Genomic DNA, 144,179 nt, shown 5'->3' on the forward strand with positions numbered 1-144,179 from the left:
GACAAGAAAAGCACATGAGATGTACTCTCTGCCTGAACAATGTCTCATGTTCCACCGATTATGGCAATTACTTTGGTAGGGTTAAGTGGGAGCCAGCACCGGAAAGGTATAGATGTCTTTAATGCTGCTCCTAGATATAGCCGAGCCTGTTCTTAACTGTAAATATTGCTGCAGAAAAATACACGAGCTCTATCAGCTTGTCCTAGGTAAAAAAAAAAAAATGTATGAAACATTACTTAAACTCCCATCTCAATTTAAAAACACTGTCAGTAGGCTACATTTGCAAGAAAGGCCTTTATCCCAGGTTCACTTGAGGGTATATGTTGCCAAGCCAATCTTATGCTACCCATACCACCAGAGGGAGTATTCAACTGAGAAAGGAGCAGGTTTAACAGTGCAACAACTGGATCTCCACTCCGAGTAACTTTATAATGCTTCCCCCAAACCAGAAGCGTGTGAGCTAAGGTCACAGTGTTTCTGATTTACTTCCTCTTTGAATTTGAAATTTACTGCAGTATGGTTACCATTAGAAAATGTTGCCTGAGATGGAAAGATGAATATGCTGGATCAGATAGACCTAAATTAGATGGAAATAAAACACACACACACACACACCCTTATATCTGCTATTTTATTGATTGAAGTTTAAGGAAAGGCACCTAGAGTGCATTTTGAAGTCTAAAAAGAAAACATTTTATTTCATCATGTTGACATCACCATCATCTAAACAACATATTATAACATATTAATCATTTTTGAAATGATTGACATCGCCATTCATATAATCCTAATTAAAACAAATAATTAAATAAATGCGACTCTCAGCCAGCACAGAAGTCCAGTATGACATATCAGTATCCTACAATGACATGAATGCCCGTGTGGCCACAATAATTATTGTCAGCAGCTGGGAGTGATAGGGACTCGCAGAGAAATGCAACGTCCTGCCCTTCTACATCTTGAATAGTGGGAGTCATGAACCGCTGCAAGGTGACGCGTCCCCTGATTTCGACCGAAACTTCAACCTAGATACAGTCGTGTTATTTTATCCCCATCCGAACCTCCCGTCAAACTGCACCAGCTCCTTTCTTATCAAACATCGGGACCATCTTGCGCAGTGGTAACGTTACGGCGAACGGAGCAAGCAGTGGCGGCGGCGGCGGCCACTCCGGGGAATGTCTACTGGCCGTCAGTCCTGACATCGGCCTCTTCTGATCTCACACACCAGGTAGAGTACACAGCATTTCAAAACACTGTCACTGCCCGAAGCACGCTAGCCGTTTGCCTATTTCGGAGCTGTCTTCCGTACGCGTGGACTATAACTTTCTCTTCTTTTAATGAAGTCTTTGGGTCGCTAGCAAGCCAATAACAAAGTTCAAATCCCGTTAGCTAGCATCGGTTCGCTTGCAGATTTGTGCTACGGCGACGTCAGTATACGAGCAAGTAGCCTAGCGAAGACGGGGAATGAGCATGCTAAGTTAGCCCGTGGACCTGGCTGGCGCAGCAAGTCCCCCACTCGTGAGCGCCGGGGTTCACACCAGGGGCATGTGTCCTTAAATACGCCTAACGAGAATGCGGTGCTTGCTCTACTTTTTGATGTCTTCACGTGTCGGAACATGTAAATCCATAATGTGTAAATGACTAATATTAGCTTGCCAGGAGGAAGCTAATCTGACAGATGCAGCCAAAGCAGCATTTGCATGGTTTTGTGCTAAACAGCTAAACTGTGTTCAGCAACCCTGCTGACAGACAGACTGCGTAACGATAACGTTACTTGTCACTTCAGCACAGACTCAGCGTGGGCATGTGGAGACTATAACATGCTGTTAATGTTGCCGCCGCTTAACATGATTTGCCTCCTTATTGTTACCGCGGTCAACGTTAGCTGTAATGGAAACCACTTATATCTATGTAATTTTAAAAAACGTCTTTATTTTAATAGGCATTTCCTGCCCCGCTGTGATTCAGTTACACACATTGAAAGCATGCTGTGCAGCTGGACGTCAAGCTAAGTTTATGTCCGACAACTAAGCTGAAGTTAGTTGTGAGAAATGTATGTTGTAATAACCCATACCCCTATTACAATTGTAGTTATTAGCTATATAGCTAAACGCTGTCATACAGTGTGAAGTGCTCTTTCTCACACACCCATTTTCCTGTCTCTTTCTTCCTGTGTGTGTGTGTGTGTGTGTGTGTGTGTGTGTGTGTGTGTGTGTGTGTGTGTGTGTGTGTGTGTGGTCTCAGTCCAGTAACCTTAAGACAACCAGATGACCCTGCTCAGTTCAGCCTGTTGAATATGGTGTGATAATGCTGCACTTTAACCTGTTCACAGAGAGAGATAATACAGTTTATTTCTCCTTTGCTACACAGCCTGTGTGTGTGTGTGTGTGTGTGTGTGTGTGTGTGTGTGTGTGCGCGCGCTTCATGCCGTTTGTGTATCTACAATATCCTGGTGAGCTATATATAGCACCTAACAGAGTTTGCAACTTGAGCCGAATTGTCTTACAGGGCTACAGTACACTGTGCGTTGCTTTCCACTGGAAGTGAGACATCTGAGTTCAGAGCATCTTCTGCTTTTCTGTTTGTTTTTACATTTTATATATATTTTTTATATATAATATATATATTATATATATACACCCACCTGTTGGCCTTCATGCAAGTTTCTTATTTTGTAGCCTTTGTGTTTTGTCCTGAGGGGTCCCTGTAAATGAGGTTGTAGTGGATAATGATGAAAACGTAATCTGGCGTGTCAGGGCTTGATAGACCAAATTTTAGTTTTTAGTCCATCCAGTGCTCATCACACTTTACCAACTGATATTCTAGTAATCGATTGTGTCCTCTGTACTTGGATGAAACCCGTGCCAGTACAGGTGATTGATAAACCAGTCCTCCTCTGACGGCAAGAAGGCTAATGTCTCTATAATTGTAGAGGGGCGCAAAATGTAAGCCTGCATCTATTGCTTGACGCGTTTCTCGGTGTGAGTGAAACATCTTATTTCCTGCCTCGTTTGTTTTGTCCAGCGTTTGATTTGGAGGATTATGCATGTGTCAGCCGATGCATGTTCACACAGACTGCTCCGGTGCAAGCAGAGACAGATATGGTGAGCTGCTGACAAAGTGTTTCTTATCTGGTTAGGTGATCTGAGAACTTTGGGGTGAGTTACAGGGAGCACTGCTAAGGTGAGCTATGAAAGAATAATGTGATATTGAGAACGTTTCCACACGACAGAATATACTGAGACGCTTAAGTACTGGACTCTGTAGACCTATTGGGGGGGGTAAGCAAGGCCCCATTCTAATCCCTAAAATAGAAAGCATTTAGACCAAGCATTTTATGACACTTTCATTACGCTTAACATTAATGTTGCAAGTTCTGTGCCTTTTCTCTGTGCTTATCTTTTGCATACTTTGCATGCAGGCTTTGCAGACAGAAGTACTCCGTCCACACTGTTGCTGGTCCTCAACCTTTCAGTATACATTCTTATATTTAGTCACACCAGAGGGTGTCTTCAGGCTCTTTTAAAGGTGCTCTAAGTGATGTGACGCTTTTTTAGGCTACAACATTTTCCGTCCCGCATACAGCAAACATCTCCTCACTATCTAGCTGCCTGTCCCCTGAACACAAAAAAAAAAAAAAAAAAAAAAAAAAAAAACGCGGTCTCTGAAGACAGCTCAGAGGACTCAGAGACCATGTTTTTTTTTTTTTTTTTTACAGTGTGTTCAGGGAACAGGCAGCTAGCGGATAGTGAGGAGATGTTTTGCTGTATGTGATTTAAAAAATGTTGTAGCCTAAAAAAACGCGTCGCATCACTTAGAGCACCGTTAACATTAGTTTGTCCGGTCAGATGAGAACAGCGCCATTTGAACTTGAAGGTGTGTACCAAAAAACTCTGAGACCTTGTGAGAATGCTATTCTTAGTCCCTTTACAAGCAACCGGTGCTGCTGATTGCTGGTAGTGAGAATGTTCTATACGTATACAGGATTTAACCCTCAGATACTGTACACTGTTTCATGGGTGCGAGAGGACAGATGTTCACCTCCGTTTGTCAGCACTTACTTCTGCTCGGAAAGCCTTGTGTAACAAATGGAGTCTCAGTGGATGGCTTACTGTATATCAAGAGGTTTCCTTATGTGTTCAAAGCTGATGCGAACACAAGGAGTGTACCCATCATGGTTACAGGGAGAGGAATCTTGATTAGTTTTGACTGCCGTCGTAATGCCAAATTGTCCCAATATCCGATAAATGAGATACTTGTGGGTCTGTCTGACTTTTGTTTACAAGTTGTTGAATCTTGTCTGAGTTTTGACTCCAACAGGAAAAAAATGCATCAAAGTAAACCTTTTCCAGATACAAAACCAACTGTAGGTGTGATCATAGGCTCAGTGCCCAAAAAGCCCACGTTCCTCAACCCCCCCTATGGGAATTGTTAATTGATAAGATACATTACATGTCATTTAGCTGACGCTTTTATCCAAAACTTACTATCTATCTATCTATCTATCTATCTATCTATCTATCTATCTATCTATCTATCTCTCTCAGGTTGCACGCCTCTGGAGCAACTGGGGGTTATCTATACCAAAGCCATGTGTCATATCCACTGCGCCATCACCACCCTCGATATCCTCACGATGCTTATGTCACGATAGGATGTGATTTGCGATTTTAAACATATCGCAATATTCTGCGATACATTGCAATTTATTACCTTTTTTTTTTTTTCTTTTTCCCAACTTCAAATTTTTGCCGATTTCAAATAACGTCCCCAAAAGGAAACTTTCTCAACATCTGTTTTTATCTAAAAAGATACTTTTCTCTGTTTGTCCATCTCACTTCCATTTTTATTGCTGCAAAATGGGATTGTCAAGCAGCGACAGAAAATATCATGATACTACGCTGTATCGCCCCTAGTGAACTAGGTAAGCCACGTTTGAGATAATACAACTTGTTGAGAATGTCGAGAGTCTCGCGCTCGCTGTGACTGCCCGACACATTGCATTTTAAAGTGACTCATTCGTGTCAAAATACTTGGCTTCCAAAACTTGAGTATTTGGATCTCTAACATAATATCAGCTGGATTTTCATCACCTTATCCTAAAAGTAATTTGGAGGATTCTGCTTTTATGCATTAATTGCACATGCTCACACTGATCAACTCAAAGCTGCTCTAGAGCAGTCAAGCAGTATTTGATAATGGTAACGGTGTGTGTTCTTTGGCAAACACTGTAGCAAAAATCGACCTAATACACAAAAGAACTGGCCGATATAGCCCTTTACCAAAGCAAACGCATATTTTGAAGGCCCCCAGAAGAGGCCTGGTGGTGCTTCGTACACCCAAACCGACCCCATTGTTTTGAACCGAGCGAATGACATCGCCATTCAGATGAATATTCACATAACCCTTAGCAGGGCTAAAAGTGCTTGTTACCAAGAGACTGATGTTTTCTTCTTCAAAGAACTGTAAGGGCAAGTGCCGGTGTAGAATCGGTACACAACACTTCACAACATTCATTCGAGTTACTTCCTGGTATGTCAACGCTGAACTTTTCACAAGTTGACGTGTATAGCCTGCTGTATGAATGCACAGCGTGTGGGTCTCATGGTGCTCTGGGGCTTCAACAGTGGATACCAATGTTCCCTCTTAGCAGTGTATTGCAAATTGTATTACATATATAGAATGCACTCGTTAACTTGTTAACTCTAGCTGGGAGTCTACTGGATGGTTTCGTTTGTCACCACGTCTGTCCTCTTAAGCATTCTTGTCCTATGCTTTTCTAATCCTACCATAACTTACAGTTGGTATGTGATACTAATTCACCCAACAAATATATATATATATTTTTTTTTTTTAGAAAAGAACACCACTTTTACTTTACGGTTGGTTACTTTACAAAGTGTCTGTTAGAGTGCACTGTAAATTAGCCAGCAAAGGCCAAACATGTGCCAACACTTTGATGATTGGGAGGTAATTTCCCATCCTGTTTATATCCATTACAATAATTACAAGTATGCTTTCTTAATCCAGGTAAATTTTCCTTTTTCTTTCATCTCTTCTCCATCTAAAAGTCTTTTCCCAGCTCGCTTCATTGCTTCAGCTCGGAACGCTTTCCTTTCTTCTACTTCTAATTGTTTTTATAGTTTTGGTACTTTCGAAACTATCTTGTCTTTTTTTTATATATATATATATATATATATATATATATATATATATATATATATATTATGCGAGAAATAGGCTAATGCAGTTGCTGAATCTGTCTTTTATTTCAGATCAACAACAGTCGCTTTTAAGGATTTTTATGAGTTTTTGAGAGGCTCCTCCAAAGCGTCGACCTATGAACTCGCGTGTGATCGGTCGGTGACATTCTTGTAGTGTTACCACTCCTCCGTCCAAGACACAGCGAGAAGTTATTGCACTATGGGCGCTATCTTGCACCCGGCGCAGCGCAAAGCCCGACGCAAGTGTCTTTGCTAGTTTAAGACCGACGCAGTTGTCAGTTTCCCGTCCAGCACCCACGCCGTTTAAATAGCAAATGCACCTGCGCCCATGGCCAGCGGGAAGTGATCGTGCCATTAACCAACTAGAACCTGGTCTAAAGTCAATAGCGCAGCATGTCATTGTTATTTTAACAGTGAATTAGTAAAATGCGCCGAGGCTTATGCACAGCACGCGCACACTATGCTTGTGACACACACACACACACACACAACACACAGGGAAGCGCAGCAGCACACAAACATGCAAAAGATAAACAAAAATACTACGGTGCAAATCCGCCATCGTAATAGCAATGCGCCGAGGTCCAAACGCACTTGGCTTTTAAAGGGAATGGGAGATGACCCTCTGATTGGTTTATTGCATGTTACGCCCAAAACACACCTATGAATTAATGAAGACACTAAGTACAACCCTTTTGAACCATGCGCCCGGCGCACGGACCCATTTTTTTTTCCGCCGTCAAACTAGCAAAAGTGGATTCGGACACGCCCTAAACACACCCGCTCCATGCGCTTCACACCGTGCGCTTAGATCATTAAAATAGGGCCCTATGTCTGTGTAGTCTGACATGGTGACTGTCAAAAGAAAAAAAAAAATTGTGTAGTCTTAGTTCTGTAAAATGTAAAAAAAAATAACTGACCCGAGGGTATAAACCACACACTCTATCTGATTGGCGTCCTCGCTTGGGTAGACTGGTGTGTGTTCAGTTTGACACTGAATGGCTTCTGTCCATCAGCCCACTGCTTCTGTGCCGTAACGCCTGCCTCCTGTCTGTTCTGAGGCTGCAGATTGGTCTTTTTTTATTTTTTTTTTCCTTGCTCTAGTTGGCTTTTTTCCCAGAATGTGTTGGAGAGGATACAACCCTTGACCCTCTGTACAAAATGATCCCAGTACTTCCCTGTCCCTGAGCTCCGTTAAAACCACGAACTAGGTGCCTACAGTCCAATCAGTGCAGCACAGTATCGCAATATTTTCCGTGGAAATACTGTATCCATACACGCACGCCAAGTATCGATCTTTTACTATATAAATTGCACATGAGAATTTTACCCTTTTGTTCTAGAATAATAAAATTAGTTGCTTTTTTTTTTTTTCTTTCATTTGAAGTTGGAAAAAGGCTAATGAATTGCATAATATCACAATATGTTTAATATCGCAATAATATTGTATCGTGATAATATCGAATCGTGGGGCCTCAACACTTTGAGCTCTCCACAAATGTCTCCCTTTTCCTTTTTTTTCCTCCGGTGGCCTTTCCTCCGTTGCAGGCCCTTCTCTGTGCACATCGCCTACTGGTTTGCCTATATTTACTCAGCCCTGTGACATGTTTTGTTGCCACAGCAACCCTCCACAACCACCCCCAGCGTGCTGGTTTTCTTTTGTCGGCTGTCACCTGTGCAGTGTGCCACTGTCCCACAATGCACTGCACTTTACCCCCAACAAGTGCTATGAGCAGACTGAATGGTGAGTGGCAGAGAAGGCAGCTATGCACATCTGATACTTGTCAACAGAGTTTGTGGATTCACTTCCCCCAGAAGCAAAAAAATACCTTCTTTTTTTTAATTTCTTTTATCAAAGGTTTAACATGACAGGTCATCGGACTGACTGAATCCTTCTCGTTTTTAGATGTGGATTGAAATGAATGCTGACCTGCAGTAACCTCTTGTTATGCTTGCAGACTAATGCATTCCTACAACACCAGGCTGCAGAAAAACAGCGTGCATGTTGGGAGAAGAGCACAAGCGTGTGGTTGAAGGAAAGGGGGAAGGGAAGAAAAGTCATGGTAAGGTCTATAAAAAGCAAGAAATTGATATGGCTACGGGGTTGAATGTGGTCAATAATCCACGAACAGGGTTTCCTCGTATGCAGGCCCACTCTGACCAAAAAATGCCAAACATGCAGGTTTTTTCTTTTTTTTTTCTCGCTTTCAAGACTTTTGAACAAGTTCCAGTTGTTTCCTTTCCACAGCCTCTGACAGCTTACAAATACAGTATAGACTTCTCTCTTAAAAGGTATGAATTTGAATCTACTGCCTCTGTGCAAGAAATACATTCACACTACGCCACGTCATTTCCGCCTGATGGGCAGTAGTTTCTCAGTTCATGAGCTTATATTTTACAGACCTTATATTATTAGACATGGATGGTCGGTGCTTTCCAATTAAAGTGCTAATATTATGCTCATTGTCAGGTTTTGAGGTTGTACCAGAATAGGTTTACGTGGTTTCATTTTCAGAAAACACCATATGTTTGTTGTACTGCACATTGCTGCAGCTCCTCTTTTCACCCTGTGTGTTGAGCTCTCTGTTTTAGCTACAGAGTGAGGCATCTCACTTCTGGTCCATCTTTGTTGGGAGTCGCACATGCGCACAAAGTACTGCTAGCTTGTCAGTTGCAGAGTATGAGGGAGTGCCATGCTAGCAGCTAGGCAAGCATTATAACGTGTGTTACAAAGTGACCACGTTTGTCTCTGAAGTAAAGGCTGGACTACAGTAGAGCTGTTTGGAGCAGTTTGTGAACAGTGTTTTCTGTTGGAGATGGTAAGTCCCTTTGGGTTGGGCTTTGGGCTTTTTCACTTTGTAAACCTATAATGTGCACAACAACGATATATAACACAATAAAGGAAAGGGGAAAAAGCCAAAAAGCATAACATGAGCACTTTAAAGGTCCCATGGCATGAAAATTTCCCTTTTTATGAGGTTTTTTAACATTAATGTGAGTTCCCCCCAGCCTGCCTATGGTCCCCCAGTGGCTAGAAATGGCGATAGGTATAAACCGAGCCCTGGGTGTCCTGCTCTGCCTTTGAGAAAATGAAAGCTCAGATGGGCCGATCTGGAATCTTGCTCCTTATGAGGTCACAAGGAGCAAGGTTACCTCCCCTTTCTCTGCTTTGCCCGCCCAGAGAATTTGGCCCACCCATGAGAGAGAGACATCGTGGCATTCAAACAAGCAAAGTGGCAGTTGGTCAAGGCCTCCTCCTCAATAACATTTAAAGCTACAGACACAAATGGCACGTCCTAAGGAAAGCTCATTGTGGGACTGGCTCTAGTGGCTGTAATTCTGCACCAAGGCTGAATTTCGGGAAAGAGACTTCAGATACAGTATTAGGGGACCACTAAGGTCTATATAAAAGAGACTTCAGATACAGTATTAGGGGACCACTAAGGTCTATATAAAAGAGACTTCAGATACAGTATTAGGGGACCACTAAGGTCTATATAAAAGAGACTTCAGATACAGTATTAGGGGACCACTAAGGTCTATATAAAAGAGACTTCAGATACAGTATTAGGGGACCACTAAGGTCTATATAAAAGAGACTTCAGATACAGTATTAGGGGACCACTAAGGTCTATATAAGAGACTTCAGATACAGTATTAGGGGACCACTAAGGTCTATATAAAAGAGACTTCAGATACAGTATTAGGGGACCACTAAGGTCTATATAAGAGACTTCAGATACAGTATTAGGGGACCACTAAGGCCTATATAAAAGAGACTTCAGATAACGTATTAGGGGACCACTAAGGTCTATATAAAAGAGACTTCAGATACAGTATTAGGGGACCACTAAGGCATATATAAAAGAGACTTCAGATAACGTATTAGGGGACCACTAAGGCCTATATAAAAGAGACTTCAGATAACGTATTAGGGGACCACTAAGGTCTATATAAAAGAGACTTCAGATACAGTATTAGGGGACCACTAAGGTCTATATAAGAGACTTCAGATACAGTATTAGGGGACCACTAAGGTCTATATAAAAGAGACTTCAGATACAGTATTAGGGGACCACTAAGGTCTATATAAAAGAGACTTCAGATAACGTATTAGGGGACCACTAAGGTCTATATAAAAGCATCCAAAGAGCACCATGTCATGGGACCTTTTAAGTGTGACATTAAGAGACCCATGAGAGAAAAACAAAAAGGGAAAACATTTTTATGTCCAATGGAAGCATGCAAAATCTGAAGGTGCATTTATCAAAGCGAGTCTGAAGGTTATAATTCAAGGGCTGCTGGCACCAATAATCACTCAAAATGTGCTGATGACTGTCACTTGGAAGCAGTTTCACATTATTGGTGTCAGTCGGTTTTCCATGAGTGAAAGTTGGCAGGGGGCTCGATGGCTGATTCAACATCTTTTAAACCTAGCAGAGCTCGCCTGTCATCATCCCTGTTGATTTTTCTGAAGTCGCATGGCTTGCAAATCAGTTTGGCTCTTACTACAGAATTGTTGCTGACAGAACCATTTCAACTTTGTGTCTTCTCACCAATGTAGTGCAGCAATTTGAATTCAGTCAAAAACGGCTCACTATAGATTTCATGTACTGTATGTCAGTTGTGATGCTTGAAATTTATTACCAGATCTTTTTCCTATAATCAGACAATTCTCACAGTTGAGTACACAGTATCTTTTTAAACATTGTTTTATGTGTTTTGGCCTTTCATCCACACAAACTGCATTTTAGGTCACTGAAAAAGGATCTTTTGGGAAAATCGGATAAAGATTTTGAGATTTTCAGTTTTGTGGTTAGGTATAGACCGATTATCGGCCCTGAACGATTATCGGGCGGGTTTTTTTTTGCCGATTATCTGTATCAGCGTTTTTATTTGTCTGATAACCGATAAAGTTAATGAATTAAAAAGTGTTCTACTTTGGTTCGGCTACAGCTCTGTGTTCCACATTCCAAAATCTTAATTTTGACTTAAAGATTTTCATTTTCACTGTAAATGCATGTCTGTTCCAAATATCGGCGATTGGTTTCATGAACTACTAATAATCGGTATTGGGCCTTGAAAAAACAGTATCTGTCGACAACTAGTTGTGGTATAGACAGGGAAACAAAGTTCTTGGCTTGTAATGTCAGAGTGTGCGTTGTTATTTCGTTCCGTTTTTGTGAGGCGTCACAAATGAGGCGACATTTCGTGCACTGGCGGACGTGGCCAAAATAGTGCTGGATTAAACCTTGCTTGCAGGACTTTTAACATATTCACACATAAGCCGCTTTCCGACCGGAGGGATTTTTGCAGTTCCTAGAACATAACGTTCCTAGAACCCTTTTTCTTTTTCTCGTGTTCCGACTGGACCAGTTTGGGGATTATTAAGTTCCTCTGGCCACAGCCTGTGACTCTTTCAGCTCCTACTTCAGGACAGGGTCTTTTTCCTTTTCCCTTTTCCGCATAGTGGTGGTTAGATGGCTGTGTTACAATAAGAAAAGGTCAGTTTCTATGGCCACTTGGCCAGTGCGAATTCAAAAGGCAAAACCGGTTTTGGGGGAGAGTAGTTAGTAGAACTGTTTAGAAGTGGACTGTGAAGAAAGTACATACAGCATCAATATGCATTAGACATGGGCTTGTTCAAGGTTCTACATCGCCTTCATTATTCAAAAGTAAAACTTGCCAAAATATGTCCTAATGTAGATGCTACTTGTGATCGATGTATACAGTTTTCCGCCACATTGGCACATTGGTTCTGGCTTTGTCCTAAAATACACAATTATTGGAGGTCTATTTTCCAGACTTTATCTGATGTTGTTGGAAAGACAATAGATCCATATCCTTTAATTGGTATATTTGGTGTCTGTGAAGATGGAAGTCCTCTCAGAGGGGCTAACGGCACGGTGGCAGCCTTTATAATGTTATTAGCACGAAGATTGGTTCTCCTTAACTGGAAAAACCCACAGCCTCACTGTTATATGGTTATATTATTGTTATATTGGTTAAGAGATGTAAGGCAGGACTTGAAACTGGAGAAATTAAGATTAATACTGCGAGGCTCTGACTTTTAAATTTGAGAAAATATGGCGTCCCTTCATAGTTTATGCTGACTCTAAGATTTAAATCTCCTCTCATGCGACTATTAGTCCCTATAGTCATTGTCATTATAAGTTTATTCAAATATTTATCCATTTTATTTTTTTTTTTTTTTACACCGCATCAATTAATCCTTTCATATTGAACTGGTAAGCAACTATTATTATTATTATTATTATTATTATTATTATTATTTTTCATTTTATTTATTGATTATAATTTATTTATGAATGTATGTATGTGTATATTCATCTATTTTGTGATTTATTTTTTCAGATTTTTGTTATTATAATTTTTTTGTCTTTCTTGTTTTCCCACCTTAAAAAAGGGGGGGGAAATGGTTATTTGCATTGTACTGATCTGTAAAACGTATGTGTTCTGAAAACCAATAAACACAATATAAAAAAAAAAAAGAAGTGACCTGTTCCTATAACTACGTTCCTGTAACTACTTGGTCAGAAAGAGGCTATAGATGTTTAGTTACTCTTCCGCTATATTGAAGAACAGCTGCATCAGCATGCGCTTCAGAGTGATCGTTGCGCCATTTCAGCCATGTAGCTTTCCGGTAATAGCTTCTATTCAAGCTTCTGATTGGTCAAAATCTTCTTTGTGTGATTGGCCAACATGGCTGTAGGGTTAGGGTTAGATCGCCACTTGTTGGTTTGGCCTGCTCTAGACAGAGCTTCAATGTGTTTGTGCGTTTTTATCTGGACAGGTTTTCTTTCAAAACCGTGCTTCTGTGGACAGGAGTTTGTTTTTTAAATGAAGGAGGAATAAACCCAGTTTTCAAAAAGACCTGTGTAAGTGTGAAGTAGGCCTGAGAGTCCTTTTTGTTTAGTTTGAGTTGAGTCCTTGTGCTGCGTTAGCTGGGATCGAGGATTGTACAGTAGGTCCAATTGTTGGTACGTGTCCAGCTACATTACTACTGCACACTGCCTTTTTGGTCATTTCAAATGTAAGGTACGAAAGAACCCAACCAGTGACTTAAAAACTCATTTACACTACCGGTCAAAAGTTTGGGGTCACTTAGAAATTTCCATTCCACTCCATTCCAGACACAATACCTGCTGAGATCAGTTGTATTGTTTTTTTTAACCAGGGCAGCAGTTTTCAGATTACATTATTTGCTTACATAATTGCAAAAGGGTTCTCGACTGTTGTAGAAAGAAGTGGCTGAAGAAACACTTGAAATTCATGCTTTTTGGTCTAAAACGTCATACCCAAATTAAAAGTGGTACAGCTCCCATATACTTTGACACTCAGGGGTGTGCCTGATATCATTGGAAAGGTGATTGATGTGGGTTTGTTTGTGTATTTGAGAAGTGTTGTATTTTGTAGTTTTTGGCTTTTTATTTGCACTTTTCAAATAGAAATAAAAAACGCACAGACATATTTGTAGAAAAGAATTCATATAAAATCCATTTTTGAGTCTTTTAGCTTCTGAATTTTTTTTTTCTGTAGTAAGCTGAGACGTGGCTAATGCTGTGTTGTCTGTCACCTGTCAGATGTGTTTACAGCAGTGTATTTTAATAATTTTACAGATTTATAACTTGGACAGAAATAAAAATCTCCATTCTAGCCTCTGTAACTCTGTGTCAGTAAGGCCTAGAATCACCCTGACACAACTTGAGTGTTTCCTTTCCAATGATATCAGGCACACCCCTAAGTGTCAAAGTATATGGGAGCTGTACCACTTTTAATTTGGGTATGACGTTTAGACCAAAAAGCATGGAATTTCAAGCATTTCTTCAGCCACTTCTGTCTACAACAGTCGAGAACCATTTTGCAATTATGTAAGCACATAATGTAATCTGAAAACTGCTGCCCTGATTAAAAAAAACAATGCAGCTGATCTCTGCTGGTATTCTGTCTGGAATGGAAATTTCTAAGGGACCCCAAACTTTTGACCGGTAGTGTATGTTCATAAGACAGTCTGAAACCATTCATTGCTCTCACCCCCTCGCCCCCCTAATTTAATTGCACTATATTCTGTGTTATCGCAGTGCATCCCAATCAACCCGTTCTCTCAGCTTCAATGTGGTCATGATGTAGCGTGGTTATTTCTACATTCTGACATAACAGGGCTCAAAGGCGTCCCTGTCCGACACATTTCTTAAAAATTTGTCACGGTCCACTTAAAGGTTGATTCATTTATCAAAGATGGCACGCAGGTAGATTCAGCAGCAGAAACTAAAATAGACAGCACGTCTAACTCGGTGGTAAGCGGTGATAAGGGTGACAATTTTTGGGCTTGTTTGAAACCTTTGCGTGTGGACATGAAGTGAGTCATTGCGACAGCCACATAGCCCACATTACACGTGTGTAACATAAAAGCCAGCGAGGAAAACCCCCATCAGAGGTGTGATGTTTGCTTCATTTGAGCAGGTTTCTATAAACCGGAGCTGTATGTTCATGTTTTCAGAGAGCAGCACTTGAGCTAAGGAGGTCGCATTTTTGGTGGCACAAATAAAAACATTCTGTAGCACTTTTATTAATTACTAAAAAACAATCTATAGTTAATCCATTTTAACTGTAAATAATAAAAAAAAACTGAAAATGAAAGACAAAAAACATGATTTGATAGTAATTCTACATGTTTTCTGTTTGGTTTGGCTGTTGTTCGGCAGGATTATGGAAAATCTACTGGCCAGATTTCCATGGATCCCGCTGGAAGGGCTGTAACATGGGCCAAAGTAGAACCTGTTACGTTTTTGGAGCGGATCCCACTCAGGATTGTGTGTGTAAAACTGAGCTTTCTTTAAGTCCCGAATGCATTCTATTAGAAACTGCAACTCAGCATAAAGACTTTCTCATCACTCAAATAACAACAAGTTTACTATTTTTTTTTCTTCTTCTGTAGTGCACGTCTCAACACAGGTTCTCTTAAAAAAAAAATATATATTTCTTGGAATCAATCTGGAGAATGCTGGCTGGAGCAGATAAGTTTGGAAATATTGCATGATGTGGTTGAGGGAAATCCATGCCTTTTTAGTGGTGAGCATTTGCAGTAAAGACTAGAAAACAAATGGCAAATGAATGAATGAGAACGACTTCAAATGAGAATATTTGTATTATTGCCTGACATTGTTTGGATATAGGTGATAGGACTAAAGTTTAAAAAACATTGAGTTACATAGTTGCTCCTATCCGTCGTGGTCCCCTTGCCTCTGGAGAAATCACTATTATACTCTTACTATACTCCCAACAGTGTTTTTTTAACATCATTTTCATGTTTTGGTGCCTGTTGCATTAAAGTGTTGAATACTCAACCATTTACAGCCGATAACATTATGTTATATTACTCTATCATACATTATGTGATGCTCTTGAACCGTGATAAAGGACCTCAGACTGGTGAACCTGACATGAATGTTGGAGGCGGCTGTCCTGTTAGATCACCATCATATTTGATAAAAACTGAAGCAGGACTTGGTAGACCGTGCAAGGCCATGTTTTAACTTCAAGAATAGTCCTTCACAGAGGTATTTTTTTTTTTTAACGGTCACACATGTTGTGTTAGCCGCGGCTTTGTCCTAAGTTGGACAGCAAGGTGGCCAAGCACATTGGAATCATTTTGACTGGCGCCATGCGCAAATGAAGTTTGTTAGCTAGCTGATGTCAAAAAAAAAAAAAAAGGGCCTCAACTGTGCATCTCTGTGTAACTGCGCGCGCTCCTGCGTCACACACATTATTCATTCATCAGTACTGTTAAACACTTTGGCCCCAGTGTTTACTGGTGTCGACCCACAGAGCGCCACTGTGCCATCTGTGTTTGGACTCGGCCTCGTATTTTGTTCTTACCGTTGGCCCTCGACTTCCCAGGGCTCTCTGGGTCTATTAATACCAGCTCGCTCTAAAAATACACTGTACTGTGTGACCCACTGGGACTAAATAGCTCAACCTCTTAACGTAGCACACACACACATACACAGCACACACAGCACATCAATTCTGACCTGTATTATAGTTGCTGTACCATTGACCTAGGTTAAATCATCCACGAGTTCTCTTAATATACAACATCCCTGGATGGTCAGCTGAAAAAAAACAACGCGCTCTACCAGGTGAGCTATAGGCCACCTCTAAGGCAAATACCTTTTTGACAAAATATTTAAAAATGATGTATCAAACCTTCAGGCCTATATCTGAGAGACGTGATGTTTGTTTCCATTGATGTTGAAGCTGTGTGTGTGTGTGTGTGTGTGTGTGTGTGTGTGTGTGTGTGTGTGTGTGTGTGTGTGTGTGTGTGTGTGTGCGCGCACTTATCATCATGGCCCCTAAATGAGTTGGCTTTATATGCAATGGCCATGTGCTGTGGATTTTAAAACTCATTGGATTATTTCTCTAATTTGTGTGGAGCAACAGATTGGATGCATGTGGACAAGGTCCAGATGCTAAATTGAATTTGTTTCCCAAACAACTTTTCATGAAAGTGAAAATGTCAAATGGGGAACAGGAAATGGAGAACATTTTATGCCCCGACACACTTGTTGATTGAATAACAGCTCCCCTATGGCCAGCTGATCGCTGCAACGTGTTTGGTTAAAGGCTTCCGAAGTATTTTGCATACATACAGAAAAGACATCCGGGCGTGAACATAATATTGCCAGCCCTCATATTTTTGTTTTCAGTTTCTCTGCTGGCTCTATGTCACATGCTGATTTGATGATTATAGCAACATTCCTCCACGGAATCAGCAGGTGTCAGTTGGACTGGATCCTCTTTACTAGATGGTGACACTGTGCACACCGTAGATACACAACTATATCTATATCTATGGTGCACACATCATGGACATTGGCATTAAGAAATTGCCATGAATACATGATGCTTTGGTTTGTGTAAGACCGTTAGGGCTCAACCGCTTCCTTGAGTAACTGGAATAATTTGATTGCTAAAAATCCTCAATGAAAATTCTTTGCCTCGAAGCTTCTAGCTTTTAATTCACTAACGTTTTAGCGCTCACTGTTTTCCCACGGAGGATTATAACGAGCACACGGGCTGACGCCATTGGCGCTACTGTGGATCATTTTAAGCTGTAAAACCCCCGAAAACTCTGTACAGTGTGTCGATTGTAAAATCAAACTAGTTTACCACCATAGCAAGGCGTCAATGCTCCATCATCTCCAGGGTTTCCCCCAGTGTATTGCAAGTCCCCCCACCAGACCTAAGCCTCTAGGAGATTATAATTTTTTTTTAAACTACATTTACAGCAGGGCGGCTCGTTGGAAGCGCAGACGAAGCGTTGGTCATACTTCCAAATCTCCGGTTAGCTTTTAGCACTGACTTAATGTAGGGCCCCGTGGAATCTGCCTCATAGCGTTTTTAAATTCTCAATTTTGCGATTTCTTTTAATGATTCTGTCATCACAGAAACTATTTGGCTCTACATTAATGCTGCCACCAGTCTGGGATGGGCCCCACCCCACCCCAATCTCTTGTCGAAAATAAAGACACTTGCCACCAGGCTAAACGGCTCGTCTCTGGGAAACCGTGACCTCAGTAGAAAACATCCAGTCTACCTATCCATTCCTCGGAGCGAACCCGACACAAGGTTAGCGGTGCATGATATATCGACTCAATATCGTTATCGCGACATCACATTGCGCAATATTATATCGTAAGTGTCGCGATAAGTGTGCTATATTTTGTTTATTTTGTGGAGCGATGCGTCCCGTCCGTTGGCTGCGTGGCTTACTTGTGTTCAATTTAGAGCCCGCTTGAAACGCTAGAATGATCATCATTTCATTGGCCAGTTACCGTGCCACTTGCACATGTTGGCGCACGGGTCCACTACGTGACAAACCCTACGGAGCGTACCACGTGTGTGCATATTTCGACAGAGTGAAGAACAACAAAACGGAACGAATCCGAGAAGCGAAAGAAAAGTTCTATAAGTTCTATAGACGTGGTCGTTATTTATTTATTCATGTTGTACCAGTCCAATATGAATCTATTTTTATGCGTTTTCCCATAACTTACACATTTACATATATAAAAAAATATCGAAATTAAAATCGATATCGCAATATTCATAATCGATGTCGCAATATCGTGCAACCCTACACAAGGTAACCTCAATGTCTGCTGCGCTGTTTTACACTACAGCATGCTGCTCTGCATATAGCGATGTTTTACAAACCAGCTAAAACGAAAGCTGTCGGTTTGTATTCCAACTGTTTTTTATAAGTTTGCTACGAATCTTGAAATTTGGACAAATTCTTGTAAACTCAGCTGCTGCCGGAGACGAACCAGCCCCTCATCCTAAATCCTAAATAAAAAGGGGAAGGGGGGCGAAAAGGTTTTTACATTTGGGCCACCAAAAATGTACCTTGGCCAACAGAATAAGTGGCTTGGTGACCCATGTTGGCCAGTGCTTAAAAATGGCATCTATCCCTGTTATTGTATGCAGTTTAGGCAATAACAATGTTCCTACTCTGGGAGTTTTCCTAGTAACTTTACCAAAAAAGCTCCGGATGCTGCAAATGTTGGTTTAATATGAAAATGTTCGGTGGATTTAAGACAAAAAAATAATAAAAAAAAAAAAAAAAAAAAACATTTCTGTCTTGTTTGTTGATCTTTTCATTGTTAGTTAATTTCCTATCCTGGCCTGGGCTGGGACACACATCCATACTAGGGATGCACCGAAATGAAAATTCTTGGCCGAAACCGAAAACCGAAAAAGAGGAAACCAAGACCGAAAACCGAAAGAAATTATGCCAATTATTAGCACCATTGCATTTATGGCTATGACTGTGTACTAACTTTACTAAAATCAAGGCATTGCAATTGTATAAATTAATATTATGGTTTAATTAAAAAAAATCTAGCAGAAATATGGCTACAATCGGATAGTCACATACAGTAGTAGCCTAAGAACAGAATAGCTTACCTATTGTTGTTATTATTATTATTATTATTATTATTATTATTATTATTATTATTATTATTATTATTTGAGGCACTTTCTTGCAGGATTTCACTGAACATATCAGACAACGAGGGTGCATGCCCCTCATCTGGTGCAGAGACGAGTCCTTTTTTCTGCGCTCTGATCTCCTCCTGCGCTGGGCGCTGCTCCGTCACGCGGATCAAGTACAGTCGCGATGAAGTGCAGAGGATCCAAATAGATCTCAGAAACGTGTGCTGACAGACTCAGAGCGTACTTTTCATCGTTTTCACTCCGTGGTCCGTCTCAACCTCTTTGCTGAGGAGACGCTCTGCAGGTGGAACGGATCGGGTACTGACACACGTGCAGGTCGCGGCTTCTGTTTGCGTCATCACAACATTTCGGCCGTATTGTTTCGGTGATAAAAATAAACCGGAAATGTCCTTTTGGGCCATTTTCAGCCGAAAATTTTCGGTGGCCGAATATTCGGTGCATCCCTAATTCATACGGTTTCATAAAGTACTTATTGGACTCTATATATAGTCGCGGGAAACTCCAGTTATTGGTCAAAATTGCGAGTCGCACCAAATTCACCGTGATAGGTTGAATTTGCCTGAATTGTTGCGATGGCGACATTGCGGAATACTGGAGGGACTGATTGGTTTTCAAAAGATTCAAAACGTTTGTAGTGTGAGACAAACTGGAAATTTAAGTAAGCTGGCAACTCTTTTCTCCCCATTGCAGTTTCTCGTAGCACTGCTGCACAACACCGTGACTTTAAAGGCCCGTAAAACCATTTTTGCAAGCAACTTCAGTCTTTCCCACAGATAAGAAAGCAGTTTGTGGGGGGGGTGTAAAATACTTATTTTCGTAACAATCAAGTATCAAAAACTGAGGTGGACATGCTGTTGGATTTTCTCCTCCTCTCCTACTCTTTCTTCAATGCCTAACAAATCTATCTCTTTCTCTCCCGGTGACCCTGTCTTTCTGCTTGAGCAGCACTGGTTGAAGCCTGAATGAATAAATGAATTCATGAAATGAATAACATAACTAATTCCACTGGTCGGACTGTTGAGCTCTGTTTCAGACTGATACCTCCGGTTCAGGCTGGTCCTCATCCTCAACACGTGTCACGTGGATTGAAGCAGCAAGCATTCAGTGTAAGAATAAAAAAAGGACATAACATTATTTATAATAGGTTTATTTGATTCACAGCTGCTACATACAGTATAGTGTTTTGACCTCGACAACCCGACTGCATTTTACCGCAAACTTGGGACTAGTTAACTTTCTAAAGCGGGCGCAATCGCTGGTTTGCTAAGAGTCCATCATTAACACACTGACAACATTGTATTCAGAATATGAAATATTTTTATAGCACTTTTTAACGTGTGCTTGTGTAAAGGTGTCCACGAGATACCAACCTTTCGTGAACTTGTGAATTTCGCCAGCCGTCTTCTCTCGTTTGAATGGAAGTGTGTGTGTGTGTGTGTGTGTGTGTGTGTGTGTGTGTGTGTGTGTGTGTGTGTGTGTGTGTGTGTGTGTGTGTGTGTGTGTGTGTGTGTGTGTGTGTGTGTGTGTGTGTGTGTGTGTGTGAGAGGAACAAATACGCTGCGTGTTTTAAATAGCGTTAAATATAAACGAAACTCAATATGTGGCGGCAGGTGGTGATTGTGTGGCGCACCGCCACATATTACTTTGTGTGGGGAAAAGCTGAACTTCTAACTATGAGCCATTTGGTCCTACATGGACTTTAAATGTTCTGCCAACGTTAGAACAGTTTTGTTTATTTTAGTAGAGAGATTTCTCTATTTGGGTTTTTGTGTGTGAGCTATTCATATTGGCTTGCATCCTAAAACTTGAAATTTATTGTACTTAGTGACTTTAGCTTGAGCTAAAAGTGTAGTTTTCAGAGATGGACAGTGTTCCAGTCAGTCAGTCAGTATCTCAGTATCCACTGAGTGTACACTTCATAGCCGCTCAGACAGACTTGTTTGACATTCTCACACGACGCCTGAATACAGAGCTTCAGGTAGGGCGGCACAGTAAATAACTTTTTTAATTATCCTCATCGCAATATCAACTTGTGCAATGAACACATTGGTAGAGACACTCCCAGGGGATTTTTTAAATTCATTTGCAGAAAGGATTAATGCAAAGGCAGTAGGGATCGACAGATACTGTTTTTTTCAAGACCGATACTGATACTGGTTATTAGTAGTTAATGAAACCGATATGCATTTACAGTAAAAAAAAAAGTCCAAATTAAGATTTTGGAATGTTACAAACTCCAACACAAAACTTAGTTTAAATGCTTTAAGCAATTATTTAATAAATGAGTGTGCAAATTATGTAAATGAATGTTTTAGTCTTGATGAAGGGCTAAAACGGAGAGAAGATGCGTTTACTAATTAAAAGATCTTAATGTGGATGTACTTTTCAGTAATTCTGGTCTCTTCTTCTACAGAGCTATAAAGGCTGTGTCATAAATTTGCATGTTTTAAATCTGTGCTCATTCAAAGATGGTGTAATGAAGGGCTGAATGACTTTTAAAGTTAAATTTAAAAAAAACTATTATTTTGCCTCAAGGGGCTTTTACAATCTGTACAGCGAACAACATCCTGTATCTGACATGCCCTCGACTCGGATGAGGAACAACTGAAGTTTATACTTGTGCGTTGGTGTGTGCGTCGATCGTGATTATCTTTGGAGAGCGTGCCGACTCGCCGTAGCGGGAGAAACAAAGTGTCTCCCCCGTTCTTTCTGACCACGGTAGGAGGTCTGGAGCAGGAAAATTGAACTCTCTCCTTGATTTCGTGTTGTTTATGGAGAAGGAGAACCAGGAAATGAGTCCAATGCTACCAAGGGGGTTGAGAATGTGTTGTCTGCACACACTGAAGGATCGGAGTCTCCTCAGGAACAAATGTCTGCTCTGTCCCTTCCTGAAAAGGGCTTCAGTGTTGCGAGTCCAATCCAGCTTTTTATGGATTTGGACCCCAAGGTACTTGCATGAGTACCACCCTCTTCACTTCCTCTGTCCTGGATGACAACCAGGACAGGGGGGCCTCCTGTTCCTCTGGTAGTCCACCCGCACCTCCATGTTGAGCTTCACGTGATTGTGGTTGCGCAACCTGTGACAATGCTCTCTATCAGTCCTCTGTAAAAAAAATAAAAACTAAAATAGTCTCCAAGTGGAGACAGCATGTTACTCCCCGGAAATGATTCACTGGAATCATACGTGTCGATACCGTGATAACATAGTTACTTTTTCACGTGTTTTCTCAGTGATTGTTCAGCTGTTTGTCAGTATGCGTGATGCCAGGGCCTTGATTAGTCAGTCCCCTTGCACACCAGGTATGTGTGATTAGTCATAGGAGCCAGTGTGCTTTACATAACAAGCTAAACTAGGGTTTGTACAGTTCCAAACGGTTTCCGCATGCTCTTTAGCACAGTGAGACATGGCTCCATTATGTCTGCCATCTTATCCCTTTTCAGGATTTCAGACTTTCACGTCTAGTTTTCACATCCGATGTTGGTCATTTTACCTCTAAGAAGACCAACTGATCACATAAAGTGGCGTTTGTATGACACGCCAATTCGTACGCCATTTTGGCGTGTTATCAAGACGCATAATCCCTTTTTTAGGGTGTTTTAAGAACGCTGTTTGGCCTCCATTGACCACCCAGGAGAGCCGTGTGCGTTTTTTTACGCCTTATCCAATGTTTCTTTCCTTAACCCAACCGTTTGTTTTCCTAAGCGTGTGATGTTGGTCACCGTCGTGTTTTTCTAGTTTTTTTTCCAATGTTTTTTGTCGTTTATTTGTGTTACTAAACCCTTTCCCAATGTTCTTTTCTTAAACTTTTTTTTTTTTTTTTTTTGACATTGTTCTCGCGATAGCACAGCACGTTCTCGCGATAACACGCCAAGTTGCGACGCCACGTGTCGTGTATGTTTCCATCCGCTGTATACTGCGTAGACGTGGATAGCTCAACACGCGTACAGATAACACGCCATTTGGCTTTAGTGGCGTGCATGTTTACGCAAAGTCATAATGCCACGTTGAAGAAGAAGTGCAATTAGCATCGTTGGACCCACAGATACAAATACATGAGAGCAACATATTTTTCTGCCATTGACATTGTTAGAGAAGTGCAGGAGAGCCTGTTTGAGGAGGAAAGCTGCAGTCTGTTAGGCCAGCTGGAGATCTGCAACCTTGTCAACATGAAAACAAAAACTAGACTGAAAATGAAAGTTCCAACCTGCTTTGGCAGAAACAGTGTGACTGGGTAAAGGGGGGGGAGCGGAAGCGACAACACGTCCCTTAGGGGGAAATTAGCTTTGATTTTACAAGCTTGATCTTATTGCAGATTAATTGCATAACAGCCACTTTGATTTAATTAATTATTTAAATGTCACCATGATTAAGCACTAATCATTTCTCAGGCCCAGGTGTTAAATGTCTTGCGCGAGTTGACGTCGGGAGGTAATGAATGCAGATGACACCAATTAAGTTTAGTGTTGGTTCTCCAGGTGTGTCTGAACGGCCTTCTTATTAACAAAGATGAGAGCCAAACATGCAAGTAAGATGGCGTTTGTGTCTGTGCTGCTGTGTAATATACAGTACAGTATAAAAAAAAAATAACATTGAACACTTTGACATTTTTCTTTTTTTTCTCGTCAGCTTTATGGAATCAAAGTGGATGTAATGTTGGGCTTTTTTTTTTTTTTTTTTTTTTTTTTTTTTTTCGCTGATCAACAGATCAAATATCGAAGTGAAAAGAAATCATCACAAATTGAAGTAAATTAGGTTCAAAGACCGGAGTTTACGCTCTACTATGACACACCGAAGGCCTCACCGGTGCAACCAGTCGTTGCATAATAAAGTTTAATGTAGATGGCCTGTGTGTAATCATGGTGTGACCATTTGTTATTTATTTTTTTATTATTATTAATAGTCATCAGATGAACAAGTTGTACCCTCAGATTACTTAAATTTGTTTACTCAAGTTAATCATTTGTACTGTGAAGTTATTATTATTATTATTATTATTATTATTATTACTATTATAGTTGTAAGCCAGACTGTCCAGTGTTACAGTTCTAAATTAAAATAAACTCTTATCAAACGTAAAACAGTATGGTTTAATTGTATTCCTCTTTCTAAAATGTTCTGTAGCACCTTTTTTTTTTCCTCCAGACTTTGCATCACAAATTTGGGTCTTCTTGAGACTCTTCCAAATAAACAAATGTTTGCCGCCTGTAATAAACAGCACTATACAGACAGAATGGCTTGAATAGGGAAGCCTGCTTTGTTTGAGACCTGTAACTGCCTAACAGTTCAGTTAAACATTAATATGCTAACCAAAAATTTCTAGTCACGCTATCACCTTGTCTAGCTAGGTCAAGGAATAAACATTCATTACATATTACACTATTGATTAAGGGCACATTTGGTTTGACTAGTTCTAATCATGTTCATTCATTGGTGTATTACCACCGCACAGAAACTTAAAAAACACTCAAAAACCCTCTTGAGTAAAAACTCATCCAGTCTGTTTCAAGATTTAAGATACTTTATTGTCATTGAATACTATGTGAGCACAACGGAATTACATTGGTGGAAATCAGTGCCGCAGCAGGAAATAAATAGATAAAAACAAGATTAAAAACCAATAAAAAAAAGATGAAAAAAGTGCCCATATGATAGTTGGTAGTGCTTTCGTGACCGTAGTCCTTAGCAGCTACAGGTTGGATTTGAGTGCGTTTAGCTGTGCTAAAGTCACTGGAATGTTCCTTGTGGCTGATTACCTTAAAGTAGGCTCCATTCACATGGCAAGCAGGGAGATTAATGGTAGCGCGAGGCCCATTTCCTAGTTTACAAAATGTTGGATGGGCCGACATGTGCTAGAGCCTCGGTGACTTGTACCTGCTTCAAAGCTCTTTGATGTGTGACAATGTGTGACACTCTGTTGAACACTCATAGATAGGCCCCCCTCCCCGCCCCACCCCCACCCCCACCCTTACACTGAACAAAGTCAATCAACACTGTTCTGCTCATCTACCTCATGTATATTTCAGTCTTACAATTACACTATTGTTATTACTATATTACCATTGCACTGAACTGCCTTGCACTTTATTTGTATTTAAATCTTAAATCTCAGACTATACTGATATTGCACTTTGGTATTGTTATACTGCATACTTAACAGTATTTTTTTTTTGTTTTTGTTGAGTGTTGTTCTTTTGAGAGCAAAGATTACCTAGAGTCAAATTCCTTGTTTGTTTACGCCAACCTGGCCAATAAAGCTGATTCAGATTCTGACTTCTTCGGCCTTCTCCCCTGTTGATCCAATCAACTGGCCGCGAGTCTCCTTGATATCTACTAGACCGGTATTCACTTTTAGATAGGCCTATCTTTTCTTAACCGTCCACTCGAAGGTTAGCGACTCGCCGCGTGATTAGTCGGCCTCCGCTCTGTGAGTCTTTAAGTGAATCACACTTTGTCAACAGGAGCGACGTCTGACCGTCCCCGTTTTGAGTTAATGAGTGATGAAGTCCTCCAGCCGACGAACAAGCGCCTTTCTGTGCCGACATGAGCCGCGCCTTTCTGTGCCGACATGAGCCGTTGTTAGTTAATGACTAATTCCAGCTTTTGTGTTTACCATTACCTGTCAAGGTGAGCGAGCGGTACAGATGGTTCTGTAAGAGCCGGACAGCTGACCTGACTCACTGCACCGTGTGCAGCGGTGGCATTGCGTCATGTGGCCAAATATGGAAACCCCAGTGTGGAAACGTTGACACGAGATCTGCATTATGTCAGCTGCATATCTCAGCTGGATGTTTGTGAACGGGCTCGTGATGACTGTTTGGCCGACTATTGTTCACCAGCAACAGGTGTGGACGGGTCTTGTTAAGACCTGCAAATACTGACGAAAAAGGAATTGTGTACAACTAGTTTGCAGACTGCACACGGCTTCTTTGACACACAGCGATGCAGTGGTGGAAGAAGTATTCAGATCCTTTTACTTATATATATATATATATATATATACCACACTGTAAACATACTCTGGCATTGATAATGTTACTTAAGTAAAATTATGTAAGTATCATCAGGGAAATGTATTTAAAGTAAAAGTACTCTCATTTTAGAAACTGGAAACGATCCAAACTGTTGTGTCAATCAACTAGGCCTACACGTTTCATCAGATCATTATTTTAGCTAGACTTGTAGGCCATTTTTTAGTTTTTTTTTGTTGGGTAGTTACATTTATAATAAAACATTGCATTTTATAAACTACATGTGTTTTGTGTGCAAAAATCTTAAATAAGAAAAGTAACTAGTAACTAAAGCTGTCATATGAATGTAGTGGAGTAAAAACTAGAATATTTCTCTCTGAAATGTAGCGGAGTAGAAGTAGAACGTGGCATGAAAAGAAAAGACTCAAGTAAAGTACAAGTAGCTAAACATTTGCACTAAAGTGCAGTACTTGAGTAAATGTACTTGGTTGCAGAGTAGCTCACCCCAGTTGCGAAGGTTAAAATCAGAAGCTGGGGGGTTATGGACACAGGCAGGTGGTGTTGTCAGGAGGGCGTCAGCTTGCAGCTATGGACTTGAACCCAGAATGAAGCCTCGTGTGCTGGTAAGGCTCCACCATTCTTAATGTTGAGCTGGAGTGCTGCTTGGTTTAAGGCTGCCTCTAACATACGGCTGGGCGATATGGAGAAAATCAAATATCAAAACATTCTTTGACCAAATACATCGATGTTGATATTGAGACGATATTGTAGGGTCAGTCTATTAGGGTCAGGGATTGCTCCGGTGCCGCCGGAAATTCAGCCGGATGTCCGTCCCCTTCATCTTCCTTTGTGTTGGCGTTCTAAACTGCGGTGGATTTCTGAGGACTATGGTTCTATCTGTCCAATCTGAGTTTTCTGTTGCTCGACTAAAACTATTTTTGAACGTACACGTGTTCCACCAAAACAAGTTCCTTCCCGAGACTATTTTGTTGCGGCACCGTTGCTCCATCTGGCGTTTAGCGCCGCCCATGACGAATGTGATTGGTTTAAAGAAATGCCAATGAACCAGAGCACCTTTTTCTCCCATCCCAGAATGCTGTGTGGACTAGCCAGAATTAACCTCCGCAGAGCTGTGGAGGAGGGTCTGGCAATGCGAGACTATTGAAGGAATGACTATTGGGGCTTTCACAAAATATTTTCCTCAATAGCTACAGACACAGAAATGGCACATCCTAAGGAAAGCTCATTGTGGGACTGGCTCTAGTGGCTGTAATTCTGCACCAAGGCTGAATTTCGGGAAAGAGACTTCAGATACAGTATTAGGGGACCACTAAGGTCTATATAAAAGAGACTTCAGATCCAGTATTAGGGGACCACTAAGGTCTATATAAGAGACTTCAGATCCAGTATTAGGGGACCACTAAGGTCTATATAAAAGAGACTTCAGATACAGTATTAGGGGACCACTAAGGTCTATATAAAAGCATCCAAAAAGCAGCATGTCATGGGACCTTTTAAGTAAAGTACAAGTATCTCAAAATTGTGCTTTAGTACAGTACTTGAGTAAATGTAGTTAGTTAGTTACTTTGCACCACTGACTAAAATACATTAAAAACAAATGCTGAGAAACCCAAACAAACAGGGTTGGCGCCGTGTCTAAATAGGCCTAAACTAAAATCTGTAATGCGTGTGTATACACTCTTAAGTGCAAAAAGCCTGAGTGAATGAGTCTCTGTGAGAGAGAGACAGAGAGAGAGGGAGACAGGTATTGCTACAGACAGTGTTGTGGAAGGTGTGGTGGAGTTTTTGTGGTTTGCAGAGTGTTTGGTTCTTCAGAGCTGCAGGTCCCTCCCCCAGCTCAAACTCTTTGCTCTCGGCCCCTTAAAGGAACAGTTACCTCCCCAGTGTCTCTTTGGCCTTTGCCTCTCTTATCACTCTTCTTCTGTCTTTTTTTCCCCTCTTTGCTGATGGAGTTGATGTTGACCCACATGCTGAGGACACACACACACACAAACACACACACACACACACACACACACACACACACACCCTGACATATAGCACTGACTGTAAAGGTTGCTATCTGGCTCCACTGCTGATATTCCTCTCTTGTTGTCCCCCAGGTCCATGTGTGGTTGGTGAAGCGTCCAGGGGAGCAGCATGGCAGTGTGTCAGTTGAGCGTCTGGTTGAGATGAGGTGAGTGAACAGGCCGAAAAAGGCCTAACCTGGAATCTGCTGTCAATCATCCACTCAGAATATAGGCACAGTATCATATGAGGAAAATATGCCATCATGTTGTTGAATGTCATGATAACGATATTACTTGTGATTAAATAAAACTGATATTAAAATGTCCTCAGTTGCGCTGCTTACAGTATTCTGCTAAAAGACAACACATTGCTTGTTGAATTTAAAACGAATCAAAGGAAATCATTTCCGACATTCTTTTATTGAACAAATTGAACACTGAATTGAATATAAATGGCAGCACTAAAAAAAAAAAAAAAAAAAAAGAAGTGACCGTTACATTTTAATGTGCAGTTTTCTAGCATTTTCTTTCAACTAACACAACAAAAAAAAAATCTCTTGAGTGTCTATCGCGATATGTTTCAGCCTTTCGCGATGTATAAGTTGATTTCCAAATTGCTTGTTGTGCAGTGGTCAGATTGTATTACTGCCAGATCAGTCCTTATAGAGAAATGATCTGAATGTCTCTTTTAACTGTTGGGCCATTTGCAGAAATGCAGTGTGTAACACTGGTGCACCCTCTTTTTCTTCTCTCCATCAGTGTCGCCTGGAAGCAATGTGAGAACCACTGACGGACCGCTTTTCTCCATACCAGACCTCCACCTTAATCACCAGCCAATCAAATGCACACGGACAATAAACTGGCCAATCATGGCAAGCAGGTCACCAGTGACAGCCGATCCCAAATAGCCAGCGTGACCCAGCAGGCTCAGCAGCAGCAGCAGGGAGCCACTGGCCACCTGGGCCCGAAGGGCGTCGGTGCCGGGAGCCATGGAGTCAAAACCAATCAGGTTTCTCCCGGCAACCCTGGGCTGAAGGCGGTCAGCCAATCGGCGAGCAGCGTCGGAGGGATGTTGAAAAACAAATCCAAGCGGGAGCGGAGCGTCGCCATTGACTCTGGTGAATCCAGAAATGCCGTTCCTGCAGCCCTGGAGGCAGATGCCAAAGGAGGTAAGGCACGCACACACAGACGCAACCGTGTCAGCGTCTGGGCCATGACAGACACCGTGTCTCTGTTCTAAGTATACAGAAGTTCACTTCCTTTAACTTCCTATCAGCCGAATCTTTACCCGAAATACCAGATTACGCGCATTCACCTCCTCCACAGCAGGAAGTGAACGCAAGGACTGAGAGGGCAGAATAACTTGTTTTCTCTCTAGCTGAAATGCCCTGACCTTTCAGCGACGCAGCGTCAGAATTCCCCCGGCTTTTGATAGTTTGTGCCATGCCCGCGCTGCAGTGACACGTCTCACATGAAACCGCATCTGGGCTTTCTGTAGTGCTCGGAGGGCGAGACCGGTCATGAGGCTGAGAGAACCTAGTGAGCCCGGCGAGCTTGTTATTAAAGCAGTGAGTGTGCTCTCTTTGTGAGTGTCTTGGTAAATATTTAAGCTCATGTGGTTCACTGTAAAGAGTTTGATTTGCATTTGTTTGCTGTCAATTTTTTTAAAATATTTTTTTTATATATATATATATTTTTTTTTTGTCTTGTCTCTCGGTCTTTTACAAGAAGGGAGACAATGAGTAGAATAACATCGAGAAAACAAACATAACCTGAACAATTGCATTTAACACGCATATAACGCAAAATAAAAACACACAGCCCTATTAGCATTCAGATCCGTTAATCATTCCAGCCATCGTTTTGTGTGTCGTTAGGCTCCCTGAAAGAAAGGGGGGGGAAAAAAAAAAAATCTTCACAAGAGCAAAGTAAAAAGGCATGCCTTTACAGCACTGAGAGAGCCCACGTAGTGTCTGTTTCTTCTACTGCTGTTGCTGGTTTAAGGGTTTGTGTGTTTACGTGAGCATTTGACTGCAGATGACTGTGATTTTGTGAAACTCATCTGGGCTTCCTGCACACACGCACGCGCACACACACACACACACACACACACACACACACACACACACACACACACACACACACACACACACACACACACACACACTTTGATTCACGACAGACGCTGAATGAGGGAAACGATGAAAGATATAGGGTGGGTTATTTTAAGGTAAATCCCATTTGACCATATTCTTTTAAAGATATAAACCAGTGACTTCTGGTAACAACATCATTCACAGAAAGAAGAGGTGACTTCTGAGGTACTGCCTCTCTGTGTCAAGGTAGCAGCCCTCTGCTGTCCTTTTCTGTGTATTGTCACTGCACACTTCCTTCCTCACTGTACATCCACATGTCTGCGGTTAGCCACGCTCATCTGATGTGTTTGTTGGAAGGTATAGTTTGTTTGTTTTTTGCCACAAAGTCAGTAAGCTGTTGAGTAATGAACTTGAGAGAAATCTTCACTGACTTGTTTACAGAGCTTCTCTAAATATGTGACTGTAGTCACTGATAGTGCCAGAGCACTTTTCTTTCCGGTCACCATTTTGGAGTCCAAACCCCACAGTTGTATTTGCTGTCAGACATCTGTTCTGACTCTTCCTTCTTCAGGTTACCTTCTGGTAATTTTAGTGTTTCTGGATATATATTATTTTTTAAATATATATCGGAATATCGGATTATTAAATCACCAAATATTTGTATCGATCTGGGTCTTAAAAATCCTTTATCGGTCGGGCTCTATTCTGCAGACGTGTGTAGCATGCGTGGCATTTTGTCGCCAAAAGAAAAGAGAAGCAATACATGCAATACAATGATTGCAGTGTTTCATTAGTATTTTTGATTATACAGGTGTGAAATGTTTAGTTAATCTAAGAAAATATAGTTGTTATATATGTTTCACTTTTTGCACAGACAAACTGAGCACAGGTTTAAGCTGATTGTGCCATTTGCCACCCCGTTCACATTTAAAGTGATTTGTTACATTTGTCAAAGTAGCTGTAGACTGATTCTCTAACTTCCAGCAAGTAAGGCAAAATGCATTAGAACAGATGGTAGTACATTATCGTCTGGCTGTGTAAAATACAGTGGTGGGTTAAGACCATACGTGGTGGAATGATTCAAACAAAACAGCATTGGTGACACCCTTTTTACAGCAGTGTTTCTCAAACATTTTTCAGTATTGTACCCCTTTTTCAATTGTTTTTTTAAGCCAAATACCCCGTGACCAGCGCAAAACATTTTAGGTAAAAAATATAATAAATAAATATAAAGTCTATATAAAGAGGTACAATAGATCTTTTTTCACAGCAGACATGTTGACATGTCATAGCAGGAAAAGCACAGGTGTACTGAAAACCATTAATGATGGCTGTATTCCACTTAGGAGAAGCCCTGGTATTGTGCGTGCTGTCTCACCGAAAAAGCTTACTGGGACACTTGATGGAATTAAGCCATTGTTAAGGTTATCAATTTCAGTTGTCAAAATGTCTGCTGTGATAAAGGTCCATACAGCGCCGACAGTGATAGATTTACTAAACAAAAACCATGTAACGGAAAAACATTTAAGTGCTACATTTCAAATGTTTAGAAGCCATCACTTCATGCATTCATTATTAAAGTATAATAATTATTTATCATTTTTGCAAACATTTCACGTACCCCCAGCAGTACTCCAAAGTACGTGGACCCTAGGGGTACACGTCCCCCCCCCCCCCCATTTGAGAAACACTGCTTTAAAGGGACAATACTATGATAGTTGTTTAAGTGTGTGTGTGTGTGTGTGTGTGTGTGTGTGTGTGTGTGTGTGTGTGTGTGTGTGTGTGTGTGTGTGTGTGTGTGTGTGTGTGTGTGTGTGTGTGTTCTATCCTCTAGAGGGTGTAATGCGCAGTAAGCGGCGCTGTGTTCTGGAGAAGAAACAGCCATACAGTGGAGATGAATGGTGCTCTGGACCCGACACCGAGGAGGACGAAGACAAGCCGCGCACTGCGACCCACCGTGAGTCCGTCACATTGCCAGTTGCTGTTGTCTGAATGCAGCTCAGTCCTCACTAACAATAGTGTCAGTGGGACCACAACTTTGAAGGCCACTTGAATTCCATGTAGTAATCCCCTGTCCCCCGTCTCAATGTTATTTTCTCCGAAAACGACGGCTTAAAGCCGTTCATTGGAGCCATTTTCAGATCCTGCACACACGCTGACAGGAAGAGGATGTCCTTTTGGAGTACTATACTATTCCTTTCCACTGAGTGGACTTTACATGTGTTTTAGCTCCATCTAGTGTTTAAGTGTTGTAGCCAAACGGATGTACTGGTATCACAATTATAAACCAGGATACCACTGTAGTCAAATGAAAACCGTGTGCTGCTGATTTTTCTCAGGAGAGCGTGGGCTGGCAGGTCCTATCCAAGGGCTCTCTGATCGCCTGTCTGCAGGGCCCGTGTCTGAACCTGCGGGTCCCCTCATGGGATGTGGAGTGGGACCAGGGCTAAAGACGGAGCCTGCTCCTCAGCCTTCACAGCAAGTGGTGTATGTTTTCACAACCAGCCTAGCCAACAGGTGAGAACTGTTTGCAGGACTGACGGTGATTCTTCACATCAGAAGTGGAGCTGTCTGAATTTTCTTTATCTTATCAACCAACCCATTTGTTTTCATTTTTAACGCTGAATTGTGCAACCGATGTGAACAGTTTAATTATAACATAATGCTCTTTTCTGACAGCGCTGCAGATGCAGTATTGAAAGGACAGACCGATTCCATCCTTCTGTTTCACCAGCAAAATGTTTCACGCACCAAGTTGGAGCAGGTCAGACATCCACAGCTCAGTGGCAAAGTAAACAAAAGTTTGTGTTAAACCACGAGGAAGTAAAAGTGTTTTTCCGCAGTAAAGGCCACAGATGCAAAGTATGTGGGGAGTTTAATTTGTTAAGCTATTTTCGTCTGAGAAACCTCCTTGTTCCTGTTTCCATTAGCAGTTGTTATGACTGCTGTGAATGCTTGTAGAAAAAAATTGAGAAACTGTAGTGCAAGTAACACTTAAAAGGAGTTTGCCTTGGTGGTTGGCGCACACATAAACAAACATATTGAACATTAATATAAATAAAAAATAAATACAGAAAACAAGATAGATAGATAGATATATATATATATATATATATATATATATATATATATATATATATATATATATATATATATATATATATACACACACACACACACAAAATGTCTGTTTAACATAAGAAAAAATAGGCAGAATGTGCAGGTGTATAGTTGATATACTATATAATAACTACAACTACTGGAAATAACTAATGTAATTGTTCCCCCCTTTGGTCTGCCACAGGGCCACCCATCAGGAAAGCTTCCTAACCTATCCGATAAGGTAAACTCCAGCAGCTCTCCACCCACATGCACCCCTAAATCCCAAAGTGGAACTCCGCGCCCAGCCTCTGCAGGAGTTCGAGGCCCACTGCATCCTGCAGGGACGCCGTCATCGGCGGGACACTCCGATAACGAATCCCCTCAGACCAGACCTGGCGGAGCCTCCAGCAATAACATCATCGTCGCCCATAGGTCAGAGGGAGGGAGCACGGCCACAGCCGCAGGCCCAGTCCCAGGAACTGGAGAGGCAGAGGGTGCAGGGGGTATGTCTCTTCCTGTTGCTTCTGTTTCTCCCTCGGGGAGTCCCTCCATCCTTTCTGCACACCTACAGTGTGACACAGGCCAGAGGAGTGGCCCAGGGAACATGGACGGTCTTTCCAAAGAACAGCTGGAACACAGGGAGCGTTCCTTGCAGACTCTGAGAGACATAGAGAGGCTGTTTCTGCAAAGTGGGGCAGGTCCTGGAGACACAGCAGGCTCCAACAGCAGTGCTAGTAATAACCCCTCCAACCTAAATAATAACAACAACAGCGATAGGAGCGGTGCTCTCGAGGAACGTGACAATGGTACTAATAGCTCTGGAAATTGCAGTAGTGGTAATATGCTATCGTCAGCCTTGGCTCCGATGGGAGGAATGAAGAAATACGAAGAACCCCTCCAGTCCATCATTTCTCAAACACAGTCCCTCGCCGGACCTGCCCTTGACAGCCCTCACATGGACTCTCACCATAACCTACCACAACACCCCCATCACCAGCTCTCTTCACCCGGGGTCGACATGGGTCCGTTACTTGGACCAGAAGGGCTGACCCCAGAGCAAATGGCGTGGAGGAAACTCCAAGAAGAATACTACCAAGAGAAGAGACGGCAACAAGACATACAACCCCCCACACATCCGCAGCACTTTAGAATGACGGAGATTGGCATGCACGGAGGTCCCATGATGATGAGAGGACCCCCTCCTCCCTACCACAGCAAGCCCGGAGAGCAGCAGTGGGGTCCTGGCAATATGATGGGAGGAGGAATGGGTGGAAATGCACGAATGATAGACATGCACCAAGAGGGACCCCGCGGCCCAAGGTTCCTGGGACAGATGCAGAGAGGGCCACCTGGGGGAGGCAGTTTCCCTGGTAGCAAAGGGGGAGTTTTATCAATGGAGGGTCTAGGACCGCAAAGGCCCACCAGGCCGGGGATGATTTGGCTCGATGAGATGCCCAACAACCTAGGCGGTGGAGGTCCCTTTCATGGCTGCTACCCTGGTGGACCTCCTCAGCACTTGCAAGGCGAGCCAGAACATATGATAACACACGAGGAAATGTTTCGCCTCATGGAGAAACGGCAGATGCAGGGGCTTCCCAGGTACGAACTTGACAGATTAGCTAAACAGCAGCAACAGGGCAACATGGGGTCGAGAATAATGGATCATCCTGGGGGCCTAGACTTTCACAATTTGGGAATGGGCCGGGGTCCACCCTCTTCTCGAGGTGATCCTATGGACTTTCCTGGTTCACGGGAGATGATGGGCTCTCCTGGTGGGGGTCCTCAGATGAGGGACCTGGTGGACTCTCCTCTGGGGAGCAGCCTCACAATGAACATGAACCCACAGATGAATGTTCAGCAACAGCAGCAGATGATGCTATCTCAGAAGCTCAGAGGAGGTCCTGCAGGAGGGGGGCCTTTAGGTGAGATGTTTGGCCCCGGAGAGATTTCACGAATCAGGGCTTCACAGAATGGGAGAGGAGGAAATAAGGGAATGATTTCAGGACCTGACGGCCCCTTCCAGTTTCCCAATCATGGCCCTTTCTCTGGAGGACAGGTGGAAGGGCCCTATCACCAACAACCTGGCCCGGAGATGTTTGGGCCTGATCAGCAAGGTCATAATCCAATGGGAGGTACATCACGGCTTAGTCATATGCCAATGACCGGAGGCCTCAGGGGAGTAGACCTCGGTCCCAGGCACCCCTCTGACCTATCAATCAATGTTAACCCCCTGAACTCTCCTTCAGGGCCTCGTCCTCATCAGCTCAAGTCTCCATCCCTCAACCAAGAGCCATCTCCTCTTCTACCTTCCCCCTCTGCCCCAGGACTGAAGTCCCCCTCACAGATCTCCTCTGCAGGGCATCACCCCACTCTTCCCCCGGCATCTGTCACTGGGACTCCTTCTGCTTCCATGAAGTCTCCCCAGATAATGGGGTCTTCCAACCTTGGCTTGCACTCTCCGTCTGCCTCTCCTGGACAACTCAAGTCCCCTGCTATGGCTGCGGGCTCCCCAGGGTGGGCATCTCCTAAAACAGCTCTTCCAAGTCCCGGCGGTCCAACTAGTGGGAAGGTAGTGGGCAATGGAGGAAGTAGTTCCACTGAGACAGGTACACTCAAAATCCAAGATGACGTTGGATCATCATTAATGCTCCTCCTTGTATTGCTGTGACATTAATCCATTCTTTTGTTTATGTTCTTTACAGGCCAATCACTTCCCCCCAGGAGTTCCAACTCTACGCCCATTAGCCAGCCAGGCTCTATGAATCCTAGTATGCCATTCACTTCCTCTCCTGATAACCCTCCATCCCAGAACCCTTTATCGCTCATCATGTCTCAGATGTCCAAGTATGCCATGCCCAGTTCTACTCCTCTCTACCACGATGCAATCAAAACAATTGCCACTTCGGACGATGAGATGCTGCCAGATCGACCTCTTCTATCTGGTGTCAGCATCGGAGGTATGGAACAGGGACACATTGTGACACTGACAGAAAACACACATCATACAGGAAAAATCATGCCATAATTAAATTTAAAAAAGAAAAAGGAAACTGAAAAAGCAAAGTTGAAATGTAAATGATAATTTAAAATGCAAAGCTTAAATATAAATGCTTAAACTGAAATCTTTGAAATCTTTTATTGGATGAAACTAATATGAAATGTATAATAACTAATATGAAACTCGAAATGTGAAATGGAAAAGCTTAAATAGAAATACCTAAATTAAACTCTCAAATAGAAAAAAATAAATTATTTTATTTTAGCCTTTGCACTTAATACTTTTCAATTTGAAGTTTTATCTTTTGAATTTTACATTTGGTAATTTGACAATTTCCGTCCGTTATTTCACCACTAAATGCACTTTTGAGACTCTTTTATGCGAGAAATCAACTATGTAGAGTTTGAAAATGGGCAGTTTTACAAAAATTGATGGCCAATTTTGCACATTTGCTCCGCTAATTGTCGGACTCTCCAGTCTGACGTGAGAGAACCCGCTTTCAGCTGGAAGTCTCTCGGGTGACCAGACGTCCCGAAAAATTTGGGACAGTCCAAGCAGTTGTCCCGAATCCTGAGTCTCAACAGCAGACTCTCGAGTAGTAGCCGGGAGAGTTTAACTACATGTCCCTCCAGCCACACAGACATCCAACTAAACCTGTGTTCAGTACTCGCAGACATGCCGTGACCCAACCGTTTCTACAGTTTCTCTTCGGAAGACTTGTTTACATTTTTTTTTTTTTTTTTTATGATCCACACCTAAATCTAGGACCGCTCTCGGCTCTTTTAAATCAAGGCTGAAGACTGGACTGGAGAATCCGACAATAGCGTAGCAAATGTTGTAAAACTGTCCATTTTCAAACTCTACATAGTTGATTTCTCGCATCAAAAAGTCTCAGAAGTGAATTTAGTACTGAAATAGTGAATGAAAATTTTCGGACTTCAGAGAACCTCCAGTCTAATGTGAGAAGCCAGCTGGTTGCGGCCGGCATTGCCTACTCGCCGGTCGGCCAGTGAGGCTCAGAGACCCCGCTGTCAGCTGGAAGTCTCTCAACCCTCCCACCAGCCGGTGGGCCACGCCTCCTCATTTGAATTGACAAGTGCCACTTCAAAATGAAAAGCCTTAATGTTAAATAGAAATGTTGAATCTTAAAATGTCAAAAGGCAATTACCAAATGTAAAATTCAAAAGATAAAACTTCAAATTGAAAATTATTAAGTGCAAAGGCTAAAATATATATTTTTTTCTATTTGAGATTTTAATTTAAGTATTTCTATTTAAAATTTTCCATTTCACATTTTGAGTTTCATATTTGATGTTTCTGTCATTCAATAAAATATTTCAGTTTAAGCATTTATATTTAAGCTTTGCTTTTTAAATTATCATTTTACATTTCAACTTTGCTTTTTCAGTTTCCTTTTTCTTTTTTGAATTTAATTATGGCATGATTTTTCCTAGTAGCGTAGTAAAATAATATTTTTAATTTGATCTTGCTTCGTTTTCTCTTTGGACTTTCAATTTGGATTATGAATAAATATATCCTCCATTAAAAACACAAATGATCTAAGACTCTATTGGTCAAAACCCAGTTATATGCATGGATTTCTCACCCTCAAACCTCATATTATAGTAGTGCTGCTCATAAATATGACTGAGTGATGCTATGATGAATATGATATTAATTTTTCACAAGTATAACTGGTTGAGAAAAAGGTCAGCCCATTTTCAAATGTTAACCGTGTGCGTTTCATCATCAGGAAACATGGGGAACCCCCAGACCTCGCAGATACTTGTCTCGCAGGGCTCCATCGGCCCCCACAGTGATCCACAAAGCCCCATGGCTATTGTAAGCCAAGGTCACCAACACCTGCCCCATGACGCCTCAGGACCCGTGCTTTCTTCCCCAAACCACATGGGCATGCCTGCCATGAATTCTGCCGTGATGGGAGGAGGTGCACCTGACGGAATGGGGCCCTGCAACGTTTCGCCCATATCTCAGAACCAGATGGCAGGCTTTCCTCGCATCCAGCCCCCACCGCATGGGCCCATGCACTCGCCCATTGGAGGAATGTCCCATCACTTCTCTCAGTCTAATGAAGATATTCTACCACCTCAGCAGTTACACTTGCTTAGAAAAGGTCATCCTCACCAGCGCCCCTCCCACCCCTCAGACTCATTTGGCCCTTTGCCCATGGGGGATGGCCCGGATCTAAGTGAAGTCATACGACCCACTCACTCAGGGATCCCTGAGTTTGATCTCTCCCGCATCATTCCTTCCGATAAGCCCAGTAGCACTCTTCAGTATTTCCCCAAGAGTGAGCCCCATCAGAATCCACACCAGGGGCCAATTCCCCAGCAACCTACTCCACAGCAGCTCCTCAAACAGCTGTCTTCTTCTGGGCCTCCACACAGCGGCGGCCCTTCATCCAACCCCCACTTAGCAAACCTACAGAATATGATGGCTGAACAGCAGCTGCCACCCCACCCTTCACACGGTGGATTACGCCAAAACATGGGCATTCCTCAGGGGGGCGCAAGGGGTATGGTTTCTGGTGGGGGCATGGGCCCCATGTGCCCACCTGGACATATGATGGGAAGGACAGGCATGGTGTCCCAGCAGCAACTCCAGCAACAGCAAGCCATGATGGCCAACAGCCTTCTCCACCACCCTTCCAATCCATACCCTGGCATGATGCCCTCCCAGCAGCACTCACACAATCTGATGGCACAGCAAAACATTATGATGATGCAGGCTAAGCAGCGAAGCATGTCAATGCCAGGGGATCCATTTGGTCCCCAGGGTCCTCTAATGTCCCCTCAGGGTCCCATGATGGGCCCTTCCCACCAACAGTCTGGTATGATGGGCCCCCAGTCTCTCAGACAGCGGGGAATGTCTCTGGACAGTCCGATTGGCTATGGCCCCGGGGGTATGGCCAATATGCCATTCTGATCCAGCTCACATAAACTGTTAAAAAAAAGAAAAAAAAAAAAAAGAAAGAAACGTGTCCACTAAGTTACCTTCCCATTGTGTCCAAATTTTGTCTTTAATGTTATTCTTGCAGTTATTTGAAAAGAGGAACTGTAAAAACAATAAATCAGTGACACTCTCCAAATTTTGGATTTCCACTGATTAAAAAAAAAAAATTGAACATCTAAAAGCACTGTAACAAAGTTCGATAACAAATCAGAAGCCATTTCCTAAAATACTGTAAAATATGTATATTTCAAAGATGTGTGTATTTGTTGTGGAAACAGAGTGGCAGTCAGGAGAGGAGTGCCTCAAATTTCTATTTGTTTTAATATCATTGATTTATTTTCTCCAACTACCAAACTGTTGTGCAAAATTAATTATATATATACATATATATATATAATATATACCTGCTGTATATAAGATGCAATTTGTGATTGTTTGCAGTTGTTCTGTATAACAGTGTTTTAATAGAAGTCTAAAAATAGAATAATACTGATCTCTATGGTGGTTTAAGTTTTGGTTATTGTGTCAATTATTGTTGCTTGATAACACGGACGAGGGGACAACAGTTGCTGTATGGTATATGAAAACTTTATTAAATCCAATAAGCAGTAGCTGAAGTACAAGCAAAAACAGATTCCAGCCAACAATATACAAAATGTAATAAAACATCTTTTAAATGCAATCAAAGTAGCAATTGGTACTATCGGATAACATAACCGGTTTCATCATTACAAATGAAATACTGTTGTACGCAGGCATTTTAGTTACAGCTGCCAGTCGTATAGGAGTTCGTCAGATGTGGATGATGCTGGTGGTGGTTGCTCCGTCAGAGACCGATGCCTGACTGTGACTCTGAGCTCTGATGAAAGGCAGGCAGACGCGGCTGCAGCCCAACTTGCAAAGTAACTTTATTAGCTCATTGCGAAACCGCACCCCGACGAAGGCGTACAAGAACGGGTTCAGGCAACAGTGCGAGAGACCCAGGCTTTTGGTCACGTCGAGGGCTGGTCGCAGTAGGAAATACGAGCTACAGGATGTATATCTGATGGTCTGCAGGTCCACCATGGTTTCGATTATTAAGTTGATGTTATAGGGTAGCCAGCAGAAGAAAAAGACGAGAGTGACGAGCAGAGCCAGTCGAATTGCTCCGTGCTTTGACTGGCTCTTCTGACTGTTGCACAGAGTCACGACCACCGCTGTGTAACAGTAGCACATGACAGCCAGGGGAAGGAAAAAACACAAATGATCGAAGACTCGATTGGTCAAAACCCAGTTGTTGGCGTAGATTTTATAAAGATGAGTGGAACAGGAGAGCCTAGATGAATTTGTGGCTTCTTTCCTCACAGAAAGAAACACAGCGTTGGGTACTGATAGACCCAAACAGACCAGCCATAATGTAACGCATGTGAGGTGCACTGTCCTGGGACGTCGACTTTGCATGCTTGGAATAGCGTGAACAATGGCCAAATACCTGTCGAACCCAATGCAAGCTAGGAGGAAACTCCCACAGCGGAAGTTCAGGTTTTTCATCAGGCCTATCAGCCTGCAGAGGAACTCGCCCATCAGCCAGCCAGTGGCACTGTCGACTATGTCGAAGGGAAACGTGAAGAGGAGCATGAGGTCGGCCAGGGCGAGGTGCAGCAGGTAGATTTCAGTGATGCGCAGGAGGCGCCAACGTCTCAGGAGGACGGTTATCATCAGGCCGTTCCCCGCCACGCCCAGCAGAAAGATCAAGCTGTACAGCAAGGGTCGGAACACTGCGTTAAAGGTCTGCAGGCCGATCCCCTCATCTTCACAGACCGTGTCAAATTCATCAATGTCGTATGACACATTATAATCTGTGTCTTCCCCCTGTGAAATACAAAGAGGAACATTTTTTCCTTTTAGTTACCTCATCGCAGTTTGAGAATAACTTTGTGTAATGTGGAATAGTACACACTCGAATCATTTGGGCATAATTCTAACAGCTGTTCCTTATGCAATGAAAAAATGATTCATTGCATTAGCTTAGCTCTACTTTGATTGTGTGTTTTTTTTGTTTTTTTTTTCTTCCCTGTGGCTATCTCGGTGAAATTATTACTGTAAGCAGGAAATGCAGATATAGGCCAGATTAGTTTCACTTCCCTTTCTCAGTAACTAGGAGACGTTCTTAAGGCAAATATGCCAAAATCTCCTACTTTGGCTGTATAATAATAAATGAATACTAATTACTAGAGGTGTGAATCTTCACTGACCTGCCGATTCGATTACGATATTCATGTCAGCGACTAAATTGGATTCGATATCTCAATGCACCACAATGCGTCAAATAAATGTTTCTATTAAAGCCATGCAGGATATTTAATTCATAGCTTTTCAAGCTTCAAAAACAAAATATTCTGCAGTGCTCTAATAAATCTAAATAAATTGGATACATAAAACTACAGCACTGAGCACATGGCACTTCCTGAATGTGCAAAACATAACAGAATATGTAAACAGAAATGTTGTTAGGCCTACATTAAATTGTAAACAGAAATAATCGATTATGAGCCTGCCGATTATCAGATGCAGCATCGTCCATGTCCGCGATTCCATGCATCGATTATTTGATTCATTTCAACACCTCTACTAATTACTTTTTACCCCCAGATCAACAACCAAGTTAACATTAGATCAGGTGGAGAAATCCCAGCTGTTTAAACCCGACTTGCCACTTTAACGGCTGCTAGTCCATTAAAACTAAGCTCTGTTGAAATTGTCATTTCAGTCAGTGACCATGACAAAAAAACTAAAATATATCCATATATGTTTACATTATGAAAAATATGGGTACAAATGTGACGTTGTTCAAACAGTCATAATCTTAGCATCCTCTTGAATTTCATTGCATTGCAATATCATATTAGTAGCAGAATGTACTAACTGTGCTACAGTTACTCTCGTATTCTCATGTAACTTCTAGAAAACATAATGTCTTTGCGAAAGACAGGAGTAAATACTTTCGATGATATTAAGACGTATTCACGATACTTTTCTTATATATCCGTTCCCCGTCTTAGAAATGAAAAATTCAGTTTGAAGAAACCAAACTTTGAAGTTCCAAAACTATATAAACTAACTAGAATTTACATCTTATCATTGCTGCCATTACTTTCAACATTTTCTATTGGGCCTAAAGTTCATAATGACTGCTACACTGCAGCCTGTTCTTATATCACAACGCTTTAACATTTTATAAGGTGATTTCATCTAGGTGTTTATACATTTGAGTCATTTTACAGACTAATCGGACAGATTTGAAATTCGAAATAATCACATATAATTGCGTTATCGTTAAACGATATCATTTTAACCTTCGACATCGATCGGTGCGATGATAAATGAATCGCAAGTGACTTGATTAGAAAAACAGAATATGTCACCCTGCAGTGCTCTCCTTTCATGACAAGCATATATGAAGTCGTAAAGGGAATTTCTTCCTCGCTTATTTCCCTAGTGAGTCAACAGGAAAGAGGCAGTGTGCACCAACAACCCCGCATCTGTTTAGATGCATTTCTACGGTTCAGTAATTCAAGCTACTATAGTGTATCAAATATGTTGTCAAGTAAAAAAAAAAATTAAAAATCTTGTAGTTTAATCTTAATCATAAAGAGAAAAAAAAACAACATACGTGTTGCCTGTTATATTAAAATGGCTTGCTTTAAAATGCCAGATGCTGCAGCAGAGAGAAACTGTGAAACGGTACATTTCAGCTACTTGCAGTTAAAGGACATTTGACAACAGACTAAATCACAGTAAGATTTAGCCTGTTGCTTTCAAAGACACCCATTATTTTAAGTGTATAAAAATTACAAACGGAACACATGCTACATTTGAATATCTAAAATTAAATTTTGTTTAAATTGTGCCCGGCAATACGTGTGCTAGTATAACAAAGACCTTTCAGAACATCTACAGCAATTTAACATTCATTTCAACAATTCTTAATTATTTCTTACCTGTGGAAGGGTAACTTCAAAGGCCATGAGGGTGAATCTTGGTCACTTGAATGTATATCTTACACTGCCGTAGTGAATTGTGTGTGTAGCCTACTTCCTCTTAGTGCTGGTTCTTCTATACTTCCTTTGCTGATTTCTGCGTTGGGGGTGCGTTGAAGCTGCAAGTTAAAACGGGCCAATTGCTTTAAATACCAGGCTTTCTAAAGTAAGCATGAAAGAGCAGTAATGCAAGTCCAAGTAACCACACCCTGCAGTATATTCTAGCACTGGACAAGGAACAGGAAATCGTACTGAACTAGTCAGATTTATTTGGGTGGTTTGGTAACAACCCCAAACCCTTACTAATCGTATGTGATGCAACATCCAGCCATCCTCTAACAATAAGAATACGTTGGTGTGAAGATTACCATAAACATCATCTTAGTTTTGATCACTGGTATCAGTTCTGTTTTTATGATTGCAACATTTATCACAAAAAAAAAAAACATAATGAAGGAGCCTACAGTAAGCATATTAATAATTTGATTTTGATTTGTGATTGGAGAAATAGGCTTGTGACCAGAAAGTATAGTTTGCTACCGTAACAAGTTGGTTCGCTGGAGACATTCAAGTGGGAGGAACCCATGAGGTGTATATAAAGTACTAGAGACCCATACTTGAGTAAAAGTACAAGTGCTCTATCAAAAAAGTGACTTGACTAGAAGTTGAAGTGCTCTTTAAGCACCCCACTTAAGTGGAAGTAAAAAAATGTTTGAATACTTTCAAACATTTTTACATTTTAGTAGTTTATTTTAAAATGTACTACTCAAGTACTAAAAGTACAAGTATTGTGTTATGTAGGCCTAGTTATTAAAGAAAGCAGTCAAATTTGGAATTCATCATATTGTTGGAGTTCAACTTTTTACTTGGTATTAAGACAGTCACAAGCTGTAGCCTACATTGCTGGATATGAAGGAAGTTTCTGAAATAAACCCCAAAAGGTACATTAATGTCACAGCTGTTATAACTAGCTACTATTATCTGATATAACAGTGGGCTACTAATCACTTATTAACAAATACTGAAATAAAAATGTGTGTAGTGGAAAGTTATTTTGCAAGCTAGCATAATACAGATAGCAGCTTCACATCACAGGGTCAAACGGTTAACATTCAGGACTCACTGCAGACTCAAACAACTCAGGACTAGCTTCATCCGCTGCAACAACAGCTAAATAGAAAGAGTACAAACTTGCATTGTCTCGAACTTCTGAACGGGCAACCGTAATGAAAAGAATAATAACGTACGTAAGTATCGTACGTAACTAGCGTAGACAGTCTCCGTAGCGTGAGGCATTCACAACGGTAAGGAGTTAACGATGCAGCACATCAAAAATATCGGAGTAAAAGTATTAAACTCATAGAAAATATGTACTCAAGTAAAAGTGGAAGTAGGAGAAAAAAGGAATACTCCGCGGCGACGTAATCAGAATGCATCGGGGATACGTAGTATTTTGGTAGTTTGCTCACTGGCACGACGTCCCCGCGACGTCGCTGCGCTACGTTTCAGCGACATATAGCCGCTCTCTCCGCGACGTATACATATATACATCGTTCTAACGTATGCCATACGTCGTAGAGATGCAGGCTTATATACGTCGTTCAAACGTATGCCATACGTCGTAGAGATGCAGGCAATATACATCGTTCTAACGTATGCAATACATCGTAGAGATGCAGGCTTATATACGTCGTTCTAACATCTGCTATACATTTTACAGATGTAGTCTCAGGTACATCGTTCCTGACATCTGTTATACGTAGTACAGATGTCAGGAAGATGTGCCGATCAATTGATCCTGCATTAGTCCATTTAACAAAACTGGTCAGTATAGGTCACACACAATTACTTTAAATATCTTTACCAAATTGAATTGCTAAAGTAAGATAGATAAACCATACACAATTACTTATAATAATACATTTTATTTATAAAGCGCTTTTCAGGGTACTCAAAGACAATTTACACAAGTTCAAATCATTATAGAAAATAGCACACTGTAACACATTAAAATATATTCTTGTATGTAGCTAGATTTGGGGATAATTATCCTACTGTGGTCTATACTAAGGGCTCATGTACAAAAACACTACCTTGTCTTGTCTTCCTGTCAACCTTGAAAAAAAAAAATTACATTTTTCTTCTACACATTTTCAGCGCTTATTTCTACGTCGTATATTTTCTGATATAAAACAAAAGTTGAAAACGGGTCAATTTGACCGGAAGTCAACACAAGGGTTAAAAGCTTAAACCAGGTTTTTTTTTAAAAGTCTGAGACTGTGGGCTTCCCCTCAGGCAAAGAGCTGGGGCACGCACGTTTCCTGGGAAAGGTGTGCAAGGGCTTGAGTTATGTTTTCTCTGTTTGGTGGGTGTGTCTCTCGATTATTGGCTGTGTTCCAGGTGATACCCAATTATTAGAGACTGTCTGTAAACCCGTGGTAATAAAAAGGGCTTACACACACAACAGGATGTCCAACACCTTGTTTCACTTTCTCAATTTTTGGATGCCTATGGGATCATGGTAATGCTATTTGAACTCAAACACTTAACAATTGAGCCAAGAATAACATTTATTTATTAACAAAATTCATTATTTTTCTTAATCTGTAGGAGTCGCTGAAATATACAGTATTTCTCTCTTTTGACTACACACTCATGAGTTGTATATCACTGCTTCACAACAGCAGTTTATACATGTTGGAGAACAAAAACTAATTGTCACACTATATTGTCCACTTTCTATCATAATGTAAATTATTTCAGTAGCAAAAAAAAATGCTGTCCCTGCTATAGCCTCTGCTCCAGTCTGTTGCCAGTCGGGGAAGTCCTTGATGGCCGGCTTCGTACTCAGGAAAGTAGGATCCCTCGGTGGTGCTGCTGCAGTGACAAGAACAAAAGATTTGGGTTTTGTGCGTTATTCGAAGAAGTATCTTTTAATACATTTTTTGTTTCATCTCCCTTTGTTTTTAAGAAGTGGTTGAGTAATATTTTTTTTTTGCAGATGTGAAAAGAAGACCGGTTTCATCAAGTAGATATGGCAAGCCAAATGTCGTTAACGTAGTTAAATTCTCTGCTAAATTTTCCTCAGAAGCTCCAATTAAGCCTTTAAATATAATTGAACTATAAGGACATTTGTTCAGTAGGGGGCGCTGCAGTCTGTGCAGTTTCATTTTGGATGAAGTTCAAGGTGGGCTGTTTACGGTAGAAGGGATACAGCTACGGCCAAAAGTTACGCAAAAATCCCGCAAAATCGAGACTAATATAATAATATATTTGTTATACTTTCACCCAGGAAAACATGTGTTTCGTTCCTCTAGAGATTTTTATTCAAACCACGATCTGTTTCCTGAACTTAACAAGTTGTTTTGGTGCCTAAACTTAACTGTCGTCACCGTAGGTGTATCCCATCTAGCCTCAACCGCTGTTAAAGTGCCATTCTGACAATATGTATTTAGATCACTTTGTAAATTAAAGCTTTAAATAGCATGTTATAAATTGTCCCATAAAAAATACCATAACTTTCTCTTTAAAAGGGCTAACATCAAGGTTTCATAGTAATCACAATTATTTAAAAAGTATTTACTTTTGAAACCAAAGGTGTCATTTTATGCTGCCCTCTCTTTACTTCCTACTCCCATTTTCTATTACGGTTTTGTAAACTTACCACAGATGATTTGGCAAAGTAATGACTGGGAATATGGCAGCTTTCCACATTTCCCTGTTGAATATCTTGGTCATCATGGCAATTGAGAGATCTGAAAAATACAAACAAAAAATTTAAAACAAGATAAGATCCTTAATTAATCCCACAGTGGAGGACATTTTCAGTGATACTGCACCAAAAGGAAAGTGCAATGACAAAAGCATCAGTAAAAACGCAAGAATAAAGCAGTTAAAACTCTTCAGTATATAGACAGAAAGTTTAATAATACGGTATTCACAGTATTGCACAGAGAAGTTATTGATTTTGCATAAAAAAAGGTGTACATTGATGTTGCACGTGAGTAGAGAGCTGAGAAAATCATGGTAACAGGTGACGATGCTCATCTCGCACCATCTAGCTAGTAACTGAGGTTTATGACCGTTGGCACTCCCAACCCCATTTTCAAAATCAGTTGTTAACCAGATTTAATGCCGAGTGTACAGAAACGAACCACAGTCTTACTAGCTAAACTGTCCTAAACTAATTTTACATAGTGTCATTTAGTTAATAAGCAGGGTAAAAATAAAATATTACAATCACAATGCAATAAGTACGAACGTTAGCCTGCCATTAGACGGCCCCTTTAGCTACCTCTTCACCTTTTTTAAATATGATTTAACGTTAGTTGGCAGATTAGCTAGCTAACGCTACATGCTGAATTTACCTTTAGATAGCTACATTTTGATTCTATAACAAGTCTTCAGCTTTAAATGTTCCCTGTTGAGATTTCAGTTCCATTAAAGCCAAAACAACCGATATGAGCAAAGTTTAACTGAGGTGCGGCACTCAGTTACTGTTAGCTAGCTAGCTAAAATTAACGTTAAGGGATATCGGATAACGTTCAATTAGCTAGCTATAGCTAGCAGCCTCACGTTAGCTAACGTTACTGTCATGTACTACAACTGACATAGCTAGCAGCTAACGTTAACTTTACATTCAGATTCAGTCAGATTAGTACATATAGCAAGCTAACTATCGTTAGCTAGAGCACGGATATTTTAATTTTAAATGAATGTGAAAAAGGGCGGCTAGTGCGATGTTAGCCTGATCTAACGGCTTTACTTAGCTTAAGTTTAAACCGTGACATGGCGTAACTTACTATACATCTTGTTATTAGTCTGATGAACACCAACCAAATATTTGTATTAACGTTACATTAAGATGAAATAGTATTTGACAGCAGCAAAGAAGCAGTCTCCATCCTAACCCTTCGTAGACTGGCAACTTTTTTCCCCTTCCTTTATCGACTGTGGCACGAATATGTTGCTGGGCAGAATTCAGATTCACTGTCCTTCACACCAACAGTGTGTGTGTGTACAGTAAAGACGTCCAGACGCTCATTAACGATTCTTCCAAATGACACGTGAACAACTGAGGAACTTTTAATACATCTCACCGACATAGTTAATACGTCGTGGCGATGTATAGATTGCAATCATAATAAGACGTCCAGACGCTCAATAAACGATGCTTCATTATTCTTCTTTATGACCCGCGATCAATTGCAGACGAAGCGATCAATTGCATACGTCGTGCCGACGTATGTGTGCTTGCTTACTGGGTCCATAATATATGACCCATGACCTATTCAAATCTGCTGTTACTTTTTGAGAGCAGCAGCAGTATAAAATTATACATACAAATCATGGGGAAGTGAATTTTGAAGCCTGATTGTAATTCTTATGTAGTCCCTATAACTCTGGTTATGGTAGGCTATGATATGGAGAGTGCAGGTTACTTGTAATAAAATTCCAATACTTTCAAAATATTTTGTCTATAAACGCTAAAGATAATAGGAAAATGTGGTGGGTGACAGGGACAGAAACAAAGAGATTTTGCAACAATACAAATAAACCCCATATTTTTCTCTGGGTTTGCCAGATATTTCTATCACCTTTATTATTCACTATAATTTGGGTAGAAAAAGAAATAGCGCGCATGCACAATATATAATTTGGTAATGTGAATGCGGAAGTAAGCTAGCTTATGTTGTGTGATTGACCCTTCTCATGGAAGGATGGAGGATTGACCCAGGGTAGAAGGCAGGATGCCCCTCCACACAAGTGATCGTGTCCGTTAAAATTATGTTTCGTGTTATAGTTTACTCAGTTTACGGTTGCATTAATCCCAAGGACGTAACGTTGGATGAATGTCTGAGAAGTTTTTCACTCATCCAGGTCATAGTCTCCAAGGAAGGTTAAATTCAAGATTAACTCAGATAGATCAATGCAGGCTAGTACATCACGTTACTTTTGAATGAACTAGCTAGAACACTGATAGTAACTGTTACACATCGATTGATGCATGTGGCGTGGATGTCAATTTAAGATAGTCTGAAGCATCCTTGTGACAGGACGCCCTGTAGGTAAGGGTAAATCCCAAATCAAATCCTTGATTTGAAATGAAATCAGCTGATTACTTGGATGGGGGCGGGTTCAAATACGAGTGGAAGCCATCTTGAACGGTTGGTTGACAAGACTCTTTCGTAGTCAGCTAGAAATTGAGTACTACGCGTAGGAAGCCGGTTATTTCAGCTATCCGAGGTAAATGCATGTACATCCAAACTGTATACCTGATATTCCAATATTTCGTGGTGACTTTTACAATTAGCGTTAACGGTAAATGTTATTTCGCTATCGTTAGCAAGTTTGTTAGCTTGCTAGCAGACCTGACGTTATCACGGCAATGGAGTCAACTGAGTTAGCTGACATTAGTTAGCTAATGGTGGATATCCAGTCATATTCGTTTGCTAAAATTGGAAAAGGTGTCAATTATTATTTGCACTAGCTAGGGGTATCACTCACTGACTGAATTCGGTATTGTGACGTTGCTCAACGTCACCGAACCAGCACAACATTAGAATGAAGCTAAAGCTTCATGTGCTAGCTAGCTAGTTAGCCAGATGTCCGTGGCTAAGTTAACAGCAGGGTAACGTTAGCTTGTTCCCTTCTAGTTGGTTGGATACAACCGAGAGAAAATGCCCCAGTCAGTCATATATTCAGGCATTTATCCTTTCGACCTCTCAAGCTGCAGGTAACTTAACTGTACAGAAACTATTGGTGTGGTTGACTTTCGGTAAATCAACGTCTCCATGTTGGCAAGGGTTAACTATGCAACATTAACGTTACGACCCACTGCTATGTAGGCTAGCTAACTTCTGACGTAATGCCAGCCATCTGACGTTACTGTCAGTTGTTGATCCGCTAACGTTAAATATTAACTAGCTATATTAGTCCAGCTACTCTCTAAATACAGCATGTCTTTTGCCACATATCATTCAATTGTAATGTTACTACTTATTTTTAGTCGGGTATGATGTTAACACTGTGTCTCGTATGTTTCAGGGTTGAAGAAACTTGTGAAAGGACGCAGCGGCTCAGTGAAGCTAAACAAGATGGCTAGCTAAACAGTCTGCCAGTACTTGAAAGCTAGCTTAGCCTTCCTGGTGTATGGTTTTCGATAATAAAAAAATGGCAGATTACATCTATGCTAAGACATAATTTGCTAAAGAAATCCATGCTTAGACGTTATCTAAAAAGAGAGGAATTGGTTTTTGACACTTGATGTCCCAGAAACAGTATTGTCGAGGAACCTGCTGAGACAAAAAACATTTGAACATTTACATTTGGATAACTGTTAAAGTCTCAAGAGGGAAGGACAATCTTGTGCTTTGAGTGGTCCCAGCAGAGTGGGCTCACTTCATTTAGAGACTGTTAGAGATTTCAATTCTTATTGGAACTGAAAAGTAAAGCTCTGTAAACATGAGTACCACCAGGACAGAGAACCCAGTGATTTTGGGCTTGTCCAACCAGAATGGACAGCTCAGAGGCCCAGTGAAGCCTGCTGGAGCACCAGGTGGAGGTGGAGGAGGCCCTCTACTACAGCAACTTAATCAGATGAAAGGCACAATCAACAATGGTAACTCCCAACCGGCCCCTACAACCAACGCTGTCATCAAGTATGTTTTCTGCAAGTTGGCACAATTATTACTGTCCATTATTTTGTTACGCTCATTGCTTACATGTGCTTTACCATCCACAGGCCTGGAGATGACTGGAAGAAAAATTTGAAATTGCCCCCAAAAGACATGAGAATGAAAACTTCGGTTGGTACAAGAAAGTTCTCTTTTTGTCTGAGCAGCAGATACCTGTTTCAACTGTGCTTTTTGACAGGTCCTTTTGTGCAGTCCTTTTTAAAACTGTCTTTAACTTCATTAAACACCCAGCAAGTTCTGTGTTTTTGTTGGCTTTCCAGCCATGCTAGCAAATCCCCTTAAGCTTGGCTATTTTTTTATGAAGAGTAGGAATTGTTCATACTATTACCATTAACAAGGTGTGAATCATACGTTTGCTCCTTATAAAAAGAATGCCATATAATATACATGCATTGTTAACTATTATGTGGTAACATACATTTTCTGTTATGCCTGGGTTCTTAGCTATGGGTGTTTAGTACTTTTAATAAAGCACATAATTGCATGCCACTGTTGTACAGTCATGCTATTAAGAACTTAAGTTTGTCTTTTATTGAAATGGTTGCAGTGGTCCAATTTAGTGTTAACATTTCTTCTACTCAGGATCTAAGAGAAACTTGCCTCATGACTGACAGATTTTAGTTACATTTTTTATTTCTATATTCGTTCTCTAGCTAATGAATGTCAATTAGTTTAAAGAAAAGCCCTTTTTTGGGGGGAATTTCTGAAATTGGTTGACCCCTTTTTTTTTTTTTTTTTTTTTTTTTTTAAACTTTCTTCCCTTCAGTTATCAGTTCGGCATTATCCATTAGTTTACAAACCAATGATTTACATCTTGTAAACCCAATGCTAATGAGTATATAATTCTATGATTACAGGATGTGACTGCAACTAAAGGCAATGAGTTTGAAGATTATTGCCTAAAGAGGGAGCTGCTTATGGGAATCTTTGAGATGGGCTGGGAAAAGCCATCTCCAATTCAGGTATATTCAGACACAATTCGGATTTGGTCCCTTTTGGCAGCTGGACAAGAAGGTGTCTTGCTTACGGAAGTGCATGTTTTCATAATTATAGTTTGGTGTGTTTGGAAAATCTTGGCAGTCATTCTGTTGACATGACTTTGACACGTTACCAATAGGCCTGCACAATTTGGGGAAAAATATCAATCACAATTTTTTAGCTTAGAATTGATATCACGATTCTCTGCCACGATTGTTTTTTCTCACAAAGTGTAATGTTTATTGCGCACATGAACCATGACAAGACTAAACAAATTGGCAGTAGCAAACAGATTCTTTTTTTGGAACCTATAGAATTGCGCATCCCCACAAGCCTGTAAACATAGATGCTTCAATGAATAAAGAAAATAAAGTACGTACTGGCCATTTAAGTACAGTAGGCTACCAAAAATAGTGACTAACACCTTAAACTAAATATGGCCCTGATACAGGCTCTAGCTGGACTTCATGAACATGTCTTAACAGAATTAAAACATGTCAATGTCAAATGCTTTCAATAAATTAATTGGACAGAAAAAAATCGAAGTAATTTAAAAATTAAATTGCGAACAGGGGTGAATTGAGGAATTCCTTTTGAATTGGTCACACTCTGATTCTGTCATTAAATGAATTGAAATCGTGTATAGGGTTTTAATGGGATTGATATTTTGTTGGGGGGTGGTCGGTCCGTAGGTCATACTCTGGTGAGGCAGCACAAAAAAGTGAATTACTATTTTCATAAACTATTTTAAGCTGTGCTAGTGTCATGGCAACACTGGTCGGTCCACCGCTCTGGTCCAGATGGTTATCTCAAAAGCTATTGGATTGATTGCCATGATGTTTTGTACATTCATGGTTCCCAGACTTTGATTATCCGTCGAGTTCTCCTCATCTGACCCATTCACATAGGCCCCCTGACAGGGTTTAACCTGCATTGCTGCGCAGCCTGAATGGGATATTAGTGGGCCAATGACCTGGGACTGTTATTGTTTTCTACATGTTATTAAATAGTGAACAAACCTTTCAATTGAATGTTTGAATATATTTTGTTAGAGCAGTCATATTTTGTTGTGCCAAAAATACACTGACTGCATAAAGGGTTAAGTATGAATCTTTTACCGCTTTTTGCGCAGGAGGAAAGCATTCCCATTGCACTGTCAGGAAGGGATATCTTGGCCAGAGCTAAGAATGGCACGGGAAAGAGTGGAGCCTACCTCATTCCCTTACTTGAACGCATTGACCTGAAGAGGGACTGCATACAAGGTGAGAGCTTGTTTTCTGCTACAGTAAATGTCAGAAAGTTGACATTTGACTCTTGCCTAATCTTAACTGGAGTCATTCCTCATTTACAAGCAAAAAGTTTAAGGCTCCAGCTTTTTTTTTTTTTTATAGCCCAGTTAGATAGTAAATTGAATCTCTCAAGATCATTTGATAATTCAAATAAATGTTAGTTGCAGACCTTTTTGCAGGAGTATATATTTAAAGGTGCAATATGTAATTCTGACAGCTAGTGTTTAAATTGTTACTGCAGTACAAATTCAAAATACTGGAGAGTTGTCTCCCCGCCCCCTCCTCCCCAGACTCGAAGTTCACGTCAGTTGACAGACTGAGACCACAGCATCCAACAATGTCGCTAGACGCTCGTCTTACATAGCTCCATTACATTACTCCACAGCACAGCGGAGTAGCTAACGTTACATTCTGGCTATACTGACATTTATAAAAGCCCGTGCTCACGCAGAGCTTTGTACCCAGCTGACGGACACACTTCCTCGGCTTAGAATTACTGTAGAAACTGCTAAAAACACAACAACCTCGCTGTCCTCTCCACCCGAAAGACACACTTCCTCGGCTTATAATTACGCCAACAATGCCTAAACACACTGCAAACTCAAGTTAGCATAGCAGCGTTAGGACCAGGACCAGTCGGGATCACTTTACAGGCAGTGTCTAAATTGTTTTTGCGAGTCACCAACTCTGGTGCTCTAGCTCTATAAGTCAATGTGAGTACGCAAATGTTGAAATTACATAAAATTCCCGTCCCTTGAAGCAGTGATAAATAATCCTGAAGCTAATGCTTACCTGTTCAGGAGGAAAGTGGCCAACTCGGCATCCTTTTGGGCTCCAAGCTGTCTCCATCTTTCAAATACATCTCCAATATTTACCCATGGTTTTTTACGTCTCTGGTCACGCAACTGTTACCCCTTATTTCCACCAACTGCGGAACGGCGGCGGAGTCATTAGGTTTCCATTAAAGTCGATGTGTGTATTTCCACTGACTGCAGAACGGCTGCGTTCCGACTCCGGCACAGCTCCGGCGGTCCGCATCCCTCCGGAACAGATACGCAGAGCTTCTATTTTTGACGGAAGCCGGAGAGCTCCGCAGCAATTCAGCACACGGCAGATAGTGCGGGACAGGAAGTTGAGCACAGAAACAAAATAAAAAATCCGGTTAATTTTCAAAATAAAATTTACCATGCTCACGGTGGATCATAAATTCTGTCACGGAAGGGGAATTTCAAAAGTTCAATGCTGTCAGAAAAGATAGTATTTCAACTTAGCAGGTTTCCTTAATGTCTGATGACTCATTGGGGTCACACTTGAATTTATTATAGTATATGAATTAAGGCTGAGCAATTTTATCGATTCTGCGATATAAATCTTTATTTTTTCCCCCCAAGAAAGTATCGATTTTTATGCCGCGAGTATCAATTCATTAGTCCCATTCAAATCCCCCCGTGTTTACCCCCGTTCACGTTGCAGGAAGAGCGATTTAGTCAGCCAGCCGCTAGTGTCGCTGTAGAGCAGCCAACGTCAACTGGCGGCCCGCCGCCAAAGCTTTTAGTCTGGCCTCCAGAATAATCATGAATTCACAAAATGTAAAGAGGAAAAAATGCGTTATTTATCATTTCAAGCATTTAGAGCAAAAACCCAGCCCCCTGTATTTACATCTCTATTCACATGCCGGGATTCTGTACAGAGCGATGCCCGAGCTCCCCACACACACACACACACACACACACACACACACACACACACACAGCATGAGCCGAGATGGGTGTGCGTTAAAACACACACACAGCTGAGCCGAGGTGTGTGTGTGTGTGTGTGTGTGTGTGTGTGTGTGTGTGGTTAAAACACGCAGCACCTGACTGGGAACGATACAGGGTTACCAATGGCCGCTGGGGCAGATGAACTCACGCTGGTCTCTTTTCTGTAAATAAGCTACAATTAAACCTTCGTGAGTAGAAAGTCAATATTTATCAATGCACTCACCTGTGTAGACCGGCATAAACATGTAGAAAGCGATATTTCAATCTGCACAGTCCACCGTGCTGTTTTACGCTAACACAGCTCTACTCTGCAAATAGCAAATTTTTTACAAACCAGCTAAAACAAAAGCTGTCGGTTTGTAGTCTAACTGTTTATCTTAGGTTGCCGGGAATCTGGAAATTTTGACAAATTCTTGTAAACCTCACTGCTGGCTGAACAAACCAAACTCTCCACTGGAGTGGACAATCTGGAGCTACTTAATATGCACGTGAATGACGCGATCGTTATGTTCGGATGATGATGATGATGATGAGGATGATGATGGTGGTTGTATTTTGCAACATCGTTTCATTGCAAATGAGGCATACATGACGAGTGCATAGCCTGCTTATCAGTCCATTCATCATTAAAGCTGGGCTTTTGGCTTTTCCACGTCAACGTTTTTGCTTCAGTCTCTTTGACAGTGACATGTTTACCTGACAACAGCCTTTCTTTCTGCAAGCATTTTCCACCAATCAGGATGCTGCATACTACAATAATGTTTCCATAATCAGACTTTAACCATCACTCCTCAGTGAACTGCCTCCTAGTCTGAGATCTTTTTTCTAGTTAAAGAGCCATTTATCATTAGGGAGTTTCCATGTTTTTTAGGAGTTTGCTCACACTAATACATGTTAAAAAATAGTAGCATTAATTCAGAAAGAAAGTGAAAATTTCGATCAAGAATAGGCGTATTAGGTATAAATTCATTTTATTTTCTTTATTTGAAAGTCCGGCCGCCAGAGTGCTTAGAAAAATTCTGAAAAAAATGTAGTTGATGATCCCTGCTGTAGACTCTCAGTCCAGTCAGACATATTGTGTAATTGATGTTTTCAGTTCAATTAATTAAATCCAAGTAAATGGAACACTCACAAGATGTCACCAAAATCATTCGGTCCCCTTTAAATCTTTCAGAAAATGATGTAAGTGTATCGAAATATATCGTATCGTTGGCTGAATATCGTGATATATATCGTATCGTGAGCTGAATATCGTGTATCGTGAGATTAGTGTATCGCTACAGCCCTAATAAGAATGTAAGGACATTGATGAGCTTACAGAGACTTTCTGCATACATCACCTTCTGTGAGGAGTTGGTCATTCCTAGAAAACTCATTTCCATATATCCAAATAATAAACCTTGGGTCTCCAAATCTGTTAAACATAATTAATCAACGAAATATTAGCTACAACCAAGGTAACATGACTCAATATAGAGTATTTCAAAAACAAGCTAAAAAGGAACTTAAGCTTGCTAAACTTAACTATAAGGACAAAGTTGAGAACATGTTGAGCACAAGCAACTCACATCCTGCATGGGAGGGTGGGAAAGCCATGATGGGGATGCAGTCTAAGAAAGGTCCGATTTCCCTCAATGGCATGTCAGACCTTGCCCTCTCAAATGAACTGAACACTTCGTATAATAGTTATGACTTTAGTGAGGAGTTGTCAGTCTTTCATAACGTTGCCCCTGGGCAGAGCAATGTCCAGGTTGACAGAAATAAGGTCCTGACACTTTTCAGAGGTATTAAGGAAAGGAAAAGTCCTGGCCCTGACTGCATTGGAGGCCGTATACTGAAGAACTGTGCTGAACAGCTGGCAGACATTTTTTATTTTCAAAATGTTCTTACTTCTCCATACCGTTCCTAATCTTTGGAAAGACTCAATTATTATTCTGGTGCCTAAAAATAAGACTCCAGAGTCTTTTAATGACTTTAGGCCTGTGGCACTCACGTCCCTCGTTATGAAGATGTTAGAGAAGATCGTGAAAGATGAACTATTGAACTCTGTACAGGATCTACTAGACCCGTGCAAAAAGCTTTGTTCGGCTGCTTTTTGATTTTTCTTCAGCCTTTAATTGCATTCAACCACATATTTTGGCAGGGATCTTAAAGAATACTTTTAATATTGATCATAGTCTTACATGTTGGCTGATGGACTTTTTAACTGATAGGTCACAACACGTGAGAGTGAATAGCATCTTATCCAATGTTCTCTTTTCCTCCACTGGTTCCCCCAGGGCTGCGTCCTCTCCACGATCTTATTTATTTTGTATACAAATGCATGCCAAAGCCAGCACACCAGGCGTCATATCATTAAGTTCGCTGATGACTCTGTAATAGTGTCACTTCTGACTCTCAACGACCCAGAGTATGATTTAAATGATTTTACAGAGTGGTGCAAGTCGTCTTTTATGAACATCAACTCGGCAAAAACTAAAGAAATGCTGATCGACTTTAGGAAGAATCCCCCCACCCTCGCTTCTTTCCTTTGTGAGCTGGTTTGGGTCCCTCACTCTTAAAAACAAAAACAGGCTGCAATACATTACTAAAGTGTGTGTGTGTGTGTGTGTGTGTGTGTGTGTGTGTGTGTGTGTGTGTGTGTGTGTGTGTGTGTGTGTGTGTGTGTGTGTGTGTGGAAAAATTTCCCAGAACTCTCTGACTTAAAATCTCTATATGAAGAAGGCCTGAAGAAGGCCCAGTCAGTCCTGGCTGATATAAGCCACCCCTTGAACAGCTGCTTCATGTTGTTGCCGTCTGGCTGCAGATTCTGTCGGCCTAAATGCAGGACAAACTGACACACAAACTCTTTTGTTCCTGCTGCTATAGGTTTAGTTAATAATTCAATGTGAAATGTGGACTTCTGTGTAGTATGTATTTACTTGTGTCCTCCATCGATAGTGTCTGTCTGTATGGCTTATGTGTTTATGTTGCACTTTTTGCTGTAAAACGAATTGCCCCTCGTATGTAAATATATTACATATTGGACCTTTTTAATAGAGTAATGGAACATTAGTTGAATGATCATCCACTGTGTAAAAGTACTTCCATTGGCACTGTATGTCACCCCTAAGTAAAAGCACTAAGCTTCCTCACGGTTTCTACCTCCTAGTTGTTGTGACTTGATTGTTTAAATGGTTCTGAAAAGTGAGTGCTCCATCACATGAGTGTTTCTCTGTTGTTCCAGCGGTGGTCATAGTGCCCACCAGAGAACTGGCTCTGCAAGTAAGCCAAATATGTATCCAGGTCAGCAAACACATGGGTGGAGTCAAGGTAATGGCAACCACAGGTGGAACCAACCTACGTGATGACATCATGAGACTCGATGAAACGGGTAAACTTCGCAATTTACTCACGTTACGTTATTGTGGTTTGTCTTCACACTAAATGCTGTTCATATATTGAAGCAGAAATAAACAAAATCCTAGTATAGGCTACATTGTGTTGATGATTGAAACATGCCAGCCAATTAAAGCACTTGCCCTGTGACTGAGTGAATGTTGTCTGATTTCCCACTGAAGTACTGGATACAGCTTTCTTTACTGCGCAGTCCTCAGTGGCTGAATATTGCCAGGATGATATAGACCTGATCCTTTAATTTCATAATGCTACACTGAAAGCTGCACATTTTAATATCCTCAGCCAAGTCATAACACTACCATTCTTTAGGGCAAATCCTGTGTATCTTATATTTTATTTTGACCAGTGTGTTATTTTGCAGTACATGTGATTATTGCCACTCCTGGGAGGATTTTAGACCTCATCAAGAAAGGGGTGGCTAAAGTCAATCAAGTGCAGATGGTCGTTCTGGATGAAGTGAGTTAAATAGTTTTATTTTTTGTTTTGTTTGACCTATATTTTTTAATTATTTATTCCTGACAGCTCTCAATGTGCCTTTCCCCCATATCCAATATCTCAATAGGCTGACAAACTCCTGTCTCAGGACTTTGTGCTTATGATGGAGGAAATGCTGGGCTTCCTGGCCAAACAGAGGCAGATTCTGCTTTATTCTGCAACCTTCCCTCTCAGCGTGCAAAAGTTTATGGTACACATTTCTCATTTTGTTAAATTTTTGGTACTTGTTTGATCATTTCTTATTGCTGATGTACAAATCGGCCTTCATAATTTGTAGCACAAATCTGACATCCCCTGTCTTCACCTGCTTTGTAGAATGCACACTTGCAGAAACCCTATGAGATCAACCTGATGGAGGAGCTTACACTGAAGGGTGTGACTCAGTATTACGCTTATGTAACTGAAAGGCAAAAGGTCCATTGCCTTAACACCTTGTTCTCCAGGGTAAGCATTGCCTTTATTGCACTTGAAGGCCAGCTTGACTGCAGGCCTTTTATGCAAATGGGTCCTGTCATAAATAAAGGGCTGTTTGAGTCGATTTTATTATTTTTATTTTGCATTGCATGTTAATTATTGGATACTTGAAACCAATGGCTGGAATCTTCACAATTCAAACTGTGATGTCACCGGCATTAACTGCTGGTGGTGTTTTCTTTTTTTTTTCTTTTTTCAGCTCCAGATCAACCAGTCTATAATCTTCTGCAACTCCTCTCAGAGAGTGGAGCTCCTTGCCAAGAAGATCTCCCAGCTCGGTTATTCATGTTTCTACATTCATGCCAAGATGAGACAGGTCAGCTCAAAGTACTGCTTCAGAAATATCACCTACCAGCTTGAAGACCAAAATACACACAGGTGGCGATGGATGCATACCACAACAGCTGCTACTTACTACTTTTGGTGTGCATTAAAGTGGTACATCGTGCAGACGTGCACGTACCTCTATTCAGTTCGACACCAATGCTTTATTTCTAGAGTGTTGCTGCCAGTTTTTCCACCAATGAGAAACAGTCCTGTTGACACTTGGGTAACTGTACAACACTTTTTGGACCTGTCTTATTTTGTCATTACAGGTTGCCTGGAATGCATTTAATGTATTCACATTGCAGCTTAGTTTTGCAGCCTTGTTCATTATAGGCAATAGAGCTACATACACATAACATGGTGCCTTTCCACAGCCCATACATTTAAATGTGTTGTACTGGAGAATCAACCATGAGCTGTACATGACATCTCTTTTCTGCTCTCCAGGAGCATCGCAACCGTGTGTTCCACGACTTTAGAAACGGCCTCTGCCGGAATCTTGTCTGCACTGGTAAGTGGTAGAACCATGTGCACGTACCTACACTTGATCTCCTCCTATTTACACAATGAGATTTTTGATAATCAGTAATGTGGATATAATGACTTAAGTGGGTAAAGGCAAATGGAACAGTTACACTCTGGTAAGCTCAGAAAATGACATAACTTTACTGTAATGCAGCATTTAAAGGAACACGCAGACTTATTGGGAATTTAGCTTATTCTCCAAGTGACAAAATAACGCCAACATGTTCCTATTTACATGTTGTGATTTATAGAGTCACAGCGTGTACAAAAACAACGTAACATGAGACACAGCCGTCTTCTAACTGTAAACAAACCGGGAACTATATTCTCAGGCGGAAGAATATAGTACTTGGGCGGAGTGATATGCTCGCAACAAGCCTGTCTGAGAATATAGTTCCCAGTTTGTTTACTGTTAGAAGATGGCTGTGTCTCATGTTAAGTTGTTTTTTGTACACTATGTGACTCTATAAATCACAACATGTAAATAGGAACATGTTTTGTCACAATTGGGAGCAGTAGGCTAGTTGGAACCAGTTACCTGCAGGATCTGTGCTGGGCTAAACTAATGCTGGAACCGTCGGACAGCGTTACAGCACGCACGGAGATGAGAAGGGTATGTATCCACTTGTCTTACTCTGGGGTTTACGGTGAATAAGCTAAATTCCCAATAAGTCGGCGTGTTCCTTTTAAAACCAGGAAAAGACACCACTTATGCCATATTACGATATTCAAAATCTAAGACTATCTAATCTCATATCACGATATTGATATATTGCCCAGCTCTAATGGCAATGCATTTCAGGCTTCAGACAAGCGAAATCTACTCAGATCTGCGGCATTTCAATGAGGTCTCTCTTGCAATTGGTAGGCCTTCCTGCCTTGGTATTGAACTGGAACTGCAGTGTCTTTTCAGAGCTTTTTGTACAATAAAGCCACAATGATGAGATCATAAATATTACACAAAACGTTAACCCAGGATAACCTGATAACCCAGGTTGTCCTCAAAGAAATGTCCATTACTTGAAATTGCATTACAAGGATGAGGGTTAAGCTATGAGCAGATATTATTATATTATATTGGAGGGTTGAGAGGCCAAATAAAGTGAAACAAAAGTACGACTCAGCACTACTGTGTAATTGTGGTGACACATTTCATGCACATACTTCTGTGGGGCCGTGTTGGTTAGACTTGACTTCCTCCAGGTGTTTTTCTATTCTGCTGTTAAGGCCACTTATTGTTTACATCTTTTACTTCCAGTTTGTAGTGACTCGTGGGTTGAAATATAAAATGCTGCTTTTTGAAATTCTTATTCTGCAGATACTTAACATTTGGTCCAGATGTAGGATATTGGTGTTACTGTCAGTTTGAGTTCTTGCTTTGTTTCCTCCTAGACCTTTTCACAAGAGGAATTGACATTCAAGCTGTGAATGTTGTGATCAATTTCGACTTTCCCAAGCTGGGAGAAACGTACCTTCATCGCATTGGTAGATCTGGTAAGAGCCCATATTGGTGGTTTTTCTTCTCCACTGAGCCTCATGTACAAAGATTTTATTTTTTGGTTGGCAAACGATAAAGTAATTTAAAGGTTCCTGTCCTTAATATCCAGGCCGCTTTGGACACTTGGGTCTGGCCATCAACCTCATCACTTACGATGATCGCTTCAACCTGAAGGGGATTGAGGAGCAGCTTGGGACAGAGATCAAGCCCATCCCTGGCATCATTGACAAGAGCCTATATGTGGCGGAGTACCACAGTGAGAGTGGCGAAGAACTCAAGCCATGAGCCAGTGAGTACACACACTGATGGCCAGTATACACAAAATATTTCCCCTTTCAGGATAGTTCCAGGATCATTTAGCCGTTTCTCAGTCTTTTTGATGCCAATGCAACACACAGGTCAGGATAAAAGATTTATAATTGGATCGATTTAATGGCAGACATTACGTCTTGCTGTGCTAGTGCTCTATTGGTCATGCTGGGTCAGTGGTATTAGGTGTGCACGGAGTATCGGTATTGAGTCCTATACTGTGCATATGTAATCGTAAATCGTCCAACTACTACAGTTAAGGCCGTTTTAGCTTAACGCTAAACCGCCTAAACTGTGGCTGTATTTCACTCATAAGGATTCCAACACCGGGCGTCGGTCTGGGACGTGCAAAAATCAGTAGCTAAACGCAGCTCAGCGTTCGCCTGCAGTTGCACTTTTCAAGACACCATGGCCGCTGCCAGAGTCCGACATAAGGGAGAGACGGAACTGGAAAATCCTCCCAAACAACATTTTGCCCTTCCCAGTGAGTTATGTAAAACGAAGAAAACCAAGAAGGAAAACACCGACCGGACCATGCATTAATCGCACCTCGTAAACTCTTGGGAAACTCAAACTGTTGTAAAATACACTTCTGCATCAGTTTGTTCCCTATTGACTGGTGAAAAGTTATTACATTTTTAAAAACCATTGGATGAAAATAAAATGTTTGCAAAGTCATTGTTAGAACTGTAATAGTAATTATCATAAACTTGGTCTGCAAAAAGGCATTATCGGTGCATCCCTTTTTATTAGAAGTAGAACTCACTGGCACAACTAAAGGTAATTTGGCAATTACAGCGGTCATTGCCATGATGGTGCATTTCCTGATGTGCCAAGTAAAAATGCCCCCCTCTGTTACCCCAACTTGAAAGATTGTGTTACAGCCCCATGGAACACAATGTTTGTCTGACCTGGAGTGTCCTTGAGCCAGACATTCGGTCTCTAGCAGCTGCAGGAGGGCTGTTCTTTGTTTATTTTCTTCTGTTTTAAAAATCAGAAAGTAATCTAGGGATGATCAAGTGTTTGGTCCCCGATCCAGGTCCTTGTTTATTGGGCATTTACTGATACTCATGTTGATTTAAATACGTGTATGTATGACGCATTAAAATCACAAGTGTAGCCCATTATATTTGTCACCTTATCATGCAGGGGCTTTCTGGTCCAAATACTGAAGGTCCTGGTTTTAAAACCTATACAGTTAAAAAAAAAAAGTGTGAATGAATGTTTAACAGGAGAATGTAATAAACTTAATTTCACTCTTCTCTCTCTCTACAGATCAGTCCATCATCCATTCCCCTTTGTATCTTTTTTCATCCCCCGTCTTGGAATTCTCTTGTGTTTATTTTCTTTTCTTCTTTTTTTTTTTTTTTTTTTTTTAATGTACAGTTTCTGTTTGTCTACCTTTTTTGGATGCCACCATAAGGAATGTGTATTTTGATGGACGCGTTTCGGAAGAACTCATTTGCCTTTTTTATAGGGCTCTGTGCTGCTGCACCACCACACCCTGAAGACCTAAGCACCGGGAGGAAAGCACGGGACCAAGTCGAAAAAAATATATCAATGCACATTGTGAAGATTCATATCCACCGATGACACAAAGCCAGCACCAACAGACCGCTACATGACACCCCTCCATTCTCCACGTTTTTATTTTGAAAGTTTTAACCAGTTTGTATCAAGTGCCTTAACAAGCAGTTCAACTCGTTCTAAAGTAATAACCCTCGATTAGCCGCCATGCCGCTCACTTCATACCACACACTCACTCACGTTCACCTAATTGAAAATTGGTACCGCTGATTTAACGTCGGATCACTTTGGTGAATTCATAACTGTTTTCTGTTGGATCATTCGTTCGCAAGGAATGGAGATAATTAGGAGGGAGGCTGGTCTGAATTCTCTTTCTGCTGGCTAAGCTGCACTTGAGTCTGGCTGCTAAATGAGGACAAACTTGGATGTTCCATGGACAGAAATGCTGGATATTTTTCCAAGACAGACAGCCAGACTGTCCAGTTGCTTGCGAAGAAGCGTGTGCTTCTAAAAGACCCAGACCCTTTCCTCGGTCTTCAGCATCAGAACACTACAAATGAATAAGCAGCCCCTCCACACCATGAGTCACAAGGATACCCGATTTTGGTGGAGTTTAATTGTAGGGAATGCATTTTTTTTAATTATTTTTCTTGTTTGTTTTTTTTTGGTCCTGTTTCACCTTCCTATGGATGGCCATGCTTAATTCTGCGAGATGTGCAGCCAACATGTGGGGTGCATCTTACACCTTGTGTATATACCTTCATTTTAAGATTGTTTTAAACAAGTTCGAAAGGCTGGCTGACAAACTGAAAAGCCCGCCCCCCCTGCCCTTTCTCTCTTGTTAGCACTGGAGACAGTTTCCTTAACTGCCAGTTTGTTTGATCTGCAATATTGGCCTGTGAATTTATTTATAATTTTAGAAATTGCAGAATATATTAGAATCTAAAACATGACCTTGTGCATGAAATGCTTTTGGAGGCAGTTTTTCGCTGATAATCTTTTAGCCCCTCCAAATTTGATGGCGAGTGCAATTCTTCGAAGCTGCACTGAAACTGGTATTGTTTAAATATTTTCCCTTAATTCTCCTGCTACCAGTGTTACCAGGTGTTCAGTCTAGACAGAGCTTTTGTTAAGCTTGTGCATTTGAGTAATGAATTCCTTGTTGTCACCAGCCTTAACTTGTGAAACGGACTCTTGAGACGTGCTCTGAGATCTCCCGGTTATAGTGTTATTGGAAGAGGAAATAATATTCTATCATGTAGTAGTACTACTCGCTGCAATGCAGCTGAATTGGCAGAGAATTTGTTTTCTGGGGGAGGTATTAGCTGTTACATTGATCTGTGTGCTCTTTAAGCATCGCTACATTGCTTCACAAATGTTGGGGAAGCTGTGGATTTATTTACCCCCTTCTAAAGAATGTTGGCCAAATGCATCAAAATGAACCATCTGACCTAAAATGTAGCATGAATTCAGTCTGTGTGCATTGCAGGTTAGCTGGCTTTCATTAAAACCGGCTAACAAAAGATGACTCATTAAAAAACAAGCTGAGCAGGTTGGGCTGCACTTAATGCATAGAGAGATGGGTTCAGGCAATAACACTGACTGCACTTCTTTTTGTACACCCATGATTCCCAAATGGGAGAGCAGTGTGATGCAGAACACCCCCCCCCAAAAAAAAAAATTGGCACGGAGGGGGAATGTGCACCAAGGATTACATATTACTATTAGTCGGACTGCTTGTTTTAAAAAAAAAAAAAAAAAAAAAACTTTGGCACCTCAGACTGCTGAGTTTATGGCTTATTTTCTGCCCTTTATTGCTTTCATATTTTAGGTTTGGGATACGGTTGCTTTTTTTGCATTTGTTTTATGCAAAACGACAACCTCCTTTTGCATCAAGGTCCCCTGACCACTTGTTCAGCTGGAACCTTTTTGCAAATGAGGTTCCCCCCCCCCCTTTGTTATGGTGAGATGCTCTCGACTGTTTTAATCAATGAGAAGTAGTATTGCACATTTAATCGTCGCTCTTTTTAAAAATATAACTGAGTGACCGTATTGATCCGTTTTGAAATCTATTCGATTTCTCATTGGTTAGGACTATGATCCCTGTTCTCTCGGCTCTATCGTTGTCCCTTAAATACTTGCACATGAAATTTGGCTGTTTTGACTTATGGGTTGGGTGGGAGGGCTTTATTTGTAAAAAAAAAAAAAAAAAGTAAATTTAAGCGTTGGCTGAGTGAACAGAGATCTAATTGTACAGACACTTGGCAGCTGTCTGTGTCTTGTCAGCCCACTGGCAGTAATCACCGCAGCAAATGCTTTCAGGGCTAAAATTGACGATCCTTCAAGATGTAGTTGCTACCTTTTTGATGGCATGCTGCATTACTGCCAGTGGCTGCCATGATGAGAACCTTAAAGACTGAGACAAGAGCATCTTGCCCCAGATTGGGTGACTAAATTGGATAGTTTATGTAACTAAGTCGTCTCATTCTTTAAGGTCTTTTTTTTTTAATTTTTTTATTTGTGGGGTGGTTAAATTAGTGCTCTTGCTGCCCTGATGCACATGTTCATCCTCGATAGTTCCAACACATTTACAATAACGCAGCTGTTGTGTACAATCTGGCCGTCCTATCCCTTACCTGTCAAGGAGGATGTGAGAGGAGTCCGTAAGGGATTTTCTTTCAAAACTGATGCATCAGTCAAATAAAATGGGGAGGATACTTTGGGCATTACAAAAACAGGATGACGTGATCTTAAAGATCCAAAGTTATGGTAATGGGTATAAAAAAGGTTTTGAAAAAGTTGCCCTTAAATTTGGATTTTTTCTTTCAAATGAAACATTCAAGTGGAGTAAACCTTATTTAAAAAAAAAAAAAAAAAAAAAAAAAGTAAAGAATTTAAACTCTAAATTAAGTGAAGCATTTAAAGCCTGAGTTCATTTTTCTTTTTATTTGATGGAAATTTGGTCGTTATTTAATTGGCAGATTTTTTTTTTTTTTTTTCAGTGAAGCTAATTTTACAATGGACTTAAGTTTAAAAGGATGTCATGAGTATTATTGGATACGATTTTGAAAGTTGATTTGAAAATAAAGCTCACTGAAATTTATTGCGTTTGAAGTTGTATCTTTCCTTGGCAGCCACTGCAGTGTCCTGTTTAACCCTGTAACACCCCTTGTTGTAAATTACGTTACCTTTAGCCATCCTTAAAAACACTTATTTTTTACCACATTTACATAGTCATTGGGTCCTATTGTTCAGTCTCACAATGCTATTGGATCATACATTTGTTTATAAGTTCCGCCTTATGGCCATGAACTCACACAACCTCTCAAGGTTTTCTTCGAACATCTTTTTTTTTTTTTTTCATTGGACTGGATTCATCAGATTCAAGTAAGTAAAATGTCTTTTATATTTTTTTTTGGTTATTATAATGTCTAGAGCATGTACATATGTAGTTATTTTGGAATATATGCATCAAATTCCATTTAGAGCTTGTTAAATATTTGTTGCAATTATACAACACTGGGTGAGTGTGGTAGTCAAAATAGCAGGCTTGTTGCAGTGGGCTCAAACAGGTTGTATTCCCTCCACTTCACCACTGCCTGAAACAGTATTTTCTTTATACATTGACAGTATACATTCTACCCTTGTGTTGTGTTCTGGTCAAATTTGACTGATTTAAAAGTTTTATCTCTAAATAAATTTAGTTCATTTGATCAGACTGGTCTAACATTCCAGAGGATATCAACAGACAATTCAGTTCTGGGAAAGGTGAAAATGTTCCTGAATGTGGGGTGTGGATGTAAGTGGGGGTATGCATGTTTTCCTTTTAGTATGATAATTAAGAGCATAAGAAGCAGTATTATGTCAAGGCAGTATTGTGTGACTAAATGGCTGGTGATTAGGATGCATGTTTCATTTAGCATGATAAAGAGAGCATAGGCTAAGCCATTTACAGCAACTTACAATAAGCAGACAGTATTGTCTGCATGGAAAACATTTGTACCCTGAGCACTTGGTCCACCACCCTATTACTTCAGGTTATGTACTACAATATAAAAAGCATATTTATACATGTTAATTGATATTTTATTTTCAGAATGCCACCAGCAAGGAGAGAGCTGCGATACAGTGTGCAGGATGTGATTGATATCATCCAAAATGGGGAGAGTGAAGTTGAGATGGAACTCAATGACACTGATGACAGTGATGAAGACTCAGATGAAGATGTCTGTCAACAAGTGGACAAAGAAAACCAACCACCCATGGACTGTCCAGCTGATAATTACGTGGACGTCGAGCCAAAAACAACCAAGCATACCATACCCCGTGACAGGTATCGCTGGCTGAAAAAAGATTTCATCAGTCCCAACACTGATTTTTCTGGTCTGGATATCACAGGAGAGGACATTTCCCTCCACACACCATTGGAATACTTCCAGAAGTTTGTGTCCGAAGACATGACTGAGGCTCTGACACAAAACACAAATGAGTACAGCTTTCAGACACATGGAACATCTGTAAACAGCACTGCAAAGGAAATTGGAAAAAATGTTTGGCATGTACCTGAAGATGGGCCTAGTACAAATGGCTGGAACCCGTATGTATTGGGAGACAGAGACACTGTACTCCCCTGTTGCTGATGTGATGCCATGCAACAGATTCCAAGCCCTGTTGACGTCATTACATGTTGTCAACAACATGACAGTATCTGAGATGGAAAAGAGAGACAAACTATGGAAACTCAGACCATGGCTTGATTCATTCAGAGAGAAATGCCTGCAGGTGGTACCAGAAGAGCACAACTCTGTGGATGAGATGATGATTCCTTTCAAGGGGAAATTCAGCAGCATCAAGCAATATATGCGAGGCAAGCCAAACCCATGGGGATTCAAAGTGTGGGCGAGAACTGGAATCTCTGGCATGATGTGTGACTTCGATGTCTACCAAAGCAGTGTCAACGGAATACGAGCCAAATCTGAACTTGGATTGTCAGGTGATGTTGTGATGAAACTTGCTTCCACACTTCCAGAAGGTCAGAACTACAAAATGTATGCAGACAACTACTTCACCTGTGTTCCATTATTAGTGAAGCTCCTTGATCGGGGAATTCATTGTGTGGGAACAGCCAGGCAGGTGCGCCTACCCAACTGTTACCTTGAAGACGAGAAGAGCTTAAAGAAAAAGGGGAGAGGAAGCTATGACGTCAGAGTGGAGGGGAATCACAACATCTGTGCTGTCAAATGGTATGACAACAGGGCCGTCACACTCCTGTCATCCTTTGCTGGACCTGAACCTGTGCAGAAGATTCAACGCTGGGACAAAGCCAACAGAACCTACATTGAAGTTGAGAGGCCTTACATTGTTGGTGCCTACAACAAGTACATGGGAGGTGTGGATTTGTTGGATTCATTTACAGCCAAATACAAGTTCCCCATCAAATCCCGTCGCTGGTACATGTACATCTTCTGGCACACCATCATTCTCGCTGTGGTCAATGCCTGGCTCCTCTACAAGCGGGACTGCAAAGCTCTCAAGATGTCTAGCAAAGAGACAATGAACAGGAGACAGTTTCAGGCACAGCTAGCATCCTCTCTCGTCCTGGTAAACACAACACTTCAAACTCCAAAGAGAGGACGGCCATCTCCAGGCAAAGGGAGCCCAGCAACACATGCAGTGACATCAGGAAGCCCTCTGAATGCTCAGAAGAGACCGTCCAAGAGATGTGCACACCTCCCATTGGATGTACGCAGGGACCTAGTTGCACATTTCCCACGAAAGACAGGGAGAGGACGCTGGAGACACTGCGATAAAGGATACACCAACACGCAATGCAGCAAGTGTGATGTTCGCCTTTGCTTTTCAGAGGACAAGAACTGTTTTTGGGACTTTCACAACCAATGAAAGTCAGTCATGAAAAGAAAAAAAAGGAATGGAGAAGTTGCTAGAAAAAGCAAGAGTTTTATCTTGTTTAATATTTTTTTTTATAAATGACTTCATAAAAAATATGACTTATTAATGTTATATACCTTCATGGGGCTAAGTAAGCAATCAAACCTGCAAATGAACCTTTTGTTGTTCTGAATCATTGTTCAGACAATGGGAGTACAAATACAGATATTCTGCTCCCAGCTAAGCCCAATGTTGCAATATTACAACATTTCTCTAAAAACGTACATGAACATTTTTTTTTTTTTTAAACTCTTTAATTTCTGCATCAAAGGCCTTCTACAACATCTGAAAGGTAAATTTTTTTTTTTTTTTTTTTAGGTTTTTCTATATTTGGGTCTTACAGGGTTAAGCACTCTCTCTCAGCTAGGCGTCAGTACGTCGCTGACGTCGTGTCCTAATATAAACTCTGACCTGGAGGAAGTTCTCAGCGCAGACTGACTTGTGCTCTGGTGTCACGGTTTGGAGCTCAAGATGCATACGTTGGTGGCGTTGAGCTTTTCATCAGTAGCTCTTTTAGCCTGTGTAAGCGGTGCTTTCCCCCCACCTTGTGACAGGTAAGCTGAATGACTGTTTTCTTTCCTTTTTAAAATGGTTTTCTATACAAGACTATTGAGATTCCTTCCTGTTGTTGAATTCCTGTTGATGCTAAAAGAAAATTCTGGTTAATGTATGGCTGTAAAACGGATCAGTTAATCAAAAACATGTCTGGAGACACTTTGGATAATTCGAAATCTTTCAATTTTAATTCCCCACCAAAAACCACTTATCTGCTCAGTTTTGAACTCCTGTAATGCTTACAATCTAAAATATTGTAACGCCTCTACTTTTGTTTACTTATGATCTATTTCAATCCAATTTTCTACACACTGATATTCTTCAACAAGAAATTGCACTCTGCTGCCACAAATGTAGGCTGCCGTCTTAGAAGCTTTGAGCTTTTTTTTGCTCTCAACAAAAATGATTGTAAGGTAACATCAGCCTGCTGCTGCTGAACCCCTGGAAGCACGGTTTTTGTAAAGGTTGAATCCACCATCTACTGCTGCCAGTGAGCAGACGTTTTCTCATATTTGTTTTATCTTTAGCATCTATCAAGTTGTCAGCAGACCTTTGCCCTCACCTGCTTATTTTTAGTGACGGTGACATGGTTTTACTGCCTCCCTGCAAGACTCCGTAACAAGATGTCGGTATATTGTACTAATAGGCTACACATGTCCTTTTATCATGTCAGTTTATTAATGAACAACTCCATATATCAATTTCAGTGAAATATACTGCACTGGGCCCATCTTGCACCAGGTACAGAAAGCTAAACTGTTTGACGATGACAAGTACTTTGTTGACATGAAGCTGAGGGAAACTCCAGGTAAGTCAACAAAAACAAAGTCCGGATGGATGGATGGATGGATAGAAAATGTCCCCCCCCTAAGATGTTTGATTGTGTGCAGTGGTGGAATGTAGCTAAGTACATTTACGTAAGTACAAATTTGAAGTATTCAATTGAGTCTTCTTTTCATGCCACTTTCTACTTCTACTCTGCTACATTTTAGAGGGAAATATTCTTTTTCCTCCACTACATTCATCTGACAGCTTTAGTCTCTTTACACATTTATGGTGCGTTCTTTTTGTCTTGTAATCGCGACTAGTAGCTCGAGGGTGACGTCACATCCATGTCGGAAAACGAGTAACCGTGGGTTGTTGCGTTCTTTTTGTCACACAATACTACGAGTCGGAGGAAAGATGGATTTTTGTAACATTTTTAGTAACCTTTAGGATTCTATTCACCCAGTTATTGACATATTACACACATATATTTCACAGTTTGATACATGAAAATTACGTTTTGATTAACATTAACGTTCGGCTACTGCGCTGCTTTCTGCTCAAGGCTCGGCTTAAGCCGTTGTTGTCATATAGCAACCGAGCGTCTCTAGCCAATTTCAGCTGCTCAAGCTACAAAATAACTAATCAGGCGGTATTTAACTCCTAATAAGACTGTAGCGACATGCCTATAGGTAGCAGTATACAGCGCTATGTGTACCACTTCTTCATTTGGTTACAACAAAGACAAAAGTGCTTAAAATTGTAGAAAACCACAATGTTTACTACGTGTGATGCACGACGTAGCCATCTTTGAAAGTGAACTCGGGGTCCTCTGAGTTCAGACGACTTGACGAGTTGTGTATATATACGACCTCGGTGGCGTTCTTTTTGCAACTTCCGGTTCGTAACTGCGGAAAACAACTCGTAAATCGACTTCGTTGGACAAAAAGAACGCACCATAAGATTTGTGCACACACAACGCATCTGTTTTATTATAAATCAAACTAGCCAGCAATATAAGGGCCTACAAGTCCAGCTGAAATGATTACGGTGCGTTCTTTTTGTCCACCGAAGTCGACTTAGGAGTTGTTTTCCGGAGTTACGAACCGGAAGTTGCAAAAACTCAGAACTCTTAATAGGAGTTAAAATACCGCCTGATTAGTTATTTTGTAGATTGTGCAGCTGAAATTGGCTAGAGACGCTCGCAGAAAGCAGAGCAGTAGCCGAATGTTAATCAAAACGTAATTTTCATGTATCAAACTGTGTAATATGTCAATACCTGGGTGAATAGAATCCTAAATGTTACAAAAATCCATCTTTTCTCCGACTCGTAGTATTGTGTGACAAAAAGAACGCAACAACCCACGGTTACTCGTTTTCCGACATGGATGTGACGTCACACTCGAGCTACTAGTCGCGATTACAAGACAAAAAGAACACGCCATTAGACCATTTTTAACACAACTGTTTGGATTCTTTCCACTTTCTAAAAGGGGAGGAGTTTTCAGCATTGAGTACTTTTTACTTTTAATACTTTAAGTACATTTTCCTGATGATACTTGCATACTTTTACTTCAGTGAAGGGTCTGACCACTTCTTCCATCACTGATTACGTGGCTGCTTGTGTTGCTCCCCGTGTCTTTTCCTGCAGACGTTGTTCTGTCCGCATTTCGCAACCTTTCAAATGCATCGCCGAACTCTACCGTCCCGCCTTCCAAACTGCAGGAGTTCCTCAGTACGTACTTTGAGAAACCAGGAACAGAGTTTGAGCCATGGACACCACCAGACTGGCACGACAAGTGAGAAACAGTTATCAGACTCCTGCTGAGATAGCACTGTATATATTCATTTTTTTAAATGTGCTTGGTTGACAATGAGTTGATGTTTATATGCAGGCCCAAGTTCCTGGGAAGAATAGCAGACGGAGAACTACGTAACTGGGCTGGAAAGATCCATCATCTGTGGAAATCTCTCGGCAGAAAGGTGATGGATTAGTACTCATTAGTAGGGTTGCAAAATTCCGGGATGTAATGGGAATAAACTGGATATTTTTAATATTGCTTGTTATAATACTGTTAATCTATAAGAGGGAACTTAAAAAACAAAACTTAAACTTTAAACATCTTGCAGCATAGATCAGTTGAATGTCCTCCCTATATTCGTCAATGACATGCGCACACACACAGTAATCAGCATAGGCTACTACATACTTGCCAACATTTAGTTTTTAAAATATGGGAGTTTTATTTTTTTTTTGGCTTAATACATAACCCATTGCTATTATTAACCTATATGTGTTTATTGTGTAGCCCACTAACCATAGTAAATCAAAATTGGAAGTTTTCCGAAATTCCCCAGCTAAACTTTCCATGGAAAGCAATATTAAAAATATCCAGATTCTTCCCATTAATTCCCATGAAAGTTTCCAAATTGGAAAGTTTCCGCCCCTTTGCAACCCTTCTCATTAGTCCTTGGGCCGAACATAGCCTAACCCTAAATATTTTGGAATCAAATAATCGTTTGTCATTTTTATTTAAGCAAAAATGCAGTTTCAGTTTCTCTAATGTGAATCCTTTCTTAGTCAGTTAATCCACGAGGCTAGCACGCCCCTCCATCCTCCTCAACCCGTCCCCTTTCACTCCCTTCTGTGCTTCCGTGCACTAACCCCCCCCCAACCCCCAAATCCTTCTTGTCAGTTATTGGCTGGAACACTGTTATGTTTGGTGGTGCAGATTGGCGCAGTTTGTTTTTGTTGCAATTTGTGGAGCCTGACCTGTCTACAGAGACCGTGTTTTTTTTTTTTTTTTTTTTTTTTATAAATGTTTGTGTGTTCAGGGGACAGGCAGCTAGCGGATAGTGAGGAGATGTTTGTTGTATGTGACAAAAAAATGTTGTAGCCTAAAAAACGCGTCTCATCGCTTAGACCACCTTTAATCGCAATTTTTTTCTGAGATAATCAACATTTTGAATTTTTAACAGCTCTGATGGTAATCTTCCATGATTAACTCTTACCATAATGTAACCTAACGGCCTTTTATTTTCCGTAGCTGGTGACGTAGCGCTGACGCGTGACATTTTGTTTACCATCACGTACCTTTCTTAATTTCCTCCCCACATTCCGTCCCTCGCTTTGTGTACGCCCGCTAGCTGACATTGTTTGAACGGAGTCTGAATCTGATATGTTTGAATAACGGCGGCCACCTGTGCATTTAATATTTCATGGCTCCCTAATGACGAAACCATTTGTATCGGCCATTAGAGAGCCGTGAGATATTATATAGTATGTGGGCTATGCACTGTTTTTCAGACTTGCGTTGAGAAATAATTTCATAATCGCATGCTTTAAAAAAAAAAAACAGGAACGAAACTAACTGTTTGAGATTAATAAAGGTTTCTGTTTATTTTCATACAATAATTAACATTTTGAATAAAATATACTATACAGTTCTGTCTGGGTCATGGAATTTATTTTATGGGTGCTTGAAAAGTCATGGACATTTTTTTAAATGTCAGTTAAAATGTGCGGGAACCTTGAATTGGGTTTTAGGAAATCATTATTCACCATCTTCTGGTGATTTATTTCTAGGCCAAACGATTAGTTGAGACATAATTCAGGCTAATCGGTGATTAAAATAATGGTTAGTTGCAGCCCTGAAGCATCCACGTCCAAAGATTTCAAATAACTGATTTCTCTTCCAGATGGTCAGCGGTGTTAAAGATCACCCAGAGCTCTACTCGCAGATATACAGCCCACATCCTGTCGTCGTGCCGGGGGGGCGCTTCAGGGAACTCTACTACTGGTGAGTGAACGGTGGAGCCTGTCTCTCAGCTGTCTGTCTGAGAGGGAAGTCTCAGCAGGTAAGAGCGAGCACCGGTGGGTGCCACGTGTGCAGACAGTGACGTGAGCCGCTCTGTGCCCAACAGGGACTCCTACTGGGTCATCAACGGGCTCCTGCTGTCAGAGATGACAGACACGGCCCACGGGATGATTCAGAACTTCCTCTACCTCGTAAACAGGTAAGCCTTAAAGCACCTTTCATCTTTCATAGCACACAGTGGTGGACAAAGTATTCAGATCCTTTTACTTCAGTTAAAGTACTAATACCACACTGTAAAATTACTCAGTTACAAGTCAAAATCCTGCTTTGAAAACATTAGAGTATTTAAAGGAAAATTGTACTTAAAGTACTCGATGCAGAAAGATCTTCCCATTTTAGAAAGTGTAAAGGATCCAAACAGTTGTGTGTTTAATGGTCTAATCATTTCAGCTGGACTTGTAGGCCCTTTATAGTGTTGGCTGGTTTCATTTATAATAAAACATCAGATTTTATAAGCTACATGTGTTTTGTGTGCAAAACTCTTAATGTGTAAAGTAACTAAAGCTGTCAGATGAATGTAGTGGAGTAAAAAATACAACATTTCTCTCTGAAATGTAGTGAAGTAGAAAGTGGCATGAAAAGACTCAAGTACCTCAACATTTGGACTTAAGTACAGTACTTGATTAAATATACTTAGTTACATTCCACTACTGCATAGCACAAATCAAAAGTCCAGCTCGCCGCAGGTAGTGTTCTCATTTTGAATAATAAGTCGTACACTTCTCGGGATTTCAAGATTTGTGGAATGAAAGATCTTTTTTCCAATCACTCCCTCTGCAGATATGGCTTCATTCCAAATGGTGGGCGGATTTACTATGAAAGGCGCAGTCAGCCTCCATTCCTCACTCTAATGGTGGAGAGCTACTATCAAGCAACCAAGGATAAAGAGTTCCTCAGGTGATATTTAGGCCGGAGCTGATGTCCTGCCAGACACATTATCATTCTTCAGCTGCCTCGCTTCTCTTCCAGAATAGACACAAAAAAAAAGTGCCTATTAAACATTAAAACCTCAGTGCTCGTGTCTGTCAGGGCCTCCGGTGTTTAGTTTTCCCTAAAATACTCTATTAGAATGTGACACGCCAACTCTTGTGTGTAATGATATTAAGGACGGTGAAAGGTAGTGTGAATTAAAACATTGCTCCCTGCTGTCTGTACAAACTTGCATGGTTTAAGAGCAGCGTTACCAGCTCTGGAGCAGGAGTACCAATTCTGGATGCAGAACCGTTCTGTGGCCGTGGAAGTAAACGGGGCAGAACATGTACTGAACCGGTATCACGTGCAGGTGGGCTTGCCCAGGTACGTCTGAAATAAATCTAGTGAATAATACAAACCCATTTGAGGTATGTGGGTGTTGTAGGGTGTTCCTTCACCCACACTAACCGTGTCTTTTGCTCTTTCTAGGCCTGAATCCTACACAGATGACTTGGAATTAGCTGAAGGACTCACTGATGGTAATGGCTTATTAGTGCTCATAGTCTTGGTGGTTGAATGAGTCCCTCTTCATGAGCAGAAGTAATATTACCCTGTTATGGTCATTTTATTCCATGAGAAAGTGAGAGGGGGAAAAAAAAAGAGAATGCTGTGTGGTGCTCTGTCCTGGCTTTGACTGTACTGTAGTTTATAATTGCTCCTCAACAGAAAAGTGGAATATATTGCCCTCCATGCAAGGGTCATCTGTGCAAAACAAACGTGCTCTGAAAACCTCATTAGCATCTTTTAATTAATACATGCAGTATGTTGAAGACATTTCTTTTTCATATTGCTGCCTAACACACATTTTAGGAAATACTGTTGTTGTTGTTGTTGTTGTTTGGCAGAATCTTTCTGCTAGCGAAATGTTTGCTTAGACGTTGCGGAATGGATTCATATTTTTTAATAACAAAAAGTCAGGGCCATGAAGTTATGTCCTCTTTGGAAGAGACGTTTAGTTTTCTGTCTCTAAAGCGTTGGAAAAAAAGTTGCCAACAAAACAAAGTATTCAGAGGCTGCATCGGTCACGTTAAATGGCCGCCCACCAAGAGTCTGGTTCTGTCTGAAGTTTCTGCCTGTTTTAAAGGAAGTTTTTTTTTTTTTTTTTTTTTTTTTCCTGCCAGCTGTTGCACCAAATACATGCTCCTTTTGGGGGGGGGGGGATTATAGAGTGTGGTCTAGACCTGCTTTATCCGAAGTGTCCTGTGATAACGTCTGTTATGATTTGACACTAAAAAATAAAATGGAATTGCATATGTCACATCCACATCTAGTTAACAAACAACACATACATGAATATACGTACCGCATTTGAAATGCTGATTTGTTTTTTCTGCCTCAGACCGTAAGGAGCAGCTGTGGATGGATCTGAAAGCGGGCGCAGAGTCTGGGTGGGACTTCACATCCCGCTGGTATACGGACGCCGACGGCCACAACAACGGCACCCTCAGGGAGACCAGTACCAGCCAGATCCTGCCTGCTGACCTCAACGCTCTCCTGTGCCTCAACGAGAAGACTCTCACTTCATTTCACAGGATACTGGGTGAGCAGCCTTTTGGTCTAAATCCACAACCTTCCACTTCCCGGGATTGCTCCGTTGCCGCCAGATATTTTGCCGGATGTCCCTCTTTTCCATTGGATGTCCGTTACCTTCCGCCTTCTTTGTGTTGGCGTTCTAAACTCCGGTGGATTTCTGAGGACTATGGTTAACTGCTCCTCAGATCTCTGCAGGGTAAATCCAGACAGCTAGCTAGACTATCTGTTCAATCTGAGTTTTCTGTTGCACGACTAAAACAACTTTTGAACGTACACATGTTCCACCAAAACAAGTTCCTTCCCGAGGCTATTATGCAGAGGCACCGTCATTGTGTCTGGTGATTTGCACCGCCCAAGACGATTGATTGGTTTAAAGAAATGCCATTAAACCAGAGCACGTTTTTCTCCCATCTCGGAATGTTGTGTTGACTAGCCAGACCTTCCTCCGCAGCGCTGTGGAGGAAGGTCTGCGAGACTAGCAGCCTTTGAACTTACTTTGGCCTGCAGTGGTGGGAAGTAACGAAGTACATTTATTCAAGTCCAAATTTGAGGTACTTGCACTTTACGTCATTTTAATTTTTATGCAAGTTTCTGCTTCTACTTCTACATTTCAGAGAGAAATATTCTACTTTTTTACTCCACTACATTCATCGGACAGCTTTAGTCACTAGTTACTTTACACATTAAGATGTTTGTACACAAAACACATGTAGCTTATAAAATCTGATGTTTTATTATAAATGAAACTAGGCAACAATATAAGGGCCTACAAGTCCAGTTGAAATGATTAGACCATTAAACACACAACTGTTTGGATCCTACACTTTCTAAAATGGGAGGATGTTTCTACATTGAGTACTTTAACTTTGAATACTTTAAGTACATTTTCCTGATGATACGAACATAATTTTACTTAAGTTACATTTTTAATGCAGGACTTTTACCACTGTGAGTCTGCACACTGCTTTTAGCTCCTAGCTGCTGTTACGTAACGTGTGTTTCTGGCCAGGTGACATTGACTCTGCTGCCCTGTATGAGCAGACTGCAGCCCGCCGGCTGGAGGCCATAGAGTCTGTGCTGTGGGATGCGGAGAGGGGAGCCTGGTTCGACTACAACCTGGTGACGCACTCCAAACACTTTGAGTTTTACCCCTCCAACCTGGCACCTCTGTGGGCACAGTGCTATTCTCGGCCTGAGATGGCAGAGAAGGCAGTACAGTATCTGAAGGTTGGTGGGCATTCTAGGCTTCATTGTGGTCTCATTTTACAAATAAATGTGGAAGAATAGATCATTTAGTTTATTTAAAGGGTAATTTCATCAACATTACAAAAGATGCATATTCTCCCCCCACTAACCACTGTCAACAAGGACTGTTTGTGTGTGTTGTGTGGACTAGCCAGACCCTCCTCCGCAGCGCTGTGGTGGAAGGTCTGGTTATGCAAGACTACCTTGACCCTAAACTACTAAATGGTTCTAAGATATTTATTCCATCAGTCTAACATTGGTTAAACCCTACAATACATAGAGTATTTGGCAAGTGGAAATAAACAGTACAATTTAAACGGATTTCAGAATAGAAAAAATACTAGTTTAGAATTGCTCAGCTGTTAAGGGTATTCAAGCTTGAACTTATTTTTAGTAGTCTACATTATATTGAAAGGTGTCTTTGACCTCCTTATTTCCATACGTGATTGGGCCAGAACATTAGAAACCCCTCTGAATATAATGCAGTGCAACACCACATAATAATAAAGTGACCCCTGGGTGTATGTATTTATTTGTGTGAAAGAATCCTGTATTAATCCTGTTAAAGGCACACATCTGCCCAGTATGACTCATCTCTTCTTCAGTTCCAGCAGAGAGCTAATGAGCTGTTAAGCAGCCGCACATTAAACACACAAACATACCTGCAGATGTCATTTCCCTCTGGTTAAATACTGCTGTGGTCTTTAGTCTTCAATACCACTAACAGCACAATGTCTGAAAAGGGACACACACACCTGACATTTTGGACTACAAAAAAGGAATGACTAAATACATATACATACGCCATCCCTAGTCACTACACTATGCATTAACCTTCATCCTGGACTTTACATCTGCCCATTCCACATACTATATATTATTAGCATATTCTGCACTTAACCCATTCAGCCTCTTTTTTTCTTATGCAACAGTTATTTTGTATGTATATATTTGTTTTCTTTCTTTATTGTTTATTTTATAATTCTGTCTATGTTTGCAGCATTCACCGCAGCAAATTCCACGCAAGTGTACTCATTGTGGCAATTAACCTTTTTCTGATTCTGATTTTCAGTTGGACTTTAAACATTTTTGCTGAAATGCTTCTTGACAGTTGTTGAGGGAGGAGAGATTGTTGTGGTGTGCGTTTTTTTTTATTTATTTATTTTTTTTATTTCCCCGCCACCATTTTGAGCCATGAATCCTCCCTCTGCTCAGAAGCTAGTAGGATGTGCTTTGTGAACGGTGCTTCATTTGCTCCAGCAGATGGCACTCACACACTGCACTGGTCTAACCCATGCATGCTCTGATGGTTGCTGCTTTTCCTTTGTGTACAGGGGAGCGGTGCTCTCCAGTTCCCCAACGGAGTCCCAACGTCGCTGAGAGACTCTGGGCAGCAGTGGGACTATCCCAACGCCTGGCCTCCTCTGCAACACATGCTCATCCGTGGTAGGCGGCAATACGTTGATCTGACACTGAAGTGCTTGAAACCTGTACTGATGACATGCAGTGGTGGACTGTAACTAAGTACATTTACTCAAGTACTGTACTGAAGTACAAATGTTGAGGTACTTGTACAGTTCTTGAGTCTTTACTTTTCATGCTGCTTTCTACTTCTACTCGGCTACATTTCAGAGAGAAATATTCTACTTTTTACTCCACTACATTCATCTGACAGCTTTAGTTACTAGGGCTGGGCAATATATTGATATTATATCTATATTGTGATATGAGACTAGATATCGTCTTAGATTTTGGATATCGTCATATCTTGATATGACATAAGTGGTGTCTTTTCCTGGTTTTAAAGGCTGCATTACAGTAAAGTTATTACTTACCAGACTCTTCTAGCTGTTCTATTATTTGCCTTTTCCCCACTTAGACATTATGTCCACATTACTGATGATTATTTATCTAAAATCTACGTGTGAAGATATTTTGTTAAAGCCCCAATTCTCAACCCTAGAATATTGCTGCAATATCGATATCGAGGTATTTGGTCAAGAATATCGTGAGATCTGATTTTCTCCCTATCGCCCAGCCCTACTAGTTACTTTACACATTAAGATTTCTGCACACAAAACACATGTAGTTTATAAAATCGGATGTTTTATTATGTAAATCAAACTAGCCAACAATATAAGGGCCTACAAGTCTAGCTGAAATGATTAGACCATTAAACACACAACTGTCTGGATCCTTTACACTTTCTAAAATGGGAGGATGTTTCTACATTGAGTACTTTTAATACTTGAAGTACATTTTCCTGATGATACTTACATACTTTTACTTAAGTAACATTTTCAATGCAGGACTTCTACTTGTAACAGACTATTTTGACAGTGTGATATTAGTACTTGAATACTTCTTCGACCAATGATGACATGTTGTTCTAGCCTGGATGCCAGCCGAACTTAGCCCCGCTAAACATTTGAGGTCGGGAAATTCGGTCTGGACTTGATCAGTTGTGTGTGTGTGTGTGTGTGTGTGTGTGTGTGTGTGTGTGTGTATATGTATATATGTAAGGAGATAACATGGGCACAGGCTAATAATTGCTAACTAAAATGCTAGTTAACATTAGTAATTAAACCTAAACAGCTCATGTAAGTCAAAACTGCCTGCGAGCTTCTCCTGTACTATACGGTAATTCCTCTACTGTGCGACAGTAAGTCACGTGGTTATGACACAATCGGTAGCCTATTTTTACAAAAACGTCTGCTACGGAGCCGTAACATGAGGTACAAGGTAATGGAGCCTTTTATACATTGTTTCTTTAGAAATAAACAATGGACAAATAGTCTTTAAACGCTTCAGATGTAAAGTTATTCACTGTCAAAATGAATGGCAGTCGATGGAATGCTAACGGGAGGTGATATTTTTGTAGCATCAAAATGGCGCCATAGGAGGTTGGAGTTTTGAAGCGAAGCTTACCCCCTTGGTTGACAGTTGAGTTAAGTTCCGTTGCTCTGATTGGTTGTAGGTCTATCCAATTGAGCGCAGAGGCATTTTCTTTCCTGGTTCGGTTTAAACACGCCCCATAATCACAGCCCAATGGAGCAGTATCCGACTCATATTCTGACTAGAATCTGACAATGACGACATTGTTGTAGGGTAGTGCTTGATTTCTTTTTGCCCTGGCTTTGTACTCCAGCACATGGATTCAAAATTAAACCAAGCAGGTTAAACTATGCTCACCTTCAGGTTTCATATGAGGCGGTTTACATCCATGCCTGGTTCTCTGTGGAGTTTCCTTTTAAAAAAAGTGTGTGAGTGTTACTCACCAACATGCATTGTGTGTATCCTTGAGGTATCCCCCCCCCCCTCCGTAAACATTTGCAAAGCCAATTTTCTGAAAGTTGTCGTTATCCACATTTGCTTATAAAAGTCTTCTTCCCTGTCTTCCTGCCTTAACTGGCACATTGCTGCATTTCTTAGCGTGTTACCGCCACCTGGTTATCAGTGGAATAGTGTGACACACTTTTCAGGAAAGTGTAAGGCTGCAACTAACGATTATTTTCATTGTCAATTCATCTATTGATATAATTTTCTTGGACCGATTAGTTTGGTCTATAAAATATGGATCAGGGGGTGGCCTCTAGCTCACCCAGTAAGAGCGTTCGCCCCATATAGGTGGAGTCCTTTGCAGTGGCGCAGGTTCAAATCTGACCTGCTGCCCTTTCATGTGTCATCCACCATCTCTATCCCCCTTTAATGTGGATCAGTGTTTCTTAATCCCAACAGGATGTCCTCAAATTTCCTGTTTTGTCCACAACTCAAAGATATTCAGTTTACTGTCAGAGGAGAGAGGAAACTAGAAAATATTCACATTTAAGAAGCTGGAATCATAGAAATGTTACTGTTATTCATAAGAAATGACTAGCCTATTATGAAAATAGTTTAATAGTTAACAACGAATCGATTAATCTTTGCAACTCTAGGGAAATGTATCCCATCTGTGTGCACATCGGTGTCCTTGTGCGTGTAGACAGTACAAACAAAACAGGGACCCAATTGTAAAAACATTGCTCCATAATGCAACCCGTGGTCAAAGACTTCACACGACACCTGTTAAAGGCTACAGAAAGTCATTTCATTTCATATTTGGCTTGAGACCGAACCACCCACAGAGATCAGCAGTCACTTGTTATATCGTCTCTGGCGATGCTCTGACGACATTTTTGTCGTAGTCTTGTCTGTGTGACACATGATCAGAGAGGGACTGATTTTTGGCCTTAAGTCTGTATGATTAGAATCACTGCCCTGCTGAATCTTTCTAAAACTGCGGGACTATGTATAACCTCTTTCTTAGGTTTGTTTAAGGCCGGCTGCACACTGGCTGCGTGGCGTGACCATGTCAGCTGCGTGGCTTGAGCCGCGCTGACAACGCGTGCATGCTAGAAATAGGACTGACGCCTATTTTTCAGATAGATAGATAGATAGATAGATATACTTTATTTATCAACAAGGGGAAATTCAAATTCAATTTTCACGCGACAAGCAAGCGTGTTGGTTTCCAGGCAAAATAGAATTTAATAAATAACATTTTGATGTTTGAACGTCTCTAGGTTTTGACAGAAATGCAGTTAGAAATGTAACTTCAAAAGATAAATAATTATCGATATTCAAATATTGCACCTGTCGATACAGAACAAAATATTCTGTAGCCTATTTTGCAGTCAATACTGCTGACGTTGTCTTTGCTGTAATCAAATCAGTATATATTTCTGTTTAACAGGAAGTATGCCACTGCTTGAGTGCAGTAAATCAATGGGAAACATACATTTGTACAGACAAGGCTAACAGCAGCGCCGCGTCGGACACGTTTCTGATGTGAAAAGACACAGAAAACGCCACGCAACTGACACTCAACAGAATCGCCACGCAGCCAGTGTGTAGCCGGCCTAACGATAGAAATTGTCTCGAATTTTCAGGTTTGTCCAAACTACCTTCAGAGGATGCAAAACAACTAGCATTTGATTTAGCCCAGCGTTGGATCAAGACAAACTGGTTGGCATACACGAAATATGAAGCCATGTTTGAGAAGGTGGGTCTTTTTAAAGGTTCCAGTATGTCACAGCTTGTTGTTGCACAGCGATAACCCAGCTGGCTCAGATTGAGTAATCTTCCTCCTCCTCACAGTATGACGTCAACGGCGATGGCAAACCTGGTGCTGGAGGAGAATACCAAGTTCAGGTATTTCCTTTCATGTGTTGGTGACAAACAAATGTGCTTATAGAGCCAATCATAATGTGAGTTTACAATAACTTTGGGTGGAAAAATCCGGTGTCCCGTACATACAGTTTGATGCATGCATGTTTGATGCTTTCATAAGTCAACACAGGGGTGTCGGACTGGGGGGTGGAAATGGGACGGAGTACCCGGGGCCCAAAAAGATGCTAGAATGAATAGATGTGGATCTGGGGAGGGGCCCGTAGAGAATGCCTTTCTACAGGGCCCAGAATTTTGTGCTACGCCCCTTTGTCAACACTGTGACTTATGTTAGCTTGGAGAGCTAATTTACCTGTTGGGGCCACACACTGAAGAACATGACACCAGCCAAACTAGCAGTCAGTTTGTAACATTAGATTTGGTTTATCAAAGACGCTAGCAAAGCAACACAGGACAGAAAATAAGCACGGCAGAGACGACCGATGGGTCTGACCTATCTTTTAAATGTTTAGTTACGGCTGAAAATGACAACACAAACAAGTTTGCTGATTTCACGCATCTCCAAAAACAAATCCCCTGCCATATGTCTATGGGATGGGATTTTTGTGTAAGCGACGTCAGTGATTCGGTCTATAGTTTTTTAATTTCATGCAGAGCCCTGTCAATTCTCTCAACCTCACTTCTGCTTCTTAAAGGTACACTGTGTAGGACTTTCTCCCATCTAGCAGTGAAATTGTATTTTGCATTCAAACGAACAATGCTCTCTAGCGCCTCACTTTTTCAAATGTGTGCTGCAACTAAGGTACTTCGCTTTTTTTTTGACGAGGATTCCTTGTCCCGTGGCTCGCCTGCATCAGCATGATCCTCCATTATGAACTAAAAGGCAATGCAGGCTTTCAAATTTGCCGGGGCGGTGACAAGCGCCTCTCACTGATCTCCTCCTCCGTTTCAGCTGGTTTCAGTCACGTGACGGAAACGCGTCATGGATTAGCTAGACAGGTCGGCTAGTGCTTTATGTCCCGCTCAGCGATTTCTAGTTTTTCAAAATGGCGGAAAGACATGGAAGCCTCCTTCGGACTTGCCCGTCCAATGTAAATACAGATAAGACATTCTTTGCTCACGAGGATAAGTCAGGTCATTTTACACCAATGAGGACATATTTATGAATGAAGACATTGGTTTTAGCTAATAAAATACTTAAAACACGACAGTGTACCTTTAACTTGGACACATCTGCATGCGCATGTACACATACTCTCGCTCCTCCTCACTTCTGTGTCATCCATCTTATTTTTTGTGTATAATGTTCTACCCTGTTGGTACTTGTTGTCGTCTACTTTTCAGTTTAGTATTACTTTATTTCCATCAGCACTAATGAACCATTGGTTTTAATTCTTAGCGGTGTTGGCATCACTGCTTTTTTGCTGCTTTGCTAAAGTGTGCCGTAAAAAGGAAAACGTCACTTATGCTCGGCCGTGTTGCCCTGTCTGTAGCTGGGTTTTGGCTGGACCAACGGTGTGGCCTTGCAGCTCCTGGACCAGTATGGGCCGAGACTCGTCTCGGGAAGCAGACGAGTGTCTCCGGGCCTCCTGCTGCCTCTGGTCCTCTCAGCCACTCTCAGGCTCCAGTGAATCCCAGGTGACAGAAGAGCCTGACTGGAGGTTGGCTTTTATTATTCCTGCTCTCACTGCACTGCATCTCTCCTGTCCATAGGCCTGTAACTAGTATTACAAAATGGTCTAGTTGCCAATTTGTTTTACATAATCATCTTTGTTTTACCGTGATTAACTGCTAAAATTAGCTACGGTCTTAAGGCGTATGACTGCTAATTTTAGATTTTGTTTAGATATGCCAAAGTGTAATTATATAAGTGATTATTGGTTGGACTGTGTATTTGTATTATTTCAATTAAGTTGTTAGCACATGATCCTATACACGTGATACAGTTTTTTTTTTTTTTTTTTTTATGAAAATAGTGTGGTTTACCTCATAGACTGTACCTGTGTTATTACATTATCTGGGTCACATGACAGTCATATAACCAAAATATGTATTCTGGGATTCATTAAATTTTATTTGTTTAAAAAAAGTAGAAAAAAAATTATATATATAAATTTGACTTCAAGACAATTATGTTGTTAATCGCAATTATTTCTGAGACAATTAATTGCACGGCAAAATTTGACATTGTTAAAGCTCTGCCTTTCCACTGACCGCCCCCCCCCCCACACACACACACACACACACACACACACTCACTAAAAATTAGACTAAATTGTGCATATTTGAACGAGATTTGATATTTTTCGAAATCGAATATGATCCGGATCACTTTAATTTGTAGAGGGAACATGATATGGTTGATCATAAACTAAGAATTCCTTTGATGAATATTTCAGTATTTATCCTGGGGGGTAAATGATCTCTGGCGATATGAGAAGTTGCAGATGATGTCTGCACTTCTGGACTCTCTCCGGTAATACAGGCTGTTAGTGCTTGCTGCTGCTTGGATTACAGCATTGACGGATATCCAACTGGCGTTACTTATTCACCTAATTTGATTATAAACATATTGCTGTACTGCAGATGAACTCACTCTGAGGCCTTCCATCTGCATGCAAACTGAAGTTGGAATGTAAACGAGCTCATGTGAGAAATCAAATGTGACGCGACTGCATGAATGATGTTTAAACCATAGCGGTCTTTATTATATTTGACTCCTGGACACTTTTTATTCCATTGTATTTCAGATTACAGTGCTGGCATAATAATCACATGTTAAATATAGCGATGAATTCCCACACGCTGTCAGCACTAAGTTTATTTAAAATGCGATATTTTGGTCATATTCCTCATATTACAGTCTATGACCGAAACGTTTTAATAAACTTAGTGCGGACTGTGTGCGGCAATTCATTACTTTCTGTGGCATCATTTCATCTTCCTCCACACCTCTCAACCACTCAACATAACCTTGCATGTTACAATTAACCTTTGTTCCTTTTTGAGAGCTACATAGCACACCTGTGCTATGTAGCTCTCAAAAAGGAACAGCAGCAGTTCTGTGGTGGAATGTAACAAAGTACATTTACTCAAGTACTGTACTGCAGTCCAAATGTTGAGGTACCCATCCTTTACTTGAGTCTTTGCTTTTCCTGCCATTTTCTACTTCTACTCTGCTACATTTCAGAAGAAATGTACTTTTTACTCCACTATATTCATCTGACAGCTTTAGTTATTTTACACGTTAAGATGTGTGCGCACAAGATATGTAGTTTATAAAATATATTATTTTGTTTTTAACAATATAAGGGCCTACAAGTCCAGCTGAAATGATTAGACCATTAAATACACAACTGTTTGAATCCTTTCCACTTTCTAAAGTGGAAGGATTTTTCTGCATCAAGTACTTTAACTTTTAATACTAAAGGAAGTTATTTTATCACCATTTTATCTCAAAATATTGTTTATGGCGGTTATATATTCCTCCAGTTTTGAAAATCTAGTTGTTTATCATTAATATACACTATGCTATATAGGGGTGTCCAACCTACACATTGCTCTTTAAGTACAATTTCCTGATGATCCTTACATACCTTTCCTTAAAGTTAGTGTGGTATTAGTAGTTTTACTGCAGTAACGGATCTGAATACTTCCACCACTGGTGGCAGTTCTGTGCAAGAAAGTAAGAGAAAGGTGTCTCACACTCTTGCTCCATATGCATTTCTCTATTTATTCTGATGACATTCTTCAAAATCAACAATCAATGTCAACACTGCACCGATGTTCTACAGGCCACACCCTTGTTACACATGATTGAATTCAATAAAATGTGCTGCTACTGGATTAGACAGGTTTTTATAGTTAGTAGTACTATGTTAAGCAATATGAATTTTCAACATATAGCTTACCACAAGGGCAGTTCTGTGTTAAACCCAGTGCTGCCAACCAATGCATTGCGCTTCCTGTGACTGCTTTATAATAAAAGCCACGCTGTATTCCACCAGGTGAAAGCTTTTAAAGGGTAACTACTGATGGGAACAACAGTCTGACGCATAGACTGTATATTATTAAGTCTATGGTCTGACGTTGGTCCAGTATTAAGCGAGATCGCTGCAGACGGCAGCGGCGAAACAAGCTACAATGTAAGTTTTTATGCTCCACATATCTGGAACAAACTCCCAGAAAACTGCAGGTCTGCTGCAACTCTGTTCTTTTAAATCAAGGTTGAAGACCTATCTTTTTGATGTTGCCTTTCTTTAAATAACCTATTTTATCTGCTTTTATATGTTTAACTGTTTTAACTGCTCTTCCTTAAATTCTTATCTTAATTTTTTTTGGGTCATTAGATAGGACAAAGATATATAACTGAAGTTATTAGTGACATCCTCTAGCAGACATGGACATATTTCTGATTATTTCTTTGATACGGGTATGCCAATAGATTACAGAAGAGACAGGCTGTGGACTGTCAACGAAGTTAGTTTGATAACTAACAAAAGGGTCTGAAGACCAAAACAATTACAATTGAACAGAAATGGTCTGAGAAACTATTAAATAAAAAATAGTCGGACAATTTAAAGAAGCTCTTGACTATAAGAGTCTGACACTTTGAAGAAGTTACACTTTAAAGAAGCTTTTGACTACTTATAAAAAAAAAAAAAAAATGGTCTGTGACACTTTAAACAAGCTCTTGACTATTTAGAGACGGACTGCAGAAGACATGAAATAGTAAATAGTCTGACACCCTAAGCGAGTTGTTGAGATTTTTGTCTACAGGGCTGTCCCGGGTTTTTACGAAGGTTTGCCGAAGAAATAACCTCGCCTTGTGGTGACGATCACATTGTACATTGTACGATAAAACAAGATTGGAAGAGAAAACGGAGAAAAAGAGCTCCATGGGTCAATGATGACTGGCTATCCAGGGATCAAAAATCACCTGCCTCATACCTCTAACCTTAAAAAGGTATTTCAGAGAGAAGGGGGTCAGGACAGCGGAGCGCTCTGACTGTTTTCCACTCCGATCAAAACTGAACAGGAAGAGATTTCAAGCAGTACGGGTAAGATAAAATTGATTCATTAATTGATATCTTTAAAAGCCTGCTGCTTTAAGAAAAACTTCCACCACAATTTGCCGTCATGTACTGCACTCTACGTTTTATTCTTGTCTTTTAATTTTTTTGTTTTCCAACTGCTCTTTACATTTTATTCTTGTCTTTTAATGCTTTTCAATTGTTTTCCAACTGCTCTTTAATGTTTTATGTAAAGCACTTTGAATTGCCTTGTTGCTGAAATGTGGTATACAAATAAAGCTGCCTTGCCTTACCTTGCCTTAATAGGGCAATTTTCCAGCTTGTATTTACCTTCAGAAGTGTTTTGTTTTGCTGCTGACCGGCTCAGATTATTATTCTAAGTGTCTGACAACATTATGGAAAGGATTTCTAAGGAGGTCGACCTTTCTGTTGTGTTTTTTTTTTTTTTAAACATGAAAACATCCGCGAAATTGCGTTTGCTAAAGCAACCAGACTCCATGTAAATAAGTTATTTTAGCCTCTTAAAATACACTTTATTCACAGTCAACAAACAAAATAAAATCAGCTAGTTAGATAAAAAAACATAGGAAAATAGGGTCCAGGTTGAAAAAAAACGGTACCCTTTAATGTGAAGCAGTAGCAGTAGGATGTTCAATTGGCATTATTGTTAACCTAATACCGCTCTGACATGATGGAAAGAGTGAACCATAAACGGTGAAGCCGTTAATGAGTTAGAATCACTCTGGATTACACCCATGCATCGTTTTCCTGGGAGTCCCTGGTGCGTGTGAAAGTTAATTTGAATCCAGCATGGGAATGGTGGACTCCACCACTATCAATAAAACTACTTTATAGACACGTAGTTACTGGATGTAAATACTTTGAATCTATTCTTGAATTCTAGGACCAGAGATTTAGGGGTGCCTGGCACCCTTTCAATGTAGTTTTTATTTTTTTTACTTCACTGTGCTAACTGTGCATTTGAATATCATTTTGGACCATCATGGTAGGGGAAACACTGAATTATGTAACTGCAAAGACACCAATATTCTGATCCAACTAACTTTAATGCTGATCCACAGGGCAATTGCTACAAAGGTGAGGTGGTATTACAAATGAAATTGGATATTTATCTATGGAAAATGCAGTATCTATACCTTTTTTGAAAATAAGAGATTCATGCAATTTTGACTAAAGGCTGACTGAGCACTATTTTCTGAAAATGGCTCTGAATGTTTTTCTGAATCTAGATTTTGGGTGTAGTTTTACGATGTTGTGGTAATCCAAGAGCAGAACTCCTTAGCTCACAATAGATGATACACACACTTTTTTTTTTTTTTTTTTTTTTTTTTGGCAATTATTTTTCAGGTGCATGGGGCTCAAGTTTTAAAAAAAGGGCTAAAATTGACCACAAATTTTTACAAAACTGTTTCATTTCATGAACATCTTAAAGTTCTGGTGTAATTTTGCCAAAGGACCACCGTAGTTATACAGTTAAAACCCTTTGACATCAAAATAGTCTACTTTGACATTACAGCTAATTGTGTTCTCCCTCCATTTTTAAACCACAGAGTGAAAGATGTTAGAGAGCTTGAAACTCACACAAAAGAAACAAAGGCAAATCAACTGTTTTTTTTTTTTTTCCAGTTACTGATTGTTCCAAACAAGGCATTCTGTCTTTAGCATTTCTGCTTTACATCTATGGTGAAATACAGGCCAAGCATGAAATTCAGATGGTAAAAAAAAAAAAGTAATGAGAAATTTGCTTCTTAAAGAAGAAAATGCATCCCTCTTGGGTGTGAAGATATGAGGCCCTGTCAGGGATTTCACAGCATCTCTCTCCTTAGCATGAGTGCACACAACCGATTGAGTGTGCAACCGAAATGGGCTAAAGGCAAACGGGTGCAGCGGTTCGTGCAACCCCAAAGAATGTGCTATTCTGAGTCTCCATCTACAAGCCATATCATCATTTTTTATTTATCCCAATGCATAACTATGACACCCACACAGTCGCAGCTGTGTGTGACGCTGTGTTTCGAGAGGTTTAAGCAGCAGGCAGCAGTCATTATGTTTTCAGCCCTTCACGGACAGCAGCAACTCAAGTAGAACCTGCTCCTTTTTGATAACTCGCACATTACTATGGCGTTTTAGCAGAACTGTGTTGTGCTCACATAATGAGATGGAGCTGTAAAGTGTGGAATAAGTTGTCCGGCATTTAAGTGGCGGTGAGGTAAAAGTACGATGTGTTTGTGTGTGCACGTACCGTGTGGCTTTTTTAATTACACAAATTGTGAGGACATTTTTCGGGGGAAGCACGTTCCGTGGGCGGCCCGTGAATTGTAAAACAGCGGTGACAAGTGCATTACATGTTGTTGTGGAAGCAAAGGTCAGGATGTCTTGTCCTCGCCAGTCATCCGGAAACTGCCGCAGCATACAAACTAGCATGCACATAGAAACTTTTTTTTTTTTTTTTTCTTTCTTTTAGAGTGCTTCACATTTTAGATTTATTGCTCTTCATGGAAAATATTTACATATATAGTAATATCATTTATTCACGTCTTTAAAATTCTACATGCATATCATGCAAGTCTACTTTATTATCCTCTGGCCTTAGATATGTAAAAAGCAAAATACTACTGTGTCTAACACAGTCCCTGATTTCCATAATGCGAATGAGATGCAGGATTATGGGCAGAAATGTGTGCAATCTTATCAAACAGCTGTGGAAGTGACAAGAGTAGGCGCGTGGGACAATGGAGAGTGGATTCATACCTCTGAATGTCTGCGCGGCTCTAGACGGAGGCCTGAGCTTCATTACTGTTCCCCTGCTCAGCCCTCACTAGCCCCGGCGGCACACATCACAAAGGATGCTCTTTATCCTCCGAGTCGTCCCGGAGCCGCCAAGTCCCGCTCGCAGCTGCAGGAACCCAGCTCTGCACCACCACCATAATCCCCGTCCAGCCACCCACATCCCGCAGTCTGTGAAGACCCACGATAGGGCTGCTCCCTTTTAGTCGACTAATCGGTCGTTTTGGTCTTAGTCAACTTAGATTTCTTTAGTCGATTAGTCATGTTTTATGCTTTTTTTTTTTCATGCTGAATGACTTATTTCCAAAAAAACGTATGAGCACATCTCTGGTAAACACAAGAATTAAAGTGGTGCTTTTGCGTGACTTTTTGCGGAGAAACTCAGATTTACAGATCTGTCGATTAAATCAACTAATCGATTAGTCGATACAATTGAATGAGTGTTAGTCGACTAAGAATTTCTTCAATCGAGCACAGCCCTAACCCACGATGGGCATGTGCAGCGGTGGAAGAAGTATTCGGATCCTTTACTTAAAGCGTTACTCTCGCCAAAATGTAACCTAGGGTCTTTTGTGTGAATGTACCCAAGTCAAACTTTAGTTTAAAAGCATATCTAGGACGGAAGCGTCACTTTTATGATTTACCGTATTTTCGTTTTTCGGTCAAATGGCCTTTTGAATGGGAGTGGTAGGGGCACTTTTATGCTAGCCTCAAAATAGCTATTTTTAAAACACTAAGAAGTAGGGATGGTACGGTTCACAAAACCCACGGTTCGGTTCGTATCACGGTTTTAGGGTCACGGTTTTCGGTTCTCTACGGTTCTTGTTATTTTTTCTTTTAATCTCTAACACTCCAGAAATATACTTATGCATATTATATATAAAAAATTTCCCACACACCAGACTTATATGACGCTGGTGCATCCTCCAACTCCGGGCAGCCTTCCTTATCTCTCCCACTTTCCATTCATACACGTGATGTGACCTGCAGCACTGCACACTCCACCATTCTCTTAATACACCCATGCACTCCACTTGAGGCGTGGTCGGCTCGGCGCCTCTCCAAATCTGACGAAAATCTTTTAAACTGACCTTTGTTGATCTGAACTGAAGACAGATTCAGCAACTGCATGGCCTATTTCCACGTGACGCGTTCGTCCAATCAGCTGCCATGTGTTGCGTTCGTCACACTCATCCCGCTTGTCATTTCCGGTAAATGATTTAACACAAGTGGCTAGTGCACATTAACAGTTTACTGACGAACAAGCAAAGTTTCATGTTGTGTCGAGCCTTCTTAGTGTGTATGGGGGGTGGGTCAAAATGTATTGTGAACCTAAATTGATATACAGGCCGGATCAGAATGTGCGAGGGCCCAGATTAGGCCCGCGGGCCTTGAGTTTAACACATGTGGTGTAAAGGAACAGTTGTGTGTTTAATGGTCTAATCATTTCAGCTGGACTTGTAGGCCCTTATATTGTTGGCTAGTTTCATTTATAATAAAACATCAGATTTTATAAACTACATGTGTTTTGTGTGCAGAAATCTTAATGTGTAAAGTAACTAGTAACTAAAGCTGTAACAGATGAATTTAGTGGAGTAAAAAGTAGAATATTTCTCTGAAATGTAGCGTAGTAGAAGTAGAAAGTGGCATGAAAAGTGAAGACTCAAGTAAAGTACAAGTATCTCAACATTTGTACTTAAGTACAGTACTTGAGTAAATGTACTTAGGTACATTCCACCCCTGGCAGGGAGGCTGTCTGTATGTCCTCTGATGGAGAATCCGAGAGACAGAGATGGTGACCACTGGCTCCCATTCAACAGGCTCTGATCAATAACTCATTGAGGGATCATGCAGGCCTTCCTGTGTAATGCATTCCCCTAATTATGAGCGTAGCCTCCACAAACCAATTGGTTTGTCTCTGGCTTAGCAGCTAAACTGTTTGGAGGCTAGGCCAACTCCTTGACCTCTAAACTGGAAGGATTGGCTAACTGGAGGCATTATATGGATAGATATGAGCTAGCTTAGTGATATTGATTCTGCACTGTCCAGAGATATCAGGCGTTTTATAATCAATAACTCTTCAGGAATCGTTCCTATGGAATTTCTCCTGCTTTAGAGATTTTAAAATCCCATCTAATGGAAGGAAGAACTATCGGTGAGAGAAAATGTAATGTTATGTATGTATGTGTGTATATATATGTGTGTGTGTGTGTGTGTGTGTATATATATATATATATATATATATATATATATATATATATATATATAATATGAATAAAAAACCATCAAAAGCAATTCACCCTGCTTATGCAGTTCACACGTTTTATATCCCTGGTTACCTGATTTCTCTATTATATCGTCAAGTGGACATATTCTGTCTTCATCAACTTTGCTTTCACGCAGCATGTCTGATTCAAAGACCCACCATAAACCTTTGATATGTTTTTTTTTTTTTTTTAAGGTTGTAAAGAGCTCACTTAATTTTTATTCAGCTTAAACCGTCTGTATTTGAAATTGCAATGGCTTTATAATATGCAACAGTTAAAGTTCAGAAAAATATCCTTAGTATCCGTTTAACACTCAGGGATTGGGTTCACATCACATCTGTTCTCGCGCTTTTAAATGTAGATAAACTCGGATTGGTGCACAGAAGTATGCAACATCCCATTTTTCCAGCTGAGTTGTGCCCAAACCAGTGAGGAAAGCTCCGATAAAAACACAAATAAAAAGATCTCTAGTGTGAACTTTTCCAACTTTGGCAAAAAATAGTATGTTCATGTAGTATGACATGGCTCAGAGTAAGATTCTGATATGCTAGCCTTTCAGGGCCTTTTAAAGGAACATGCCGACTTATTGGGACTTTGTCTCATTCACCGTGTCCCCCAGAGTTAGATAAGTCCATACATACCCTTCTCATCTCTGTGCGTGTCGTAACTCTGTCTGACTCACCCACCGCTAGCCTAGCTTAGCACAGATCCTGGAGGTAACCGGCTCCATCTAGCCTACTGCTCCCAATAAGTGACAAAATAACGCCAACATGTTCCTATTGACATGTTGTGATTTGTATAGTCACAGCGTGTACAAATAACAAGGTCACATGAGACACAGCCATCTTCTAACCGTATACATACTGGGAACTATATTCTCAGAAGGCGAAGTACTGCTACTTGGGCGGAGTGATTAGCGCAACACCTGAAAAGCACCGTTGTTACTCTCTGCTCCTCACCACGGGGCTTCTCAGGTGCCACGAGCAAATCACTCCGTCCAAGAAGCAGAAGTAGCAGTGCTTCGCCCTCTGAGAATATGGTTCCCAGTATGTATAGAGAGCCGAAGTCACGCCCTTCTACTTCCGGCCAATGGGATGTTGCATTATGAACGAGGGTCAATGGAGAGATAATAATTATTTTTTGATCCCATTTGAATTGAGCCATGGATTACAAATATGGTGTTCCTCAATATAAAATAATTTTTCAACAGAAGAAAGTCTCAGTATAAGACTGTGAAAATACTTAATTGGAAAGACTACACTCTTCATGGATGACGTCTGGCTGAAGCTACGATGTCTCTATGTATCGTACCGGGGATGTAACGTTACTCTAATGAGCAGAGGATCTCGCTTGTTCTTTTGCTTATCTGCTGAAAACACTTGACTGGATAAAACACAGCCGTTAAGATAATGTTACATGTGTTGTTTAACAGAGCTAAGCTAGCTAGCGAGAAAGCCGAGCGTCAAGCTAGGTGAGGTAGATTGTGTGAGACGGGAGATGTAGTTCACTGAGCGGTTTCACACAAAACTAAGTTGTCATATGACAAACCTACGGCTAACTGAGACTTTCTTTCTTTCTTTTCTTCGTTGAAAAATTATCTTTTTAAATTGACGAACATCATATTTGTAATCCATGGCTCAATTCAAACGGGATCAAAAAATAATTTGCTTCTCCCCGTTCACTACCGTTAATATTTTTTCTGAGTTAAGGTCCCATGAGGTCCACCGGAAGGGGCGTGACTTTGGCTCCCTATACGGTTAGAAGATGGCTGTGTCTCATGTGACCTTGTTATTTGTACACGCTGTGACTATACAAATCACAACATGTAAACAGGAAAATGTTGGCGTTATTTTGTCACTTATTGGGAGCAGTAGGCTAGATGGAGCCGGTTACCTCCAGGATCTGTGCTAAGCTAGGCTAGCGGTGGGTCCGTCAGACAGAGTTACGACACGCACAGAGATGAGAATGGTATGTATGGACTTATCTAACTCTGGGGGACACGGTGAATAAGACAAAGTCCCAATAAGTCGGCGTGTTCTTTTAAGGTTTGTGAAAATGGCTTATTATTTTGAAATCCCACTTTATCTAAACATTAAGTAAATATATCTTAAAATTAGAAAACCAGATTGATCAGGGACTCTAAACAGATTAATTGCTCTCATGTTTGTGTATCTGATCTGATTCTCTTGTTCTGACAAGACTTGTATTTATTTTTCTATACATCTCAGAAGGATGAACACACAGTTTTTCGCTTCGATGCCCCTCCTCCTGTCCAGAACATTTAGGACTGTTGCCAAAGTGCTCCACTATGAGGCAGAAGAGCCCTTTGTTGTATTGGATGAGACGCCTTGTTTTCCCAGTCATGCCATTTGGTTCTGGTGGGCATACAGTCAAAATGGAGACCACAAAAGCCTATCACCATGTGCAGCGTGGCACAGTGTCCTCGCCTGCTGTTGGAAGGCTTTTACCAGACACTTCACATGGTAAATGGAAAACACCCGAATCACACATTCAAGAGTTTGTCTTCGAAGATGGTTTTTGTTGTTTGGACCGTAAGCGAAGATAATCGCACACACTGATTTTTTCAATTATCCGGCTAAGTGAGATGTCAGTGTGATGACTGGCTCCGATCAATAGTGTGCTGTTGCTGAGGACTTGAATTGTTAGATCTGGGGCTGTGCCCTCTTCACTGTTAAAGTTGTTTGTCGGAGTAATTGTGAGAGATTACGCATCCTGTACATGCCACGGAGAGAGCCCGTGGAAGGTTATCACGTCTACGCTTGCAGCACACTTTCACCCAAATATGAAAAGCAAGCGTTGTGTTAACTGGCTGGGCTTGCTGCCTAATGTCTAGGACGTATAGTGTGTGTGTGTGCGAGGAAAGCGTCGTGAGACATTTCTGCACACAGGGAGTCTGACTGCACGATATAGCTCCATCGTGTGACGCAAACGAGTCAGTCAAAGAGCCGTTGGGGGGTGAGGCCATGCCTGGAGAGGCTGATGAGCCACAATCAGGAGAGAAGAGAAAGCAAGGGAGTGAAAGAGAGCACACGAGGAGTCCTGCTTATTACAGCTGCACAGATGGCGCAGCAGATGAGATGGGAGGGATAGATGGATGCAGAAGGAGTGGGACTAAGACAGGGAAAGAGAGAAATGGCACGAGAGCACGCGTTTGACAGTGTACATAAGGAGCGCCGGATTGGAGAACTTCCAAGGGAAACGCTTTAATATTTATTGTTCTGTGGCTGGTCGGAAACTCTCTTTCCACCTCCAATTCGTCAGCAAGAAAAATGGCCGAGGAGCCGCCTGTGAAATATTAATTCCGTTGCAGGGAAGCTGGATGCTGAAGGTAGGAAGGGTAGATAGAGCGACATATGGCGGGAGATCCTGAGGGAGAGAACACTCCACAGACGAGAGTGGGGGGGGGGAGTTGCAAGGACGCGAGTCAGAGTGGAGGGAAAGGAGGGAAATCAAATTATTGGGGGGAGGATTCAGTGGAGCTCATGAGTCTGCGTTTGCAAGGGAGCAATATTTGAATAGGGCCGACTTTGTGCTTTGTAAGCTATTATTCCAGGCATAGTCAATACTCATTCAGTCTGTCTACCAGTGATACATGCACAAGTAAAAAGAGGAAGATGACATTGCTCACTTGTATTAAAAAAAAAAAATAAAAAAAATGCAACCTCCGCAGACACACAAGCTTCCTCTCTTGTTTTAAGTAATATGTTTGATGATTGACATTACTTAGTTTAGTTTTAAAAGTCAAACTCAGATACTGCAGAGTTTAGATGGCATTTGGGACAGATTTTACCGAATTAAATTTGGAAAGGAAAGAAGAATGTTGTGAGCGTTATTATACAGCGATGTGTGATTTGCATTTTTGACATAAACATATACTGCTCCTCAGTAATTAGATACTTTGGATAATTAATGATATCATCCAACTGGAATCTTAACACTAATTATAGCTTCAGGGACTTTACTTACAGTATGATTACCTAAAGTTATTTTTGTCAGGTGTGTAGTATTTTTTTTTATAAATGTATAATTTATAGTAGATATATTTTTATAATATTTAAACTGTGTACAAGATACACTTGCTTTGTACAATTAACAAGAACAAAAATATTGGAGATCTTATTAAGTATGTTGCTCATGTGTCATGCTACATAATAGCTAAAGGCTTATATTCATGCTGCCACTTATGCCCACTTTGTTCATGTTTTTTAATATTCATCGAAAGGTTAATCAAATATTCCACAGGTGGTGTTTAAACATTTTAGGCAAACCATTTCACCTAATTTTACCAGAATAATAAAAAGAAACCTCAATCTACACATTTCTAAAATCCCATTCCACTTAAATGTTATCAGTGTTAAACCGCCACTGAAACCTGACAAACCTTCCAACTATTGCTTATTATTGTTCAGACACAGACAATAAAATAGTTATTAAAGTGCCCATATTATGAAAAAATCACTTTTTCTGGGATTTGTGGTGTTATTTTGTGTCTCTGGTGCTTCCACACGCAGACAAACTTTGAAAAAAATCCATCCATGCTGTTATGAGTAAGATACGGTTTCTGAATGTGTCCTGCCTTCAGTCTCCTGGTGAGCTGGTCAAAATCTGCACGCATTCTAGTGGCTAAAGCTTGCTAGCGGCTAATGCTAGCATGCTACCTCGTTCTCAATAGCAAAGCACTGCTACAACACAGACAAGTTAACCATAATCTACAAAAAGAACTACTTACATGTGCGCCCTCGTTTACAAGAAGTCTCCCAGCTAATCCTGCCTTGTAACTGACCGAAGTTGGAGAAACAACCTTTCTTTTACGGTCTATGGAGCTAGCTAGCTGACATGATCTACATCTGAGCTACTGCGCATGTGCGAGTGCAATCAAAGATAGTACAGAAGAAGAAAAGAGGTATCACTCTGTAGCTTAACAGAGACCAGGTGAAATGAGGATCTGCAGCAGTGAGAGAGAGTTGTGCAGTACAACAAAAATATGGTGTTTTTTGAAAATTAAACCATGTAAACCTATTCTGGTACAACCTTAAAATACAATTATGAACCTGAAAATGAGCATAATATGGGAGCTTTAAAGCCCTTGCTGACAGAATTGAAACTACAGTATTACACCATTTATGATACGCAACCAAACTGGCTTCATTAAAGGTGCTCTAAGCGATGTCACGCGTTTAGAAGTAACAAGAAGGAACGTCACCCAACATCGCTTAGAGCACCTTTAAAGGAAGACAACACCGGACAGTTATGCAGTATAATGCTGTTTTTCCATTACATGGTACCTGCTTGACTCTACTCACCTTTTTTGGTTTTCCATTATGATAAATAGTCCCTGGTACCTGCCAACAGTTACTTTTTTTAGTATCCCCTCCGTCGAGGTTCCAAGCGAGCTGAGACAATACCAAAATGTGAAGTGATAACCTGCAGGCTACTGATTGGTCGGAGAGAATCGTCACTAATTGCTGACAGGGGTGTCCTGAGCAAACCCGCCATGTTTTTTTGCTGCCTCCAGCTTCTTTTGAAACAAAATGTGTCTTCTGGCTGTGGGAACAGCCACATGCCGAGAGTCAAAAACAACACACCTTCGACGTTCTGTTTGTGTGTGGCTTTAGGTCACTGCAGTTTACTGCGACGTCGCTATGACGACCAGCCACGCTCGCCTCACGCATGAGGCGGTACTAAATCTGCAATGGTAAATGGAGGACGGGGCAGCGCGGCCGAGCAGAGCTGGTACTAGCAGTGGGTAGGCGCCATAACACACCATGTAACGCAGGGCAGAAAAGCTATTTGAGGAAGTCCATTAGATGGGTTAAGGTTACAACTACACTACTACGTTTTCATTTTTTTGCGACGTTTTTGAGACAAAAACTGGCCAACAAAAGTTAAAAGTACGAGTAGGGATTTATTATTTTGGAGCTAGGACAAGGTTACTGAAATGGATGTAAGCTACCTAACGGATGAGACTGACTGACGTGTGTCTCCGTTTGTGCCTGTCCAGACTACAAAGCAACCCTGGAGTTTTCAAACACAAGGGCAGCAGTGTTTCCAAATGTCTCTGTTTTAGGAGCTCGGAAACACCGCAGTAGTGTGGATGCGAAGCAAAACGTAACAAAAGATATTCGTTTTTAAACCAAAACGTAGTAGTGTAGATGCCTAATGCAACTGTCACTATCACCAAGCTTTACTCTGCACAGGGAGATCATGACCTCATAAGGAGCAAGATTCCAGATCGGCCCATCTGAGCTTTCATTTTCTCAAAGGCAGAGCAGTTTACACCTATTGCCATTTCTAGCCACTGGGGGACCGTAGGCAGGCTGGGGGGAACTCATATTAATTGTAAAAAAAACCAAGAAGTGAAATTTTCATGCCATGGGACCTTTTAATACATCAATGGTTGCTGCGCTTCGGTGGCCGCCATGTTGAATGTAAACAAAGCTGCTTGCCGTCGCTTCTCTATCGTGTAGCGACTTCTTTGCAACCTCCATAAGCCGCCGAGAGGCTGAGTCGGGGAACAGTCACCTGTATGACGCGCCGTTTGAATAATTCAGATCCACTCCGAGATATGCTTTCAAGGATTTATTGTTCATTTGAAAGTCGGGAAACACATTAATAAACAAAATCCAGTTGCCTGAAAAATACTGCAAAAAGTTTCACCCCCTCTGTAGCCCCCGCCACGCAGGTGTCCAGGTATATCAATAGACTGATTATTGTGAGACCAACCCCCATGACGTCCTACGTTACGTAATAGGTAAAAACTATAAACCATAAACAAACATAATATACATGGCTCCTATAATCGTCATCGTGTTAAACCCGCCAATAGCGCGCCAGGTGGATAAGCCAGTTTGGGATTGGTCCCCGCAGATTTGTAACGGAAGCAGGATAGAAAAATATACCAGATCTGCCGGTGATTTGATTTCGCCCTGCAGCTCAGGCTGGGTTTACCCAGTCTCGGCTTTAATCTGATTCAGTACTCCAACATGTCTGATCTTACAGCACACCTGGACATAGAGCAGCATGCTCTGTCCCTTTTATATTACAGGGAGAGAAATAAAGCAATGTGCAATGTAAGACAAATGTATTCTATTCCAGTTGCTTCAATCCATACACAATCAGTGTTGCTGTGTACCGGTTTATGACCAAATGTGTGTTTCTGTGTTCAAGTACAACAAAAGGATGTGCTGAGGTGATTTCTGTCACTCTTCCTCTTTGTTTCGTGTTCCTCATTTGGAATGCACAACATCTGAATATTTACCAAGGTCAGGTCAAGACCATCTTTGTCCGCTGGAGACCTGTTGTGTCCCAGTGGGATGGAATAATGAAGAAACCAATTTCCTCTTTTGTCAAAGCTATGTGAACCATGTAATCAGAAAACCCTGCCAAAACACCCTTCAGGAGGAAAGAAAAAGGGGGGGGGGGGGGTGGGAGGGGGAGAGGATTTCATTTTAAGGAAATATTGGAGCTTCACAGCTTTTATTGCCTTAGATTGTCATCTATTCTAAATGAAAATGTGCTGGCTCTTATGATTTATTATATTCCATTAGGTTACTCATTGACACACCTTTGTGATTTTTGCATTGGCCACGAGGAAATAGCTCATGGTTCTTTTTCATCCACTTTAAAGTAATATCTGATATCAGAACTGAGATGAAAGAAATAAGATGGAGAAGATAAAAAACAAAAAAAAAAGATAATTAATTTTTGTATCAGATGTCCCCTTTACTCTTCACCTCTGGAAGACAGTGGGAAGGAGGTGCATGAAAAGGGATTCTTTATTAGTGTTGCAGGGTGAGAGTTTCCCACCTAGTGTGGGCTGGAGAATCGGTGAAAACGCCCTCCCAGGTGTTGCTCCAGCAGATGGGCTCGGGATGTGGTGATAATTTATTCCCCAAGCGTTGGCTCTGCCTTTGAAAAATGCTGGTGCTGGGAGAAGATGGCCTTGCGCTGTTTGAAAGGTGCGCCGCGGGGGGTACAGATGCTCTGATATTCCATCAGGGGTTTAGCTGCGGGGACTCGGCCTAGCGGGGGGATGTTTGCCTGAGTCACGCCTCCGCAGCTCAGCAGGAGCAGCCGAGAATTGGCAGGCTATGTGCTCAGGTCACGTTGCTGCATTTTCCAACACGGGCAAGAAGGGAAGATCTGATCACAGACTATACTAAATTACAGTGTCAGGGGAGAAAGCTGCACTTTTACTACAACACAAAAATAAAGTAATCAGGGGGGGCTGAGAGTCAGTTAGTTTTGAGTAGACATGAAAGAGGAGAAATCAAAAACCGAAAATCTCATTTTGATTAATTAGTTTGCCCTTGCTGACATTTTGCAATCCAACTGGTGAAACCTGTGCTTGCTTATGAAAGAAAAAATGTCAATCTAATAAAAATTTTCTATAAAGATAAAGCAGATGAGACAATCTGGGAAAACAGGGTGAGATTTTCCCACATCATTACACTAAGAGGTAAGAGATTTCAGTCTCTTTCACTGTAATAGTTGCATCATAGTGGTCCCAGTTCATCCCTTTGTATCTTCTGAAGTATCAAGTTAGATTTCAATTATGTTGGAATAGATGATATAAGGTTTGCAAAGAACATAAAAAAAAGTGACAGTGACTCAGATCATTGAGCTTTATTTTAGTCCACTGAAGTATTTTCAGAATCTGGTGTCACTAAACTGGTTTGATAGCTTCTCGGGGCGTTTAAATCTCTATCTCAGCGGAAGATGACTAATTGCGGTTATGGACTTGCTTACAGCTGCATTGCCAGAACATGAGCCATGGAGAGAGGCTATATTCTGAAAACAAAATTCAAATACAGGGTGTAGACACAACAATGTAAAGTGTTTAGTGAAACTGCCACAAGGTTGTATTAGGTTGAATGCCAATTAGTAACATGTATTAGCTATAAACAAAATCTGACAGATAATATTCCCTGGATAGCTATCTGTTGCTTTGGGATTGCCCTTGGCTTTTCTAATATCTGAGACGGATTTCTGTTATGTTGCGTTAGCCAGATGGTGAGAAGGTGCATATGCAAGCAACACTTAAATGACATAAGCCTCTATGTGCTAGTGTTAGCTGGATAGATAATCTGTTACATTATTCAGGAATGTTAAGGTAATCCTTTTTCTTAATGCTCTTTTTGCCCGTTTGATCGTTGGCAAATTGCTTCATTTGCATCTTTTGGTCTAAAGATTGTTAGTTAAGCAAGTTTAAAGCAGATATATCAATATTTTCATAATAACAATGGAACAAATGACTGCGTAATGATCAACTCACTGAGAATCAACAGCCGACTCTGCAGTTCCCTACAGCTCTACGGAGCGTTATGGCATCTTTCAGCTAAATGTTTTGATTTTACGGCCCACAACTTACTGTTTTGGTTCACCCACGTAATCATTTTCGGCTGCAGCAGGTGGCTATTTTCAAAAGAAAAGCTCTAAGAACCCTCCTTACTCTATCTGCACAGCACCACAACAGCAGACAGACAGATATAGTGTTGCATTTAGCTAAAAAGCTGGATTTTTCCCTCTGGAGTTGGTGAATGCTGGACTTGCACCAAGTGGCTAGAAACAACTCTCCTAATGAATGCTAATAATGCTCCTGTATCAGCTGGATGTGGCAATAGTTAAGTGCACACTAACCGGTTTGTCCCATCAACCTGAAAAGTGTTCATATGTTAGTTTTTAGTGTGGATGGCCCGAATTATTAGCCTGAGACCGTGAGACCGTCCTGATCTCGCAAATGCGAAGCAATCCATCTGGCGGAGTCAGGTTACCGAATTATGGCCTGTATGGTCAGCAGATGGAGTGGGTCTCTGAATTTAGGCCTAGCTGGGTCATGGAAAATACATATCAAACACTTAGAATCATGACTTTTTTTGCATTTAATTTATATATACAAACTCTGACCGGATGTGACTGGCATTAATTATAGGGCAATATGAGGTCAACAATAGATTATGGTTGTATAATATATACAGCAGGAGCGAAGATTTCACTGCAAAAAGTGGACCGACTAAAGTGTAGAGCATTACGTTTCTAACGTAATGGTCTGGGTGAATACTTTTCCATTAAATGGAAAAACAATCTGAATATCTTATTTCCAACACTGAGTGTGGTCCTTCCGTGCCACATCCTCTGAACACCACACAATGGCGCTAACGCACAAGCTGCAACAAGTAAGTTACACTCCACACTGCCCCTCTGATCTGACTTTGTTTCACAGCGATCATCTCTCATCCCATTCCCGTTCAGGTCGCTACTTTAGGCTGCGGCCGACAGTACACATGCCGGTCATTTGTTTGTGAAAGTCTTGATATTGATTGAGGGACAATGGCATGGCTGATAGCTAGCTTGTCTTGTTATTAGACATACTGTCAAGTTGTATTTACTGATTGTCAAACGTACACAATGTTATTGACTTGCTAGCATAATTCAATTCAATTTTATTTATAGTATCAAATCATAACATAAGTTATCTTGAGACACTTTACAGATAGAGTAGGTCTAGGCCACACTCTATAATTTACAAAGCCCCAACAATTCCAACAATTCCAGTAATTTCCTCAAGAGCAAGCAGTGCGACAGTGGCGAGGAAAAACTCCCTCTTGGGAAGAAACCTCGGACAGACCCAGGCTCTTGGTAGGCGGTGTCTGACGGGCCGGTTGGGGATATGATATGATATGATAGCATAGCGTTAGCTTTCTAGCTCGTAGCTGAGCTGAAGGCTTCTATGAGCTGAGCGGACTAGAAATATCTCCCGTTTGTCAGGTCGTATCTGAGGTTCGTCCTTTTTACTGGAGCAGTGAACAACGTTCGCATTGCATAAGAACCTCATGGGATGGGAATGATTGTTCCAGGTATTAGTCTAACCCTCAGGTGTTATCAGGGAAATAGTTATTGTTTGAATGTATAAATTATAAAATGCATGGAAATATGTAAATGAATGGTCCTACTAAAACGGCAAGTGACCATGGTATAAGCTGGTTAATTATCAGGTAATTAATGTACTCGGTTCTGGCCTCCCCGTTGTCCATTAATTTCTGATAACAGACACCTCGTCGGGCATTAACCCTTACTTATGGGCGCTAATAAATCAACCCCCATTAATCCAGTAGGCTAATAATAGCAGGAGACACCGCTGGAGTTAAGAAGAGAGAAAGTCACTCTTGCATACTGTGTTTTTTTTTAAACTTTGCATCCTTTATGTATTTGCAGCTGTTTGCTGTAATGTATTTGGCTTGGCTTGGCAGCACTTTTTCTTTTATTTGCAGCACATTGCTGTACTTGTTTTGGATATTCCTACGTGCTTTTGAATTGGCATCGTTTCTGAAGCTGCAGCACATTTCTCCTAATGGAAGTTTTGGGCCGTTGTAGTGTTCGCCCATCATCAAAGACGCAGAGTGTTCACAAGTTGAACTTAACCAGAACATGACAGACACACGTTATGCAGGGAATTGACAAATGTTGCCTTAACTGGCATCCAACCAAATATTAACCAATATAGGAATTGCAGTGTTTCTAATGGTGATTTAGCTGCTTCAAATATAGGGCTTTAGCCTGGCTGACACCAGACCCCTTCTCAGCTGTAACTGAGAGTGGGTCTGGGCAAGGTTCATTCACAGCGCATTTCCAAAGGGGGCGTCACCAACGGACGCCGCTCAAATGACTCTGGGCGCAATTGGATAGTCCTTCAACCAATCAGACCAACGATCCGGGTGGCGTAGCAGCGACAGCGGCATCAACGGGTTGCTGCCGCGCTTCGGTGGCCGGCATGTTGAATGTAAACAAAAAGCTGCTTGCCTTCGCTGCGCTATCGTCATCGTGTAAAGTCCGCCTCAACGGTTGTGATTGGTAGCCTCGTGAGACCGTCCTGATCTCGCGAGCTCCAGTTTTCCACTCGCAGATCAGTCTGGCATCTTGAGATAGAGAAAATTTGGAGCCGTTCGCCAAACGACCGGGCCAATCAGCGTTGGTTTTGAGGCGGGTTTAGGTGGTGATAGACGGATGGTTTATCCAATCAGCTAACCAGTATTTTCAGACAGCGGTAGCCCTAATTCTGTTAGCTGCTCACTAATGCTTATTTCTCTTGAATCCTTCTTTTGGAATATGGACCGGGAACCTGAAATGGTGCCTTTTATTCCTAAATTCTCGTTACACAAACGGCAAATATCCTTTACCGACATATTGCTTCCTTGCTGAGCTTACTAGCTATGCTTTGCCTGCAGCAGCAGGGGCTTGTGGTTGTATTTTCATACGCTTCGTTGATCTGATTGGTTGATTTGGCCCGTCTATCACCAACATAGGTGATAGACAGATGGTTCATCCAATCAGCTAACCAGTATTTTCGCCCCTTCCCAAAAGTTCTCCAACGGAAAGTTCTCAGATGGATATGCCGAGCAAATGCGAAGCAATCCATCTGTCGGAGTCAGATTATGTGATTGGTGCCTCGATTTGGAAAAATTGGAAATGGGCTTGAATGGGCTTTTGGCCAGACTGACTTGCAGAGTGAATCTCAAATTTGCCAGAAGTTCGTCAGGGTTTTCCCAGGCTAATAGTGCTTACGTTATTTATTCTACCCTTTGACATTGGCCACTGGAGGCAAATCACTCCCCAAAAACATTCCCACTATATTGTAAGTCCTTGAAGTTGTGGGGAGCTGATTTGTTCCATTCATTTGAAGGTGAAAGCCTGGCGATTCTGATTACACTCGTTTGCTTTCCAGGGGCAAATAGCAGCAGTTCCTTGATAGACACGTCCCTGTGCCGTGCCTTCCCTGGCCTCGCTGAATTGGGGAGAGGCCTTGGATGCAGTGGCTGAGGGGATCACTCTTAATGAGAGACTCTGCAGTAGCAGTAGGCCACACTCCATTACGCATGAGCCAGATGACGAATGACATCGCCTTCCATGACTCCCTGACCCCAAGGGATGTTTAATTAATCAGAGGCTGGACATGACCACCATTAGTGGAAGGAACAGCGGCCAGGGCTACACTGGACACATTCTCACTCCCACACATCATTATTCGGCTATCTTTCCAGCTCCATCACCTTGGCAGCCAGGTGTGAATATATATAATCAGAACGGAGAGAGAGAAAGAGAGAGAGAGTGAGAAACATCTTCGCCACCTCATGGGGCCTGTTACCAACACTAACTGCTATTTGAATGTGAAACAACCACAGCTCTTAATCAGGTTAGAATATAAATAATTGAGTCTCACAGACAAGCTGAAAGAGGGGGGAGGGAGGGGGGTTAGAAGTGTTGCTGCACAGGTAGAGCAGCTGTTTCCAAAGTGGGATCTAGGGGCCGCTAGGAGGGACCCTGGAGGGAGATCCAGGAGGTTCCTGACAAAATTAGGAGTCGTTCAACTTTAATGGAATTCAATTCACTAGAATTGATCACAATTTTAAAGCAATGTATCGGAAAGACTATTCTAATGAGGTATCATTCTCACCGCTATTACTTTCCCATTAATAATGACAAAAGTAAATTCAGTACTACGTACACAAACTTCCAGTTAAGCGGGGTCCTGGGACAAATCAAACTTAACATCGAACAAACCGCTATCCAACAAAGTCTAACAAGAACCAAATATGTGTTATTTCGGCGGTCTGTGACAGGAAATATTTCCAATGCCAAAAACTGTTTTTTTTTTACTTTAGCCATCTACCAGACAGTTAAATAACCCCATGAATGTACTGTATGTGGGGCTGCAACTAATGTCAGTGTCAATTGATCGATCCATTGTTTTAGTCTGGTTCTTGTTCAACCAACAGTCCAAAACACAAAAGATGATATAAAACAGAGAAAGGCAACATTGATTCACAAATTAGTTGACGATTTATTTTCTGTCAATCAATGTGAAATAAAAACAAAAAGACGTTTACCAGTGTAACTTATGTGACTTAACTGCAGTGTATATGGCCGCCCGGTCAGTTCTCAAATACAGTAAGAAAAAAGCTACGACAGCACGTAAAACACCATTATATGTCAGACATTGCAATATATGTGACCCACAAGCAATAAGCACTAGCACCTGATAATACATTTTCCTTGACCCACTGAGATCTGAAATTACAATGGTATACCATGAGCTGAGAGAAAAAAACAGCAAGTGGAAGATATTCCTCTGCAGTTTAGCTATTCTACTTTGTTGACTTTCAGTCGGACTCAGAGACAAGCATTAGAGATTGCTCGTGTAAAAATCATGTTTATTTGGAAAGCTGGAGGAGGCTCGTGTAGCTTAGCCCAATAAACTTTTTGTGTGACTCCTTGTTACCCAGGGTCTCTACAACGGCGGTGGCGAGTGCACAACCCAAAAAGTCAACTTGGCCACAATTATGGGAAATAAACTTGAAATTTAAGTTAATTGCAGGCTGATTTGAAAAGTCTTCACCACATTACCTTATGGTGGACAATCGCTGTGATGGATTATACAGAAAGTAAGTTTTATTTTTTTAAGATTATTTTTTGGGCATTTTTAGGCCTTTATTGACAGGACAGCTGAAGAAATGAAAGGGGAGAGAGTGGGGGGAATGACATGCAGTAAAGGGCCGCAGGTCGGAGTCGAACCCGCGGCCGCTGCGTCAAGGAGTAAACCTCTATATATGGGCTCCCGCTCTACCAACTGAGCTGTCCGGGCGCCCAGCAATGGATTTTAAAGTCATATGGAAACCCATGGCAACCTCAAAGGTAAAAAATAAAATAAAAACAATAATCTGAAAGACTACAGCGTGGTTTAGAAAATGGAAAAGTATAGGTTATCTGTAGTAAATGGGCTATAACATGCTGAATTACTGGTTTGGTCCATTACCTTCCACTAATCACTACTAGATTCACTCTGAGACCCTAGATAGGTTTTCAGACCATGTTTTGAACCACCACGGCAAAATATCCAACAACACTTGGCTCTGCTGCTTGTGACAAATATTTTGTGTTGTCCTGGAAACTCAGCTGTTATTTACTCTGGAGATGGAAAGCTCGTTCAGATAAATGCTCTAAGGTACTGGGTAGGTCTATGATAAGGGCTTAGGGTTTAGAGCTTTGTGACTGTTTGGCTGATCAAGGAATTTCTTGCAATGTTGGTGGCTGGAGAGTCCAACTTTGTAAAAAAAAAAAAACATTCCTTTGAATAACTGTCAAAATTTGTCTCCACACTTTTCTTTGCCGGAATCAAAAAACAGCACTTTCTCTTACATAATAGATTGTGATCCGCCAAGCTTCAAATTCAAAATTCATCAGATTCAAACAACTTGAGTGGCATGTTTCCCTCTTTGCGTTGGCAGGACCCTCAGCATCCCCTGATGCTGTTGTTTGAGCTTGCCGTCTCTATTCTTCTCCCTGTACCATACATTTGTCTGTACCGAAACATTGGCTTTTATTCCCATGACTCAGAGATACTCTGCTGCGATTTGACATTGATTGGGGCAAATGGCTGCATGCGCATTCCTTCATCCCATTTCTATTGTAAGTGGCGAAAAATTGTGGATGGAGTGGAGAAAAGAGCTGGGCATGATTTTGGCCTCAGAATTTCACTTTGGAAGTGTGAACTTGCTTATTATTGAAATAGAAATGTAAATGCGGCTGTGAAAGGTCACAAAGACTCGACTGAAATGTGTGAGCTGCAGGCTGCCAATTGGTGCCGCATTTCAACTGGGGCTCCATTTAAACGCTAAGTTACATATCACCTTTGAAAATCAGACGACGGTGACACAGACAAGTCTGCAGAGCTGCGTTTTACTAAACCGTTTCCAAAAAATCACTGTATTCATCTCAGACGTGTCCCTGCATATGATAACTTGACCCGTTAATAGACACTGTGTGTTGTTAGTCACTGTTGCTTTCTACAAATAACACCTATTTTTTCCAACTACGTGTGTGTAGGGAAGTATTCAAACATTATTTGAGTTCTGAGTTTAAAGTCCGAATTCTGAGAATAAATTCAGACTTTTTATCTGAGATTTAAGTCAGAATTCTGACACATGGAACTCAAATACATTTTTCACATTGGCCCTAATCCTCTTCTGTATGTCTGTACATACTAGTTTTATGTTTTTTTTTTGTTTTTTTTACCTAGCTTTCTTCTGCTTTGTCGTCCTTGTTTTAAGCTGTATGTTAAGCTGTACATTGTTGTTTGTATCTGGTTAGTGAATGCCATAGAAATGGAGTAATAGGCTATTTGGGTTCCAGGTGTGTTTAGTGGCAGGCTGAGGTATGAGTTGCAGCCTCTGTGTGGCAGTGTGTGCTCACAGTGTCCCTGTCAGACAATGCAAGCTTAGCCAGCTCTGCACGAACAGCCCTCTGGTTTGTCTCATCTGCTCTCTGCATGCTGAGCGTCTTCCAATCTGGCCACGAGCGATGGAGAGACTGGCGCTTTCGGCGTCAGCTCTCCTCGGGATTGTCAGAAGTCCTCTGTCAAATCCCCCTACCGGCTGGCCCTGCAGGCTCCAAGGAAATTAACCGAGAGGAGAGACTGGGGAAGGGGGGGGTGACACCGGCAGCAACTTTTATGCTGCAAAAAGTATTACTCTGTCACAAAAGACATCGTCCGTGATCCCTGCCAGTGGTCACTACAGTTGGGGGAGTCTGAGGGGCAGCTGAGGAGTGCAAAAAAAAATGAAATGAAATGGAATTTACTGTGTGGCTCTCTGGCCAGCAGGTCTCTCCACTTCTTAGCCTCATTTCCCGGTGCAGATTCCTCAGAATAACTCAGCGTGAACCTTCCATTACTCATCTGCACAAGTATATAAACATTCACATCAGGCACAACATTTATTTTGCTCACGGGTCACAACGGCTTCCAGATTCGCAAATTCACGAGCAATGTTTGACATTTCGGATTATAAATAACCTCCAAACCAGTGCTGGATATCTGCCTAGTGGCTGCAAGGTAAATAAACCTCAGCCAATGCCAGACTGCAGCATTTGCATCTCTTACCCTGAATAATAGCAAAAAACCACCTGCTGAATATAACAGTAAATGAGTGAAGTAATATATGAAGGTGAATTAAAATACAGTTCCCACATTTCTTTGGTTCGGATCTTTTGGTTCAGCGTGCTTTTTTAAATTGCAAATGTTGAACGAGCGTATCCAGGATAGATTTCTGAAACGCAGCAGTCGTTTGAAAAACCTGTGAAATTAAAACAAACATGGAATGACAGAGAACAGCACCCGACAGCAGCGTCACTTCCACTGAAGGCTGTATTGTTAAAGTGGCCCACTTTGATTCCCATCATACCTGCATAGAAACCTGCTGTTACATTAATTACATGAACGGAAGAGGCGAGCGGTCTGCCTAAACACAAACCTATACGGCATATCTAATCCAAAATCTCTCTCTTTATTAATATCGCCCACTATCGAAGGCCATTGCCAATTTGCCTATGTTAATACCCAACATGACATCATGCATCCAGCGCAATTGACTTTGTACACCGACGCGTGTATCATTCCTATTTTGCACCCGGCACACAGCGGACTTTTCCTTCCACAGAATCTCACGTCGGTAAATTAACACAATTAAATTAACAAATTAATAAACTTGCGCTCTGGGGGCGGTTCAGCAAAAAGAGGAGGTGTGTTCCGGCGCAAACCTTCCCTGGTGCTATTTTGCAGTTTCAGAAAACAATTCCGCCACAGACCAGGAAAAACCTGGTCTAAAGTCAGTGGCGCGTTATTCAGATGCTATTTTAAGGGCGCATGCTTGGCCGTAATGTAGAGTGTGCACAGTGCACATACACTTTGCTTCTCTCATCTACACGGACCCAGCAGTTCCCATTTTTGCAAACCATACATAAATGCAAGGTCAAATATGACCTTGTTTTACACAACATTTCCATGAATCATGGATGTGTTAATGACATAAATGAGGAAATATTAGAGGACTTAAGGAGATGTGATGTTGAATTGCATGTGCCGATGCCACTTAACCCAAATGCCCCAGCAGCAGCAGCACGGGAGAGGAGAGACAGAGGAGCTGCATCGTCTATAGTGAGGTAATCCCGGGCTAATGTTAGACTACATTGCAAAAATATCACCATGCATTCATAACCTGGTGATTTGGTGAGAGTGAGCCCAAAACATCAGAAAGGATGTTTTTGTGACATTTACATTTTGTCAAAAAGAAAAATCAATAGCAAACGTCTGTCTCCTCGGCTGTGAACCACTCCTGGCTTGCGCCCATGGATGTATTAAGAGCGTGCGCCTAGCAAATCCACCATTATAGTAGCAATCCGCCATGGAACAAGCATGCCTGCTTTTAAAGGGAATGTGAGATAACGCTCTGATTGGTTTATTTCATGTTACGCCCCAAACCACACATATGAGTAATGTAGCTACTTCAGACCAACCCTTTTTAGATTTGCGTCGGGCGCAAGAGTCATTTATCCCGCCGATATAATAGCAACAGCGCCCGAGATCCACCCACAAAGCTACTTACATTTGCCGTTTGATTTCAGATCGTTAAAATAGGACCCCATGACGCAAGGAAGTGGCGTGTTATCCGTACGCATTTTGAGCTATCTGCGTGTATATCTACGCTGTATACAGCGGCGGTAAACATACAATCCAATTTCTACAAATGGTGTGCGATCACATAAACATACACGCCACTTTCTAAAGCCAAGTGGCGTGTTATCTGAACGCATTTTGAGTGCCATATACAGCGGATGCGTTGGGTTTAGGAAAATAAGAACGGGGTTGGATTTAATAAAAGAAGAAAGCGACGGTTGAGTTTAGGAAATGTGACACGCGGGACACGATCCCCGCTCTCCTGGGTAAGAGTCCCGTGTTTGACCCATCCTCCACCCCGACCAACGTCCCTACGCGGATTTTCACCCTTTCATACTACTCATACTACTACTACTAAGTCAATGGAGGCCAAATGCCGTTGATAAACACGAGCGAGTATGCGTCTTGATAACATGCCAACAATGGCGTACGAATTGGCGTGTCATACATACGCCACTTCATGAGATCAGTCTGGATTTTTGCATCAATGTGATGAAGTCTCTTAATTTTTCAGCCATTTAATTCACTAGTATAAACAAAAATAGACATTAACATCGAGCCGTTTTGTCTATAAATCATTTCCCAATTGAGTGTGTACTATACAGACTGAGTTACCAGTTTATTACATGAGGTACACCTAGCTTAAACTAATGCAGTCTAATACAACATCAATCCTACCTTCGTGGAGGTTATGCTGTTCAGTTTTGCATTATAATTGTTTCAGTGTATTCTCGCCCTACTGGATGCATTATTAGAGCAGAATGTACGTGCACTTTAAAGGGGAGTCATTTCTGTAAGACGCTCATGTCATCTCATGTTTGCTTCATGGTGTCCTTAACATAGAAGACTTGTAATCTCACAGTTTTACAATTTCCCTCAAATTGCTTGACATTTGTTGAGTACGTTGGAGAGGCCTAACAGAGCATACAATGTACCAGGGGGTAAAAAGCCACTGAAAAAGATTCTCTTAAAGATAATTACAGTGACAGCGTAAGATCTATGATAATAAGCCTTTTCTTCCAGACTGCGGGCTTAACAAAAGCAGTCGCTAATGCATTTGTAAAAGAAAATAGGGGGGGGCTTTCAATGTGCAGATAAAAGGGAATCATTGCCAGTGTCTATTCTTTATTTTGCACCGTGCCCCCCTGTGACTTCAGAATGAATTTTCGTCCATATGCTTCTTAATGCGTGGCTCTTCCTTCCAGCTGTGAAGAGGGTTCTTTTTCTGATTATAATGAAGAGGCATTTTGATAAGGGAGACGAGGAGAGGCGAGAGAGAGAGAGAGAGAGAGAGAGAGAAGAATGGGTTTGATCTTGAAGCAGGGGAAAGGGCGATGGAGTCCTTGGGGCCTCGGCTTCTTAAAAGGTGCTTGTAGCCTCCGGGGAAGATGCTTGCTCTCTCCCTCTCTTCTCTGTCTCCTTCTGTGCTTGTCTTCATCCTTGTTTCTCCGCCACCCACGCTACTCAAGATCAATTATGATTGACATGCGCTCTGGTTCAGAGCCCCCAACCTGCAACACCACCCCCCCTTCTGGTCCCTTCTTACTCCTACGTCCCATCGTTAGCCCAATCTGGGATCATGCAGAGTACTTGCTTCCACTGAAGTCCTTGCAGCATGTTAAACCGCCGTTATCTCAAGAGAACTTTCAATGACTTGTGCACTTTTTTTGCCAGTTCAAGTGAGGGTGCTCTGTTCACTCGACAAAAGAGGAAAATAGATGTTTTTCCCGATTCTTTACGGTGTGTTGGCTGGGGTATAAACTGATATCTAAAGCTTAAAGAATTCCTTCAAGCTTGTCCATTTTATTGTAATGTTTTTTCAGAAATCGACCAGAAAATGGGTTATCCCTGCCATCTCCCTTTAGCTAGTTGAGCAGATAACAAGCGCGGCACAATATCTCAATTATTGTTGAGTATAAACAACCGTCTGTGCCCGGAGTTTGCCTCACCTATTGCAAATAGGATTCTTCTCAAATCAAAGCCAGCTGATTCTCTAGTTGCTCAGAAAGGACTCAGGCGCACAATGAATATTTCATTCAAAATTAAACATCAAATCAAAACCAGCAGCAATGGTATCGACTCACACCGAGGATAGTGTTCAGCTGTATTGTGAATGAAATGGCCAGTCTTTAGCCAGGTGCTGTGTGGCTAAACATGACATTGATTAGTTGGTCACTTTGGTTCAGACTGAAATACCATAGGATCGGATAGATTGCTATGACATGTGGTACCGACATTCAAGGTCCCTAGAGGAGCAATTTTAATGACTTTGATTGAGCTGCACTTTGTGGTGCTAATTAGCAAATGCTGGAGCTTGTTGCAGGAAACAGTCAGCTGTTAACCAAACTTCTGGGCAATTAAGTGCTTTATTTTGTACCCTCATAGTGTTTTAAAACTTCCTTGTGGCAACGATAGAGGCAGTGATGTTTCCTGTTTCCTGTACGGGACTCTCACACCGCCTCAAAACACACTGACCAGTCTGATCGCCGGTTACGTGATTTGACCGACGCAGGGTGACGTCGTGTTGTGTTTCTCCGAAAGTTGAATCTGTCTCAACCAGGGGCAGAGCCAGACGTTGTAAACCTTAGCCCAAACCTGGGGGGGGGGCTAATATAAGCCATATTATCAAATGGCTTATATTTTAAGCCATTTGATAATAGAATCCCTGAAAATATGTACATTATTTGGGAAAACATGATAGTTGCCAAGAAAAATAATCATCTTGTAGAGCCATCTCATTGTTCTTTGTCTTCATTATTCTGAAACCAGAACATAGCAAATGTTACTCCTGCCACCTCAAAATAGGGAACAACAATGTTACTAGTTTAAGTTCCAAAGCATAAGTAGAGTAGGAATTTGGCGTAAACAGCATTACTAATCTTGAAACCTATTTTTAGTAGAGTTCACAGAATGAATGGCGATATTTCGCCAGTAACGGAACTATTGCTCCGTTGATTTGCCGGTCCGGTCAGAGAGACTGAGGGGAAATGACACAGAGAGTTGGAAGTTATTTTAAAAGATTTGGGGCTTTTGAGAAAACATTCAGGACTGTAGCCCCAGAAGCTCCCCCCCCCCTCGCCCCTGGTCTCAACTTTTTGCCACAGGACGCTGCAGTTTTTTCCGGCTCCCCCCTGAACGCACTACCCCCATTCAAAATGAATGGAAAGACTTGCGTTTTAGCATAGCATAGACTACTGCCATTCCTCTGCGTGACCAACAAAACAAACTTTACAGCTTTGATGTACATTTATTTAACTTAACTAAAAAAATCCTGCCTTACAAAAAAGTACGATAAGCATGCACACCTGAATAACCTTCCTTTAACAACAACAACAGCTATTGTTAATGATGTTGAATATTAAAGTAAAGGCTTCTTTTGGCAGCAGTTGTGTTGTAACTATCCTATTTTTAATGGATTCAAAATAACTCCCCTAGACAAATACATTGTACATTTTCAATTTAAATTGCATGCCCTTTCACTTCGCTCTGCAGATCCTCTCTTATCACGGACTCTGCAACTGTGCTTACGTTATTCAGTTTGAAGTAACCCAAATTACCTTTTTGTGAAATAGGCTGTTAAGCTCCAACTAATATATTACAAGCCAAATTGCTTACACTAGCTCGTTGTTCCCGTCTGTAAACAAACTTTCTGCCCTCCACACTGCCCGCCATAATGAGCCACATATTGACCATAATGCAGTTTAAGTCGTGCAGAGTTTTCTCTGAACTGATCACTGTGAAATTAACTGCGATAACCACTGCTAATACTACATTCTGTGACTGGCTTTCTGTCCACACACTTTATTATTTCCCCTCGTTGCTTTGAATGTGTGCTCATGTCACTGGAAGGGATTTCATGGGGAAGTAAGCCTCAGAATGAACCAAATTAGGCCATTCACAATCACAAAGCTCACTGTTGGGAATACTGTTAAAAAAAAAGCTGACAGTTTTGTTCCTTTTTTGAGACTCATCACAGCTGTTCAATTAGAGAAATCCACGCAACCTTTTGCAATTAGAGCATTTCTTGGTTTAGAGAGGATCTGGTTACTTTCAACATGGAATTTAGGAACTTGAAGAATGCTGATAGAAGTTTAATGCATCGGCACAGGGATTTCTATTTATTCAGTTTCACAATACCCATGGGCCTTTTCAAGCATGTTTAATAGCCAAATTTGTCAAATAGACATGAATCCATCAGTTTACGCTGGTTTGTCAATAAGAAATAAATCTTATCAGTGTAGTTGCAACCGGCCCCATGGCGTCAGACCCAAAAAGGACAGTGCATTTGTTAATACTAATTCCAATATCTTTGTGGAGCTGTGAGTGAGAATGGAAGGCTGGCTGATTGGTTTTCATATTTAACAAGGGGGCTGTGGAGAGGCAATTTAATTCCTTTTCCTCCCTGCCTCCTGGGAGACAGTTTTTTTATTTTATTTTTTTTGTGCTTTCCTCTCCAAAAAATGTCAACACGACTTTGTCAGCACTAAGCACATTCTCTGCTGTGACAGATACCACCTGACCCCAATTTATGAAAGGCGCAGAAGAGACACATTTCTGTAGCTCAAAATGAATATATTATCATCCCGAAATGTCTTATATTCAGCATTGGAGAATTATATTGAAGGATGTGCTGGAAATCCAAGCAGCCTTCACCTAAATAAGACAAAAGTACTCAATAAAAAAAAGCCTCATGAATACTCTTCACATGCAGTTGTCCCTCAATCTGTTCACAGACACTGTGACGTGACTGTCAAGCTTAGATCAAATAAAATTACCATTTATTTAAAAAAAAGAAAAAAAAGCTTTTATTTTCAGATGGCTGAACTGTGATATCCCATCGCAGCGCTGACAATGCTGACTCGTCTGTATGGAGATCCTGTCTCTCCTTTTCAACACAACAGCCAGCCTTGAGTTCAAATGCAGCCTATCTTCTTGATAGTGCAATGTCATTATGACACAGATATTAGCGATGTGAGGAAGGATCTTCACCGTTCTCAGCTAAGCAAGGCAGAGAGCACTTCTAGAGAAACCTTCTTTCTCCCTCTAATGGTGTTTTCTGCCACTCAAGAGAGATGCGCCTGGGTTATGTTTATTGAATTCTATTCTCAACAACAGCCATATAAAGCAGACAACATTGGTTGTGGACTGGAACCTCGACTTGGCAAATCTATACGTTACGTAAGCACACGCTGCAGACGCGCACATATGGAGACGTGCACACACAAAACACCTACATCAGCATCTGCATAGATTTGACTGCATGTGCACATGTACACACACGCACGCACACAAACACACACACACTCACAGAAATTGCATTTGAAAGGCATCTGCCATCATGTGACCACGAGGCATTCAGATGCTACCCTCCAATGAATATAAAGTATAAACACTCCTACAAATTCTCCACCCCTGGCCTCTATTTCATGCCATTATCTTGGCATAATAAACACATTAGCTTCTCCCTACCCAATTCCTGCTCCTAAGATGAATCCTTCCCTACTATATAAAATAATTTGCCAACATTATATGTGCTGATGAATAATTCATGAGGGTTCATGGAGAGTTTCAGCCCCATCTGAGTCCACGGAGGCAGAGCTGACAGACATGCAGGTTCTACAGTTGGACCGGCTCGCAGGGCTCAAAGTGGAGGGTTTACTGAAAAAAAATCTTTCTTTTAACAATGATATACAGTCCCCTATATTTACTCTGAAGGGTGCTTATTCACACAGGCACGAGGGCAGCTCAAATGAAGATACAGGATCATTTGATCTCTATTGAATTGTCATAATTGGTTCAAGTGAAATGATTTCTGAGCTGCTCTGTCTGGACTTGCGTATCCCGAATTCTATAAATATACTCCATACTTTACCGTCAACAAACTTTGGGGGAAAACATTTCCTATTATTGTGATTATATAATATTATACATAGTATAGTAGGCTTATGTCATAAAAACACCATGAAAATGTCATAGCATAGTTTGTGATAAAAATTGAATAAAAATGTTATAAAAAAAAGGAATAGTATAGGTTGCAGAGAGCAAAAGTCTGTTGTCCTGCTGCGTGCGCTCTCTACTTCTTTTGAAATCCTTTTTCTGCTACAGACACAACAGTTGCCTTGGCTGCACCCTGCCACATCACGGCGTATGCGCGCCGTGGCTTGCTGGTCTGGTGTGCGGGATTTGGTGACTGCTGGGGCGGACGGGCCACCGCGCTTCGGCCGTGGCCTGAGCACAGATTGGCACAGTGGCATAGTAGCCTCCTCCAGCAATACAATAATATGTTTGTCCAAAAAATTATCCATGTTAACAAAGAGGTTTTTACAGCGCTTAGATAGCAACAGTATGTGTTTACAAAGAGATGCATTAGAAGTAAGGGTACTCACGTGGCCAAAAATGTCTGGAACTCAGTACCGTTCAGTACCGGCCCATTTTCCGCCCCATAATAACACATTTGGAAAGATTAATTTTTAAGTATTTTGAATCCAGCATTGTTTCCATCCATGTCCATGTTGTAAAATGTAAAAAGTTTTTCCCCGCCACTGTTGCCCTAAATGCTTGCTCTTGGGGTAATTGTTGGGTCTTTGTAAATTATAGCGTGTGGTCTAGACCCCTATGGAGTTACAGTATATTCCTATCTTTATTCAAGAGCGCATTCTTTTAATTTGAGAGCATTTCTCACTGATATTACTTCCAGATTTTGTAATCATTTCCCTCAAAACCTTGCTCTCACACTCAAATAGCCACTGCTCGCGCTTGGATTCGCTCTTCTTGTACTCAAATTTTCTGCTTGGACTCAGATATGTTGTTGCTTGGACAGATTTCCTGCTCTCAGCTTTGGTCCTTCTCCTCACACTCAGGTTGATTCTGCACACTTGCAAATCTTCTCCTCTCGGATTTCTCCTGCGCGCTCAGATTTTTTTGTGTTACAATCCCATCAAAATCCCCCAACCAATAGAATGCCAGCTGTAGTGTTGACCAATGAAATGATCCCTTCCCCGTTGAGGGTGCGTTCGCTTTACGTTGAACGTCTGTTGCGGGCAGCTGCTCTGTAACCAAGTCTGTTTAAAAAGTTGTAACGTACAATTTCACCAGTCTAATAAAAACAGATCTAGAAGTGATATGCTTTCTTATTCGCTCCTTAAAAAGTAGTATTTTGTTTCAGTTTCTCTTCTTCCAGGTGTGACTGAAGTACCCCTGTTGAGCTGCATCACAGCTGCACTGTGTGCATGGATCAGTGTTGTACAACCACACTACTGTGTTGTTCCAGTCAGTACATTACTCCCAACTCAAAATCCTATTGGTTCCCTGTGTACTCACCTGTGTGCAGGGGGCAGGCAGCAGTGCACAATATTTGACACAAAACCTAAAAAGCGTATGGTTCAACATTGATATTGCCAAATTGATGACCCAGGTACAGGTGAGTTTGTGAGCAGGGTTATGATATCAACTAAAATAAAGATAAGATAAGCCTAGTGTTCGCAAGAGGGATGATTCAGGTATTGCAACACAAATTAAGAAAAATTTAATTAAATAGGAGGTATATACAACTCGTAGAAGATAAATTAACTATACAAGAGCAATTAAGGCAAAGTTATGAGGTAGTGGCAAGCATAAAGTGACATATAATCAATAGCAGTGAGTCAAGTCAACAGTGTACAGAATAATATATACTGTGATTAAGTAATGATACATAGTGTTGTATGTACTAATATAACAAAACAGAAAAATAATATAGTGTATGATGCAGTATGGAGAACAACCAAGTCCCATATGACCCCAAGAGACTTTAAGTGCAGCTGTTGATGATGTTCACTACGAACAAAACATTCAGATGGTTGTAGTCTGTAGCCAGTTGTACAGTAGGTAGATCTGGAACAGATGGTTGTAGTCTGTAACCAGTCATACAGTAGGTAGATCTGGAACAGATGGTTTTAGCCTGTAACCAGTCATACAGTAGGTAGATCTGGAGCAGATGGTTGTAGTCTGTAACCAGTCGTACAGTAGGTAGATCTGGAGCAGATGGTTGTAGTCTGTAGCCAATCGTACAGTAGGTAGATCTGGAGCAGATGGTTGTAGTCTGTAACCAGTCATACAGTAGGTAGATCTGGAGCAGATGGTTGTAGCCTGTAACCAGTCATACAGTAGGTAGATCTGGAGCAGATGGTTGTAGTCTGTAACCAGTCATACAGTAGGTAGATCTGGAGCAGATGGTTGTAGCCTGTAACCAGTCATACAGTACGTAGATCTGGAGCAGATGGTTGTAGTCTGTAGCCAGTCATACAGTAGGTAGATCTGGAGCAGCAGGTTGTAGCCCGTAACCAGTCATACAGTAGGTAGATCTGGAGCAGATGGTTGTAGTCTGTAACCAGTCATACAGTAGGTAGATCTGGAGCAGCAGGTGTGACTTCTAGCTCTGATGGTTTGGTGATATGACACTGTGCTGCTACGATGCAGCAGCTCAACAGTGGTCGAGCCCTTTTATCCACCTGGATGAAAAGAAAGTGAAACAAAATACTTGTTTTTTCTGTTCAGTTTGCTTTGTATTATTTTAAAAAAGAACTGCTATTTAAGGAGCAAATAAGAAAGCCTATCATTTCTAGATCTGTTTTTATTAGAGTGGTGAAATTGTACTTAACGTTACAACTTTTTAAACAGACTTATATGAATTCATCATTTTCAGACTAATGTTATATGAAGGAATGCAGACTAAATTGTGATGAACAACACACAAAGGTGATGCAAAAACGGACACAAACAATCCAGTATATTTTGTTTTTCAGTTATATTACAGTTTAGGTTTTACTACTGGCTCTAACATGAAATTAGCCAAATCCCCAGGAACATGTGGGGTCATCACATATACGCATACTGTCCGTAAAGAAAATCTAACACGACACAAAAAAATCTGAGCGTGCACGAGAAATCCGAGAGGAGAAGATTTGCAAGTGTGCAGAATCAACCTGAGTGTGAGGAGAAGGGCCAAAGCTGAGAGCAGGAAATCTGTCCAAGCATATCTGAGCAGAAAGTTTGAACATAAGCAGAGCAAATCCATGTGCGAGCATTGACTGTTTGAGTGTGAGAGCAAGGCTTTGAGGGAAATGATTACAAAATCTGAACGTAATATCACTGAGAAATGCTCTCAAATTGAAAGACTGCGCTTGAGTAAAGATAGGAATATAACTCCATTTAGACCTACTATAAATCAGAGTGAATTGAATAGAATTTTTCACTAGCTTGAAGTCTTTGTCTTCCCTGCCTTTGTTGGTGCATTGCAGCATATGTTACCGCCACCTGTTGATCAGTGGAATAGTGTGATACCATTGGAAGGAGTGTGTATCGCATACTTGTGCACAAAAGGAGGACCAACTCATCCAACTCTCTTAATAACGCTACAAGAGGTCTAAAACTCCACTGGGAACCTTTAAACTGTCATGATTTGAAGACAGCCTTTCTTTTTGCCTATACTAAATAGTCAGGGTTTAAGTGTGATAATGCAATTTGAGGTGTCCATAGTTATGGAAATAAATGAACACAGTGGAGAAAATGTCATTCCACTATGCTTTCTTCACTTCTGCCTCATCTATTCTTTTTATAAATCAGGACACCTTGGCATGTATTATTGCTTAAATTAAGTCTTTTCTGCCTTTCATACTTTTGCTTAAGTTAGAGATTTCCAACCTTTCCCTGTATGCTGCTCAGCAACCACTAGATATAAAGAGCCACAGGTCCAAAGCAAGCCTCAACATTTAAAAAAGAAGAAAATTTAGTTTTTTGTCTTATAATAAACTTGATTTTAACCAGAGTTACACATTTCTTGGTCCAAAATACATCATGAAATCAGACCCAGGAATGCAAAAATATACTTACTAATAGTCTTTATTCAAATATTGCTTAAATAAGGTGAATTTCTACCTTAAACCTGCAAAAGCTTGCTGGTGGATGTAACAGCTTTTGGTTTAGCAGTATTACAGGTTGTAGTTGCTTGCTGGCATTCACATTAACATTGTTTCTAATTAAGCTAATGTGAAAGTAGCTCCTGATTGAAATTGATTCAAGTTTACAATAAACAGATGTCAAAACAACAGGGTCGGAGCACTGAAGAGGTACGATTTTACATTTGAATCCCAATTTATTAAACAATCTTCCATCTGAGCACATTCCCTAACAGCTGTTGCACACTGCTCACTCTTATTGAGTACTGATTGAATAAATATGTCAGCTTTAATCAGTTGTTGCAGTAACACTTCAGTGTTTTGGAAGCCTGAGGCTCGCTCTGTTGTTAACGGTGGCAATAAGCTCAGAGGAGCTCCAATGGAGCTCATGCACACAAAGGATGCACACACAAATTTCCTCACTGAGTCTGGTATTTGTTAGTCTACATCTATGACGTTCCACTTCCCGGGATTGCTCCAGAGCCACCGGAAATTCTGCCGGATGTCACTTTTTTCGGCTGGATGTCCGTTTTTTGTGTTGCCGTTCTAAACTGCGGTGGATTTCTGAGGACTATGGTTAACTGCTCCTCAGATCTCTGCAGGGTAAATCCAGACAGCTCGCTAAACTATCTGTCCAATCTGAGTTTTCTGTTGCACGACTAAAACAACTTTTGGTACGTACACGTGTTCCACCAAAACAAGTTCCTTCCCGAGGCTGTTTTGCAGCGGCGCCGTGGCTCCGTCCGCCTTAGCGCCGCCCAGGACGATTGTGATTGGTTTGAAGAAATGCCAATAAACCAGAGCACGTTTTTCTCCCATCCAGGAATGCTGTGTGGACTAGCCAGACCCTCCTCCGCAGAGCTTTGGAGGAAGGTCTGTCAATGCGAGACTAGGTATCTATAAAAATGCTAATCTGACACATGGATAACACCGACAAAATAATTGAGTTGAGATATGTTGGGCAAAAAAGACATCACAAATTTCTGTGCCTCTTTTCATTGTTGGTCGGATTGAAACTGAACCATGTTCACAGAGTTTTAGGGAGATATTTGTTAAAAACTAGGGCTGTCAAAAGATTAAAATATTTAATCGCAATTTATCGCATGTTTGCCCATAGTTGCTTTTTTTACTTGCTAATTAATTGCAAATTTTTTATCGGTTATAAATGTACGTTAAAGGACAAATGCTGCGCAAAATGAACCTAGGAGTTAATAACACATGTGTACCGAGTCAACAGTTCTCTGGGATTTGTTTTCATACTAATCGAATGTGACCTGTTGTAGCGCAAACCGCTAATTAGCTTATAATCTGGTAAAGTAAAAAGAAATCGCTATTTCCATACCACTAACAAGGCTCAAAATAGCACCACACTTCCACGGTAGCATAATGAGGGTCCCTACATGTAAACCGAAGCATTGACAACTTTATAAGTGTACAGACAGTTTATTAAAAAGATAGTTTATAAAGACAGTACCGCAAACGAATACGGGCAAACGCCATCTTGGGAAAACAGTCGCGACCACTCGAACAACAAACGCTGCCCGATGCCCAAATCACAAAACGTACGTGTGTTAATCGTGCATCAAAAAAATAGTGTTATAGAAGGAATTTGCGTTATTTTTCTTTATCGTGTTAATTTTCACAGCCTTAATTAGAAATGCGTTTATCAAGCACAGCACACTTCCGTGGTATCTCAACAGTGACAATATTAAGGAAAGGTTATGCTCATGTAAAGGTACGATACACAGTGTCAGTTACTGATAGGTTAAGGATGTTAAAATAAACTCATTTTACCTCAAGGTAAGTATTAAAACTTATAATTTAAAAAGATTCAACTACATGTAGAGTAACACAGGCTACAGGACTCCCCAGGAGCCAACTGGGATTGGTTAACTTTATGCATATTTCCATGTGTTTCAGGTGCTGTTAGTCTGTTTTTTATCCTCAGAAGAGAACTTTAAGTGATTCAAATGAAGGCTGTAATCTTCTCTTTACCAACCGTGTGATCCCATTTCCAGATACAATATTTTCTTTTATTTTTCAGTATCACAAAGCGAATGTAAGAGCAGAATGAGATGTTTTTCTTGAAGAATGACTGCATTGCCGTCCATTTATCATCATGTTTTAATGTCGTCAGATCACGTCGGTCGAGATCTCGTCACACCACTACAGTTCAACATATATTTTGTGAAGCTGAATGAGAGGTGACTGCAGAGTTTTCGCGCCTTCTAGAACCTAAAAGGCAGACAAATCATGTTTGCTTTGTATTTCCTTTGTTTTCGGATATTACAACAACAACAAAATGCTGAAACATTGCTGATATTATGGATAAATGAGTCCATGAAAGATTCATAAATGTCAAAAGTTCATTCATACATTATTGGGCTACGCACATACAGCGATTGAAACCAAACGCATCAGATAATAATAGACACAGACAGAGAGATAACTGGCTGAAGATTTGGATTTAAAATGCTCCCATTACTCTGTGCAAGCCTTTGAAGGTCCAACCCTCACTCTCTCCGCATTCATTGATTTGCTGTTTCTGCCTGAGTAGCAATAACCTTCAGGTCAAAGTCTTCTCTTCTTCCTTCTTGCCAGCATGTAACTGTGCCACCCTCATCCTTACCACCTCAGAATTCAATACAGCTTTTATTTTAATGATCTAAGTTGCATTTTTATGAAACAAATATGGGGGCTGGACCTAAAGATAAGTGCAAGACTGTACTCCCACAGAGGGCAGAATTTATGGATTCAATATTGACCCAGAGGTTTGGCGGACAGCATAAAAACACAGCACAGTCAACCCCAACATTACAACTGGAAAACAGGTTTGAACCATTGGTAAATATCAATAAGACAGAAATGGAGATGACTATAAATTCAGATATGGGAGTATTATGAACATGGCCAGCCGACAGAAAAAAGCAGAAAAGGGAAAAGACCTAAAGAGACGGTTCAACCTGCAGCTCTAGTTAGCTAGCTGTGGAGGAAGGTCTGGCAATGCGAGACTAGCCTCCACCCCGATAAAGTACATTCTGTAACTCCAAACCTTGCTGATAACGAAAAAGACAAAAAGAGAGAACAGCTCTCTCCTGCCCTAGCTGACAAGACTGATAAGGCCAGCATCAAAAGTCTGCTTCATCAGTCGTCCCCCCCCTCCCCCGTCTCCCATCTTATCTCTAACGAACTAAGATCAGAGATTAATAAGGAACTGGATGTGATGGTAATGGACACACTGACGGATCTCGAATTACAGCCATTCAAATCAACACCAAGCAAGCCTGTCAGTGCAGACAGGACTCAGGAGAGATGCCTGGGACAGACGGTGTCTTTGCTTCACTTCTACTACCCCCACTTTCTTTCTGTTGGTGATTTTAACATTCATGTTGACAACCCAGAGAACAGCAGCATTAAATACCTGTCTTGTATTCTGGGTTAATATGGACTGATTGGCTCAGCATGTGAATGTGCATGCGCACACGCACACACACACACACACACACACACACACACACACACACACACACACACACACAATATTCACAATATTCCGACTAAGCTGTTTACATGGCTCTTGAAAATGAATATTCCATTTATATTCCCGTTTACATGCAGCCGTGCAAAAATAGGATTAAAAAAAAGTTTTCCAGCGGTGGCGGACTTGTTGGACCGTGTGAAAACAGCTTCCCTCTTTCATTCCTCCAACTACCTTCTTGAATAGGTTGGCCTTGCGATGTTTTCGCTTATCCCAAAAGTTTTTTTTTTTATAATGTTTAAAAGTAAGTATGTTTCTCCTTCCAACCAGATGTGTTTTTTTTCTTCCTTTAGGCATGTATCTCTTAACCTGATGAGCCAGATGGTTTGTTAACGCAGAACCATCTGAGAGCCGGCACTTTCTAAAAATACCTGAAGGTGATTGGATGAACCACCTGTCTATTAGGTGCCCAGTTGTTGTTTTGAATGAACAGTTGCGGATGTCACACCTAAACCACCCCCGTAGATGCCAGTAGCTAGCTCCTTACCGGGCACTGATTGGTTCGGTTCGCTGCTTTACGCATTACTTAAAGCCTGACAAGATAGAGTTTGGTATGATCTTGCATTTCTAGCCTGATCTTATGATATCGCAAGAATCGAGCTGCAGTGCAAGGTAATTCATCTCTCCCACAGCCTTGCAAACTGTTATCTAGTTGGTTTGTGTACAACAACTATAGCAAAGCACAGAGCTGACTGTAAGCCGTAAACAGGCAAGAGGCCGTAAACTGTCCCAAACTGCAGTAAAAACCCTTGAGACCCATACTCAGAATCAGGTTTGCCAGATGTATGATAAATATAATATTTGTACGATAATTTTGCCCTCTGTAAGATGTACAATCAATAAGACAGTGACAGTGACTCAGAGGTGAGGCTTGAAGTTCTCACAAAGGTATGCTGTGTTCAAGTCGAGTTGTTCTGAATGCACCAGTAAACCCAGTTATTTAGCCTATTTAATTAGCTTAGCTTATGGCCTTATAACTGTTTTCATGCAGAATGTGAACAGGCTTCCAGTCGTGCTGTCTTGTAATTTAATTGTGTAATAGTAAACAATTACAAACATTGTCAGACTGATAGACTTCCCCCTTCCATGCAGGATGACAGCTTGCTTTAAAAAAAAAAAAAAACAATGAGGGTAGATTTGTAGACATGTCAAAAGGTCGTTTCAATACAGATTTTGTTAAATTGCACATTAACTCCTATTTGCGTACAATAATTTTTCTCAAAATTCAATCATTTTAAGCCTCTGGTACAATTGTTTAACGTTTCCAATCTGGCAACGCTATTCCGCATGCACTGTATACATGTCCAAAGACTGCTTCTAAACCTTAATAATACCGGCATATCACACATCTTAATCTTAATCAGAAAATGCTAAATTCTAAAAAGGCTCTATTGAGAATATCCAAGCGGGACATGCTCTTTACATGACCGGTATCAAATTCGGAATATTGTCGCATTCTAAATAATAGTGGAATATTAGTGTGCAGGTAAACATACTCGATCGTGTAGATAATTTCAGTTCTTCGTGTTATTGATGCTGTTTAATCCACCATGCAGTCTTGTATAAAGTACTCGAAAGCAATACTTGAGTAAAAGTACAAGTATCTTACCCGAAAATGAATTTGGTAGAAGTTAAAGTCTCCTTTTAGAATATTACTTGAGTAAAAGTCTTAAAGTATCTGATATTAACAGTACTTAAGTATCCATAGCAATTTTCTGATATTAAATGTACTTAAGTATTAGAAGTAAAAGTAAAAGTTAAAAAAAAAACTTTGATTATGAACTTTATGGCCAAAGGTGTGTAACATTATCTTCATCACCACTGTCGTCGGGATGGTCATCGTCTGTTACCATGGCGGCAGAGCTTGCACCAGGTGCTTACATGACACTATCAGTCATTATGCTTCCTCCTCTTCTTCTTTAGTTTTTGCCTATGTTATATTTTTTTTGCCGCTTGGCCACAAACAGGCATCACGTCACCAACTGGAATGGAGCATGCATTATCTTGGCAATTTAGGAGCAAGGATTCGCCAAACTTCCTTTTTAAAAGTAAAAGTATACATTTTATGTAAAAGTAAAAGTTTCCAGAAATATAAATAACGAAGTCAAGTACAGATACGTAAAAATTCTACTTAAGTACAGTAGTGAAGTATTTGTACTTTGTTACATTACAACACTGCCACTTTGGTAAAGGTAGTCTGCCTAAAATATTAATTTCTCACGTTGCAGAAGAACCTTCATTAAATGTGAAGCAGATTGAGCCTTCGTGATGTCAATCATGCAGCCTCAGTCTCACGTAAAGTATTAATATCAGCGGTTCTTTCCTGGAGTAGATTATTGCTTGCGGTTTTAAAAAAAAAAATCCTTGTGTAACAAAAAACCTGCAACTTTGAAAAACACTTATCAAAGAGAAGCGTGGTCAAAACCTTGCACTTTGCACTAGAGTTCTAATGATGTGACACAAATACCGTCAGAAAAGTGCTGCAATTTTATCATAAGATATTTTGATGTGGCCATGCAGTCAGTGATTAAGGAGGATAGCATGAGATAAGCGGTAATGGGCTGTCAGCGTATTATCTGGTGTCAGGGAAAGGTGATGCAGGAGTCGGAAGGAGCAGCAGAAGACGACAGAAGGGAAGAGAGAGGACAGGATCATATGGAAGAAAAGTGCTGCAGAGACATCCATCTTTTCCTGAGGCCGATAATATTATTTTGTTAAATAGATTTGCAGGCACTAACCAACAAAACGGAGAGCAGAACAAAGCTGAAGCTAAACAGAACCCTAAAACACCAGTGACTGACTCATTTACTAAGGAGGAGATAGAAATAAGCAGAGCAGACAATACATTTTCCTGAAGATGACAATATTAAGCTACATAAAAAATTTTCTCTTAATTATCTCCATTCCTTATTTACCAGGGGGCTTCTATTTATGTGGGGCTTGAGCCCCCCTAAAAAGGGTCTAAAATCACCACTGATTAGACCGATGAATAGCAGCTGGTCCTGTGACTCCTGCGCACCTGACTCCACTCCTGTAATCAAACACAAGGGAGGGGAGGGGAGGGGGGAAGAGAGAGACAAGGCAGCAACACTACACAGGGGCAGAGTTCCTTTTATTTAGCAGAATTACATTATGTTGTTCTATCCTATCCAATAGTTCCTATATTTTATTTTTAAGCAGATTTTCTATGCTGTATTTTGATTTTGTCATCCGTTTTATGTTTTTATGATACATACATACATTATAAAAGATCTATTTAAAGATACTTTAATGCCACTTACATTACAAACATGCTTATATGCGACATATTTATACTGTGCCACAGGCTCCAAAATACAATTAGTTTTATAAATGATCAAATATGACCAAATTATTTTACTTAAGTAGTATATAGCAAGGCTACAGTTAGGCAGTATTTTATACTTCTACCACCATCCATATGATTATGTGTCGAAGCAAAAAATAAAATAGGGTGTAGGTGCTCTTTCAATGCAAATTAATATAATGGTTCAAAAAAGTTAAAGGAAAGGTGTGAAAATGGGACTTCAGTGAAAATGACATAAATACTACTTTTTAAAAAATTGACACTGCAGAGTGAAGATAAAATGCTCCTGATATAGACCCAATATCGAAAAATAGCCTCAAGGAGGGTCCAAAGGCACGCTCTCCCAGAAAATAAGTTTGTACAGTTAAATATATCTGGTGCTCTTTGAGGGCAGAATTTAGAGGCTAGATCCATGAAGAACGTTGTGCTCTTGTAAACAATTCTGCCATCTAGTAAACTGAATCATAAACACATTGGTTGTATGGATATTATCATCCTGTGCTTGGGCAATTATTCCGCATGGATATATATCTGTATAAGTAAAAGGTGTACAGTGTATACAGCTATTTGATGTAATTTAATTTGCATTTTTGTCTTGTTCTTATCTTGATTCAGTTTTATGTATCACTCAATCACTTTTTTCCTTTGTTTTATTTACTTACTTACGTTCTTGAGTTGCAGTACTAAGTGAGTTTCCTAGTGTGGGATTAACAAAGTTCTTATCTGATGTGAATGGTGATGATGTGGCAAAAGAAAGTTTCTGTCAAAGCATGGTAAACGAGAAGGGGTTGGGTGGGTTGCCGACATTGCCGCATACCCCTGACGCACTAAAGACACTGACAGGGAGAGGGCGCAGCGCGGCCCCCGGGAGCCGCGAGCCACTTTCACCCCGAGCCTTACCAAGCTGGCGTAGAGTCACGGAGATGAGGGGAACCTCCCACACCGAGCAGCCGTGAACCGAGTTAAATCCCCAGGGCAGACTGTGCGGACCCCACCTGTTGAGAAGTATTAAAACATTTTTGGTTCATGATGGAACCGTGACGGGCCGATCTGGACTGTAGGTTATCAATGGGAAACACTGGATTAGTCGTGGAAGATGAAACCATGCACGTTTTCCTTTTGTATGACGCAGCAAAACAGTTGCATGACGTGTTCATTGTGTCATTTCCTTTGCCTGACTTGACACCGCACATCCTGCAATGTGTCTATTGAGCATGTCGCAATGTCGATGCTAAAACGATACATATTGTACAGCCCTGTGTTCCATTTTCCATCCTGAGTGTATGGCATTTAGAAATATAAAAGTGGTACAGAAGTGGTGTTAAAGCAAGAGTGCGTAGTTTCTGTCGCCCCCATGAGGAATTCTAAGTAATGACAACAACGCGGTCCACACGACGCAAGCTTTTAATGATCGCTTTAAAAAAACACGATGGACTCTTCAGAAAAGGTAATTATCTCGTAGTTTTCATGTCCTCTTTCGTCTCCAAAGCCGACGGTTGCTGTTGTTCTTTCTCAGCGCTGACGTAGCACGAATCATATTGAATATTGATCACATATCAAATATCACCGGATAGGCTTAATTAGCTTTGTAGCAACTCATTTGGCAAGGCTTGAATGTAATGGATGTCCATTCATATAAAATAGTTGCACACTATAGCTTTAAAATGTAGAACTACCAGATGTAAAAACCAATAGGTCTCCATGTTTTTTATGTGGAAGAGGAATGCGGTAGCTACAGGTTAAGCTAGGTAGCCCAGATTTCTCTTTTCAATGCCACATCCTGCTGGAGGACCCTAAGGAGTTCCCAAAGCCAGATAGGATATTTAATCCCTTTAGTGTTTACCCCAGGATCTTCTCCCAGTCGGACATGCTCAGTAAATGTCCACAGCAAGTGAAGAGTCCAGGTGCCCATACAAGCCACTCTTTTTCCAGCAGAATATAGCCTCAGATTGTAAAGTACTGACTCTCAACTCACACTCAGGTGCAATCCACCCCAGTAGATGATGGATGCCACGATGTAATGAAGCCAACAGAACTACATCATCAGCATAAACCTGGGGTATGATCCTGATGTCACATTCTATCCAAAATGACAAAGAACTTCATTAATAAAGCACTTTGGCCACCAAGAAGGCTTTTGATTTGTTGCAGGAAATGAACACAGCTCTCAATCAGGGTATGAAAAGACCAGTTAACTTGTAGCAATATGCTGGGTACCCTGTATTCTCGCCCCGTTCAACGTTTTTTATGCCAAGGACCCCTTACCCGAGAGAGAGACGGAGCAGGGACCTCATACTATGTAATGTATAAAATTGAGTTGCATAATGAACAGGGCCAAATAAATGTGTAGGCCTAAAGCCCTTACACATGCCTTTTTATGGTACATACAATATTTATGAATTGTGTTTAGATGTTAAACGTTAATATAGCACTGTGAATTCTTAAGCTTCATTGTATCTGTAGCCTGTCGTCTGTTAGGCTGGGCTGTCTGGATTCAAGCGCAGACACGGAAAAAGGTCAGAACAGGTATTGAGGTTTATTGAACACAAAAAATGAGTGATGCAGGTGCTGGATATCCCCTGGGGCTGAGAGCGGGCAGACAGGTGAGAAGCAGGTTTGAGAGAAGAACAAGGCTCAGACAGGCAGACTGGGCTTCCAGGGCTGTAGTGGGAATCTGGACACAAAAACACAAAAAGTCAAAACTAGGCTTGCAACAGGTATACAAAAGAAAAGCAGTCTTTAAAACCACTGAGGCTGGCCGTAGCGAGTGTTACCACTTGGGTGAACGGACGATCTGGCAGAGACTGGTTGGAAGGCGGGGGTTTTAAAACAGGAGAGGTGATAGCTGGATGTGAATCAGGTGAACAGGAAGCCACAGGTGTCTTGACGAGGAGGGAGAGAGCCGGGAGCGCCACACCCACTCAGCACATGACAGACAAAAAACAAGGGAGAGGGGAGAGGGAAAACAGACAGCACCATGACAGTCATCAATGGTGTTTAAATTAAAAATAGGAAATCACAAATAGGCCGATGTCTTTGCTAATAATAGGTTGGACTCATGTTTATGTATATTTTCAGACATTTTAACTTTTGAAAATGTTTTAACAATAACCTTGTCCCCCCCCCACCCACCCACCTCCCTGCAGTATATCTGAGGACCCCCTAAGGGTCCTGGACCCACTGTTGAAGATCTCTGCCCTAAAGGACACAGTCCAAGCTGTTATTCTGACCAGTGGCGGTGCAGCTCTGCAATGAAATGGATTTTTCAGCAGAAGGAATGGCAACCGAGATTGTGGCTGTGCATTGGACAGTCTGTATTGCTTTTGTAGTACTGGAAGCTGTGTTTGGGTTTTCCCTTGAGGCCTCACAGAGCGTGGGCCCATGGGAGTTGAGAAAGTGAGCCAGTGGAGCACTGCAACATCCAGACTTTCATTGGGACTTTCATAAAAATGACCCAATACAAAAGGGACCTGAGGACGGTCAGATGTGATCCAAAAACACAAAGATGATTAGAACTTATTCAAAATGCACTCGACCGAAACAGACCCCCAAGCCCCTCCCAAAAGCGAAAGAACCAACGAATGAGTAGCTGCAGTTTTCCAAAACTGTGCACAAAAAGCTGAATTGTTAGAGAATTTGAGCACATTTTACTGCTTAGTCCCATCTATCGTTGAAAAGTAAACAGTTCTTTCTTTGTATCCTAGTGGAGTAAACTGGTACTTAACACTGACACACCTCTCTGATCCTACTATATACTCCTTGTGTTGACACAATATTGGGCAGATGTCCAGTGGTGGGAAGTAACTAAGTACATTTACTCAAGTACTGTACTAAAGTACAAATGTTGATGTACTTATACTCTACTGGAGTCTTTTCTTTTAATGCCACTTTCTGCTTCTACTCTGCTACATTTCAGAGAGAAATATTATATTTTCTTATGTTATATACTACATTCATCTGACAGCTTTAGTTACTAGTTACTTTACAAATTAGGTTTTTTTGCACATAAAACACATGTAGTTTATAAAGTCTGATGAGATGTTTTATTATAAATTAAACTAGCCAACAATATAATGGCCTCCAAGTCCAGCTGAAATATTAAACACCCAACTGTTTGGATCGTTTCCAGTTTCTAAAATGGGAGGATTTTTCTGCATTGAGAACTTTTACTTTTAATAGTTTAAGTACATTTTCCTGATGATCCTTACATACTTTTACTTAAGTAACAGTTTCATCCGTTAAAAGTTTGTAGTTTACTCATTAACCGATCACCCCAAGCTGGAAGAATGTAAAGTCCATGCAGTGAGGACCAAGCTCAGACTCTGTACCACTGTGAGAAATCCTTCACTAATTTAATGTTGAATATTTCCTAGTTTATCCTCATACACAATAAGCTTAATGTGTGGAATAGCAAGTCTTAGAAATATCTGTCAACGTAATGGAAGTACACACACTCCATGTAAAACCCATTAAAACCTTACATGAATAAGGAGCTGAAAACAACCGAGCAAGCAGAGGCAAAGAGTGGGCCTGATAAATATGTTGTCCGAGACAGTGTGAATGAGCTTGTTCTGTGTCCCTTTTGGCATTATGTAAGAATTACAAACATATAAGTGTAGTATGTCTGCTGGACATCACTGATCCTATTTACCGCAGTCATTTCGATCTGTGTTTCCACAATTCGGTTTTCAAATCAGGCTACCTCAGATACAGTGGAACTCGATTGCATAAAAATGTATGGGGCGGAGCTTGTTGTGTTCCCTCGCAGCTGTTCTTTACGTTCTCCCTACGACTACTGTGGGGTAGGGCTGCAGGACGTAAACTTCAATACTTTCAGGCACCGACTGATGAAAAATGCTTTGTCATTCAATACTAAATTTTCAATACCTAAGGAGTAAATATAATCAGTTTGAGGGAGGCAATAAACATTGGATCTAATAATGTTTGTGATTGGCTGTCTAACGTTACATGTCATAGAGACATTCAGGAAAAACTCACGTGTGTATGTTGTTGTATTTTGAGAGGCTTGACTACAGTGTGGGTGGTACAGGGGTAAAGGAGTTGAAACATTTAAAAAGGTGTAATGTTGTAATTTATTTTTGTTAAAATTGATTTTATAAAATTGATATTGAAAAAAAGCATTGTTCAGGAACCATTATCAAACCGGTATGGGTATAAAAAAAATTGTAACGATATCCAGCCCTACTGTGTTGAGAAGAATACATTTTTACTGCACAGGATCTTTTTGAAAATTGATAATAGTTAGATAAGGCTGCATGAGATATTTTGTGAATCTGTCTTTTGTCTCGGTCAGAAATGCATCCTTCACCCATTTTTATTTGGCCTGCAAGGTCCTATAGCCTGCTTCTGTTCACCCCTGTGTAGACTGGTCAGTGAATGTGCCCACTCTTATGTTGACTCCTGTGGCCTCGGTGTAAACAGGAGAGCATGACAAAAGCCCTGAGGTGAGCCCAGAGCGAAAGATCAACACTTAGACATAGCCCCCGTTTAGCCTCCCCCTCTGAGCTTTTCTATTTCACAGGAAAACACAAACTTTCAACCAATTTATGAAACAAGGTTTGAAGTCTAAAGTTCAGGACACATGTATGGACTGAAAGGTAACCCATAGCCCTCATTGAACTATGAGCCTCACAGACAACCCCCCCCCTCTAGCAACACAAAGGTGCACCAGAGGCGGCCCATCAACAGCAGCACAGACAATCTCCAGACTAAAAATAGCTGTGGATCCAGAGGAGCAATCAGTGGACTACATGTGCAGAAACAAGTGGGTGGGCTGATTACCTCCAGTTGCTTCGCCATGGGAAAGTGATGCCAAATTAATTCTTCAAGGGGCACCTTTGACAAACACGCTCCAATGCTTTTACCATTTGGAGGAACTGCATGGAGCTCTTCCAAAGTATTCTGGCATTGATTTCAATCTGATAACTCTTTCAGTGTGACAGCTTTGTCTGCAGAGTCGGAGAAATCTAGTGTGCTGTTTTAAGATTTGACACTGTTAACAACACATTGTCTGATGTTTCATTCAAGTTCTACAGCACAATGAAGGTAAATAGAGAGATAATATCACAGGGAATAGGCTAATGATTGATTAAATAGTTCAAGAAAGGACTGAACAGCATACATGCAACAAATGGGACATCTGGAAAACTGCAGCAGGTTTACAACAGCTTAAGACAATTTATAATCAATCTGACATTCATATATAACTGAAAAAGCTGAAGAGAATTTGATTATCTTTTATATACACATGAAGCTTAGCCTGTTCATATCCACCTCTTTATGTTTGATTTTCGCTTATTTGCCATTCCCAAATGGAAATGCTTACAACAGTAGAACTGCCAAGCCAAAATGCATGTATGAGGCTTCATGTGAAACCTAAATCCTTGTAGTTTCTGGAAATGTGCTTGTTAAGCATGTGATTAAAAGACAACATAGTTTTCGTCTATAATATTTGTAAAACAATAACTAAGACATGCTTTATGCCACACATACCTCCTATATCTTGTCAACATCACCTGTATAATGTTTCAGACCTCTAGGCCTAACCTTATTGGAGCTAGGGAGTTTTCATTATGTGGTGTCACTGGTGTCCCTCTCCAAAACCTCTCCAAGTGACCAAATTGTGCTAAATGCTTTTACTAACTTTTATGACATAAGAAAAACTCACTGAAGCCTTGACATAACTTATCAAACTTTGTTACATTCATTCAAACTATGCTGATCTTCTATTTTTCTCACAAAACATAGCTTTTTTTACGCATTCCTTTAGACTGGCTCCCATTGGACGTTCCTATCATGCTCTACACTGTTGCAAAGGATATTTGATTGGCTACAATTGGCATGATTGACTTGTTGATAGCCAATGACAGCTGGTTCTAACATGGCTGCTATGAAACATGACGCAGTTTCTTAAAGTGCCCATATTATGAAAAAAATCACTTTTTCTGGGATTCAGGGTGTTATTTTGTGTCTCTGGTGGCCCACACGCATACAAACTTGGAAAAAAACCATCCATGCTGTTTTGAGTGAGATACGGGTATCCTGCCTTCAGTCTCCGGGTGAGCTGGTCAAAATCGGCAGGGCCGTCTACGCCATCGGCCGAAACATTTGGTGTGTGCTAACCACTTTAGCTAATACCACATTAGCTAGCTGTTTCTCCAACTTCAGTCAGTACGAGGCAGGATTAGCCGGGAGACTTCTTCTAAACGAAGGCGCACTTCCAACTTTGCGTGGAATACCTGCAGAACAGGGACGTGTCAGTAGTTCTGTAGTGTTGTAGCAGCGTTTTGCCATTGACAACGAGGTGGCTAACCGCTAGCAGCGCTAGCTTCTAGCTAGTAGTCTTTACCTAGCTACTGCGCATGTGTGACTCCCAACAGAGATGGGATAGAAGTGTGATGTCTCACTCTGTAGCTATAACAGAGAGCTCAACACACAGGGTGAAAAGAGGAGCTGCAGCAATGTGCAGTAGCTACAACAAAAATATGGTGTTTTTTGAAAATTAAACCATGTAAACCTATTCTGGTACAACCTCAAAATACAATTATCCATCCATCCATCTTCGTCCGCTTATCCGGTATCGGGTCGCGGGGGGAGCAGCTCCAGCAGGGGACCCCAAACTTCCCTTTCCCGAGCAACATTAACCAGCTCCGACTGGGGAATCCCGAGGCATTCCCAGGCCAGGTTGAAGATATAATCCCTCCACCTAGTCCTGGGTCTTCCCCGAGGCCTCCTCCCAGCTGGACGTGCCTGGAACACCTCCCTAGGGAGGCGCCCAGGGGGCATCCTTACCAGATGCCCGAACCACCTCAACTGGCTCCTTTTGATGTGAAGGAGCAGCGGCTCTACTCCGAGCTCCTCATGGATGACTGAGCTCCTCACCCTATCTCTAAGGGAGATGCCAGCCACCCTCCTGAGGATACCCATTTCGGCCGCTTGTACCCTGGATCTCATTCTTTCGGTCATGACCCAGCCTTCACGACCATAGGTGAGGGTAGGAATGAAAACTGACCGGTAGATCGAGAGCTTTGCCTTCTGGCTCAGCTCTCTTTTCGTCACAACGGTGCGATAAATTGAATGTAATACCGCACCTGCTGCGCCGATTCTCCGACCAATCTCCCGCTCCATTGTCCCCTCACTCGCGGACAAAACCCCAAGGTACTTGAACTCCTTCACTTGGGGTAAGGACTCATTCCCTACCTGGAGAAGGCACTCCATCGGTTTCCTGCTGAGAACCATGGCCTCAGATTTAGAGGTGCTGATCCTCATCCCAACCACTTCACACTCGGCTGCGAACCGATCCAGTGAGTGCTGAAGGTCGCAGGCCGATGATGCCATCAGGACCACATCATCTGCAAAGAGCAGCGATGAGATCCCCAGCCCACCGAACCGCAACCCCTCCCCACCCCGACTACGCCTCTATTAGTCGGATTCAGGAGTTCCTCAAAGTGCTCCTTCCACCGCCCTATTACCTCCTCAGTTGAGGTCAACAGTGTCCCATCCTTGCTGTAATAACATAAATTGGCTTGATAAAGGCAAGAGGAAACACCTAAAAGACATTGCAAACTCAATACAAATGACACAATTGATCAAAAAGCCTACTAGAATAACAAAAACGTCTCAAACTTTGATAGATTTAATATTCACCAATAAACCAGACAGGGTAATTAAAACATACAACCTAATAACTGGACTGTCTGATCATAATTTTGTTCTAATAGCCAGGAAATTAAATAAATCAAGATACATAAACAAAGAACAATTAAATAAACAATGTAAAATTCCTCATATTCCTAAAAGAAATTATGAACACTTCAAAACTGATTTAAATGAAATTGACTGGGCCTCTAAAATAAATAGAGAACACTGTGGACATGCATGTGACAATATTATTACTGCTATAAAGAATACAATAGATAAATACACACTGCTTAAACATAGAAAATCAAATAAAAAGAGGCTCCCGTGGTTTAATGAATCCCTTTGGGATATAATGAAACAGAGAGATAAAGCTCTAAAGGTTTCTCTTAAAACTAAATTAACCACTGATTATTATATTTATAAATCACTAAGAAATAAAGTTACCATGCTGCTTCGAAAAGCAAAAGCGAATTTTTTCTTAAACTTAATAAAAGAGGTAAAAGGTAACTGTAAAAATGGATGGAGGAGCATGGATAAACTACTGGGAAGGGAAAAAATACATCAGGAGAATTTACAGCTTAAAATCAAAAAAAAAAAGTGAGGGCTCTATTTTGGCTAGACATTATAGTGATTGTTTCTTGGATTCTGTGTTGGATCTGGCGGAGACGTTTCCTGAAGTGAACTGCTGCCGAGATGATCATGGAGATGGAAATGCGTCTTATTGTAGGTTGCAGAATATAGATGAAGATAAAATTTCCAAAATAATAGCAAATTTAAAAAATAGTAAAGCAAAGGATATATTTGGACTTGATACATCCCTTTTACAAGAACACAAAATTATTTTCACTCCAGCACTAACAATAGCTGTGAATCAATCTATAAATGAAAACAATTTTCCTTTGGCGTTGAAAAAAGCAAAAGTCAAGCCGATTTTTAAGTCAGGAGATAAGCTCTGTGTGTCTAACTACAGTATTGACCTATTAGCATTTTACCAGCCATCTCCAAGATCTTTGAGAAGGTGGTAGCAGAGCAGCTAGTGGAGCATCTTGACCACATTTAAGCATTACATCCTTACCAGTTTGGGTTCAGGAAAAGATACTCCACAGAGTCTGCGTGCTGCTACCTACTAGAAGACATAAAATCCAGTCTTGATGGTGGAGGTGTGGTAGGGGCGGTCTTTCTTGACTTGAGAAAGGCTTTTGACACAGTTAATCACCAGCTTCTTATCAGCAAGCTATCTGACTATTATCTTGACATAAACACAATAGCATGGATTCAATCTTACCTTAATGACAGACAACAATGTGTTGCGGTCGATAATACAAAATCACCTTTAAGACCTTGCAGCATGGGGGTGCCACAAGGTTCTATTTTGGGCCCCCTGCTGTTTACACTATACATAAATGATCTGCCAACTGTGTGTAAGAGCAAAATTATTGTGTATGCTGATGATACGGTGCTATATGTACATGGTAAAACTGCGGAAGAAGTCGCTCAAAAATTGACCAGAGAGATGAAGAAAGTCTCTTTGTGGCTCAAAAACTCATGCCTCACCTTAAATTTAGATAAGACTGTTTCAATGTTTTTTACAAATCGTTATAAAATACAAAATTGCCCTAAGATCTTAATTGATGGACAAATCATTTCTAATCCAGAACAGGTAAAATATTTAGGTGTCATATTGGAATCAAATTTAGGTTTTAAAAAACATATTAAAAAGTTATCAAATACAATTAAATTTAATATGGCACAGTATAGATATATTCGAAATTCCCTTACAATCGAGGCCTCAGGGGCCTATCTAAATGCAATGATTGTTCCACACTTTCGTTACTGTATGACAAGTTGGCCACAGGCTACTAAAATTGCCCTCAGGCCACTTGAGTCATTATATAAAAGCTCTCTAAAGATTCACAATAAGAAAGGCAGACAATTCCATCACTGTCATATTCTTGTAAAATATAAATTTCTTAGCTTCGAAAATCTGATAATCCACACAAATCTGTGTATTATGTATAAAATCCTCCATGACACCGCTGCTCCTCCACTAAAAAAAATTCATATCTTTGGGCTCTGAAATAACGGCTCGAACAACTAGATCTACAGTGCGAGGTGAATGCAGGATCCCTAAACCCAGGACAACATTTGGAATAAATGTTTTTTCTTGTGTGGCCGCTCGTCAGTGGAATATGTTGCCCACAGAGCTAATAGGAAGCACAAACTTTTACTCGTTTGCAAGACAGACAAAGAAATGGCTTTTGTCAAATCAAATTTGTACACACATGTGACTGGATATATGTATGTGTGTGTGTAAGTGTGAGGTCTATAAGAGTAGATATGAGTACATGAAAGGTGTGAATATGACCTTTTTTATATTTTATGTCATATATGTATGTGTGGTGTAAGTGTGTGTTCTAATGTCTATAAGAGTAGATCTGAGTACATGAAAGGTTTGAATATGACCTTTTTTTTTATATTTTATTTATTTGGTTAATGTAAATTTTACTATTCATGTATGTATGATGTATTGTGTATTTTAGTTAAGATCAGCCTGCCCAGGGACTACAGGTGAAAATTAGCTCTTGAGCTAAAACCTGGTACTATGCATCTCTCCCCTTGGGGTTAATGTTTATTGTACGCTGTCCCTGTTTCTTTAAATAAATAAACTAAACTAAACTAAACTGTACACAGCTTGGATGGTTCCCCGCTTCCCCCTCCTGAGGTGGCGAACAGTCCTTCTCCATGTCTTCTCCAAACTTCTCCCACACCCGTTGCTTTGCCTCTTTCACGGCAGAGGCTGCAGCCCTTCGGGCCCTTCAGTACCCTGCAACCGCCTCCGGAGTCCTCTGGGATAACATATCCCGGAAAGACTCCTTCTTCAGTCGGACGGCTTCCCTGACCACCCGTGTCAAAATCGAAGAAACGAGGTAGAGATGGAGTGACCCTGCCCGGAGGAAGCCCGGGGCCCCCGTCTGGAGCCAGGCCCAGATGGCGGGCTCGTCGCCGAGGGCCTGGTGGCCGGGTTTGCCACGGAGCCCGGCCGGGCACAGCCCGAAAAAGCTACGTGGCTCCCATCTCTCCATCCCATGGGCCCACCACCTGTGGGAGGAACCGCTGGGGTCGGTTGCGCTGTCACATGGGTGGCAGTGAAGGTCAGGGGCCTCGACAGACCAGACCCGGGCAGCAGACAAAATACAATTATGAACCTGAAAATTAGCATAATATGGGCACTTTAAACTTCCACACCAGGAGTGCTTGCTGGACGTCAGGGGCTAATGGTAATGTGAGTTTGTTCTACTGTTGCACTCATCATAAAATGCTGTTCACGGGGGCAACAACAACTAAAATCCAATATGGCTCAAACTTCTGTTTTGTTAAAGTGATGCAGAATGACAGCCTCTCTGTGGACCAGATGACTGATGACTTGATAAAACATTTTCTCGTTGACTGCATCTAAAAAGTGCTTGCTTTAAAGGCCTGCAATCTGATTGACAGAAACATCAATTTTAGCACCAAACCCTGAAAGAAAACACTATGATTTTTAAAGTCCAAAGTTTGACGCCTGTGTGCCCACTTTAAACTCCTGTGTAGTTTTCAATTTTCTCTATAGCAAGTAAATATCAGGGGTGTCAAACTGGAAGTGTAAGGGTAACCTGAGGGCGCAGTGGTCCTATCTGGCAACACGCAGAGCCCAGTGTGACACTGTCTCAGTCCACAGGAGCTAAAGGCTGATTGATGAGTTTCTCTCGCCGCCGAGGGAAGGAGGAGAAGACCAAAAAGCATTAGAGAAAGAAAAAGGAATAGGACAGATATTGAGCGTGAAATGAGCATGGAAGTCTCATTAAAAAATCTCTGTTGCCGATGTTTAACTTTATGACGGACATTAGATCTCTGCGGTGTGCGGATACATATTGAGGGGTGGTGGCGGTGGCGGTGGCGGTGAAACACTCCTCTAGCTAAATCAATTGGACAGGTATGAGATTAGAAGAGGCTGTAGCTCTTCTGTGAGTGAAAAGTACCCCTGTCAGCCATCCCCGGAGACAGAGGAGCAGCATGTGGCCCTGTGCGATACAGTAGGATGCTGTCGGGAGGTCCAGCAGCAGGTGACCTCAGCATCCACACCCTCTGCTGGAACTTGTTTACGTACAGCTCCCTTTTTATCACGCCTCACCACAGGCCTAATTAACAGGCCCTTTCAACCCAGCCCAGGGCCCTCCAACAAGGTGTGCTGTGCATTAATAACACTAACACCGGTATCTGGAGTCCCTCAGACCCCAGTCAATTAATCCTAATATAATTAGAAAATTGCAGGTTCAGGGAGTCAGATGTTTATATCAAAAATCACTGGTTTTCCGCTCGGTCATCACAGCAGCAGTTATCTCCTGGAGGCTCAGTTTGATATGAAACTCTGGCACTGATTCAAGGATATGTCCTCCGTTGAATGATGAGCCAGGTTAAGCCATTTTTTTTATTCTTTTGGTGGAGGTAGAATTAAGCAGGGACGGGACAAGGTTGGAAGAGAATTACCGGGAGGCCGAACCAGCTGTGGAAGTACTCTATTGACAGAATACATTTCCCTGTTTACTTAAGCAGGGCAGACACTGTGCCTTTTTATTCATCTTGCACGCTTAACTTGCATTACACATTTTAATCAGCCTTTTCCGAACTTGGTACTCACACTGAACGTAATCATGGGACCCCTGCTCAGTCCATTTGTCCATTTACTGTTCCAATAAAAGGCAGGCCTATTCAAACAGGTCCTTGACAATGTTGACCAAAAAGAGAGGCAATATTATTTTGGGCAAATCTGCTATGAATAAAAAATAAGATAAAAAAGAAAATTGGAATCAAAGCTGGAAGATGCAGACAGTCTGGGCTGTTCTGCAGAAAGTTCAATTTTAAATCTAGTCTCAAGACTACAGTTTTAGCCACAACATATACAATATTTTCCCAGTAATATTAAAACTACAGTTCAATATGAAAGCGGCCATGTGGGAAATCGGAACGCTGAACTGCTCAAACTACAGACAGCCAACCAAAATTTTGGACATTCCAGAAATCCAGACAGCCACGTCGTTGATCAATGTGCACGACAACCAATGTGGAAGAAAACCGGCCCAATTCTAAAATTATCCAGGGTTAAAGTGGTGTGAAAATTAATATCAAAGACCATGACAAAAAAGTAAAGACATCATCAGATTTACTCAGATTTAGTATTGTAATTCAGCATTTCACTTTTAACCGACTGATCACGTGTCAAACTCAAGGTCCGCGGGCCATTTTTGGCCTCTCGCAAATTTTGATCCAGCCCACATATCAATTTAGGTTTACAATACATCTGTGGCCCGCCAAACCAAAAAGATGGGAAACAGCTTTTCAAACTGCGGCTACGCGACATTGAAAGCAGAATTTGGCAGAAGTTTCCGACTTTTGTTTCCCACAGAACCAGAGAGTGTTGCGAGTTGGCTTTTAAACATGTACTGTAATTATTGTTTTGGTCAATTTGCTAAACTCTATGATGGCTAAGAAACTTTTTTGCTGAGTTTTTTAGGGCTTCATGTCGACCACCAAACTGTAAGTCAGAAGACTATATGAGACATGCAACAATACAGTCAAAGATATTTGACTTTTTCAAAATAAAAGCGTGTCAATAAACCTAACATGTCTGGCCCTTGTTGTGATTCTCATTTTCCAGTGAAACTGAGTTTGACACCACTGCTCTAAATCAAAATGCCATTCACATCCTCACTCTATTTAAACATTTTTATCATTTTGTGCAATCGCCAACCTTCTCATGTGATGCACGTTGTCAAAGATCAGAGCATCTGGTCGAGCGCTGGAGAAGCTCCATCTGTAATAAACAAGACCATTTTATCCAACTGGATCAAAGCATTGAACAGCAGAAACTCAGTTCGAAAAAAAACACATTTTGAGCAGTTATTCCCGTCAGACCTGTTAATCCCTCACAGATCTATTTGACATGAGCCTGCTCTATTAGTCGGATTTTAAGCCTTGAGCAAGAATTAAACGGAGTAGGTTTTGGACAGGCTGGTGGTTTAAGTACCGGCACTCATTCTCTTCTCGCCCTCAGCAGAGAGCTTCAGCGTGCTCGTCAAGGTGGAGACTTAATTTGGCTTAAACCATTTGGCTTACCGACATCAGTTCAAGGGTGTGTTTCAAGTCAAGTGAAATTGATTAGCAGAAATAACTTTTGCATGTTGCCAATAGAAACATTTTCACATAACATTTTTACAGCAAAGTGAACCTACAACAGCGACATTTGGGCCATA

At 41.1% G+C, this 144,179-nt stretch overlaps 4 protein-coding genes and 2 long non-coding RNA genes across 12 annotated transcripts; 3 read left to right on the top strand and 3 right to left on the bottom strand.

The window, feature by feature from the left end:
- The first annotated feature begins 838 nt into the window (after positions 1 to 838).
- Positions 839 to 39,932, top strand: bcl9l (bcl9 like). Its single transcript, XM_028572883.1, has 9 exons — positions 839 to 1,228; positions 28,358 to 28,431; positions 29,024 to 29,433; positions 32,195 to 32,317; positions 32,700 to 32,877; positions 33,040 to 33,124; positions 33,665 to 36,068; positions 36,165 to 36,419; positions 38,214 to 39,932. Exons 3-9 carry the CDS (start codon positions 29,106 to 29,108, stop codon positions 39,404 to 39,406), a joined length of 4,566 nt encoding a protein of 1,521 aa, XP_028428684.1. The 5' UTR covers positions 839 to 1,228; positions 28,358 to 28,431; positions 29,024 to 29,105; the 3' UTR covers positions 39,407 to 39,932.
- A 77-nt stretch (positions 39,933 to 40,009) lies between these two features.
- On the bottom strand, positions 40,010 to 44,908 carry cxcr5 (chemokine (C-X-C motif) receptor 5). 5 transcript variants are annotated; one of them, XM_028572886.1, is made up of 3 exons: positions 44,700 to 44,908; positions 43,414 to 43,571; positions 40,010 to 41,284 (listed from the first exon to the last, which is right to left on the bottom strand). In XM_028572886.1, exons 2-3 carry the CDS (start codon positions 43,438 to 43,440, stop codon positions 40,226 to 40,228), a joined length of 1,086 nt encoding a protein of 361 aa, XP_028428687.1. In that variant the 5' UTR covers positions 43,441 to 43,571; positions 44,700 to 44,908; the 3' UTR covers positions 40,010 to 40,225. The 5 variants fall into 5 exon arrangements, with proteins under 5 accessions (XP_028428687.1, XP_028428688.1, XP_028428689.1 ...); XM_028572887.1 differs by having other exon boundaries at positions 44,644 to 44,908; XM_028572888.1 differs by lacking the exon at positions 44,700 to 44,908 and adding an exon at positions 44,576 to 44,692 and having other exon boundaries at positions 40,010 to 41,168.
- Positions 44,909 to 45,680: 772 nt separating this feature from the next.
- LOC114553243 (uncharacterized) lies at positions 45,681 to 48,652 on the bottom strand. The gene is made up of 3 exons (XR_003692272.1): positions 48,363 to 48,652; positions 47,117 to 47,207; positions 45,681 to 46,329 (listed from the first exon to the last, which is right to left on the bottom strand). It is a non-coding gene; the product is annotated as an uncharacterized LOC114553243 (long non-coding RNA).
- Positions 48,653 to 49,178: 526 nt separating this feature from the next.
- Positions 49,179 to 66,603, top strand: ddx6 (DEAD (Asp-Glu-Ala-Asp) box helicase 6). 3 transcript variants are annotated; one of them, XM_028573065.1, is made up of 14 exons: positions 49,179 to 49,698; positions 50,500 to 51,113; positions 51,197 to 51,260; positions 52,007 to 52,111; positions 53,260 to 53,389; positions 58,406 to 58,552; positions 58,940 to 59,034; positions 59,141 to 59,263; positions 59,389 to 59,517; positions 59,747 to 59,863; positions 60,322 to 60,385; positions 61,792 to 61,893; positions 62,007 to 62,186; positions 63,482 to 66,603. In XM_028573065.1, exons 2-13 carry the CDS (start codon positions 50,917 to 50,919, stop codon positions 62,180 to 62,182), a joined length of 1,449 nt encoding a protein of 482 aa, XP_028428866.1. In that variant the 5' UTR covers positions 49,179 to 49,698; positions 50,500 to 50,916; the 3' UTR covers positions 62,183 to 62,186; positions 63,482 to 66,603. The 3 variants fall into 3 exon arrangements, with proteins under 3 accessions (XP_028428866.1, XP_028428869.1, XP_028428867.1); XM_028573068.1 differs by having other exon boundaries at positions 49,179 to 49,619; XM_028573066.1 differs by lacking the exon at positions 49,179 to 49,698 and adding an exon at positions 49,818 to 50,188.
- A 3,473-nt stretch (positions 66,604 to 70,076) lies between these two features.
- treh (trehalase (brush-border membrane glycoprotein)) lies at positions 70,077 to 85,926 on the top strand. The gene is made up of 15 exons (XM_028573322.1): positions 70,077 to 70,236; positions 70,945 to 71,045; positions 72,654 to 72,801; positions 72,898 to 72,985; positions 74,702 to 74,802; positions 74,927 to 75,019; positions 75,661 to 75,777; positions 76,054 to 76,176; positions 76,282 to 76,331; positions 77,192 to 77,392; positions 78,395 to 78,612; positions 79,965 to 80,076; positions 83,559 to 83,671; positions 83,767 to 83,820; positions 85,290 to 85,926. The coding sequence occupies exons 1-15, from the start codon at positions 70,154 to 70,156 to the stop codon at positions 85,425 to 85,427; spliced, it is 1,740 nt and encodes a 579-aa protein (XP_028429123.1). The 5' UTR covers positions 70,077 to 70,153; the 3' UTR covers positions 85,428 to 85,926.
- A 45,818-nt stretch (positions 85,927 to 131,744) lies between these two features.
- Positions 131,745 to 132,042, bottom strand: LOC114550358 (uncharacterized). Its single transcript, XR_003691687.1, has 2 exons — positions 132,003 to 132,042; positions 131,745 to 131,902 (listed from the first exon to the last, which is right to left on the bottom strand). It is a non-coding gene; the product is annotated as an uncharacterized LOC114550358 (long non-coding RNA).
- Between the last annotated feature and the right edge of the window lie 12,137 nt (positions 132,043 to 144,179).

The sequence above is a fragment of the Perca flavescens genome, chromosome 3, assembly GCF_004354835.1.
Source record: "Perca flavescens isolate YP-PL-M2 chromosome 3, PFLA_1.0, whole genome shotgun sequence".
NCBI classification, from domain to species: domain Eukaryota; kingdom Metazoa; phylum Chordata; class Actinopteri; order Perciformes; family Percidae; genus Perca; species Perca flavescens.

Excerpts from the sequence above, each read along its gene's own strand:
- bcl9l (XM_028572883.1), top strand. The coding sequence starts at position 29,106 with ATGCACACGGACAATAAACTGGCCAATCATGGCAAGCAGGTCACCAGT. Across the intron at positions 32,318-32,699 it reads GCCGCGCACTGCGACCCACC|GAGAGCGTGGGCTGGCAGGT; the intron begins GTGAGTCCGTCA and ends GATTTTTCTCAG. Across the intron at positions 36,069-36,164 it reads AAGTAGTTCCACTGAGACAG|GCCAATCACTTCCCCCCAGG; the intron begins GTACACTCAAAA and ends TGTTCTTTACAG.
- cxcr5 (XM_028572886.1), bottom strand. The coding sequence starts at position 43,440 with ATGGCCTTTGAAGTTACCCTTCCACAG. Across the intron at positions 41,285-43,413 it reads TTGAAGTTACCCTTCCACAG|GGGGAAGACACAGATTATAA; the intron begins GTAAGAAATAAT and ends TGTATTTCACAG.
- ddx6 (XM_028573065.1), top strand. The coding sequence starts at position 50,917 with ATGAGTACCACCAGGACAGAGAACCCAGTGATTTTGGGCTTGTCCAAC. Across the intron at positions 51,114-51,196 it reads ACAACCAACGCTGTCATCAA|GCCTGGAGATGACTGGAAGA; the intron begins GTATGTTTTCTG and ends TACCATCCACAG. Across the intron at positions 59,518-59,746 it reads TTAACACCTTGTTCTCCAGG|CTCCAGATCAACCAGTCTAT; the intron begins GTAAGCATTGCC and ends TTCTTTTTTCAG.
- treh (XM_028573322.1), top strand. The coding sequence starts at position 70,154 with ATGCATACGTTGGTGGCGTTGAGCTTTTCATCAGTAGCTCTTTTAGCC. Across the intron at positions 72,802-72,897 it reads CCACCAGACTGGCACGACAA|GCCCAAGTTCCTGGGAAGAA; the intron begins GTGAGAAACAGT and ends GTTTATATGCAG. Across the intron at positions 80,077-83,558 it reads GCAACACATGCTCATCCGTG|GTTTGTCCAAACTACCTTCA; the intron begins GTAGGCGGCAAT and ends TCGAATTTTCAG.